The sequence below is a fragment of the Ursus arctos genome, unplaced genomic scaffold (assembly GCF_023065955.2).
Source record: "Ursus arctos isolate Adak ecotype North America unplaced genomic scaffold, UrsArc2.0 scaffold_10, whole genome shotgun sequence".
Taxonomy (NCBI): domain Eukaryota; kingdom Metazoa; phylum Chordata; class Mammalia; order Carnivora; family Ursidae; genus Ursus; species Ursus arctos.
The window spans coordinates 45,397,359-45,541,537 of record NW_026622764.1 but is presented as its reverse complement, the minus strand read 5'-3'; the positions used below and the strand labels follow the sequence as shown (position 1 = coordinate 45,541,537).

The following is a 144,179-nucleotide window of genomic DNA, read 5'->3' as shown; positions in this document are numbered from 1 at the left end:
TCATGATCCTGGAGTCCTGGGATCAAGCCCTGCATGGGGGCTCCCTGCTCAGGGGGGAGCCTGCTTCTCCCTCTGTCCCTACCTCCTCGTGTGTGTGCCCTCTCTCAAATAAACAAATAAATAAAATCTTCAAAAAAAAGAATATTTGACAAAGAAAATAAATATTTACTACATGATATTGTGTCTGAATATAGGGGAAAAGCACTAGTAAAATTCAGGGGGTCTAAATATTAACATTTAGAAGACATACAACTTGGGGCACCTGGGTGACTCAGTCGGCTAAGCATCTGACTCTTGATTTCAGCTCAGATCATGATCTCAGGGTCATTAGATCGAGCCCTGCATGGGTCTCCATTCTAGGCATGAAGCCTGCTTAAGATTCTCTTTCCCTTTCCTCTGCCCCTCCTGCCCACGTGCACTCTCTCTCTCTTTAAAAAAAAAAAAAAAAAAGAGAGAGGAAGAAGGAGGAGGGGGAGGGAAGGAGGGGGAGGAGGCATACAACTCTTAATTAATACCAGCTTTAATTGAGATAATAGTAGAAAATTGTGTTTGTACAGAAGGATATAAAGTGATTTTGTTATTTTTATATTACCTATAAATACTGCATTCAACTCTGTAGCTATAGCTATGTTATTAATGTTTTACAGGTCAATTTTCAATTATAAGATACATACATAGAATTTGCAGCATTGCATTTTTATGAGTTACTTCAGAGCCTGATGGTATGATTGGTCCCCCCCAAAAAGAATTTATTTGGCCAAAGTGATAAACTGCTCATGCTACAGAAAATACCTCATATTATTCTCTTTTAATTTTTGTGTAATTTATTTTACCTCCTTTAGAACACACAGAATATCCATTGGATCTTTTGTCCCCTTTCCATTCTAAATCCATTGTTCGTTACTTTCATAAGTGTTAGCATTTATATGCCTTAATAAAACTTTTAATATTGCATTATTGTTAAATGGCATTTGATGTTGTTGCTGTTATTGTTGTGTTTAAGATGTTACTAAATTACGCTTTTCCTCTTCTTCCTGAGGAGTCATTTTAAGAGACTTGTCTCTGCCCATTTGGCAGGCAAGGTTTGAACACAGATATTTTTACATGAATTTTTTCTGAATATTACCAAACCTTGATATGATTTTTGATCTTTCTAACAGATCCTTTTATGACACGAACATAAAATATTATATCTATTTGTTGCTAAACATATCAATACATTTTATAAATTTTTCATGTCCTGAGATATTTTATTTTGCCCTCAAACACAACTGCTGCTGATGTGAAATCTGATGCCATTCTTATTTTTATTGTATCATAGGTAACCTCACTCGTGTCTCTGGATCCTTAGACTGTCTCCCTAGTGTTCTGAAATTTGGTTTGGGTATGTTTAAGAATGAGTGTTCAAAATTTTTCTTCTGCTTTTATTCAGTGGAAACTTTCAATATAAAGATCCATATATATTTTTCCACTTAGAGCTTTTTTTTTTTACTATTGTTCTGACTGAATTAATAATGGACCTCGGTGTCTTCTCAATTTCTCTCTCTCTCTCTCTCTCTCTTGCTCTCTCTCTCTCTATATATATATATTTATATTGAAAGTTACCACTGAGTAAAAGCAGAAGACAAATTTTGAAAACTCACTCTTAAACATACCCAAGTCAAATATATATAGTATTTTTAACTCCATATTTTTCTTTCTTTTGTGTTTTTATAGTCTATAATTTGGTTCTAAACATTTAGATATTCTCTTAATTTTGTCTTCATGATATTGAAACCCAATTGGTAGGTGTGTGGTTTTGTTACAAGACCACCTGGATTCAAAGTGTGGCTGCTCCTGGGTCACGTATAGAATTGTTGAATCACTATATTGCATACTTGAAACTAATACAGCACTGTAAAAATAAATAACATAACATAAAATAAAATAAAAAAACAAAGTGTGACTGCTCATTACTAACTGTATTGTCTAATGCTAGTTAGTCTCTCTCTGCCTCAGTTTCCTCATTTGTGAACTGGAGATGGTAAGAGTCTCAAATTCATAGATTTTTTTGTTAGATTGTGTGAGTTAAGAATATATCAAGTTTATGGAATAATACCTATTATAACCACTAAGTAAACCTTATCTTTTGATTTGATCAAAGAGTTGGTTTTTAGCCCTGGTAATATATTATTCAGTTTATTGATTAATTTTTTCCTATTTCAGAAGTCAAGTAAAGTTTATGTGTTCTCTTTGCTCTGTACTTTGTTACAGCTAAGTCTATTTTTCAATGTATGTTTTAGCCTATACAATCTCTCCATAAATTTATTAAAAAGTAGTGTTATGATTGTTATTTCCAAGTTTTCTTCCTGAATAATGTGGTATCAGTGCGGGTATTTTCATGTCTGTGTTATTTTCTATATGTCTGGTAATCTTTGTTTTTTATTTCATTTTTTTAAAGATTTATTTGCTTATTTTAGAGAAAGAGAGAGAGCATGCACATGCACACAGGGAGAGGGGCAGAGGGAGAGGGAGAAGCAGACTCCCCACTGAATGCGGAGCCCCAGGCAGGCCTTGATCCCAGAACCCTGAGATCATGACCTGAGCTGAAATCAAGAGTCAGATGCTTAGTGGACTGAGCCACCTAGGTGCCCCTTTTTGTTTCATCTAAAGACCATGTTGTTTAATATAAGCAGTTGATACAGCCTTCTTTTACAGTTCTATAGGTCTCTTTCCGCAGGAGATGACCTCCTTAGTAAGGAAGGCTGATGAGGGGCTTTGCACAAGGGGATACCTGTGGGGCAGGATGCTTGCCTGCAAAATGCCTAAACATAGCACCACTCACAAAGTAGGGAAGACTTTACTCTTTGACTGCAATAGTTCAGTAAATTTAATAAAAATAGGCAAAGATGGTTTTGCAATGTTTTAAAATTTTTCACTTCAGAAGTTATTTCTTTTCCTCAGGCCCTGACACTAACATTTGGAACTTCCTGTGGCATAACTGTCACTTAATTTAAAGAGTGGATCTCAGTTTTAAATCAGGCCACAACAGTTGCTGCCTGTGCTTTCTATGTAGGACAAGAGGATAGGAGGAGGAAATCTCAGGCTGGCTCAGATGTTTTAATTAAAGTTCTGTAATAAATTACCTAGACAATTTCTTCTTCTCATCTCCTGCTCTTTGGATTTATTGACCCTGAACTTAGAGCTTGTCCGAGGTTGCTTGGGAAGGAAACTTTATCTCTGGTATTTGCAGGTGCTGTTTGCTTCTGTTTCATTTTTCTAAATCCAAATCCAATTTATTTTTTTTATATATTCAAGGAACTATGCGATCAACTGCCATATACCTTTTTTTTTTGAGCATGTTATGGTTGCACTGTATTTTCTTTTAATATAAACCTCATTATCTAAGGATAATCAGTTCTAGAAAAAAAAAGTCACTCAAAATAAATCCACTTAAAGCAAAGACCAAAATTTTATATGAAGAAAAGACAAAATAAGGTGCGAGAGATTAACTTAAAAGTTAAAAAATAAGTCTTGTCAAGATCCTTTGTAGAACTTTCTTCGTCAGTAATTCATTATTTTAATACCGACATACTTTGTATGACTTTGCTTTTGATTCCAGCAGTTGCGGTTCTCTAGCTTCCATTGCTTTCATTAATCTTGAATATTTATTCAGAATTTAAATTTTTGTCATTAAAAATATACAGCTTGGTTTGCATTGTATTGTGAAATGTTCGAAATACAGGATTGTGGAGGCGAGAAGAGCTGACAAAATTCTGATGCAATAAACCAAAGAACAGCAGATATTAAATGGGAAGAAATATTTGGAGTCATATACCCCAAGCAGTTTTTTGGTTAGGACAATTTTGGTTCCAAATGCAGCCTCACGGGGACTCCCCCAGTGAAGACTCTGAAAAGAACGCCTGTATATGTATTTCATCAATTCAATAGAATGAAAGAGCTTTTGAACATTTTTTGTACACTTTATTTTTAGTTTTGAAATTTTAGGTGACATTTTCGTCTTTCCTAGATCATAAACTCTTTTCTGTGTTCCATAAAAATCAATGATCTCAGATAGTTAAGTAGTTAATTATTTAATTCTTGTTCAATATTTTTCTTACAATCCTTTTTACAATGCTATTTCAAATTAAACAAATAAATTTTCAGTATAAGAATTCAGAGATAAACTCTTAACAGTGGTTCCAAATTTTAATGCATTCGTTAATCATCAATGTTCACTATTTACCATTTCTGTATGTGTCATATATATATATATACACACACATATTCTTTAATGCACACCTAATTTAAAGTGCTCTCACTTGCAGGAAGACACACACTAAGATGTTGTTTTATTGAAAAGAGTTCCCCAATATTTCCTCTCATAAGCTCTCTCTTTGTTTTGAAGATTTATTTATTGGAGCACCTGTGTGGCTCAGTTGGTCAAGCAGCCTCTTGATTTCAGCTCAGGTCTTGATCTCAGGGTCCTGGGATCCAGCCCAGCATAGGCTTCCTGCTCAGCAGGGAGTCTGCTTCTCCTTCTTCCTCTGCCCCTCCCCCCTGCTCGTGCCCAAGCTCGAGCTTCCCCTCTCTCTCTCTCTCTGAATTTATTTATTTATTTACTTATTTATTTACTTACTTACTTCAGAGAGGGAAAGAGAGCATGAGTGGGAAGGGCAGAAGGAGAGGGAGAGAGAGTCTTACGCAGACTCGGTGCTGAGCATGGAGCCCATCACAGGGCTCAATCTCACAACCCTGAGATCACTACCTTAGCTGAAACCAGGAGTCAGACGATTAACTGCCTACCCAAGCACCCCTTTCATAAGCTCTTTTTGATAAGATAATGCCTGAATGATTGCCGCTTTCTTTGCAAAATCTCCTTTCCAAAAGACTTTCTAAGTCTTGCCCACCAACAATTCACAAAAGGTCCAATACTTTATTAGTCTGTTACTTTCGATTTGCCAATTTCTTGGACATTTCCATCTTTTTTTGTCAAAATCTTTTTAGCTTTTACTTGATTAAAGTCCATCTTGTCCCTATCAACAGGTATTCTCTGCTTACATATTTGCAAGAGTGTGGTAAGAATCTTGACTTAGCTACTCTGTTTTCATAACTTACTCTTACACAGACAAATTTGTTCTATATTTTATCCAGGGTCTTTCCTTACTATAAGCTCATAATCAAGTGGTAACAAAGATTGTTCTTTTATGGTGTGAAACACAATAAAATTTCTCTGCTACTTACAATATTTGTAAAAATCAGTAACTCACTTGTTAGTCATGAAAGAAACCTGCCGTGTTAATAAAATATGTTAACAGTTTCAGTGATTATTACCAAAGACTGACTAAAGCTTAAATAATTTTTACAAGTTTGAATCTTCATTAATTTACATAATATTATTTCTAAGTAAGTCTAACCTATGATATTCATATGTGAATGTGGAGTATAAATGTTAATTTGCCTCATTTTCTACAAAATTCCAATTTGATTATGTTCATCCTTTCAGCAGAGAAGAAACAACTGAAGTAATAGTCTTATTCATTAACTAGGATGAGAGAATGATTGATTGATTGCTTAATATTTAAACTGTTCTTCCATGTGCATTGAATTAACTCCTCTGTTGATAGGGTAGCTGTCATGCATAATGCCTAGACAGCTTAAATAACGAATTATTTCATTAAAAGAACTGCAGTATCATCATTGTTATTTGTTATTCATACAAATTATGCTAATGATTACCATGTCATATTTAAAGAAGCTTAAATGAAGTCCCTGAAAATTAAGCAATAATTTTAGGACAATAAAGTAATATACTAGGACATCCCACTTGCCAAATAGGGGTTATGTGAGCCATGATTTTAGAAAATGGCTTTTACTGATCACTGATCATTTGTTTATGTATCCTGGAGATTATATATACATAAATATATAAACAAATAAAATATTTATATAAATAAACAAATGTATGTCTCTTGGATGTATTTATATTTATTTGATGTCATTTATTTATGATGATTTACAAATGATAAGCTTTGCATACTTTTTTCTTTCTTGCTTTATAGGCTCACATGTTACACACAATTATTCAACATTTCCTCATCAGTCTGTTGTTAACTCAGCAGTAGGAAGTGATGTTCAGACCTGGTATCTGGACAAGCTGAAGCCAGTTGAGAGGCAGTAATCGCATAGCTCTTCTCTCGTATTTATTGTGTGCTAAGATAACTGAAGTTCCATATTCCTAAAATTTTAAATGTTCAACAGAATATTCTGTTAGAGGGAACAAAACACAGTTATAAGCACTATCAGAAAAGAAAAGGATAATTTATTTCAATTTTTATTGAGGGGATGCTATTTGCAAAATGCTTTACTAGACACTGTGAGCTACACAGAGATGGGTAAACCATTTTTCTCCTCTAGGTCTTTATAATTTTCAAAAGGAGAAGAATGATACAGCAATTAAACAGAAATGACAATACAGAACGAAATAAAGTGTGTGTCATAAGAAATTATAAATAAATTGCTGTAACAGTCTAAAAAAGGAGAAATCACATCTAATTGCAAGGACTCAAAAAAAGAATTTACACAAATGTGGGCTTTTTAAGTGGGCCTTAAAGGATATTAAGGGATGACTTGATGGGATATAAATATAAAGAATTAATATGATTTCAACAGGTAGAGGCGAGGTGCTAAAGGCATTCTAATTAAAAGGAAAATAGGAAAACAGGAGGCTTATTTAAGGAATAGCACATAGTTCAGAGTCAGAAATGCATGTAAGCACAATATGTATTATCTGATCACTGTTTTATTTCACCATTTGATTCTTTATTATCTTGAGAGAAGCAAAATTCCATCTGAGAAGCAAAACCTGCAGAAGATGGGCCAGATATATAATCCTTCCTCAGTTCTATGACTACAGTCCTCTAGGGCTTGTGTGTGTGTGTGTGCGCGCATGTGTGTAAGGAAAAACCTCTTTAATGATGCCAACCCTAAAGTGAAGATCCACATCCCTGAGTAACTAAATGAATACTCAGTATTCTAGCAGGCTTTCATGCTCAATAGTAACGTGATAATTGCCATTTATCCACACTTCTCACAAATTCTCCAAAAAATAATAAAGTATATAAATGGAGGAGTAGCAACTAGTTGTCCATAATAGTTGACTCTTGAACAGCATGGGTTGGAATTGCATGGGTCCATTTATATGCAGATTTTTTAATATAAATATAACATTACAGTAAATACTATAAAAGCATTTTCACTTCCCAATGATTTTCTTAATAACATTTTTACTCTGGCTTTATTGTAAGAATACTGTATGATATATATCTATATATATATATATCTCAATATATATATCTCAATATATATGGCATCCATAACTCCCTTGTCACTCAAGGGTCAATTGTACTTTCTAGAAGCTCCCGTCAGTATCTGCTAGATACAGTGAATGAGGGACATGATTAACGGGAGCGGAACAATCCTTACCTATACCGCTCTTATCACCATACTCAGGAAAGGACCTTGTATGATAGTTAAGGAAGGAGATATAGAACCCTACTATGATTCCCAACCCTGATAAAATAGTGGCAAATCTAAGTGCAGGGTTATTCAGAGTTCATTAAGGTATTCAAATCCTGAGGCTCTGCTGTTTCTGCAGGTTCTAAAAATTTGATCACATCAAAGAGGTTTCAAGTGGCCCCTGTATTTGCTCCTGGCATGCAGTCATATCCAGGAAGGACAATGGCAAGCTTGGTGGGTAAAGGGAGAAAGCTTTTCTTGCTATTTACTAATGATTGCATTTGTTCACTGTTCACTTCTGGAAGACCACTGAATTTTCAAAGGGTCTTGATTTGAGTTACTTGCTCTGAAAGCTGAGACAAATGTATTTGAATCAAAATTAAATGTTACTTGAATATGAGCTAATCCCTTGCTAAACTAATGTTTATATTACATGGAGGAAGAGCTCCATTGAAGAATTTATACTCGTTTGTAAAATTAATAAATATAATTCGCCAATAACAAGGAGGAAAAATCATTTCTGTTTTCAAATCTTGGCTTTGCCACTTACTAATTACTAAACAGACATTTATAATTTTATACCAGTCATTTGATTTCAGCTAACCTGTGAATTTGATATCAACTGTTTGAGATTTGGCTTCTTTCTTTATATACTCGGTAACAAAAATTGCTATTTATATATTGTTAACATCCACACCTCACAGATGAGGAATCCAAGCCACAGAGAGGTTAAGTAACTTATCTAAGATCAAATAGCTAATAAGCAGTAAAACCACATTTTGACTGAGGTAGTATCTCCCAGAGTCCATGTTCATACCCCTATGCCAAGAGGAGAGGTCCACAAAGGAAACTGGGAAGGAGCATCATCACAGCAGACAGTAAGTTGGAATATTAAATTTCTAAACTCACTTTCAGAGCTTAAAATTTACATCACCAAACTATTTATGAATAGGGCAGTAAACTTGAATTAGTCTGTTAATATCATAATAAGGTTATGGAAGTGATTTTGAAGAAAAGATTAATATATATAGCATGGTGCTGTATCAAAGACACAATGGAAACTATGAAATCATACAACTGAAGGTTCATGAGGCAAAGATTTTGAAGATGTTTTTCTCTGTTCTTCAGTGACAACCTCCTTAGATTGGAAGGAACTAGAATAAGTCATGTGGACCAACTACAGCTAGCAGGGTTCTACATACACCTTTCAAGGTAACTATTCTGGGACAACCATTTGAGTAGTGGTTCTTTCTATTAGATGAGTCAACACCTTCTGAGCAACGTGTTTGGATGTCTGTCATTGTAAAGAAAGTCAAGACGCTGTTCTTAAATTATAACTTATTGTGCACATTTTCAGATAATTAATGTTCAGAACTTGGTGATTTAATGAATTATTTCTGAAAATAGCATATTTTAATGTATAACATAATCCTGCACTTACTTGAAGTCATAGAACACTGAAAAATCATATTGCTGACTTTTTTTGAGAACAGTTAGTTTGAAAAGAAAAAAAAAACTGAGACTTGGAGTAAAAGAATATTTTATACAAGACATTTTTGATCCATTAGTATTCTAGTTCTTGTTCCTACTATTCTTAGATGTCATGACCTTTTTATTTCCTATTCACCACATGCATTGTATCTAATATAATATATTATGATTTAATTTGAATTCATTAAACCATACAATTAGCTGTATATATTAATATTTTTTTGCCTGCCTTTTTTCCCAAAATGATTCTCGGAGATTTACACATTAAAAGCAAATGAAGTGTCCTTGACTAAGGTTCAATAACTGGGCCTTAGTAAATATTATAAAAACAATAACTTCTTCATCAGTATGGGGAACCAGTTTCAAAAGCCTGGAGAATATGAATTAAATGTTCTCTGGGAGAAATGGAAAAGGTTAAAATTCATCATTTTAACTGATAGGCTTTCTATGGGAAAATAAGCAATGCAAAGAATACCAAACATAGTTTTAATTTTATAGTCTTCCCAAATACATTTTCTAGGGGAAAAATAATTTTATTACTTTAATTGTAAATAAGTTTCTTATGATAATTATTGATTTTATATTTAATTGTTCTAACAAGATGTATTTTTGAGTTTAAAAAACATTGAATGAAAAAAATGCCTTCTTTCTTTCTTCTTTTAAATTCAGTGCAACCATGAATTGTAATTTTAACTCCTTCATGTTTGATGTGCTAAATCTCATGGTTTAAGTTTAAACCCGTCTTTTATGGGTATAAGGAACAGAATTAACTGCAATTGCAAATTTAAAACATCAATGTCTTCTTAGGAGTATGAATCAGATTTTAAAAAAAAAGAAACTTCCATAATTTTACCTTTTAGCTTTTGTTTATTTGTTGGGGAGTAAAGTAAGAAAACCTTTAAGGTCATTAGCATTGTTCTAGTTTCATTGGGAAAAAAAGAGAATTGGTAGTAGTAAACTATGACACCAAGATGAAGTTTTCTAAGGCTCCAAACTTGGTCTGATTAATGCCATGCCAAAGATCGTTTCTGTCATAGAGCAACTCTGGGATCATTCATTCCCTTTTCTTAGAACAGAAATGAGAAAGACTAAGACTAAATATCAAACTACAGATTTTCTATAGACAATAGCATTCAGAGAACTGGTATTTTTGCATAGACATTTTTGTTGAGTTTACTTCTCTTCTCTCCTAGCTTCTTAATTTAGAGGACAAGGGGACCTTGCAGAGGCCTACAAATGGTGTTTTTAGCACAAAGAAAGAGGACAAATTTCCTGAAAATAGTTGTTGAAGGAGATGTGACCTTAAGGGATATTAATATAAAACTGTTGGTTTTGTTTAAACAAAGGGGAACTTGCACAAATGATTACAAAGGGAGCTTGGGAGACCTGGGAGGAGAGTCTAGGCAGCAGGATGGAAGTGAGGCCCCAAGGATAGAGAATTCCTTTCATATCGGGTTCTATATTGAACCAAATTGAGTTATGGGATTCTATTGTTAAGGGTTAAAGAAGAACTGGAGGCTTGATTTTTCCAAAAGCATTTTTGTTTACATGAATGAGAGAGATAGAAAGAAAAATTTGAAAGAGTACATCCTTGATTCTAGCACTAGACCAAAAGCCAATATGGAGCCAAAGGGCTAAAGTTGGTCAGGAAGTACTGAGGCAAAGTTTACACTGGACAGAATGTGATTAAATACACAGATAAATGCTGAGGAGAAGAATCCTTGGTCTGTACTTGCAGAACTTTAATGTAAAAACACATTTCCAATGTCCATTTTGACTCACATTTTCTCTTCTTGCCAAACAACTAATTTTCCATAGTTTCTGTGATATCGCTGCATTTAAGAGAAATGGAATTTCCTTATTAAAATACCAAATGGAGCATTTAATCTTTTTGTAATCTTAGTTTTTAATCTTAGAACTGTTTTCCAAATATGAGCATGATTTAACTATTAACCTGGTCATTACAAACTGTGTCATCTTGGAAAGTTTTCTAACCTCTCTGAATTTTTCACTTGTAAAATGGGGATAATCATGCATCAAAATGTTGTTGGGAGGATTAAATGACATGACACATGTACACTTCTGGTAGTCAGCGGTAATACCTGATATTTATTATCATTAATTGTAAAGTTCTGTCTAGTTTCTTAATTTTACACTTCTTTAATTCTTCAGTTTGCTAGGAAAATCCAAGGTATAAAGTTGGTTTTAATAATATTTTGGGCATAGCATAATGGCATAGCCCATTTTCCTAGTTATCTTGGACAATTTGGCATTGTAGCTGTCCTTTACTGTGGTGCCAGTTTGTTTTATCCCAGTGCTAGAGAAGTGGGGGGTGAGGTCAATAAATTCTCCTCAACACCCCAAAGCTATTCATTATAATGAGCAATTAATTTCCACTCTTGGATGTTTTCATAGTAAGTCTCCATTGGACATGAAAAGAGCATAAAATTTAAACTTGAAATGTTAGCTAATAAAAAGTCTAAATAAATATGCATCCACAGACAACATAGAGTATCTTCTCTTACAAAGTAGTATTTATAATTTTTATTTTAATGGAGACTGAAATGGCCTCAGTTATTGATATTATTTAAGTAGTTTTTACTGTTCTGAGAGATTATCTTTAAGATTCTTAAGTACAATTATATCAAACACAATTTAGCTGACTAGCTTTTACACATGGTCTAACAAAGGGAAAATTAATCACAACATGTTCCATTCTCCATACTGTATATCTTTTGTTCATACAACCGTGTATTTTTCAAGTTCTGTTTTATTACTACCATGTCTATTTAACTCGGTTGGTTAGCGCATGCTGCTAATGAAGCCAAGGGCATGGGTGATATCCGTTTTCGGGCCAATTAGTTTTACTCTGTCCACAGACTATAACCCTAACCTAAGGCAAATCGTACAAAAATTGAACGCCCTCCATTATAAAGCAGCCAGCACAGGGAAATGTGTGATTCTTTTGTTCCATCTGGAAAAACAATTTAGTGACTGTATCTGTACAAGTTAAAATACTGTAGTCTTACATAAACAAAGCACATTATTATTATTTTTTCAATTACCTTTTCATGTATAAATTCTTACTTTTTTTTCTCAGATTCTTTTGAAACAAATTAGTTCATTGGTTTTCAAATCTTTTTATTTTGATTAGCCCTTGCATATAAACTCCAAATCACGAAGAGGTGAATGGTAGTTCTTAGTGTGGGTATTCTATCTGGATTTAGAATGATCATCTTACAAAAATAGTTTCAACTTTCATTTCATTCTTCATAGGTCCACAAATAAAAATATTATTTGAACTTTTAGGTCAGTTTCTGTTTTAGCATTAAGTTTAAATGATGACCTCTCTTCATAGCGGTGGTGGGTGTCAGGCTTATGGTTCCTGAGGGTTTAGAACAGCACATAGGCTTCTTACCATTAGTTAGCTCTAAAAGTGTGGCTGAACATTTTAAGACAGTTTATAAATCATTACAATTCACAACTTTTAAACTGCCCATTGAAAGCAACTGGCTTGACATGCCATCTGTTATTTTCCTTTAAAACCCTCTAGTCTGTTTATCTAAGGCAGCCATTTAACATTTAAAAAGACGTTCCTTTTTAAGGTATGTGATGGGCTGATGAAGACAAGCTTTTGTTTTAATTATCAACAATTTCTGTGATGCGATATAATTTTTGCAGTGCTCAGGGCCCTTTACAAATCAAAAGGAATCCAACTAAAACAGTAATTAATGTCAAATGACTAGTCACAAAAGGCCCTATTTAATTAAAAAGTTCTAATCTTTGATTAAACCTCATCACACATTCTCCTGATTGCAAACTGTTGTCTCAAAAAGGAATGTAATTGGGTACATAGTATATTGTCTACCTAAAATGACACCTGCAAATTATATAAAATCACTATGGTTTGCTTAGAAGTTGAAAACTGTTCCTAAGTTATATTTTTATATTGTTTCTCTCTTTTTGTCACTATAATTGGAAGCCTTGTTTTTCATTAAATAATATGAGTAAATAATATGAGTAAAGCAGTTTGCTAAGAAACAGAAAAAGTGAAGTAAATATACCTATGATTTATAAAAATCTGCTGATAAGGATATTTTGGACCAACTATATATTTTGAAGTTGAAATTAAATAGAGTAGCCTCCTTCTTATAAAATCAGTAGAAAAGCTCTGAGAAAAATGCAAACTTGGGTCAAATCATGATGGCATATTTTGTGCTTATATTCAGAAATATTTCAAAATTGATTTTTTTTTTTTTAAGAGCGAGAGAGAGCAGAAGGGGAAGGGCAGAGGGAGAGGGAAAGAGAGAATCTCAAGCAGGCACCATGCCCAACCTGGAACCCCATGCCGGGCTCAATCTCACAACATTCAGATCATGACCTGAGCCAAAATCTAGAGTCAGACACTTAACCACTGAGTCACCCAAGTGTGCCTCAAATAATTTTTTATAATTCCCACATCTTTTTTTTATACTTCTCACGTTTGAAGGCATATTGTCTTTTATTGCATATTGAAATCACTGATTGTAAATCCAGGTTTCTTTTATATATTGCTTTCCATCACACTTATTTTATTTTGTGAGCTTAGTGTTAGATTTAGCTATGGTTCTCCTAGATTTGGATATAGATAATGGTGATTCTAATTAGGTCATTAAAATAGGCATAACCCTAAATGGACACAAAGACAAAGGCTTGTTGGCATATTCTAGGAGGTACTTAACTGCCATGTTTTTTCTCCATTTTGGTGACTAGTATCTAAACCATATACAATCCAATAACACAATGCTTATTCCAGATTTAATATTATTGATTGACAAACTCATCTTTAATATGGTGTTTTATTATCATAATTCAACCCACACTGTCATTGTTTTTATCCATATCCAACAAACTTTATGCTCATTTCATGTACCATTCTAACCTAACCTGCATCATCCTAATCATTTCTATTGTTCTAAATGAATAAATAAGGGAAGGATTTAAGAAGAGTTGAGGAGAGGAAGATCAAAGGCATTCATTCTGTGTCTACTATTGCCCTATATGTGGTATTTAATGTACCTCATTTCATTTAACCTACCAACTAAATCATTTACCATACTTTAAATAAAAAACTCATTTTGTATATTTATCACATAGAATATACAGAAGAGTGGAATATGTACGTATTTCTCATTATATTAATTAAAACCATATAAAATGTAACTGAAACTTCAAGAGCAAGCTGTTGTGTTTATGACAATTTGGTGTCTCATAAATTATTTTTGATTCTAAGATCAAGCTAATAACTAAAGAAATAGAAATGCTTTCTCAAGTCTTCATCTTAAAGTAGAATTGAGTCCTTGATTAATTATCATAACACATCTTAAACTATAATATCGAGTCATTTATATGTATGACTTATATGAGTAAAGCAGTTTGCTAAAATTTGTGGATCTGACACTTCAGTAAAAAGTGAAATTAACTTCATAAGGATAATTGAAACAATAAAGCAAGTTAAAAGACATATCATAAAATGATTCCAAAATTAATCCTGTCAAGTACTTAGCATATGATGTCAAAACTGATAACTATCTACCTAAAATGAAAATATAAATATAAATTCTTACTGAATTTTTATGAGTCTCCTCTCTGAAAATTGAACAGACTACTATAATTATTTTATACACAATAAGGTAATAAATTCTCTAATTCTGGAGACAATTTCTGTGATCAGATGTATAAAAGAAAAATTCTATCAGACTAGTTAAATAGGCTATGAAGACTTTATTAAAGATTATTGCAATAGGAGAGAAAGATTGAACTCAACTTCACTGAAACAAAAGGCAGCAGAGTTTTTAAAGGCCAATGTGAGCTAGTGCAAAATGACTAGAAGACATTCCTGGGGTGGTTTGGTCAACATGATTTCTCTGCATTTGCTAATTGTCCTTTGTGGAAGTTAGACTCTACACTCACAGAAACTGGATGGTGGGGGCCCTCATCTTTCTAGATGATTACATTTTAAAGAGATGGTTCCCAAATCCTTGAGAAAGATATTCTTTGGATATAGAAAATAAACATCTCAAAGGGACAAAGAAAGAAATTGCAATCCCACGCTTTCTAAAGTAAATGTTCTAAGAAAAAAGAGGTCAGGTGCCTGGAGTCAGAAAGAAGCCTGTTGAAGTTCAGTCAAGCTGCCGGAAGCATGAGGCCATCTTGGTCAGATGATCTGTTTCAACTTTACTTAAAATGAACTTTTTGTGAAGAGGTGGGGCATGATACTAATAACAGTTTGTCAATTTTTCTACTGTTCACTTTGGATTCCAATTTGAGTCTCTTAATTGTTAATACATCTTGAATGCCAGAATTTTTTAAATATTAGATTTTTTCCAGTTGTGATTCTTATGACACCAGAACCGAAGTAGTAGGTGTTATAATCACCTGACAGAGATTTGTTGATTCTTTATAGCACCACTTTGGAGTAGATATATCTATTATCTCCATTTTATAGCGAGGAAATGGAAAAACAGAAACGTTTAAGTAACTTGCGCGAAGTCAAACATCTAGCATTGGCATAAACCGAGGTACAAACCCAGGTAGCACACAAAAAACAAGTACATTTCTGGGCTTAATAGTAAAAGCATCATTCAAATGATAAAATTAGCATCAACTATGAAAAGAATTGGGGCTTTGTGTTTTTTTTGTATTTTTTGTGTGTGTATTTTTTTCTTGAAAATAGAAAACAGAAAAGAGATCTAAACAGCACTCTGTATGTGTACATTTTTCCTTTGTATTGATTTGACATTTCGCATTAGGCCATCTTATGTACCTTTTCCTTACAAGATGATAACAGATGATGATTGCTGGGAATGGCCAGCAATCCCTGTACCCACAGATGAAAGATTACTCCAAACTTTGCTGTGAAAGAGAGAAGGCAAGTGGGTCAGTGCTCAGAGACAAAGACCCTTTGCTCTTCTTTGCTCCCGCTTTTATTGCTCCTTCAGGATAATCACAAATCCTTATCACTGTTCCCCAAGCACATGATGTGTGACCAGGGGTCTTACTGAAACTGAGAGGATCTGTTTACGGGAAAGATCCGATACGCTAATTTGCATGTTCTACAGAGCCTAAGGGACAATGCATATACCTCTTAGATAACAGGGCGGCTGTTTGGACTAGGCAAGTTTCAGGAAGGCAACTCCCCGTGGCATTCCAATGGCAGAGTGGTCACGCAGGACTTGGCATTCCAAAGGCCTACCCCTCTCGGAAACCTGCCCTGCCCTCAGTGGCTTCTGTGTTACATTTTAGCAAACCAGGTATTATGGCTGATTTCATGCTCTACATTAATCCCAACAGATGATGATGATGATGATGATGAAGAAAACTGAGCCTAACTTCCAGAAGGGACAATTTGCAAATGCAGTTAAATTACATTGACCAAACCACCCCTGGGCCCTGAGCTAGATGATTTACATTCAATAGCTGATTTAACACTGACATATCACACAAGCTACTTTTTCTTCCCAATGGTGTTATTTGACTTATTTCATTAGATCAATGCCATTTACTTTTATTTTAAATCATAGCAATAGTAATAATAAAACCATTTATTTGGCACTTATTACTTGTCAAGACTTAAATCAAGTCTTTTACATCTATTAGCTCATTAACTGCATAAATAACACACAGGCACAGACAGAATTTTTTAAAATGGCATAGAGTAACACAGCCAGTAGATGGTGGAACCAGGATTTGAACTGAGGAAATCTGACTTTGGAACCTTCGCTCTGAAATGCACAGCTCAGCTGTCTTGTCAAATATTCAAATATTCAAATGGTTTTACATTATTAATACACAGTAAAGATAAATATAATAGATTCAAAGGACCATGGATCCTTCGGTGATATTAACTTAGTCATACTTACTGAATACAGTTTTAACTCTGCCATTTAACAGCCTTAAAGCCCTGAGAAAGTCAGTTTCCTCTTTGAGAAATGAGAAAAATAATTTTCATTATATCTATTTCAGAAGGGTATTATGCAATTAGAATAAAATACATATGAAAGTGTTTTATAAACTGCCAGATAGGATGTACATTCTAGTGAGGACTGTAGTTGTAATTTTCTTCCCCTCTAAATATAAATATATAAATAAAAATAAAAATTAGGCCATTAGACACAGACAATTGCAACTTAACTCCAAATTTCTTTTTTTCTTAAGTTTATTTATTTTTGGTCATCTCTACACCCCACGTGGGGCTCAAACTCATGACCCCAGGATCAAGAGTTGCATGGTCTTCCTAGTGAGCCAGCCAGGTGCCCCAACCCCAAATTTCTATCCGCCAAAAATACTTAATTTTGGCTTTGAAAAGTAAATAAGTGCATTTAAACATATATTTAAGTTAAATTAAACAATCTACTCTTGAACTCTTTAACGTTTTCCTATTTCATGTCTTTAAACTCAATACATTTATTTATTTAGTTCAATAAATTTATTGGTGTATAAGCAAAGCATTTGAGTTAGGCTATGCTTTTCTGCTTTAGCAAGTTATCCTGTCATACATAGACAAACTTTTTACTAAACTAAAACAAGCTCCCTAAAAATCAAGTATATAATTAATTTTTAGAAACACATGCGTTTATATGTAAAGATATAAATTGCCAATAATCAAATTATAATTTTTCAATTGTCCATTTGGCAATGAAGAAAAATATTTTATAATATCTACTAATGGGAAAATATGCAGAAATAGACAGTCAATACCTGACAAGGTTATAATTTCTATCAATTTTATTTTGACAGTTCCAAATGTAAAGAATAATTACAAGAAGAATGCAAAGAACTACCATGTACCTTCACTGAGTAAGCCCAGGTTTCTCAGTAAAGTTCTTTGTAGTCAAAGATCCAATCCAGAATTACCATTGCACCCTGTTATGTGTTGTTGTCATTCAATTGGGAACAGTCTGTCAGTTTCTCTTTGATTTTTCCAAATTCGACATGTTTGTGTATTATATGTCAGTCATTTTTTAGATTGCCCTTCTATCAGTTCCTTGCTGCTGTTGCAAATTACCACAGGCTTAGTGGCTTAAAATACAAAGTTTATAGTTCTGGAGGTCAGAACCAAATGGGTCTCACTGGGCTAAAGCCAAAGTGCCAATCTGACTGTTTCTTCCTAGAGACCCAAAGAGAAAATCTGTTCCCTTTTCTTTTTGAGCTATTCCCATTCCTCCATCTTTGAATTCAGCAACCTTGCACTAAATCTTACAATGCCACTTCTCTGGTTCTTCTTCTGACTTGTTTTTTTTTTTTTTCACTTATAAGGACACATATGATTACATAGGTACCACTGAAATAATCCAAGGTAAACTCTCCATCTCAAGGTCAGTGGATAAACAGACTTAATTCCATTTGTAAACTTAATTCTCCTTTGCCATGTCATCAAGCATACCAACAGGTTCTGGGATTAGGATATGGATGTCTTTGGGGAGGCCATTATTCTGATTACCACAGCCTCTCATTTTGGGTTTTTCCAATGTTTCCTCAATTATTTTTAGCAGGAATATCACAGATGCTGCTTCTTTTTCTTGCATAGCAATGGGTAGCATACAATGTCTATTTGTCCCTTTATTAGTGGTAACATTAATCATTTAATGATAATAGATCAGCCAGGTTTTTCCACTGTAATGTTACTTATTACCATTTTGCAATTAGTAACTATTTTTGTGGTGAGATTCCTGAAATAATGTAAATATTCTATCCTCATCCCACTTTTAATTCACTACTTTTAGGATCCATTTATATTCCTTGCCTGAATCAATGATCATTCGGATAATTGCAAATGATGATCTTCAACACCATCATTTCCTCCATTCTTATTATTTGGCTTGCTAAGTAGCACTTTCTCTTCTCCTTACTTATATATTTGTATCATTCAGTACTTGCAGTTTCTTATTTTATTCAACGGGTTATAATCTACCACTCTCATTATTTTGATACTCTAATGTGTCAGTTTGGCCTGTGGAAACATTTTCAGGCTGTCTTTTTTACAACATTCCTATCACTTCTTGATCATCTTTTTACTTTCTTACAAAACAAGCTTTTTCAGGCTCATTTTACCCTTTTCTCTACCTCAGCCATAAAAGCAACAATTTCTTCAAGGATACCCAGTTCCTTAATTGGAGAGTAATATATGAAAAGCACGTGGGGACTAGATAAGTTCATTACTACTAGAGTGTCACTTGTCCCAGGCTCTTTCAGAGGAAACAGCCAGAAAATTTATTTATGTATGTACATGCACACACACATCTCCATGTACTTCTGCATCTATGCATGTATGTTGGTAACCATGAATATATACCAGTATTTCCCATTCCACTGCTAAATTAGAGTTCACACTACTTCTACCCACTTCCAAATTTGTGCCCCCCTTGATGGAGTATGAAATACTGCTAATATTACCTCAAGCCTCTTGAATGTAGCCAATCTCCCATTGCTGCTAGTCTGTGACACCCCCACAGGGGCCCCTAGACTGACTTAAGCCTGCTTACCCCAGGGCTGCCTCCCTCATTTGAGTTTGCCAGATGGATTTTTGACAGTGGAAGGGAGTAAAAAGGAGAGCAGACAATAGAGGGAGGAAAGCTGTAAATACTGTTGAAAGAAAAGGGAAAAGGAAAAGAAAGGAAGAAAAACAGTCCTGTTTCTGTGAGAGCAATTTGTGAATATCTATTGATTTTTATAACTTTTTACTTAGAAATAATTTCATACTTACCAAAAAGTTGCAACTATAACAGTAGTACAAAGAACACGTATAAATCCTTTACTAGTTTTACCTTTACAAACACTTTATCACATTTGCTTTCTCAATCGCTCTTCTTCTCTCTGTCCTCTACATGGTATGTGTCCGTGTACATATGCATCTACGTAAGCACATATGCATATACATCGGATCTGTGTATACACACATTTTTTTCCAGAATCATTTGAAAATGAGTTTCATACGCCGTGGCCACTTGCTACTAAATATTGTTATGTATATTTTCTTAAAATTAAGAGTATTGTCTTGCATAACCCCAGTAGGGCTTTGGCATTAAATGTAACGCTAATGTTTTTTTTTTTGTCTAATCAACTATGTGTATTTCAATTTTGTCACTTTATTCAACAATGTCCTTTATAACATTTTTAAAATACAGTACAGAATTCTGTCTAGGATCAGGTATTACAACTAATTGTCATGTCTTGTTAGTCTCCTTTAATCTGAAATATTTCCAAAGCCTTTCCTTGCGACATTGACCTTTATGAAGAATATAGTTCCTCTAACTTTTTAGTAGACTATATCTATATTTGTTATTAAAATATGTATTTCTTTTGACATAGCTAATTACCTTCTTATAAGTTAATTTCATGTGAAAGATATTTCCACATACATATATAATATGCTAATAGTTGTGTCAATTTCAATATTTTATAAATAAAACATCAGAAGTAATCTATACACCTATTGAGAGGAAATTAGTTACATACATGATTATGTGTCTACACAACAATATTCTACATATTTATTAAAAAACATAATGTTCTGGTATAAAAAGATGTGCTTGATTTATCGTTCCTGAGAAAAAAAAAATTACATTAAGATGTGATTAGTAATATCATCATACATACCCTACTTATGTGGCATGTAGGTATTGGTGCTTTTATAAATACTATGAACTACATTTTGAAAACATTATATTAATATTACTTTGTACACAATATTATTTCATATCAAACACAAATTTAGAATATCCAAGTTATATTTTAGTATTAATCCAAATAATTAAAATCTCTTCTACTAAAAAAATTTAGAAGTCTTACTTTTCAGCAGGTTTCTGACATTAGGTATCTATAAGAATTTTAATGACACCTAATTTTATAAATATTATTATAACCTCAAATATTTTATTCAGAATGGGACTTTCAATAGCAAATTCCCTTTATATATTCAGAAAAGCATTATCTACTAGTGTTATGGAATATTTAAGATTATTATTACTTTGATGATTTTTGAGAATATAACTATATAAAATCAAATACACATTGAAGCTGAATGTATATGTATCAAATAACTATCTAAATAATGTGCAGAAGTTACCTTTTGAATCAGCTTACAGACATTCAGCAGAAAAAGCCCCATGTAGAAATGCCCTCCATATAATCAACAAGCATGTCGATCCCGCCCCCCCCCCCCCGACCATGCAATACACAGCAGAATATTGCTGCTAATTGGTATATGTTTTTCTTCTGGAAGTGAAAATTCTAACCTTTTACTTGACAGATGTTTGGGTAAAATGCCATGTAACATTTTGAGAGCTTATCTGTGCTCTTTAGAGTTGTGTTTATGCTGCCACACATTTGGGAGCAAACAAATGAAAAAGTAAACAAAAGTAAAAATATGACCTAGTTAGGTATTTTCAGATAAACATATAAATCAAAAGCAAGTTAATTTCAAATACATAAAATACTTAACAGATTAATCAAATAAAATATCAACCTAGAAAGCACATCTCTAAACATTTGGAACATTTGAGAGCAAATACCATATAGGATGGTCAAGAGATTAGTAATTATAAATAAATGCAGTTCCGCATTTTTTTTATTATATTATGTTAGTCACCATACAGTACGTCCCTAGTTTTTGATGTAATGTTCCATGATTCATTACTTGCGTATAACACCTAGTGCGCCATGCAATACGTGCCCTCCTTAATACCCATCACCAACCTATCCCATTCCCCCACCCAGTTCTGTATTTTTTTAAACAAACTTATAATTCTTAAACTTTTGTTATATTCATTTTTATCATAATTTAGCTATAAAATGGACTAGTACTATAATAATAGTAACAACTATTATTAGAGTCAGCAAAATCTTTCCCAAATGTCCTCTAGTCCCTACAAATTTGGGAGAGAAGAACATCAAATATTTTATTAGTGTTTTTGAAATGATAAAATTTAGTCTCTGGGAGGTTAACCTACTTGCCTACTGGACCAGATGAAACCAAAGTCTTTCAATAACATTTTCAACATCATTAATGAGACATCCTACCCTAAACAGCCCACTCCTGCCCCATATCATGGCTGACAGAAAATTTTAGGTATAATTAGCACTACTAATGATCCTATGTACTGTATTTTGTACAAAGATTATATTTATAGATGCTTTGTTGAATAAACTTATTTATTAATGCTTTCGTTGAACATACTAAGTCCATATAAACCAGTTAGCTTTGTTCTTGTGTCATAAATATCTTAAACCCATCAGGATGAATGATCAAGGTATTCAACTGGACAGAAATGAAGACAATTGTAAGTGTCAAAGAATTAATCCACACTTTTATAGGAAAAATAGTATTTTATTAATATGGAGCTAATCAATTGAATCACTAAAGAAACCTATCAGATATTGGACCTTTGAAACATAACAATTTTGTATGCTTTATCTAAAGAGTAAAGTCACATTAATAAAAGTGGGAAGTACTAATAATCTTTTCCCTTTGAATCATTATGTTAATGTGTACCAAGTCTGACTGGTTCTTATTTCATATTTCTATAAATTAATTCCTCTCTTCAGCATTGTTTGGTTTCCCAGCAATGCACTAAAATAAAAAAGAATGTTAGTCATGGATGTACACCAAGGATGCTGTTATTCTACTTGGGGAATAAATTATTTACAGTAAATGTAACAATGAAAAACAAGAGAAAGTAGTTATAAACAATCAATTGTTTCTTGTGGGACTCTAGCATTTTAGAAAACTGAGTGATCTCTATGATAAAAGGACTTGCCTGGTGGGAAGAAGGACAAAAGCAAACATGGAAATTAATATTGCCTATATGAGAGATAGTGAAGTGATTGAAATTAAAGTGTTAGTGAGAGTACTATTAGTTTATTTATATATTTTTAACATAGATTACTATGTGTTCATAATAGAAAATTTATAAAATTGAGGATAAGAAGACACCCACTGCTCTACCACCCAGATAAAAATGCTTATAATATAGCCTTATAAATGCTTGATGCTTATGTCCCCACTTATTTTTTATGTACAAATGTGTATACGTAAGTTTTAAGAAAATTCTAATAGTGTATAATCTGCTTTTATTAAATGCTGTTTGATGTAAAATTTTAAGTGTTGTTCCATTTTATTAAGTTTTCTTATATTAACATTTGGATAGAATACTAACAGATAGCTGTTGTATAATGTATTTATCCACATCCTCTGTGATAGGCAAAATACTCCCTCCAAAGATGTCCACATCCTAATCTGCAAATATGTTACAGAACATGGAAAAAAGGGACTTCACAGATATAAATAAGGTTACAGACTTTAATTTAGAGAGATTGTCAGAGCTATCTTAATGGACCCAATCTAATAGCATGAGCTCTTAAAGCCAGGGAATTTTCTCCAGCTGGAGTCAAAATAGATGCAGCAGAAGGAGAAGTCAAAGAGATTCAAAGTTTGAAAAGAAGTCGACTTTGATAGTTTGAAAGTGGAGAGGGCAATGTGACAAGGAATGCAAACAGCCTTGTGGAGCTGAGAAAATCTCCTGACTGACAACCAGCAAAGTAACTGGGACCTCATTCCTGTAATCACACACAACTGAATTTGGCCAACAATCCTGGGTCATGGACAAAGGACTTTCCTTGTCTGCCTTGTTCATTATAATTCCAGAACCTAAAATGTACATCTCATATGCTAAATGCAGAATGAATGAATTATATTTCTGATTTTTGTAGATTGCTAATATCACTTGAACAGGTTATGTGTGTGTGTGTGACTTGAGAGATGATTCTATTTTTCTTGCTTTGTAGGAGTTAGAAGTTCTGCATTACATTTGTAGTATTGTTAGGATGAGAAAGTTGGAAGAGGAATCTATTTTATAAGAGGAAAGAAACGCACCGAAGTGAGTTATTGGGTAGAAATAATTCAATAAAATAGAAATAATTCAAGAAAATCAGGAAATACTATACTGTTCAGCTATCTTAGAGAAACAAAATAAGGAGAACCATGCAGAACTATGGAAATTGCTTATTTACTCTGGTATAGGAGTGGAAAAAATGAAAAAGGCAGAAGGACTTTGAGTATATGGAGTCAAGGTTTTATAAAAGACTGCAGCACCACTCCTGGTTCCCGGTAGGAGTGTAGAATGAGTTTGTGCAATAAATGAAGTCATGAAGGGGAAAATGTATATTATTTATAAAAATCTTAAGTTGAGCCCAAATGTTAAGGAGCTTCTGGTGTGCTGTAACACTGTAGTTTCTTCCACGGTTTAGCTGCAATGGAGTGACTGCAAGGCAAACTGTCTAGTTCATATTCCCATCATCTTGTTCCCTGAAAATGTCCCTTGTCCTGGAAATGGTAGAAGCTGCACTCTGTGGTGACCTGTGGGTTTGGGGCATGAACAAATGCGTCAGGCTGCTGCTCGTCCTGCTCTTTCTGCCCACAGGGTGGAGTCCAGGAAAAGCAACACTGGAGAGCAGAACTTAGAATTAATAATTAACAATATATTTTTTTTCATCATCCTTGCAGCTCAGAAATCAAGGGACAATTTCTGTGCTGGTTTTTACATCTTGCCTGGTAGTCAATGAACTATTTTTATTAACCAATCCGGGCCTTTTTCACCCCAAAACTCCTTTCATATTTTTATGGTAATAGATTTCCCTTATTTTCTCCATTCTCTTTTATTTTCTCTTTTCTAAGTTCTGTTATTTATTATTGTGTTCTGTTAATGGATGTCCTACACCTGTCATTGTGTTTATTTTTCTCTGATTTTGTTTATCTCCTCATTGACCTCTTCCTCTGAGTTATAAGAAAATAGCTAAAGTTTTTCATGTAATTTTCCGCAGCCTATGCTTTTGGCTTCTTCTCTCCAGGGTACATGATATTTATATTTTTCCAGGTCTTTTCCTCTTTTTCCCAGAAAAGGGGCTCTGGGAAGTTAAAACTTGAGAAGTTTCCTTCAATCTAGTCCAATTTCAACTGTATGTATAAAACACTTCAGTTATTCAAATATGTCATTATTGCCCTTTCCACAATGATGAACGATTTTCTATATTTTTCCTTTATTTTTCTAATGATATTTTTGATGGCAATTTAGCAAGGTTTGAAGCAAGAGAGAAATTAGTGACATCTACATGTCACCAATTCACTTTGAAACTAGGACAGGATTTTAGACTTTGATTAATCATAAATATTTCCTTCTTCTAATGCATGTGCATATTTAAAACCAAGTATTTTGGTTTCCTTTCCTTAAAATTTTTAATTCTTAACATAAACTACCTGGAATGATACCCTAAGTTACCCACAGTGCTCGAGAAACCATGAGGCATAAGGAATTCCATGGGTTTCTTCTTCACAAGTGCTCCCTTAAAAATATGTAATGTTTTAAATCTATGTTTATAAATGCAAATATTCTGAGAATAAGTTCCAAAGCATTCAGCAGATTCTTGGAAGGGTCCATGCCTCAAGAATCTAGCTACCACGGGGCACCTGGGTAGCTCAGTTCGTTGAGTGTCCAGCTCTTGGTTTCAGCTCAGGTCATGGGTTAGAGCCCAGCGTCAAGCTCCTAGCTCACCAGAGACTCTGCTTGAGATTCTCTCTCCTTCAGCCCCTGCCCTTACTCTCTCCCTCTCTCTCTCTCTAAAATAAAGATAAAAAAAAAAGAGTCTATAAATAAAATTAAAAAAGAGTCTAGCTACCACTTCTAGAATATTGTTCATTTATACTTGTTGAAATGGGTAAGTCATAAAATAAAATTTTAAATCCTCACCATTTTTATGCCCCTCTCTGATTGCTCTTGACTGCTCATATCAGCAGTGCCCTTTACCTCTAACTAGGCAGAATTATATGTCCATTGTTCATTAGTCAGAGTGAGAAAAATCTCTAATCTCCAAAGATCTGTTGCTACGAAACCCGAAGGGTGAAGTGAAAGGGCTGCCCCCTGAGCAATCTTTGCCTTCCCTGCTGGCTGAGAGAGTCGCTTGTATCACAGTACTTACAGTCAGTTAAGCTTCCACTGCAAATGAAGCTTCTGATCATATAAGGGAAGATTTTACTTTCAAAAAATGGATTTTTTAATTATTGAAATATATCTACTACAGTGCAGTGCATCACACAAACTCATCTCACCTCTCTTAAAAATTTAGTATCAGCAGAGCAAAGCTACTTTTGATAATTTTCCAAAACGGTTACTTCAGTGTTTGTCCCTGAGTATGCTAATCAAGAATAGACAATTCCTACAAGAGTTCATGAAAATATTTACACAGGCTGAATTTGTAGATCAAATTTATTGGAAAGGCGTTCTGGTGCATTCAGCAAATTCTTGAAAGAATCCTTGTCACAAAAGATTTTAATTGCCACTATATACCTTCAGAATATTATTAATTTACATCTATAGAAATGGCTGAGCAGTACACTAAATTTTAAAGGCTTTCTTTTTTAGGCTTTTCTCTGATCCCCATGCCCCCAATCAAATCGTAAAGAAGGGGGAAATAGATCATCCCAACTCATCTAATTATTACAGCCAATATATTTCAGGATTTATTTGTGTTTTTCTAAGATGAGCTGGCTGATATTTATTTATTTACTTTTAAAATTTATTTGTTTATTTGCGAGAGAGAGAGAGAGAACAGGAGCAGGAGGGGCAGAGGGAGAGAGACTCTCAAGTAGACTTGGCGCTGAGCTGGGCTCCACCCCAGGACCCTGAGATCATGACCTGAGCCAAAACCAAGAGCTGGATGCTTAGCTGTGCCACCCAGGCGCCCCAGAGCTGGCCAACATTTCAGTGAGTACTCAAGTATCTAAATTCTTTTTGTTTTCATGGTATATTTGTTGTTGTCACATAACAAGCTTATACTATAATAACTAGTTTTGTTGATCAGTAAAGGTATCTCACTTATTTACCACCAAGGTTGGACTTAAGTTCTTCAATGTTTAATTTAAAATATTATATATCATTATATTTCTTTTAGTATTGGCAACTTGTAAATGACCATGGCCTTTTTTCTGCATATTTTGCTTTCCTCTTTTGAGAAACAGATGACACTGACTCAGAAACCCGTGGGCCCTGTAAGGATCGGAAGTTAGAAATGAGGTTTCATAGCTCCACGAATCAATCCAGCCACGGTAATTTTAAGGATGATTCAATCCAGTGATTCCTTTTATTTAATATTTAACATGACTTTTACAACATCACTTGAGCAAGAACAGAAATACTTTTATGGGGTATGCGCTTGTTTTGCATGTTGTAGGGTAGGGGAGACTAAACAAAGGGGCTTTACCTAAAACAAAAGCCTGCGACTTCCAGGGCAAGGGACGATAGCTGTTTAATAGCGCTTGGTTTTCAATTGAACTGCTCCAAATTTTCAAAGATAAGAGGAAATAATATGCTTAGCTCACTGAAAAGAGGAATTTACATAAGTAGAACATAATTATCCAAGTAAGACCTTGTCGCTGAGACTTGGGAGGGTTAATGATTATGATGATAATTAAAATGCAGAGGATTTGTAGAGCACTTATTTGCTTTCTGAAGAGCTCAGTGTACTTCCCGTATATTCTTCTCATACTTCTCTATGTGATCGCTATATAACAGGACATTTAAATATCTCAGAATAATAGACAGAAATGTGTGACCTGTTATACCAATAAGTGATTATAAGCTTTTGGGTTTTGCCTCACCTGAAAGGCAGGACCTCCAGTGACAAAGCTTTTTGAAACATTTCAGGTCATCACAGCAAAACTGACTCTGAGGAAAGAGTGCCACCTACTGAATCAAGTTGCCCGGGTTCCCTCCAAGGGCTGGCCTTGCAGCTTCAGAATTGTCCTAACTCGCTTCCCTGTAAGAAACAATGGAATTGCTGCACCATACAAGAAATATTTATTATCTTTGCTTCTTGCTTAAGCCATTGTATTTTAACCATCCAGCAGTCACATATATGAATTAACTATTTCATTCATAAACTTTTCATTTCTTTCAAGAAGTTGTATACAAAGATTGAACAAGCCTAACTTTCTTAATGAAGGAAATTTTCAGAACAAATGCCTGAATGTCTCTCTTTATGGTTGAAGTGACCACAAGGGGGAGCCAGCATGTAACTTCTCATGGGGCAAGAGAGTTGAGGTTTCATAATTAATTGAACCTTTTTATTTCCGGCTAAGTCAGGAGAAGACATGAATATGACATTTGGAATTTATGAGGCTCAGGATAAGCTTTCTCAGAATTACATTTTGCACAATGTAATCCAACTCCACATTTTAATTATATGTTAACTAATACATTAGATGTAACCTATTCTTTTATCTGACAATTCTTGTTTTTGTGTGGTCTCTCTTAAGTATTCTACACACAACTTCATACACAATTTATTTACACCCCACCAAATAACCTTAAATTGTCAAATTTAAATATAAAAATGTTAAATTCACTTTTAAATTTGTCTCGGGACTTAAAAATAAATGTCCTGAAATTTGTGTCACTGTTCAAAAATTGATCATTTGTGACTAATTTATGAATATGTCCTTTTGACTAACATACTTAGAAATATATGTAAAATACATGAACACCAGTTGGAAATTTAGTTCATTTCTTGTGTGAGTTTCAAATGAATAGAACTTGTATGTTTTTGTAGGGTTAATCCTGTAACTTTATTTTTGACTTTCTCTAGAAACTCACTTCATATGTGTGGGAGGAGGTCACATGTATATGTATACGTTATCATTTCATAACAACATATACATATAATAAAGAAGAAAAGTAAAATATTTTATTTCCTTACAAATATTTTTCTAATAGCAAGATTTTATAGTTTAATAAAAGTTAGAAAAAATTAATATTCAATTTAAAATACAGCATATTTATGAAGATATTTTATATCTGTTTCTTATTTTGTTGTATAGGAGAAACTGAGTTCTCAAAAACTTTTTAAATTACAAAACATTTCTCCTGAGGCTTAAAAATTATAGTTAATTTGCATCTTTATTATAATTCATATTTATCATAACAGAGAAAGAGATGTTTTAGTGAGTGTCCTATTAGTAGCATAGATTTGTCATTTGTTAGAAAGCTTTGGTTAAAAGTCAGCAAATGGCCAATAGCTGTGTGTTAGAGGGGAGCCACAAATATCTCTGAAGACAATGGAAACTAATAGAACTAGCTGTGAATGAAATACTATTACCTGTTTATGGATTCAAATGTGATATGGAAACTTTTGATACTTATTATATCTAAAATAGTTTAGCTGTTAAAATTATTTTTGAAGATTCTCTATTAACAAATCAAATTATATGAAACCAGGTAGTGAAATAATGGTAAGAAGGACAGAAAAGGAAAGAGTAGAGAGGGAATTTTTCATTCATATAAACAGTGGTTATATTGAAAATACCAGCATAAAAATTCCTTTTAGGTACTGTATTGAACTCAAGAATACAGCAAACAGAACAAATTTTTGAAGAATGTTTAAGTGCTGGCGTTATGGCTGCAAGCATAAATTCTCAGAACTACAGCTACAACCAGTACATAATGAAATACAAAGAGTGTCTCAAAGACAAGATTAAATAACCTAAATAACATGAGATTTCATTAAAAAGCACCTTTAAGATTATGTATTAAAAATGTTAATTAAGTTATTGATTTAATGTAGAAGCATTAGTCAGTCTTTTTTAGTCTATAAAATAGACCATAATGCTTCTGTTGGTAGCTATTCTAACAAAACAAGTAATTTATTTTAAAACTTATTTGGACTATCATATCTTATTAATTAAATAATTTTATATTGTATTTATATTAATTAAATATGTTATGTTTATTAATTAGTTTTATATTTATATTACCTAATTATATTAATTTTATAAGTCTTTCCAAGTACCTTTTCTCAATAAGTGTGCATACATAATGTATTTTGATTAAATCAATGAAATCTTTGGATGTTCAATATGTTTAATAAAAAAGTAATAATACAATTTTGGTTTAAGGTTGAGACTACCCTCTGTAACTGTAAATCATGATTATCAACCAGTCTCTTGAGAAATGCGAGATTGTAGGTACTGTTAGTTACGCATAACTGTTAGTTACGCATTTTTCTAAATTCCTCAACCAGATCTCATATGTCCATAGCCTACTATGGTATAGAATATAATAAAATCTTTAAACTATTTAACCATATGTATATCAATTTTTTAAATGAACTTAGTATTTTAAGCACACTTAAAAAGAAGTTACTTAATAATTATATATCAAACAAAAATATTTGGGGAGAAAAAATAGAACTTATGAGATGCTAAAAAATTAGTAATGATTATAGCTTAAAAAGTTGTGTCTGGTTAAGGGAAAGCAAAAGAATTGCAAATATCAGTTGATTCCATTTCCTTTAAAAATAAAATAGGAATGAGACATGAGGATAAAAATTAGTTAGTTTGGGTACATGTCAGTCTTTAATAACAGAACTCAATACTACAACTTAAATAAAATATAAGTAGATATCAGATATAGTTCCATTTTGCTCCCTTTGGCAGATGCCCTGTGGCATGGTATTCTCTTTCTATACACTAGGGGGAAGTGTAACATAATTACTCTGGAAAGGGTGGTGGGCAAATTGTCTATGAGAATGTGTTTCCTATCATGGGTCTCTTCCCAGACACTGTGTTTCTCCCCTCATTTGTGTAACAGCACATTTAATCAGGGCTAATCAATAAGCCATATACCTCTTTCCTTGAAATTTTTTCATTCTCTTGTTTTTGCCTTATTGTAAACCTCAAGGGATATTTTATGACTTTCCTTGAATTAGCATATAATGCAAAAAAAAAAAAAAGCCATAGGTTTGTCTTATTTTAAAAAAGTAATGATTAATAAATGAGTGTATAATTACTACTCTTTATTTAAGTTAGCTGCTATCAAAGCCTCAGCTTTCAAGGTACATGTATTGGGGCACAGGTACCAAGCCTAAGGAGATATGAAGGTCGGGTTTCACAAAGTAGCATGTCTAGGCACTCACTCAGCAAACAACCCAGATTTCTATAAAGCTCTGTTTAGCGAAGGTATATGCACAAACTGCCTATTTAGAAAATACAAAGACATTTTAGGACTTGAAGGTATGGCTATAAAGAGCTCCTCTTTGAATTTTTAAATTGTTAAAAAGAACCTCTTAATTTTGGATCCAGATCAGACTGTAAATTCAGACTATAAGTTATCTCATTGAGTCCTCCAGGAAATAAATAGCTCCTTTACTTGAATCTTTAAGCAATTATCCCAACAACAATCATCAGAACTTTCTGTAATTGGTCTGGATTTGATTTTCTTTGAATCTTGAATGATTCATGTAACAGACTTGTACGTTAGTCATTCACAATTTATAAATGGCAACTTAACTTTAGTATTTATGAATTGCGATCAATACTCTAGCAATCAAAACACTCACCTTTTCTATTTCAATACTTCAGTTTTCTTTCTCCTTCTTAACTCTTTCCCAGAACCGAAGGATCAGGAGCAAACCAGTCTTCACTTGTGGATGTTTGTGATAATAGTTTGGGAAGAAGGAATCTCTGAGATTAGAAACTTAAGTTGACAAAGTAAATGAATCAGAGCCTGTGTGTGTGTGTGTGTGTGTGTGTGTGTGTGTGTGACAGAGACAGAGAGAGGTGGTAGTAGTAGTGGTGGTGGTGGTGGTGGTGGTGGTGGTGGTGTTACTTACAAACATGAATCTTAACAGATCCCCCACTGATCTGCCTTCCGCTTTCCGCTCAGCTTTTATGCATAGGAGCTTTGGCAAATGTGATTATCAACACTTACTTGGTTGAGATACAATTGAGATTGTCATATAGAACTTCAATAACAAGATCAAGTAACAAAACCCGAAAACTAGGTGTGTGTGTGTGTGTGTGTGTGTGTACTGGGTGGGGTGTCCGCTTTACTTTAAATCTGGACTGAGCTGAGGGCGACTGAAAAGGGTAGAGTCCTATGTAGTATTTAGCTAGATTTGAGCTTTAACAAACTACAAAGATTGAATCGACAGTGAGCCTTTCTCCTGGAGAAGGAGAGGAGTTTTTCCTCTGGGGAAATACGGCCTCTCTTTCACTGGGCTTCTGCTTTTCTTCTGAAACACTTTCATAATCAAGAGACTTTCCTTGCATGGGTGCCTGGGGACAGCTGATTTTTCTCCGAGGATAAAGAAAGTTACATATTGATTGCTGTTGCTCCGGGTATGTTTGCACCAGCTCCGGCAGAAGCGGGCGCGCGAGCGCCCTCGCATTCACACACACTCGCTGAAATACACATTACACCCGCCAGAACACACACACACACACACACACACACACACACACACACACACACTCCACGCGCGCGGGTACACACACACACACACATCGCTCTGCACCACATTCAGACGGATCCACAGCCAGAATATCTGCGCCTCTCTTGGGATAGGTGTGTGTTTGGTGCCGGGATGTGTGTGTGTGTGTGTGTGTGTGTGTGTGTGTGTGTGTACAGAAACCCATCCGGAAGACCGCAGCTACCTTGTTCTGCAAGCACGCTGCGATTCCGGTTCCTGTGTACATGGAATAAAAAAAAATTAAATCGCTGTCAAACTTTTTTTTTCTTTTAATTCTCCTTTTTCTGGAGGAAGAGGGTGGAGAAGCTTCTCCCAGTAGTTAAAGACTCAGGAGACCCGGCGACGAGGCCCTGGGCGCCGCTGCCAAGGCGGAGCGCGGGGCTTGCGTAGCCCGGCTGGTCTCCCATCTAACTGATCTAATCAATGACTCTGAAGAGCTGGGGTTCCTGGCTCCGCCCCCGCCAGTCTCTTTTCCGCCTTCTATTGGGCGTGGGCCGAGGAGGCAGGGCCTTGTTCCTCACGCGGATTGGCTGGCAGAGAATCAGTATCAATGTTTAAGCAGCGGCGTGAGGTGAATAGAGTCAGTCAGCAAGAGGCGCTGGGGAGAGAGCTGGGACTGCGAGCCCGGCGGATGCGGCAGCGGCGGAGGGCGGCTGGGGAGACGCTACTCCAACTGTTGAATTTTCACCTTTCATTTCCTCTGATGCTTTGCTTGCGGAGATGGATTTATTTGCTTTGAAATCCGCACGTCTTTCGCAGGCTATGAGCTGATCCTGACAGGCACCAGATTAAAAGAGACCACCCGTGACAGAAAAAGAGGAAAAAAAAAAAAAAAAAGCCCTCCACAACGGACTGCACAATTAACTATGCACACCGGTGCTGGACTTTGTGAATAGAGAACATTGAGAGGAAAATCGTGAACTATGATGCGGGTCTAAGCTGTGAACAGTCACTGGAATCCTGATTTTTTTTCTCTTTTTTTCCAAGACTCTGAAAGATTTGGGGGTTCCTCACGCCTAACTAAAAGGAAAGGGGTTTTTTTTTGTGTTTTTTTTTTTTTAATAAATAAATAAATAAATACACCTAGCAAAACAGACGCCTTGTTTTCCAGACCCTCGGACCCCGGCAGAAAGAGGTAGAGTAAAAGTGCTGCTGGATTCAGCTACACCTTCCTCCTTCCCTCCCTCCCTTTTCTCTCGCTTTTTCTTTTTCTCCAAAACATGAATCTGGCTTTTCTTTCTATAGAGTGAGTCAGAGAAAGCGTTAGGAAGAAGCCGCAACTAATATCTGTGAAGGGAGGACCATGAGGCGAGAGTGAATACGATTCGTTCCACTGCTTCTGACTCATCGGGCAGATCGGAACACCTGCATTTCTGGATGTGTCATTCCCGTATGTCGAGGCGCCTCGAGAACCCAAAATAATGTGTAGACAGACCTGCTCCTAACATCCCCTCAGAGGTAGCTCTCGGGGGTGGGCGCCCCTGGCTGGACCGCCGCGGCCGCAGCTCCTCACCCCCTGCCCTCCTCGAGTCGCCCAGAGAGACTGTGTGAGAGCGAGACTGCAGAATGCATCACGCCAAATCTTGATGTGTTTCTTTCATCCAGCCCACTTCTACTATTAAAAAAAAAAAATTGACGGGAAAAAAACCCGCACTTTATTCGCTTCAAATATTCACCACTTTTATTCCTCGCCAAGGTTTTCCTTTCTAGATGAAGAGGACTGGGAGGCAGGGCCATTGGAAGGAGATGCTGAATAGAAAGAAAAGAGAGGCACTTGACAGCCCAGCCCTGTGAATGCAGAGACTGTTTCCCTTCTAGCGAGAGACAGGGAGAGTGTGTGTGCGAGGACTGGGAGGGTGGCTCCCCCTTCCTTTTTATTCCGCCTCCCCCTCCCCCTTCAAATCTGCACATCCAACCATGAGTTGCCTGTTGATTTCCTTTCGCCTGGGAAGAAAAGCAAACTGGAATTAAACTGCATCGAGAGAAGTCCTTGCTCTCGGGGAGAGAATGGGATGGTAGCGGCGGCTACTGGCTTGGCATAGAGAAATCACAGAGTGTGTGTTCTACGAACAGAGGCGGAGATAGAGCTATATATTTCCCCTCTCCCAATAGACTCACACCGCAAACGCTGATCTGGCTGTGGCTTTCCTGACTTCAGGGGAGAGCCTTTTCCGAGGAAGAGAGGGAGGAGCCTGGTGGAGGGAGGAAACTACAAATCGGGACACTAGTTCTTTGCGCTGCATTTCCTCCCCTCCCTTTGGCTGCTCGGAAAGGAGAGAGAGGAAAAAAATACGCTTGGCTGGGAGATGCAGTCCGCCGCCGCCTCTGCCTCAGCCAGCAATGCAAGATTAGATCTCTAAATGCAGCAAAACACTGCCTGAAAACCGAACAGTCCGCGAAGCCAGCAGACATTTCACCGGGCTCCGGCGAAGCTTCAAAATATATCTGACTCTCTCTCTGTTTCTCCTCATCCCCATCAATTTCATCATAGGAGACGAGGAACAAGTAAGGATTTCACTTTCCCATCTGCCTGAAGACACACCTCCCCGCTCCCTCCCCCACCCGATGTGAAGAGTATTCCGGCGGCTACCGCGGGAGTGGATTTGCAGCGCCCTAGCGGGAGCCAGGAAAACCTACGGATTCTTTACCACCCCTTCTAGACGCGATTTCCATCTTATCGCTGGCCTCATCGCTCAACTTTGAGTCGCCCCAAGTCCCGGCGGAAGAGACAAAGCCCCGGGCTCGCCCCCAGCCGCAGGGAGCCACCGCCTTGCTCCGTGCCCCTGCAGCTTCGCTGCGCCGCCGCTTCTCTCCCAGTGCGGATGCTGTAGATCAACAGGTTCGGGGAACTTGAGCGGAATAAGGAGACTGCCAGTGCCGCAGCCCAGGAGCAGAGGGAAGGAAGGACCCACAGACTTGTGGCTCGTGTCGTGCGCGCACGCTGCGCCCGAGCCCCAGGCTGGCGCGCACCCACTCGCTCGCCCCTCCAGTCCGGCTGCTCCTGCCCCCACCCCACCGGTCTGGGATGTACCTTTCCATCTGTTGCTGTTTCCTCCTTTGGGCCCCTGCCCTGACGCTCAAAAACCTCAACTACTCGGTGCCGGAGGAGCAAGGGGCCGGCACCGTGATCGGCAACATCGGCAAGGATGCTCGACTGCAGCCGGGGCTTCCGCCGGCAGAGCGCGGTGGCGGTGGCGGCGGCGGGCGAAGCAAGTCGGGTAGCTACCGGGTGCTGGAGAACTCAGCGCCGCACCTGCTGGACGTGGACGCGGACAGCGGGCTCCTCTACACCAAGCAGCGCATCGACCGTGAGTCCCTGTGCCGCCACAACGCCAAGTGCCAGCTGTCCCTCGAGGTGTTCGCCAACGACAAGGAAATCTGCATGATCAAGGTGGAGATCCAGGACATCAATGACAATGCCCCCTCCTTCCCCTCGGACCAGATTGAGATGGACATCTCGGAGAACGCAGCGCCGGGCACCCGCTTCCCTCTCACCAGCGCACATGACCCGGACGCCGGCGAGAACGGGCTCCGCACCTATCTGCTCACGCGCGACGACCACGGGCTCTTCGCGCTGGACGTCAAGTCCCGCGGCGACGGCACCAAGTTCCCAGAGCTGGTTATCCAGAAGGCGCTGGACCGCGAGCAGCAGAACCACCACACTCTTGTGCTGACCGCCCTGGACGGCGGCGAGCCGCCGCGATCGGCCACTGTGCAAATCAACGTGAAGGTGATAGACTCTAACGACAACAGCCCGGTCTTCGAGGCGCCCTCCTACTTGGTAGAGCTGCCAGAGAATGCCCCACTGGGCACCGTGGTCATTGATCTGAATGCCACCGACGCCGACGAGGGTCCCAATGGTGAAGTACTCTACTCCTTCAGCAGCTATGTGCCTGACCGCGTAAGAGAGCTCTTCTCCATCGACCCTAAGACCGGCCTGATCCGTGTCAAGGGCAACCTGGACTATGAGGAGAATGGGATGCTGGAGATCGACGTACAGGCCCGAGACTTGGGGCCCAACCCCATCCCGGCCCACTGCAAGGTCACTGTCAAGCTCATCGACCGCAATGACAACGCGCCGTCCATCGGTTTCGTCTCCGTGCGCCAGGGGGCGCTGAGCGAGGCCGCCCCGCCCGGCACCGTCATAGCCCTAGTGCGGGTCACTGACCGGGACTCTGGCAAGAACGGGCAGCTGCAGTGCAGGGTACTGGGCGGAGGGGGAACGGGCGGCGGCGGGGGCCTGGGCGGGCCCGGAGGTTCCGTGCCCTTCAAGCTTGAGGAGAACTACGACAACTTCTACACGGTGGTGACTGACCGCCCGCTGGACCGCGAGACACAAGACGAGTACAACGTGACAATCGTGGCGCGGGACGGGGGCTCGCCTCCTCTCAACTCCACCAAGTCGTTCGCTGTCAAGATTCTGGACGAGAACGACAACCCTCCTCGTTTCACCAAGGGACTCTATGTGCTGCAGGTGCACGAAAATAACATCCCAGGAGAGTACCTGGGCTCCGTGCTCGCCCAGGATCCTGACCTAGGCCAAAATGGCACAGTGTCCTACTCTATCCTGCCCTCGCACATCGGCGACGTGTCCATCTATACCTATGTGTCTGTGAACCCCACCAACGGGGCCATCTACGCCCTGCGCTCCTTTAACTACGAGCAGACCAAGGCTTTTGAGTTCAAGGTGCTTGCTAAGGACTCCGGGGCGCCCGCGCACTTGGAGAGCAACGCAACTGTGAGGGTAACAGTGCTAGACGTGAATGACAACGCGCCGGTGATCGTGCTGCCCACGCTGCAGAACGACACCGCTGAGCTGCAGGTGCCGCGCAACGCTGGCCTGGGCTACCTGGTGAGCACCGTTCGCGCCCTTGACAGTGACTTCGGCGAGAGTGGGCGCCTCACCTACGAGATCGTAGATGGAAACGACGACCACCTGTTTGAAATCGATCCCTCCAGCGGCGAGATCCGCACGCTGCACCCCTTCTGGGAGGACGTGACGCCAGTGGTGGAGCTGGTAGTGAAGGTGACTGACCACGGGAAGCCCACCCTGTCCGCGGTGGCCAAGCTCATCATCCGCTCGGTGAGCGGCTCCCTGCCCGAAGGGGTTCCCCGGGTAAACGGCGAGCAGCACCACTGGGACATGTCGCTGCCGCTCATCGTGACTCTTAGCACTATCTCCATCATTCTCCTAGCGGCCATGATCACCATTGCCGTCAAGTGCAAGCGCGAGAACAAGGAGATTCGCACTTACAACTGCCGCATCGCCGAGTACAGCCACCCGCAGCTGGGCGGCGGCAAGGGCAAGAAGAAAAAGATCAACAAAAATGATATTATGCTGGTGCAGAGCGAGGTGGAAGAGAGGAACGCCATGAACGTCATGAACGTGGTGAGCAGCCCCTCCCTGGCCACCTCCCCTATGTACTTCGACTACCAGACCCGCCTGCCCCTCAGCTCGCCCCGGTCGGAGGTGATGTATCTCAAACCGGCCTCCAACAACCTGACTGTTCCTCAGGGGCACGCGGGCTGCCACACCAGCTTCACCGGACAAGGGACTAATGCGAGCGAGACCCCTGCCACTCGGATGTCCATAATTCAGGTAAGAGACTTTTAGCCTAACTGGGACTTGACTTTATTGCTGGTGTTTGGAGCTGTCCTGAAACCTTTGGAACAGGACAAAGCCGCACTGCCAGCAGCAGTGAGAGGGAAATATTTTTAAGTGAAAATGGTTTACACTTTTGCCACTACTTGTACGACATATTCTATACCTAATCCCTCCCATGTAAATAGTCTAAAGTCTAAAAGATGTGAATGTCTTACTTTTGTTGTATTTTAAAGTTTATTTTTGTAGGCTTAAAAATGTAAGCAGTGTTCAGCATTTAGAGTTCATTTAATTTTTATTCGTTGGTCTACATTTCTCTCCATAACAAAGGATTCCTAGAGTAGAAAAAAATGTTTTAGTTAAATTTGCTTTTTTAATTCTGTTTAAAAAATCTGATGCCAAAAAGGAAAGAAACGTATACTCAAATACTCAGAAGTTAACTTTTTCAAATACAAAACAGCAACTAGGCAAAAGTCAGTTTTATATTTTAAAAAGTGTTTTAAAGAATATGAACCTAATTTATCCTTTACAGCAGTCTGCATCATGATGTCTTAGTGTAGTTTAAACTTTTAATACGTGAATTATGCTCTGAAGCTCTTGCAAGAGTTTGAATAAATGTAGGCTCTGGGTAATGACCATTAACTCTTTATGAAAAGTTTACATTTATTTTGTCCTGATCTGTTTCTTGAAGTCATTGAGGAAGGAATAGGGTGCACCAGAGGGTCACAGACCGACTTTATATGGTTGAAAACAGGAGGCAAAGTTGGCATTAAAGGCACTTGATGCACCAAAAAGAATTTCAGGATGCATTTAGTTGGCATACTATATATTTTCAGTATGTCTAAGTGATATTTAATATTTTTAGATAGTATAATCCAAAGTTATTGGTATATTTTTTAAAAAACCTTAATGACTGACCCATCATGAACATAGATTCTAACAATAGCAGGTGACTGTACTTTGTCTAGCCACTGCCTAGCTTCTTTTATCCACTATTAAGTTGTGTCACAGAAAAACTTAATTCTTGCTTATTATAAATGCATGTTGCTACAAATTACTCTGGATGAGCACTACTTGAAATTCAAATTTGAGTTTAACTAAAAGTGACACTTTGGGAGGAAGATTAGTTTGGGGCAAATGAAGTTAATTTGTTCATAATTTTATGCTTTGAAAAGCAAATACCTTTTAATGACACTTGACTCAGTAATGTTTTTATTATTAAAATGAATAATAAAATTTCATAACCTTATCCTTTCTACATAAATATAACAAATTCTAAAAGTTAGCAAAGCATATTTTCTTTTAATAGTATAATGTCCTTGTAAAACAAGCTCTTGTACTTGATGTTACTGAATACTGAAGTATCAATTGTAGTATTAAATCCCACTTTTTATGGTGTCTGCTGTATACCAGTAATCATGATTTTTTGATGTCTATAAAAGAGTGAACAAGAAATATCTCCCTTAAAAAATATTGTGGTTTCCACGAAAGTCTTTCTGTGACTGTGTAAAACTGGTATTTATAATAATCTCTTTAGGGAGATAGGTTAAAATATGTATTTATAGATCTTTTGCAGTCATTTTGCATATACATGTATGTTAAATACCTTTCTTCTATTTTTACCATTGACAATTTCAAAGATATCACAGAGGGTTAATGTTTACTCTTCCATTTCAAGTGCTGTTAGATGAATTCTTATTTGGGTTTCAGTAAAAATGGAGTTGGTGCAGTAGAATATCAGCAAGCCTGATTCCTTGGTCAGATTAGTGAGGAATAAATTTGGATGGAAGTATCCAGAAGGTTTCAAGGGACAGGGGTGCCTATATTGTATTTACACCATGCTGTTCTTTAAGTTGTTCATTGCTTGAGGAGTGGATGATGGTGATGATGATGATGGTGATGGTGATGATTATGATGATGATGATGATTCTTCTCAGCAGTAAAACTTAAGCCAAAGCAAATTTCACACATGCAGTGAAAGAGACAGATAATTTAAAAAGAAAACAAATGACAAACTTCCTTGCCATTCCCTTTCTTCTAGAATCTTAATCCATGCCATAAAAACATGGAAAAAGTTTCAGTTTTAAGTTCTTGAATTTTTTTCCAAGGTGACTCAATATTGCGTATCACTCCTGCCTTAGAAATATCCTCAATATAAACTGTTAAAACAGGCACTCTGTCTTTCTCTTTCTTTTTCTACTGAGTTTTTGCAGTCTTATAAAGAATACTTTGTAAATTCCTAATAGGTTAATTTCCTCTTAAATACGTCAGGTTTTTCTCAGTACCTACTATTAACTATAGTGACCCTCCTTTTTTCTTTTTCTTTAAACTAGCATGCTTCAAACACTTTGTGCTGAAGTGACATGCTTAAATTCAAGGGCTCAGGTATCCAGAACCTTGTTTTAAAGTGCAGTTATTAGTGTGTATATTTAACACAGCCTGCTGAGGAAACACACTACTAATCTCACATGTATTTCTGACGGTAGTCTTTTAATCCACAGAGTGCACTTGGACTAGCAGCTACTAGGTCTGCTCCAGCTTTATTTTCCAGTATGTTCGTGCTCTTTAGAAGGCACATGGTGTATTTCTATTAATGAAATGAAACGTATTTCATAATTGTTTTGAGATACACTGGTATAGAGGGGTGATATGAAATTTAAGAATTTCAGGATGCAGAAGACTCATATTACAGTTTAAATTAAGATTTTTTAAAAAGTATCGAATGATATTGTGTGAGTCACACGGTCTAAATTTTAAGGTTAAGATCTGTAGGTTCTTGGTCATAAGAGTATTTTTATTGAAAATGGATGCAAAACAATCGTGTAAGCTGGTTACACATGTAACCACTATGTAGAAACAGTGGTTTGTGAGAAGAGATTTTATATCAGGGTTTCTTCAAGTTTCTCAGATAAAGTCAAGTCAGTCTGTGAAGTGTTTATATAATAGACTAGTGATTAAAATATCCTCAATAATGTGAGTCATAATACAACATTGTTATAATGAAGTATTTCATTCATTTTAAAGCTATAACACTGATTTTGAAAAATAGGAGCACAGATTTTGTGGTAGGTAAGGCAAATAGATTGTTACACAAATTTATAAAAGCACTTTTCATAGGAATAATTTTCATGTGAATTATTTCATATGTTAATATGAGAATCTAAAATCAAGTAGAGATCATCACTAATTGTCACAAGTTACTGCATATTGAAGCTTATCAAGAATTATTTGTTCAGTCTCAGGGTAACTTCTCAACAGGTGTTTTCAATGAAGGCCTGGCTGAGAAGAGGCTAGGGACTTCTTCACTGTTGGGAGAATTTCCAGTTTTGTTTGAACATCTGTGTTTTCAGATTTCTTTGTAGCGCTACTGCAAGTCTTTTCAATATGAACTCATAGAAGAAAATATATTGAGCCAGCAGAATAAGATCTACTAAAATAAATTTTAAAAAAGAATACATTCTCATGTGGTGTTTTATAGTTCAATTTCAAAAGATTCACATTAGGATTGACTTTAGACTTTTTATGCTAGGAGGAGAAAATCCTTTTGATATATGTGCATGGCCTTTTCAATAAAAAAGAATTAAACACATGGTAAATACAGTCAATCCAAATATATAAAAATGAGACTGCAGCATAGAGGACTAAAGTAGCATAGCATAGACAATAAACTCAGTATTTTAGAATGAAAAGGTGAAAGAAAAAGTGTATCTTTACTAGCAACATTATCTGTTGTCTGCCTTTAGTCCCATTTCTCTAACACAAGAGGTTCCTGACTATAGGGACTCTGATGAGCTCCCAAGATCGTGATCTTTAAAACTTCATATTCTAGTATGTTAGTGATTTCAATAACAAACATAAAACGTGTGAAGTATGTCTTTCTTCATATATAATTTTGAGGCTATTTTTCTGCAATGTTGTTCTAAGACGGCAGTTTGATGAGTTACATGCACTCATTTTCATAAACATTATATACATCTCTACTTATAAGGGTAATGATGGGCTAAATGAGAAGGGGATGCCTCTTTCCTATAGCAGACTTCCAAGAGTGTCTTTTCCATTTGTCTTTTTATTTTTTTTAATTTTTGAAAGATGGAAGGATTAGTTCCTACTTTAAGTTAACCTGAGTACATAACCATAAAGCATTTTTTTCTCTTTTACCATATATTAAAAATAGTATAAATAAGGTACAAAAAAGCTTAACTAAAAGATAATCAGCCATCAAGGTGTTTTGAGTTTCTTCGGAGAAGAGTTTAAAATTCAAATTATTATCATCATTTTTAATACATTGTTACTTTTTTCCTTAGTTTTGTGTGCACCCATGAAAATCTTAGCTCCAATGTAAATTTGGGTGCATTTGTTTACTTTGCAATAAATGAAAACACAAAAGTATAATTTCTTTAATTATATGAACTAGAAACCTGAGAATCTTATTTTTATAATTAGTTGCTATATCTACTTATAGGTAAAAACCTCTTCATTCATTAGTTTTTAGGTTTCAACAAAATTTCCAAAATACCAGCCAGGTAAAATACTTCATCTTCTTTTCACTGAGATGATAATTCATCATTCTTTTAAAAATGTAAGAGTAGGAAAATTTTAAATTTTTCTTAGTGTATGAGTGACTTTGTAGTTTACTTAAGTTCTATGACTAAATATTATAATTTCAATAAATATTATCATATCCAAGTTTACATGGAGAATTTTGGAATTTTATTCTTGGCATCTTCATGTTATTTAAGGCTGTGTGTGATCATGAACATCATCAGATTATAGAAAAGTATGTCCTAAAATTCCAGTCTCAATTGCTTGAAATATTTTTTAGTCAAGAAAAAAATTTCTATCTTCTACAACATCGATCACCTGTGACCATATTGTTCAAAACACATGAAAAAAATTTTAAAAATAAAAACAAACATAATTTCCAGAAACTTTTCTTAATAAAGTTGAAATTATATATTAGTCACTTTTTTACAGTGCACATAGATTTATATATGAGGTTAAAATAAATTGGTTACTCTTCAAATAATCTCAAATACCTTTATTAAAGGATTAAGAAATATACATATTTTAAAATAAAAAAACCAAAAATCTCCAGATAAGTATTTAATAATATTTACAAATATAGTATTTATATTTTCTTATGTTTCACTACCACTACCAGGTTTCAAATTTTTTACTGTTAGTGCTGCTTATGTAATACAATGCAATAGAAATATATCTATAAAAGTAAAAGGGGTAAATTAAGAAAATATTTTATGTTAAGATTAATAAAGGGTTATATGCACTTATTGCAGTAAAGATTGGCTCTGCCTATATTTATGAAAATGTGAACCATAAAACTTCTTGGCAAAATTAAAGTATGTGTATTCATGTATATATATATCTATTTCCCATATGATGTATATAAATACTCAAGCACGAGTATTAGCCCATTTTATACTTGTTTAGTCCCAAGGCAGCTCCACTTTTTAAGGATGAACTCAAACCTTCATTTTTTTCTTTGAAAATATGTTAAAACTTGATGATTTCACTGTTTTCAAACTGCACACATTTTCAAGTTCCTTAAAGCAGAGCCAGTTATTCTAGAGCAGAGAAGAAGTTGAGGAACGACAGGCCTTCAGTGGACAATAGGTTGGAGTTTATGTAGATGAAAAGAAAAAAATTTTCATCCAAGTTTCTGATTCTTTTGGGAGGGTGGTGGGATGGCTGGAGGCATTGTTGAGAGTATATGCCTTGATCATGATGATGAAACAACCACAGGGGGAAGATGAAGCCGCTAGAACCGTGCTCATGCCAGTTAGGAAGTAAAACTTAACTCCCTTATGCTGAGAAGCCTTGCAATACACTCAATAGTGGGTAAATTCTTACAAATGCACCTGCTAATTATGATATTAGTCATTGCTCCAGAATGTATTCCCCTCAGTGATACTTCTGTTTAATAAATCCCACAAGGCATTATCTTAAAGTCATATTTTAGTAAAGTCATTAGGGAACGGTTTTTTTTTTTTTTCCTGTACTGAATTCCTTTAACCAATAGGACTATATATTTGTTAGAGAATGGCATAAAGTTCATTCTGCCCATCAATTTGAAGATACTGTGACTTCTGCCACCCACCTACAAAACACTTTTAAAGTTCATCAGACCTACACTAATCTATTGTCGACCTATTTTAGTAAAGGAGACGTTGACAAGAGTTTCCTTCAGCAGCACACGGTATTTTACGGTTAGTCATAGCTTTCACCACCAGTTTTGACAGTGATATATTGCTATCCTTTGGTCTCCTGAAATAAATTATCTATAATAAAGAAGTCCTTAATGACATCAACCTTCTCTGCTGTGACTAAGCAGAAGTTTGCTTGTGCTTCCTTGCTACTGTAGAAGTTAAAGTTCAATGTTTTTTAGGTAAAGCAGAAAAAGAAAAAAAAAAAAGACGAAAATACAGATGCAAAATTGTGGCTGTGTGGGTGGCATCTTTCACTTGTCTGCACAAAGTTCTTCCAGTGATAGACTGTAAAATTGGTTTCAGACAGTGTTTGAGAGAACCTATTGATATACACGTGACACGCTTCTATCCGTTCTGGCCTTAGTGACATTCTGATTACTGGTGTTTGTAGGCCTTGCCCTGGATCTATTGCAGGCAGTTTTATTGTAGTGAAATGGCTCTTACAGTTCATTGAGCATCTAGCATAACTGTGCTGAATATGATTGGCGCGTTTGCATATATTTATTCAAAAAATAAGGCAGTTAAACAGTATAATTATGGGAAAATGAATCATAACAATAAAAGACCATTTAAGTTAACAAGCTTTGTGATCAAAGGATAAATACAGGTTGGATAAATGAGACTTTAGATGTAACTAATCTACATAAATAGACTTTGGTTTGATTAGAGGAATAGAATATATTAAAATAATTTAGTGGTATTAGAAATGCATTTTGTTTTAGTCATTTTGAAGTATTTAAAGACATGTTATTTTCTTTATGTTTCTACTCAATAATATATTCAAGAACCATATTTATATTGGCTGCAAAATGGGCAAGGTACAGATAAGTATAATCATGTGAGCTTGTTTGGCTCTGGAATACACCCTGTCTGAACAATATTTATTATTTTTTAAACTTAAAATGTTTTTGATTGATTTTTAATTAGTGGAACACATTAAAGGGACCATATAAAGGACAATTTCTTGTTTACTCTCTTTATCAGCTAAAAGCAGCCTTTGTAGAATTTGAAAGTGAGAGCATTAAAACTCTATTTCAAGTTTTCAAAGTTATACCTTTGTAATTGTTTTCGTAGATATATATTGTTTTTAAGAGACACTGATTACATGTTTGTAAATTATATTAATACATAATGTAGATAACGACTTTATATTCAGAAAAATTCCAATGCTATTTTGGTGGCATATATATTTTTTTAAATAACAGATTTAACTTACAATGTGACTAAATAATTTCTTTCTAACAAGTATGGTTCTTTAGATATATTTTTTCAGTTTCTTTTGATGAAAACTTTAAAAAATGTAATTTAGGCATAAGTCAATAATTGACATACCTCTACAGTATTTCTGCTTGAATCATTAATAATCACTGCTGAACAGTGATTGGATTACAATTACACCTAGAATTTTTATGCCCTCCAATCCAATAAAACTCAAGTTTAAATATACACATATTTCCTAAAATTCCAGTAGCTTACTTTTATAAAGCAGAAATACAACAGGTATTTTATTATAGGCAGAAATGGTCACAGTGGCTTAAATATCTTTCTTCTTTCTATAATCCAATTTTACACTATCAGTGTCTTAGATAAATTCCTAAATATTTATTCACAGGATGAACACTTGCATCAGTTTTGAAACTTAAAATGATAGTTTTTACCCTCAAGATATATTTCTTTTCAATTCACACACCCCAGTATAAATGCCTTTGCTTAAAGCTGTTTATTATATTTTTCACACAGCATAATTTATGAGAGTAAACTGAGATGGTTTTATGACTGGATATTCAATAGATTCTTTGCTATTTCACCAGAGCAATTCCAATATGCAGAACTTGTATCTATAAAAGAAATTTACCTACGATTACCGTGAGAAGCATTTTGTTATCAGAGTGTAAAGTGGCCAATATGTGCTTTTTTGCCAATATCTCCATTTCAGTAGATGATATGACAATAAGAAATTAGAATGTTTGAGACATAATACACTTAAAATCTCAGCAAAGTTCATTAAGAAAAAAATATTATCATTTAGTATTTTGGGGACAAAAAGGGAGTTAGTTCCAAAAGGGGTTATTTTCCATCTCAAACCTGATAATTGTTTAATGATACATCTCTGTAAAAACATTTGTCACAAAAATTTTCCAGACAACCTTAAAAATAATTTGCTTTGATTTCCAAGGTTCTTTCGGCAAAAAACATAATATTGTCTAAGTAACGGTGAATTCTATTGTGGTGTCTTCTTGGGACACAAAAGTCTTGCTTTCTGTTTGCTTTTGCAGTTTTACATCCATTTTAGAAAGTTTATCCCAAATCAACTTAATGCATTAAGAATGTGAATAAGGGGAGTTATAAGTCATGAAAAATTAAAGAGAAATCAATCATTTATCTTTATTATCATTATCATTAAGATGGAATTAAAGATTACATACAAACTTACCTTCATATAATTTCAAGGCAAGACACTTGATTGCTTTATTTTTATTATCATTTTAAGCTTTATGTGACCTCGTATTACATTAATGAATTTTGTTTTGTTTTGCTTTAAGCCAATGCCTAATCTCTTATTTTAATCTTAGTTGATTAAATCCAAATTTCCTGATTAAGAAAGTTTGGAGGTACACTTGACAATTGAATCTTACTTGGCATTGTATGCCTAGAATATGTTTGCAGTTTTAAAAAACAATGATAATATGTTGGTGCTAATGCATGAAGCTAGGTATAGGATAAGATAGAGGATTATTAAGAGTGTGTGTGTGTGTGTGAAAAATAACAAACATTTTAAAACAACACATAGATTGAAATAAAAAGTCTATAACCTTGCACTTTTAGCATGGGCAGATGCACGGGTAATAGTAATTATTAGCTACATTTCAGTGTAGACCCTGACCTTCTAGGAAACTACTATTTATCTCTAGATGATAATAAGGCAGGAAATAAGTGAACTATCCTAATACACAAATAACACTCAGAGAAATTTCTAAGGGTTATTGGCAAAAGCCTATTCTATAGTGTGGCCCTGATATCAGATGTGCCAATACCAACAAATGAAGCTATAATCCTAAGTGGAGAGAAACTAAAAGAACTAAAAGACAAGGAATACATTAAGGAGAATTTCTTTTTTCTGATTTTGAGCAATAGACTTTCTACGATTTTTTTTTATAATCAAGACAATTACATAGTAATTTGGGTTAGAATGCATGCCCAGTTCCCCATCTCAAAACCCAATTTGTTACCACCTGTGGCTATTTCTATTAAAAAAAAAAAAAGAAACATAATTACTATGAGTCTCAGCAGTCTTAGAGTAAATTTTTGCAATTACAATACCTCCCTCGGGCAGATGTGTGAAAATGGCAGATTAATTCCTGCCAGGATCTTTCTGTTCCTCGTGCATTTTTAGGTTTGGTGTTGCCTGCTTATTAGAGTGGCTCTGTTTACTCTGGTTAAAGGTTATGTCAGTGTTTCCATAGTAAATCTCTAGAAATAAGGATCCACAAGTCAGCAATTAAATTTTGCCTTAGGTGAAAAGTTGACATGTAACGTTTTAGCAAAGGGGTAGATAATATTTTCCATCACGCTCCTCTGTTGCCTGGTTAACTTTGAAGTACATAGTAGTAGGACCATTTGGCAGTGCTGGAGAAAGCAGGACAGACTGGGAGGTAAAAAGAAAAGTACAGTCTTTTGAACTATAAAATAATATTTAATCAGCAGAAGTCAGTGCAAGTATTTTTTCTTCTATGCTTGACCTAAAGCTACTTAATGCATAGGAATTTTAAAGAGCCATAATAAAGATATTGAGACTGGATGACTATCAGGAGATTTAACACTCTACCTATTTCCATTCATTCCTTCTTTGCTTGTGGTATGTAGACTTTGTTCCTGTAAAGATCTAATTGATCTACACACAAAATAATGAATATTATTAAATATCAACAGTTTTAAAACTCTGGATCAATGTTATAACTATTAGCAAAGCTAATTTGTTACAAATCAGCTTAAATAGCTGAATATCAGAGGACAGGGACCATATTCATCTTGCTTGTCTCTGTAGTTTGGAGAACCTAGCATGATTTCTAATACATAGTAAGCACTTAAAAATATGGATTCTTCGTAATCCTATGATCACTGATCAGATATTAACTGGAGTTTAGCTTCAAACCTAGAAATTACAGAGTCCAAAGTCTAAGATATTATTTATGGAAACATGCTGGTAAACAACTTATTTGAAGGTGGCATATTTCAATAATTTTTATTCATAATTGTTACCTTCTTAATAACTACAATGAAAATTGCTATACAATTCTATTGACAGTATTACACGGTCATGGGAAAAAAATGATCAAAGTTCATGATTATGCGCATCAAACTTTTGGTGAATTTGTTTATATATATACACACACATAAATATGTGTATATATTTATATATGTGTATATATATATATATATATATATATATATAGTATATCAAGAGCAAATATTTGTTGGTAAGAGTATATCTTTTGTCTTTTGTCCTATTCTTTGATATGCTTTATAAAGTATTAAAACTACACAATTCAAATGTCATGTCTCTTTGTTAAGGCTTTAAGAATCATACAGCTCTAGTAAATTATAAGAAAATAATGTGATTATTTTATCTATGGGACTTTTTTAACGATATGCAATTACAGATAAACCATAAATAGTAATTTTGGGATTATATTTATTTGTATTTGTTAATATATAATTTCATGATTTAATTACTTTGCCATTGATAATGGGAAAAGAATAACACCATGGGCAATTATCAATGTGTATAATAATAATAATCCAGCCTACAAAATTTTTCTCAAAATTTCAGAATCTATTTCATGTAGGTGGCTTGAAATTTTTATGTATATATTAAGGAAACATAAGCTATGCATTTCTATAAACACTATGTTGCCCATTTCAGTATTGTTATTTAAAATACATCTACAACTTGCAGAGTTGTTCAATCCATACTCATCAATAAATAACAAAATAATTTTAAAAACTCTTAATTGAAATAATTTACTACCTTTAAGCTATTCTAGGACTTAATTACTATTTATCTGAATTTTAAACTTTAGCTGCAAAATCCATATCAAACAATAAGGAGGTTTGATGAAGTTTTCAAGCAGAATGAACTTTCAAACTGTATTAAAAATTTAATTATCTCCACTTGCCAGATAGTTGGGATACAAAGTTAAAGAAAAAATAATAGAAAGGAGCATAGAAATGAAAATTCAAGGAGTTTAGGATTCATTGTCAGTTAACATTCAAAAACAAGAGAAAGATTTTCTGAAAGATTATAGTGTTAAATATTATATAAAATAAACCAACAAATAGCAAGTTCTCAGAGCGGACATTTATCCACAATTATCCAAACATTATAGTTTGAGCCCACCTGTAAATTTACTCTGGAGTATTTGGCATTTTGGTGAAAGAAGGTGTAGCAATAATGGGTGCTGTTCTCTCCAGATGGGATGCCAGGCTCTGTCTTTCCTGTCACTATGAGGAGCCTGAGTACTTGGAGCAGATACTCTCTCAGTAGATCAGAAACTGGGCCTGTCATCGTCCATAATCTGTCTGAATTTTGCTCATTTCTTTGAATGTGCTTTTCTGGAACTATCATACATGCTTTCTTTTAAAGAATACAGCTTAGAAATCTATCAGAAATGTGACTTCTAAACAATGTTGGAAAAAATGTGAATGTCCTACAAATATACCAGGTTTCGTGCACTTCTATTAGTCTTCACATAAAACCATATAATTTGAAAACATATCATTTGTTTAGAAATTTCAAAAAGCTGTTTAGATATTTGAAAATTATCATCCAAATACATAGTTTGAAGCAGAAGAAAAAGAATTATTATTTGTGTCTTATGCTGACTTGTTCTAATTGTTTTCATCTTATTCTTTTCATCTGGTTTCTTTTCTGTAATATCCATTCAGAAAATATATTTTTACAGGGATACCTTAAGAACATTGTACATTTACATCTAATGTAAATATTTTTAAAGAACTCAGATATATACATATCGATGAGACCATGGTGCTGTGTATCACCTCAAGCTGTGTTTAACTATATGTACATTCAGACCTTAGATGCCTATAGTTGATTTGTAGCAGAGCTATGGAGGGGTGGGTTGAATTTGAGATGGGTTGGATTAAATAATATTATGTTTAACATTATTAAAATGCCTTTAATAGAGGAGAAATGTATTAGTTAAAATAAAAAGCTTTTTGGACTTCCTTTCATCTAGATTTTAAGAGATAACGTATTGATTTCTTTTATATAAAAGCAATAGAATAAACCTTTCCATAATTCCTTCCTTTTGTACTTTGGGCAAGAATTTGCTCTACTGAGATACAGTAGAGGTAAAATCCTCCATCTGCCCTTCCTGAAAATAGAACATTTAATTTTTTTTTTTTAAGTAAACTCTATGCCCAATTTGGGGCTTGAACTCACAACCCTGAGATCAAGAGTTTCATGCTCTACCAACTGAGCCAGCCAGGTGCCCCTAGAACATGCAATTTTTTAACCACTTGATAAACCTTCTTGATATATTAAACTTATGCAGGTCAGAGAAATAGACTAACATATCAGTTTATAACATAAGGAAATGAAATTTATAGTTAAACTTATTCAACAAATACCTTCGAAATATTTTCATTACAAATTTCCCAGTGAGCCACAGTGAACTTGGGCTTCATTTTAAGTACTCATCATTTAACTAGAGAAAGTCAGATCTCCAAGGACTCATCTGTTATTTAATGATATTAGAGTTTGGGTTTTGTTTGGTGTAAGTGTAGGATGGTGACGGAAAGGCACTAGGGGTGGGAGAGGAAAGGAGCTCTGATTCAATATCCCCAGGTAATATGATATAAATAATTGGAAAATGGAGATATCATTTCAGTTGGTTAATTGTAATAAACCTATTATCTTGTTAGAGCATTAAGGTAGAATCAACATGTTGGGAAACAGATAAAAGGTGCATGAAAGCATTTAAAATTCAATCATTAGGTTTCATTGCACCCATCTGCTCCCAGGAAATATAATTGGAAATTTGATTCATTGACCTTTAGCTGCCATTTTGGACCACAGTTTCAAAATCTATGTTTTCAAGTTGGACATTTGAAGTTAATATGATAAGAGCCATATTCGGTACATTTTTAACCCAATTATCTTTTTGAACAAAATTTGAAAACATAAAATCAGGCCTAATGGGCTGGTGTGTATTTGACAAAGAGTCAGTGTAGTTATTGAATCCTGGATCTGGTTAAAGCAACTGATGTTCAAATTCATTAAGGTTTCGATTAACTAGAGGGACGGCTGAACTTTTTACTTTTATTTTATGTACGAACTCCTGCCTCTCATTAATTATTCTCCGGGTCCATATTATACTACTTTATACTTACGACATCCAATTACTCTAAAATTATATACCACAGCACAAGAAAAAAAGCAATATTTAGTACTTCAGGGGGTTATCCTGAATTTAAAAAATTTTTGCACCTCCCTCAATCCTACCAACGTAAATATGATGCCACAGAACCTTCCCCAAATATTTCTTATGTCTTCACTCAGAAGAGTGATATATGATAAAATTATATGCCTAACACAAGAAATACATTATGTAAATTGATCATCATTTCTTGTCAGCATTTGTGTAGTGCTCTGCTCACTGAAGTTCATGTAACTTGGAAAAGAGTCATGATTAGACAGGTGTTTCTTCAGCCTGTGAGATCAAATTTCGGAAATATTTATATAGTGATGAGCCAGATGTACACAGCTTAACCTTATAATCCCATTTCACAGCTTTTCCAAATACTTGGAAACTTGTTAAGTAGGAAGCTGATTATTTTGGCAGCCTATCTCCATTAATAGGATTCAGATCTTCCTTGTTTACAAGCCAGTGCTGCTAATATAATCTAGTATATTAAATCAACAGGGAAACTGAAAAAGTAGACTCCATCCAAGGGCTAATTGACAGGGAAGTCTTTTCTAAAGCTTTTTAATGTGTTTTTTATTGACTTCATAATATCAGAACACACATAGCGCAGGTGAATGATGTAACTGTTTGGGATACTATGCTACCATCAGTCTGGAATGAAGTAGTTGTATCTCAGACTCTTCGTGCTTCTATTATAATCTTGATATAAGCCATGTAAGACCATGCATCTGCCCTTTACAAATATTCCTTTCAATATCATCTCAGTTGGAAGGCTTACTGTCATTTGACATGTGAAATTATTTTAAATGCACTCATCTTTTCTTTAATGAATAGAGGCAATACAGAGTAATGTAATAATGTGTCATGATTTTCATTATGCTTATTTATTGGTTCTGCAATAATAGACGGAGAGCTTATTGTTATGCTTTCAGCCTGAGCTATTTATGTACTGTGCTACTAGGTGCACCATTTCATATTGTGATGTTCTGTCCTCTTCGGAAAAAGGGTATCGGGAACCTTATATCAAATTAGACTACAGGAAGAGTTTTATACGTTGTCTTTTTTCTATTAAGTGTATAGCTTTTATAAACTACCTAACTCTGCTTAAATAAACTCATGCTCCTTCAGAGACAGGAAAAACCTATTTTTCAAACCGTATATGACAACCTGATTCTGCTTTAAAAAGAAGGAAGGAGAAAGCAGGCTATCAGAAGAGAGAAAAATTCTTCCGTTTTTTTTCACTTCTTTTTGGGAAAAAATATCTACTTTGTGATTTATATTCATAATACAAAAATGTGTCTAATGTACATATAAACAGGGCTCATAATAGTTTTTTTTTTAAACATAGCATTAATCTATAAAGAAGAGTTTTTCAAGGACAATTGCAAGGTGAATATATGAGATTTTTGGACCCTTGGTTTTTGTGCTCCATGACAGATATTCTAAAGATGAAGCTACTCCACTGAGACTGTGCTTCCAGACCTGTGTAGTTGAGATGCAGGCACTGCTAGTCTATTGCCTTTTGGATTTCAACTACTCTAACATTGAGCTGGGAATTTGTAGTCAGCCTCCAGGGATGAATTGGCTACATTTGACTGCAGGGCAGTTACTTCTTTCCTATTTGATTTTCACCAAGTCAATAGTTTCTCTAGGAGAGATTTTACTCTCGGGAAAACCAGCAACTATTATGAAACTTTTATATGCAAAAAATCCAAGTTTTAAATTAAAATAACTTCAGATTTTTTTTGGTCCAGTATATGCATCTTTGAGTTTCTTTCTTTTTTTGTTTTTTTCCAAAATTAAATGATAATATTTTTATTTACTTATAGTCACTATAGTCATTTATTATATTTATAGTCATTTTGTATTTTAAGAAGGATTTTTACTGCAAAACTGCTGCTAAAAAATCATACTTAAACAGCACCTGGTGTATTGTAAGAACTCATTTCATGTTTGTGGACTGAAAATAGAGAAAGTTGCATTTAAAACGTTATAATTGCTTATAATTTAGTACACAGAGGTAGCTATTGCTAACCTGTTGTTCAGATCCACAATCCCTTCTCTAAATACAAATCCAAAAGACTTGGACCTAAACTGATTTAAGACTATTTTTAACCTTTACTTGTTCCACTTAGTGTTAATATGAACATTTTTTATTGAAGAAATATTAAAATGTTTAAATTTGAGGTTTTGTACCATTCTCTGCTAGGATGGGTAATACATGACATGTACAACAAAACGTCATTCTGAAATATGAAAGAGTTAGGGATTACAAAACATGTCTGAGTGCAAGGGTTTTGAATAAGGGATCATAAACCTGTCTGTCTTCCCATGCCGTTAAGTGCACACGCATGCATGACACATGATGAGACTTTTTACAGGTATATACTAAGCATAATATCTTAAGCTGCTTTTTGCCTAAAATTATATAAATATATCATAGACATCATTCCATGTCAATGATGTAGTTTCATATTATCTTAACAATGCTGGAATTCTGGACCAATTAATGGATAATTCATTTAATCAGTTACTTCCTGATTGACAGTTTGATTCTTTACACTGAGACTCAATTCCCAAGGTTCTTGGTTAAAAAAATATATATATAGCTTTTCAGTCCAGAGCAAGTCGCTTAACTTTTTTTCTGTTTTCTTATTAGGCGTAATAATATTTGCTACTCATAAAGCTGTCGTAAGAATTCAAGACGAAATATGATTATGCATATAAAGGATATAATCAATAGTAAATGTTGAATAAACATTAACACATATGGTTGTTGTTGTTGTTGTTAGCAGCAAATAACATAAAACACTGAAGCAATTAGGGTACTGATATGCAGGCATATTTTCCATAAAAACAATATTTTAGTTGGACCAAATGTTAGCAATTGTATAACAGTACAATTTTATTCCAGAATACTTATGATTATAAAAAAGTAATTTTTGGTAATGCTAATTTATTTTATCACAAATTTCCATTTTGACCTCTCTAAACCAGGATTGGTCACTTTTGCTTTAATGTTAAGTAGACATTTTTAAAAGTGACCGGTTTTTGATAGACTGTCTTTCGAAAAAATAATTTTCAGATATTTTAAACTTCTTGCACTACCAAAGTAAATTCTGAAGTGGAAAGGTGTTATTAAGTCTTCCTTAAGAACTGTGTTTTTATGCAGGGAGACCTTGTGGGAAGAAAAGCTCACACCAGGTAGAAACTGAAGAAAAGTTTCCACAAAAGCACTGTTGTAGGGCAATGAATACCAGAAAGTTAGAGACATATGATAACATCTGATTTCATTTACACTTCTTTTCATGTGAGAAAACTGAAGCACAGAAATTACTCACATATATACAGCTAGCTAGGAATAGAGAATTAATGTCATCTGACTCAGAGTTTAGGGTTTTTGTTCCCCTACCAGTTGAGATATCATGTTTAACATGCATTTCTATTGAGGTATCTATGGAGTGTGAAAATATTGTATAGCATGAATAATTGCTACTATGAGTTACTGCAACTTAGTTCCTAGAATGCAGGTCAATTTGGAAAAGAATTCTTTAAGGCCCCTGTATACTAAGCTTCAGAAATTCTGCTGGGACCTATGTAGATATGACACATTGCCGCAGGGTCTTTCAAACTGACAACCAGCAGTAGCTTCAAGAAGGTCTGTAAGTCGGTCCTATATAGTGAAAATATTTCCAAATTTTAGAGACTCCAGAAGCAGCCCAGGATCATCAGATTTGATCATAGGACTGGCTTTGATTCTTTTATTTGAATCAAAGTTGTCCAGTAGACCTCATTGCTTTTATCTGTGTTTAAAATGATTCAGAGCTGAACAATTACAGGAACAAAGCCATTCAAAGGGGTGTGACCTGATATCAGAACTCAGTAGGGAGCATTGATTAACAAGCATTATTAGAATGAAAGTAATAAAATTGTAAAATACATCAGACAATGATAAATAGACTAGAAAGCAAAGCATGATACACACAAAAGGAAGATGGATCATTATAGTACTTGCAGGTTTTTATTTGAAAGAGCGCAAGATTTTGAGTCAAAAGAAACTTGTTCCTCTTACTTACTCATATTGGGATCTCCAGCGAGCCTTTCATGAATTCCACAGGCCTCAGTTTCTCCATCCATAAAATAGAAATTATAATGGTTCCAGCTGGTGAGGTTGAAAGGAAGGAATAGATTTGGAGAGGTTGAGAAACAATGACAAAAACCTCCCTGTAAAATACATAAGGAAGCACAGGGGGCAAAGGACCAAGAACAGAAGAGTTCTTTTCTCTGGGAAAGAACAGGTTACTTACTCTTATCCTAAGTACACTCTAGAGGAACGTGTAATGCACTTCAGGAAACTTAATGTGTCGAAGTGCATTTTGTTTTCAGGTGTTCCCATGATGGTAGTTTCCACAGTTTTAAGTAGTTTGGAATTGAATATAAACATGCTACAAATCACCTAACACTGAAATCCACTTAAAAAAAATATGAACAGTTTTTCAATCAGGCACCTTCCAAAATGCAAACTCTGTGAGAGAAGTCTGTCCCGTAGAGGATGAAAATGACTTGTGGTTGGTTTTTTTGTTGTTGTTGTTTTTTGTTTGTTTGTTTGTTTGTTTTTTCCTAACTATGACCTAATTAAACAGAGTGTAAATGTGAAAATGCCTCATTAGTATTTTATCTATAGGAGTGAATAGAGTGAAAATTTTCATTATAAGGTTAAGAACTGAGACTTAGTTTTTCTAAGCCAGGAGCCTGCAACTTTTTCTGTTAAGGGTCAGATAGTAAATATTTTAGGGTTTATGGGCCATATGGTCTCTGTCACAACTACTCAACTCTGCCATTGAAGCATGAAAGTGGCCATAGACAACATATAAATGAAAGGGCATGGCTGAATTCCAATAGAACTTGATTTTCGAAAATAGATAGTAGGCCACAGGCCAGGTTTCACCAACTATTTTTATAAGGCATTACTAACTGTTAACATTTCTTAATTTCTTTCCATTTGTGTATTAAAAAAACCTGTACCATGTAAATTATAAATAGTCTGTAACAAGATCAAGGCATTTGTCCATTATTTCAAAATTAGATATGGAAGAATGCAGGCCTATTATCTCATGAAATGACTGTGTAGGTAAGACTGCTGCTTTTACTACAGGAGAAAAAAATCTTAGAATTGAAGTCTCCAAGCAAAGAAAACTGGGGATACTTGAATTAGGTATTAAGTGTCAGTCTGATAAAGAGTAGAGATAGTTCATTTCATTTCATGCTAATGTTTAATTAAAAATCTGTTAACATTAGTAAAGACACTTAGTTTTATTTTAATTTCAGGTATGAATGCCAACCTAAAATAGACTCTTTCCATTGAATCATACATTTTGAGTGTGATACTTATTCCTGTATTTCAGAGGGAAAATGATAAATATTCTAGTAATCTAATATTCATAAATTTGATTAATAATTAATTTTTTTCTTCAAATTTAGGAATGCCTTTACTTTGTAATAGTCATTTCTGAGGACAGGTCTTCCAAATTCCTTGTATATTATCTCCTAAATTTTCATAATTGTATTCTCACATTACTCTTTTGTTTTTCAAACCAGAAATTCAAATACAATGGCTAATTTTTTTGAAAATTTAAATTTGTATATGATTTTTGTTATTTTGGAAAGCATAGTAAATTATCTTTGAAACCCATGCAAAAGACTAGGGGCTTCAAAATTCCCCTGAAGTATTTACTAATTATTGTAAAATACATTGGTTGGTTAGCTGGTTGCCTGCATTATTGCTTCTAAACAGTTAAATATTCTCCATCAAGAGTTGGAGGAAGGAAAAAAATGAGAAAGGCGTTGCATCATTCAATTTCACCTTGAATTCCTTCTATTTTTTTAATCCTATTAGGAACTGGAATACGCCTCTACAGGTGATGATTTGAAAGGCAGATGCAAAATCAGACAGGAACCTGATCTTACTGATAATTTTTTTCATTTACCCAGTGGATTATCTGAATAATAATAATTATATAATAATTGACTTTATCTTATGATTAAAAATTTAATGTTTGGGGGAGCAAGACTGGTGAACTGTGTGTATCAAAATCATTGCATTCATAATGTTTTTAATTTGAGTGTATTTTGAAAAAATAAACTGATGAAATGGATAATAGACATATAGTGCAGTTCACCTTTTAAATTAGTTATTTGTTTTTTGGATAACAGACATACAGTTCAGTTCACCTTTTAAATTAGTTATTTGTTTTTTGGGACTTTTACATAATGATTGACTAAATGCAATACCCTCAATTTCTTTTGTACTTTAAAGGTAAGTGTTCAGAAGTGCTTATTTTGACAATTTATATGACTATCATGATGGTAAGTAATCTTACAGTTAGGCCTCCTGCATGCTTTAGAATATGTGGTAATAAATGGCCATTAGACCTTTTTATATTATTGGCCAAAGGAAAAGAAATCTAGTTATTGGAGTTATATATAATGTTCAGCATATTCAAATAATTTAACATGCAAATATAGAAAGGTAAAAGTGCAGACTTTTTCAATGAGTTGTCTTATTATTAGGGGTGATAGTAGCACTCCTATTTCTTAGTGTGTAAGAGTAATTTTTAAAAGCTCTTCAAGGCAAGCTGCATTAATTTCTCATTAACTTGCTTCTGAAAATATTGGGATGGAGGCTTATCTCTCTCTGTTTCTCAGAGAGGCAGTGCAGCAACTGACCGGTCCTGGCAGTCACGGTCAAGGTTATTGTTCTACAATGAATTGGCTATATGATGGGTAACTTTATGAAAGTTAGTTAGCTATAGTTTCTCTGTTAAAGAAACCACATAGACAGTAACACTGCTGTGTCTTCTAGGACAATTGGGAAGAATGAATAATAAACATCATTAATACTGTTTTATAAATCCTAATACAGGACAGCATACTCCAAGCCTCCTACCCCAGAAAGTGCACCATGACACGTTTTACATAAATTTAGATTCAGTGCAGTATGGTTTCAAAGCAGGTCCATATTAGCTAAATGAATTAGACTGTAAACTGGTTTGAATCTAAATACATCAATTTATAAAAATTTCCTTTTACTTGTTAGCACGTTCTGTAAGCCTAATAAAATAAGATTTTAAGGAAATGTATCTTGCAGAAGACTCGGCATTCATGGGGATAATAAGTAAAATCATGAGTCACCAATTCGTCTCCCTCCCTTTTCTCTCATTCTCTACATATGTCAGAATTCTAGAAGTTCAGACTTCTAAGGAATGTTCATTGGCTGCATATATCTTTGACGGCTTAGTTTGGAGGCCCAATTGCAGAGAATCCAGTTTTAGGTGTTCCCTCCAGTGGGATAATCCTTCCATATTCTTAACAGAGACAGAAAAAGAGCACAATATGAGGAAAGCAGAGGTGAGTCTTCTAAGACAACATATCTGGCTGAGAGATAGCAAAAACCAACCAAACAAACAAATAAAAAACAGAAAGGAATAGAACTCCTCCATCACCACCACCATGACCACTACCACCACTGGAAGAAAAAGAAAAGACTGGGTGTTAGCTGGGGTTGACATGGAGAGGTTGGCTGTACTGAAGAGAACGGGTTAACTGGAGATGTTGAAGTTAGCAACTCGAATTTTGGATTTTTTCCCCCTAAGATATCAACTCATGGCATAATTCTATGCCATTGCCAGTGAGAAAACGCATGTCACATTCAGTGGCACCTTGGTGGCCTATGGCCTCCAAGCTTCAGCAAATATAAAAAAAGAATGTGCACTATTCTCTATTTTGTGTGCTTTTATAGATAACAAATAGCACTCCTCTTACCTGATTATCTCAATTTTCTTCTTTCTTGTCAAAAATGATTTTCTTTAAGATTCATAAATTACGTAATTAAATTCTGGCACACAAGTTATTATTAAAGTTATCAGTGTCGTTTACAAAAGAGTTAACACTTGCAAGAGCTTTTAATATACAGCCACATTACTTCAAAAAAAATCATCTCAGTCATCCTAATTGAGCAGTAGACTTAAAATGCTCGCTTACAGGATGTGGCTGTTCTTGTCCTCTCATTTTTAATTTAAAGTAATGCTAGTTTTTGCTAAATGTGGTAAGAATTTCTCATGTTTTTATTATGCCTTTGGTTGCAAAACACAAATGTCGACCACACTATACTTGTATAAAATGTATTATTTTGAAAATCATTGATAAATACAGTTATTGCCATACCTCATGCACTTTGAAAATTCCAAAGCCATAGGTGCTGTCAGATAACTTTAAAAGTGGTGGCTTAAAATGCTGTTGCCTACTTCAGCAATGTAGAAAGAACCACACCATATATTCTGTTGAAGGCAAAGCTATCAGAAGCAATGTCGGTATGAAAAGGCTTAAAGTGAATTATTCACCTCTTAACTCTCCCTTGTGTTCAGTCTGCTGCAAAGAGAATGCTTGCTATCAATGTGAAAAGCAGTGCCTTTGAATTAAGGGAAAAGTTCAACGTGCTTGGCTTTGTTTTCAACCCAATGGCATCAATATATGCAGTCAACCTTATGTCCCTAATTCAAAAGAATTTTCAAAATTCCACTCCCTTGTGCCTCTGAAGCAGGAAAACACTAATCATCTCAGTACAGCTGAAGCTATAATGATATGATTTAACACCATAACTACACATCCAACCCCAAATTCTCTTGTGAGAAGTTCTCTCTTAATGATGACTTCAAAGAGTTAAGAACATGCTTTCATTTTTCTTTAACAATTCCTATTCTAAATCAATACTTCTAGAATTAAAACTTTCTTCATATTTGTATTGCAACCTTTGGGAGATCCTTCTTGTATTTGACATACTGTCCCTACTTTCTAGTATATTACAAATTTAAAAAGACAGTGTTGACACAAATATGTAAAACTTGTACAAACACAAAGTATAAATTTAATATTATATATATACAGTTATTAAGGCAAATGCTTTTAGAACCTGGTACCAAATGCTGCATCTTTTCTTCTTCAGTGTCTAATCTGCTGTCAGTCCTATTTCATGTATTGTTAATCTCAAATATTGTAGTTTTCACTTTTAGAAGTTCCATTTGGGTCTTTTTTGTATCATCTATTTCTCTCCTTTAGGCCCAAGATGAAGATGATACAAAAGAGGTCCTGAGGGCTCAAAATTTAAGGAGACACACACTCTCAGGTTCAGGCTTTCATGTTCTTGACCATATCTTTTAAATTCTAACAGAATTCTTGTTGGTTAATTCCATCATATTTTTTGTGCCTGGATCTGTTTTTATTGATTTTCTCCTAGTCGTGAATTATATTTTCCTAGTTTATTGCATACCTTGTAATTCCTTATCAGATCTCAGGTATTGTGAATTTTACATTGTTGAAAGCTGGATTTTTTAAATACTGCTTAGGGTCCAAGCTAAATGTATGTTTGTGGAATGAATTTTACCCACTGAGCCTCTGTCTCAAAGGTCTCCTCTTTGATAAAGAAACAGACATAGAAAGGCAAAAGAATATCAAGAATACCAGCAGCTTAGGAACCACTGCTACCTAATGTTTCCACACCAATGATTCTGGAAATGCCAGGGCTGTTTGGTTTGTCAAAAATTGTTTTCTCCATTGGAAATTTCCTGACTGCCCCAATGACTCTGTAATGGGAAATATAAGATAATACTGGCAAATTAGCCCCAAGGTATTGTGTATATATTTATCACATAATGATTGTACTAATCACAGATTGAATTCTAGCATTTACTGAAATAGCATCTATGATGGTGAAAACTAACCATACAATTCATTTTCCTAATGCTCAAATTATTTTTCTGTTTTCCTTTTGCAGGAATACTTTTGGAAAATAATAGTATTCTGATTTTTTTTTGTCTTAGAAATTAATTAGAAATGAGACTCAAAGTGATGAGGTCTTTATTTTTCTCATCCCACAGTTGTCTCATTTTCTAGAAATCCAAATATTGTTTTAAAATTGCTCAGACTTACACCCACTTATCATTATTTCATGATTATTACAGTGCTGCATGTAGGATTTTTTTAAAAAAATGTAAAAGTTATGACAAGAATTGGATTCAATAACTAAGAAATTTTCATGTATTATCTCATATAAAATATAAAACCACACATTTTAAATAGCATATCCTTATTTTACCACCAAAGTTGCAAAATTATTTTGAAGATATTTTGCATACACTTCGGTACATCTGAGATACTAATCATTTCATATTAAATGTCTTTAGAGTCTTTGCAAAGATATTTTATTCACTTCCAAATGTAGAATCAATTTACAAAGCATTTTCTAAATTTAAAAACTCACCGTTTCTGAGAATGGATCCCCACTCTTCACAATGTTGCCATGTTTGTTTCCTGCATTGAAACAAAAAAACTATTCCTTTGTTGGGGTGCTTGGCTGGCTCTCTGTAGAGCATGCAACTCTTGATTTCAGGGTCACAAGTTCAAGTTGCACATTGGGCATGGGGCCTACTTAAAAGAAGGGAAAAAAAAAAAGCTGTTCCTTTGCAATAAATGCAGTCTGAAAACTTCCTTTGAAGTATTTATGTTATGGCTGGGAAAACGGGAACTGCACACATGAAAAACATCTTTGAAATAAATGAAAATTTAGCTAAATAATTCATATTAAGGTGGCCGTCTTATAGAACTGTTGCTTGGGTTTGCTAGTGTGGCTAAATAGATCCTTATATCCTGAATCCATTTGTAGTCTGTCCCAATGAATATGGAATTTCTACATAGGTTTTAAAAGTTGGCTCTATATAATTTTAAAAGACAAAGTTCAGAAACACTATTTATTGGAGATATTTAATAAAAGAGCTTGTATTTTTATAATCTTCTTTGAGATGGAAGTATCTTCAGTATATATGACAGGCAGATATCACTTTAGATTTAATTTGTCATTACCTTTTATTAGCATATTGTAATGAACCTTTTTTGGAGTGTGGAGTTCTATGTTATTTTAATCATGTACGTATAAAAGCTTCATGAAACCACCACCATAATCAGGATACTAAACAGTTCTATCACCCTAAAAAAGTTCTTTATGCTGTAACTATAGTCACCTTTAAACCTGGCATCCACTGATCTTTTCTTTGTCATAATAGTTTTTACTATTTTCTTTTTTGAGAAATTTTATAAATGGAATCATCTGGTATGCGATTTTTTGAAACTGGCTTCTTTCACTCACCAAAATGCTTTTGAGATTCATCCATGTTATTACATCACTGGTTTGTTTTTTTATTGCTAAATAGTTTTCCAGTGCATGCGTGTACCACAGTCTGTTTATCTGTTCACCCATTGAAAGCTATCGGGGCTGACTCCGGTTTTGACAAAGAGAGCTCCTGGAAATATTTATGTACAAATCTTTCATGTGAGCCTTGTTAACATTTCTTTAAGGTAAATACCAAATTGCTGTGTCAGTTTGGGTCTTTTTTTTCCCCTATGGATTATGCTTTTTTGGTATGATGTCTAAGAACTCTGCCAAATGTCAGGTCACAAAGATTTTCTGTTAAGTTTTCTTCTAAAGTTCTGTAGTTTTACATTTACATTAAGACATGTGATCCATCTTAAGCACACACACACACACATACACACACACACACACACACATATTGTATATATATAAATGTGAGGTATAGGTTAAGGTTCATTTCTACTGAATTATCTATTGAATTGCCTTTGCAACTTTGTCAAAAATCAATTGGCCATATTTCTGTGGACTACTTATGAGCAGTCTCTTCTGTTCTATTGATCTGTGTGTCTTTTCTGTCTACAATACTACACTGTCTGGATTAGTGTAGCTTCCTAGTAAGTCTCATAATAGTGTGATTCCTTCAACTTTATTCTTTTTCAAAATTATTTTGCCCATTATAGTCACTTTGCTTCTTGTTATAAATTTTAGAATCTTGTCTATATTGACACATAATCATGCTGTACGTGTCAATGTTATTATGTTATGTGTCTAGATTATTTGAGGAACATTGACATCCTTACCATGTTGAGTCTTCCACTCCATTAACACAATATATCTCTTCATCTTTTTAGGTCTTCTTTGATTTATTTCATCATTTTTTGCCATGCTCAGGGTACAGATTCTGTACTCGTTATTTGAAAATATTCATTCGCTAAGTATTTGATTCTTAGGGAACTATGATAAATGTATTGCTTTTGAAATTTCGGTTTTCTATAGTTCATTGCTAGAATATAGAAATATGATTGATTTTTGTGTAACAACCTTGAATATGGCAACCTTAGCTTATTTATTGGTTCTAAGAAGTTTTGTTGGTGATTTATTTGTTTTGATTCCTTCTTATTTTCTGTCTAAACAGTAATATTATCTGTGAATACAATAACTGAAATTTTTGCCCTTCCTTTTTAATTTATCCTTTATTTCTTTTTCTTGCCTTATTGAACTTGCTGGGTCTTTTAGTACAATGGTAAATAAAAGTGGTGAAAGCAAAGGTGAAAACTTTCAGTCTTTCACTAGTAAGTATGATGTTAGTTATATTTTTTTTTTTTTGTAGATGCTCTTCATACAGTTGAGGAAGTTTCCTTCTATCCTGATTTTGCTGAGAATTTTATCATTAATAGATGTTGAATTTGTCAAATGCTTTATATATTTTAAAAATTTCTATTTTTACCATTTTAATAGTAAAAAAATCTATTTTGATTTCTTTTAGTATCCATTGTCAACTCAACTTTCTTAGGCACTTGTAAGTGGTCATATCAAATTAATCTACTTCCGCAAATAAAGAACTTACCCAATTTCAGCCAACTTGGTTCAGTTTCAGTAGGTGCTTCCTTTTGATCTTCCTCATGGACGTTTATTTTTTAAATCATGGTTTGTTTTCAGGAGTCATAATAAGATGAGCAAATTGTAAAATATATAAATATTATAATACACTTTAAGAATAGTTTATTATTCTGCTGGCAAAAATTCTGATATCAAATATCATTTATAAATTGACTACAATCTGCTGAGTACTTTTGGAGAAATACACAGAGGCAAATAATCAAAGAAACCCTTCATATCGTGCAGACTTACTTATCCACTTTGTGTGTCTGTTTAATTGATCACTTATTTCTTTGTGTTTTCAGTACAAAGGAAAGTAAAGAATATCTAAGTCAAGTTTTCATGTTCAGCAAACAAAAAAACAATAAAACAAAAAAGTCAAACTAGGAGGGTGGGCTCAGTTTGATAAGTTAGTTCAGAAATAATCACCAAAAAAAATTCCCCAACTTTTGTCTTTGTATCTTAACTGAAATAGATTAAAAAGATCATCATATTCTAAAGTTTTTAAGGTATTTATTTTGGAACTTATCTATAACGACCTACCAATTCCAGGTACTTTAAAAAAATAATAAGCAAATTATATGTTTTAAAAGTAAAAGTACTGCATTCAAGTTGAGTTTGAAGGGAAACATTAGTTTGTATGATTAGTTTGTGTGAAAGAGGATAAAAGTTTTCAAGAGTTACAAATATTCATATTTAATTACTCTGCTGAGATCTAAAAAGCTGCAAGTATCTGACCTCAAATTTTACTTTCTTCATGGAGTTAAAAGTTAAGATTTAGAGATGTGCAAGGTAGAACTAAATTTTTAGAGTACATTATTGGAAAATATCTTAAAGCCCTTCTATTTCTAAATTAAATGATGCTGTGGTACATATGGCTTTTGTTTTGGGTCTATTTTCATTTTTCTATGCAAATACAGTTATTTTATATTCAGATTATTTTAAATGAGTTTTCTGACACCCTTGGAGCCTGGATATTGAAAATGTTATTTTCTAAATTAAAAACCAGTGTGGTTTTTATAGTGAGTTAGTTATATGTTTGTTAAAGGCCAAATGGTTATTTCATTATGGTAATTATAAACACACACACACACACACACAGTCTCTCACGTTCCTACCTATTTTAATGGATAAATGCAGGCATTATTAGTAAACTTTTGATATTCTGCTACTGATTAAGTTGCAAATTTTTAAAAGTTGTACTTTGCGAAATTCTACAATAATAAACCAAACTTTCTTTCTTTTTTTTTTTACATTCCTTTTCACCTCTCTCCACCCTCATTCCTCCACAGTATTTTTTCTCTTTCTGTTTTTTCTCTTTCTCCTATTTTTCTCTTGCCTTTCTCACTACTTTTATTTTTCTCATTTTTCTTTTCATCTAAAATCCCTTTTTTTAATGACTTCCTCTCGTGTTTCTATTTTCATCAAAATAACATTTGGTAGCAATACTTTTGCTCAGTGTTCATCGAACACTCTGATGCACACATGCAAACATGCATACACGCGTGCACATGCACACACACACGATTTAAAAATAGCTCTTCATTCAATGGGGAAATGTATTCTACTTCTTAGTTTAAGTCCTGTATTTTATCAGAGCTGTTTAGAACTTTAGCAATAGGCAAGCACTGTCAGATACTGTCCCTATTAGAACAGAAGGAGGAAAGTTTCCCAGTCTGTCTCCCTGTGTCTAACTGGATAGGGATCCATAGCCTGTGACGCTCCACCTAATTAAAGCCATTAAAGTCACAAGGTTACTTATAATAGCACTTATAAAAACCAGAGTTTCCACTTTCACTTTAATTTTACTCTCTCTTTAATACCCAGGACTCTGTTTTTCTGAAGTGTTCTAAGACATTCATGGCTTAGTCTTTAACTGACAGCAGTAATGGGTTGCATACATGTTTTTGACCAACTCAACAGATTTTATTAAGTTAAAATGTGGAGTTTTTAAGTAATTGTAGTTTTAAAAATTGGGAAAATTCTTTTGCAAATATTTTGCCCCAGTGTTGTTTTCCACTATTATTTAATTTAATTTAATTTAATTTAATTTAATTTAATTTTTTTAAGTAGGCTCCACACCCAGCGTGGGGCCCAACGTGGGGCTTGAACTCACAACCCTGAGATCAACACCTGAGCTGATATCTAGAGTCCGACGCTTAACCAACTAAGCCACCCAGGTGTCCTTCCCCCCACCCCGCCGCCACTATTATTTTTATGAGAAGATTGTTATCCTTAAGAATTGATAGTTTGCCATTATGAAAAGAAGAATTAAGGTGCTTCACAGAATCTAAAAATTAGTAAAACATGTTAATGAAAAATGTCTGCTACCAACTACTAGTTAAAGTGGATTAGAAGTGAGAAATGTACTGACCTTGTTTACCTTCATCTTTGCACTTTGATAAAGGTCATTTGAACAACAACAAAAAACAGATTATAGATTAACACATTTTTGGGGGTATTTCCTGTCCTCGAACTTAGACAGTGAAACTTAGAACTTTAAGCCATTACTCTTAACTTATCTTTTTTTTTTTCTTTCCAGTAGTAGTTCAAGAAAGCCACAAAATTAAATTATTACATGGGAAGTAAAAAGGGTACTGTTAGTTTAAATTAGCTTTACTTATAAGGAAAACATATATTGTACTACATTAAGCCTTACCTTGGCCCCTCTTCTTCATGAATTGCATGCTCCCGTGTCACTGATACTTGCATGCCGGGTGATCTTGTATGAATCCGTAGCTGCTTCAGAGCACAATGGTGTGATATGAAGTGATGCAGAAAACAGGAGAAGCTTTGTCGCTGAGTCAGCTGCAAGAAGAAGTGATGTGTATGAATGTACAGTATAGGGAGATCTATGAAAGATCTAGTATCTTTCTCCCAAAAGACTCTGTTCCATGATACAAGGAGAATTCAGTTCTTTTTGGCAGACCTCCACATCAGTTTGGAAGCAGTAAAAACAACCGCAAAAACAAGCCTGGTTTCTCAATGTCTTTACTCTCAATATTTTAAGTAACATTTTAGTTCTTGTTTTTATCTTACTTTGTTTTTAATAACCAGAAGTAATACCCTTTTCCACAGACTAGTTTGACTTCAATGCCATAGTGGGAATGGAGATTAGGATGAATTATAGAGATGAGTTCAGCCATATGTGCCATGTTTGTAATTGCTATTGGCAAAATTTGAAGTAAAGGCCCTGTATCTCTTAATTGAGAAGTGGATGACTTTAAGTGATATTACAAGGAGGGCATAGAATCCCAGCAGATGATGTAATTATGTTTAAAAATGAGCATTATTAAATAATTCACACTTTTAATATGGAGAAATTAGGTCATTTTTCCACTCCTCCCACAAATGTTCAATCTTAATATCTAAGTAATGAAACAACACAAGACAGTGTAATCCATCCTGGTAGTAACAGAGAATGCCAGTTATGACAGGCTCATTGTTTACTTTAACAGGTAATTTGTGGACCGGAATCATTTAATTGTTCTGAGTACATAATTACATGTCAGCAATTTCCAATTTAATTAAAATGTACAAATCTGAAGATTAAGGGAATTTTTGAATTATTAATCATTTTTCCACTAGGAAATCTTGTTGCTCTGCAGGAGATTTGTCCAGTGTACAACTATACGTATTTTTTTCCTTCTCTTTCGCAGACAGACAATTTTCCCGCAGAGCCCAATTACATGGGCAGCAGGCAGCAGTTTGTTCAAAGGTAAGGCCTATTAAATAACTTTCTCGGCTTCCCCATTTGCATTCGTGTCAAAATTGCTTTGCAAGAGACTACACTTCGGATTCAAACTCGTAGAGACAACCCTTTCTCTTCTTTTTCTTTATATGTATTTCAGTAGCTCCACGTTTAAGGACCCAGAAAGAGCCAGCCTGAGAGACAGTGGGCACGGGGACAGTGATCAGGCTGACAGTGACCAAGACACTAACAAAGGCTCCTGCTGTGACATGTCTGTTAGGGAGGCACTCAAGATGAAAACTACTTCAACTAAAAGCCAACCACTTGAACAAGGTGAGTGAAGCCTTCCAATGCTTACAAAGTGTAAAGCTTAAGCAATCATTATAAACCTATTAGTACTAGAGTTGCTGTTTATCACGGTGGAATGGACCATTGATAATATATCAAAAGAAACAGCAAATCCCGAGCTTGTCCCAGACAGAAAGCAGCTATTCAATACCTCAGTGACAACAGAAAAAGGAAGGCCATGGATATTAGTCTGTAATCTTCTTAAAATGAGAACTTGACCAAAGTCACTAGATTGTTCTTATCTTTATGGACACTTCCTAACCTTTCCCATTTTGTGTTTTATGAACAAGGAAAATAAGGCCTATATTAGCTAGATATGTACATCTTAATATACAAATTTACAAGATTAAATTTAATAAATTCACCACTTTTAGGTAAAATGAAAACCTGATTGGAATTTTATAGCTCTTAGCCATGTTTGTTTATTTTTAGTATGAATTTTAGCTTCAGAGTAGTTTTTCAAGAGTCAAATTACAGTGAAGCCAGAGTTTTGGCTCCTTTTTTGGATTTATATCTAAATCTGCATGGATGTCAAATAAACATGTACTTGTTGACCCTGATAGAGATACAAACAAAACAAAACAAAACAAAACACTTCTTAATGAATACATATATTTTTTCTAAAAATCTATCTTCAATTTATTTGTTTGATATGCCTTTTTATTAGTTTTGATGTTTTTATTGTTTCAAACATAATAAAATATTTGCTAAAGATTCATCCAAAGAAAAGTAAGCAACTCTTGCGTGTAAGACTTAGACACTGTGAATAGGTTTTTATGTCTCATTATAAAAGATGAAAACAACAATTGTATAAATCAGATTTCAGAATTACAAATGCATGTTATATTTGTTAATATTAGCTTTCAAAATACTAATAGTATTTAAATATAGCTAATATTTATTATTTCAGTTTTTAATGAGAAACTACATTTAAACTATGTGACATAGCCATTTATTCTTCTAAGTCATTTATTGATTGACAATTTGTAGAAAATAAATTTTTGCCTGTAGGGCAGTCTGTCATATCACACATACTTCAACATATATCATGTTTATTAATTTCTCAAATCGTGTTGAAATTTTAATACACACATTCACACATAGATAAATTCAATACAGAGATAAATACATATGTTCAGTATAATATATATTTAAATTTCTGCACTGAATATAATTATGTTGCATTTATTTTAAAGTTGGCCTCCCAAAGAGCCTTCTTTTGATAAGTTATAACTGCCAAATATACCATCGCAACTTTTTGTCTAACAATGCAATATTGCGTTTTAAATTATTTTCAATAAAAGGTATTTGAACGCTTATGGAATACTCATAATTCCTACAAATTTGAATGTTTACTTGAAGTGACTTAAATGATCTTGATGGGTTTTGATTATGTCATTTTAATATGTTAATTTTTTAGACATATTTTAAATAATGGATTGTTGGATCTTGATATGTGAATACAGAACCTAACATAGACTCATCTATGTGTATAATAAAGTGATTGACAGATAATGCATTGGCTACTTTTTGTAAAGCCGCATAGAGTAAGTAAAGAGTTTGCATTTATTATATCTTCATGAGAAACTTTGTTAATCAAAAAAAGTTTATATGTTGTTCACATTAACTCTAAATTTTTTTCATCAATCAAGTGAGCAATGTATTTGATGGGAAGGGTAAGGAGCCTTATAGAAAAAGGAAGGGGTTTTATTCATGTCTGAAGGTGTAATTTATATTGAAAATCTGTTTTTCAATTTTATTATTGGAAAATAATACCTTAGGAAGGTGGCTATTGTTCTTAGAAGAACATATATTTGGCATATATTTTAATTAGTGCTACACATAAAACAATAGCTAGTCTAAGAGTGTGAATGCTAATGCAAATGTCTCCTCTAAAAACAAGTAGTTTCCACACATCCTTATTAATAAATATGGGAAAATTATTAGGAATCTGAAAGCCACACTTAGATAATCTATGAATTATAGGAGAGATACTGACCTCTACTTTAAAACACGATTTTGGAAGATTAGCTAAAGGAGTATTTCATTGATTCATTGTTTATTAATTCATTTATTTAATAAATATCTATAAATCCTTTCAATACGTGAAGATAGTTAAATTCTTTAGGAACATCAAAAATAAATTTGATTTGGAGCCTGCCTTCAAGAAATTGTATGTTAACTAGTAGAGATGGGACATCTCTCTCTCCTCCTCCTCTTTCTCTCTCTCTCTGTCTCTTCCCCCTCCCCCTCTCTCACTTCTCATCTCTCTCATTTACCTCCATCTGTCATCTTATCTATCTCTGCCTCCATCATCCATATCATCTTTTTTTCCTTCCTTCCTTCCTTCCTTCCTTCCTTCCTTCCTTCCTCCCTCCCTCCCTCCCTCCCTCCCTCCCTCTTTTCCTTTCCTTATTTCCTTATTTCCTTATTCTTTCTTTCTTTCTTTCTTTCTTTCTTTCTTTCTTTCTTTCTTTCTTTCTTTCTTTCCTGTATCTATGTTTATACTTATCTATCTACCCATCTAGATTGGAAGAGGAGACTAGCATTTACTGAACTTTTATTATTTACTATAAACAGTACTGGCTGCATTTCAATGTTAGCTTATTTAACCTGCAAACTCTAAAATACTTATCATTTTTATCTTACATGTGAGAGAACTGAGCTTATGGGAAATTTATTAACCTGCTCAGCAGGTTGGAGTTTTATCCTAGGTCTAGATATAGCCAAAACTTGTGTCTTTTCTACACAACTTTGTCTCCAAAAGGGAGAATTTGCTCAAATAGACAATCTGATTCACTTCTATGACTAGATATGAAATAAACATTGAAGAGTGAGTTAAAACCTTAGTTCATGTATGCAAACCTTAGAGGAGAATATCAAAATAACTCATATGCATTGAATGAAATATTCAGTACTTAAAACTAATTATCCTATTTAGTTTTCATTGCATTTATAAATAGGTAAGTACTGTTACTCTCACATTTAGTAGATATTGAGAAATTTTGTCAATATTCTATAGCTGTAAGTAGTGAAGTCAGCGTTAGAAATAAAATGGCATGCCTTCAGAGCCCCTCCTCTTACCTAGTGCTTTAAACTATTCCCGTAATGAACAGTTTACTCAGAAATAATTTTAAAATGTTTGAAGAAGCAATCAGCCATTGTCTTGGTCAATGTCCTCTGTTAATTTATTTGAAAAGCATCATGAGAAGCAATGCCAAATTAATTCAATGCACACCTATAAAAAATAATTTTCTTTACAGATGAAAGATGATGACAGCCGTATTTAAGCAATTATCTCATGTCAGATTTCAAATATTAAACCCAACTTTTAACACCTTTAAAAATCTCCTAAGAAACAAAAGTAAATTTCCTCTTAGGAGAAAGAAACCAAAAACTAAACAAAAAGAAACCCGCTCATGAGTCTTTTTCTCCTCCTAAAAATTTGTAGTAGTGCCTTAACACATTTCAATTAAAGAAATCAATAGCATATTATATTTTACATTTTTATATTAATTGAGTTGGCTTCTTTCCTTGTTTAAATTTTTTTTCTATTAAGAAAAATAATATTCTATTTCTAAAACAAAATATTTCTTAAACTTAGAAATTAGAATCAATTCCAAAAATAATCTTCGTATTTTCAATGGAACTTCCTATGCTAATAATGGCTTTCCTTTGCAAATGACTTAGACCTTTGAGATTTCATATTATTGGTTCAAATATTACCTTTTTCTTCTCTTTTGTGCAGATTTTTCCCATTTGTTCTATTCCTGATTACTGTGTTTTTTCTTCCATCAGCTTAATCATCCCAAGTATACAGCACTAGTATATTTTACTCATTATTTTAGCAAAAATATTTGAAAGCGTTCAGTAGCTAATTGAAGGGGTGATATATGGCACTACAGTTGGGGATAGCTTTAAGGATTTTATATTAATAAATCCTCTAACAGATAGGTTATTTTAGTTTCTCTTAGTGGGATTTAAATAATTCTCAAAGAATGTACTTAGTTTCTTTCTATTTGATTGCATTTTTGTGCCCTGCTTCTCTATTTGTCAATTAGATTTTCTCCATACTCCCTTTGTCAAATATTAATTATAGGTAGGTAGGTAGATAGGTAGGTAAAGCAATCCACTTTGACTTCTTTAAAGAAGTACCTGTAGCTCTGAATTTCTGTCCACTACAGAAGTCTGGTAAAGTATTTTGCTTGTTAGCAATAACTTTTTCTTCTTTAAAAAGATTAGTAAGCCTTCCCTAAAATTAAATTATCTGTACTGATTCCCAAATAATAAATGTGCAGTGTTCAAAATGCTGTCTGATGATTTCTCTGAGGTCCCTATTGATAGCTTAGGACTGTTCTCAATTTTTCAAGGATAATCAGTTTTCTGCTGTCTTTATAGTTGACTGAACCCAAGTTCTTGAATTGAAGCCAGAAGCTAGTGGAATAGCATCACCCACTGTAAGTGTCCACAGCCTTTGCTAGCGATGGCAGTAGAAACATCACCGACAGGGAATCTAATGCTCCTGTTAGGTGGCCAGCTGTTGGCCCCTTCCTCTGTAACTGGATTTCAGGATTCTTCTGATCCTCAGGAGTTGCTTCTTTCAAATTCTTTCTCATTTCTCCTTTTATTTAATTGCCCTATAATTTCTTTTTTTGTTTGTTTGTTTTCTATTCAATTCTGTGCCTCCCGAGTCCTTTCTCTTCTGCCAGAAAATCTGACTTCTTAAATTACATTCTGGGTTCAAAACATTTCACAATGGAATCCCTGATTAAAATCTAATAAAAATAAAATCAATAGAAAGTTGAGAATAATAGCAATACCAAATAAGCCAGGTTTGCTCCAGTGAATTCAGTTTTAAAACTAAATTACACTCTTAAGGGTTACCTTCCCTCTTCCCAGAGGACATTCTGGAAAACTACAAAAACTAAAGCTAATGGATTTTTGTTGTTGTTGTTGTTCCTTTTTTTTTTTTTTTTTCCAAGTCAGTGCTTAAATTTGCTTGTGGGCCCCATATTCAAAACAGGATTAGGCTAGTTTAAAGGACTGCAGTATTTGTTATGTGATTTCAGAGTTTGGCGAGGCTCTGAGCCCCATTCCTTCAAATCTCCCTCCCTAATTTACTGCATAATGACTGTAATTTCACCATATTTCTAATAATGTCTAGAAAGGAAACAGTTTAAAGTTTCCACAACCTATACTTTGACGTGAAGGAATGATTTTAAAAAGAAGTAGTAGGGAAATGGGAGAATAGAAGGTGAAGCTCGTGTCCACCAAAACACAGGTGGAACCATGCATGCAGGATTTGGGAGGGGGGTATTGAGACAGGATTAGGACACTGAACACAATCTCAACCTACTTTGCAATTCCCTCTAGAACTGACCCGAAATAGGAAAGTACCAGGATAGTATTTTATATTCAGTCTCAAGCTTCCATTCTGTTTTCTATGCTGCAATATGGTTACTGCAGCTCTGACCCTTCCAATCCATCAGTGTCTTTTCCCAGACCTTCCCATAACAGGCAACAGCAAATTTCTTCTACATAAGTAAGGACACGGAAGTGATGGTGACGTCCATCCTCTCAGCAGCCATCTCGCAATCTCTGAAAATAATTTTTAAAAGAAATGCTGCTGTAAACTTACTAATAGTCAACTTGTCTTAGGAAGGAATTGGAAAATTACTGCCATATACGGAGGAGTGGGGCAGCGAGAAGGAACTGTTGAATATTTAATGCTAGGAAGAAATCATTTACAAATTTTTAAAGGCACTGCTGCTTTATGATTCAAATGTTTGGCATTTAAGAAATTATATTATTTGCCAAGAATTATTATTTTCAAGCCCTATAAGTTTTTATTGGATTGCATTTACTTAAGAGAACGTTAATATCAACTTTTTCACCCTCTTGTGTTGTCTTTTAGGACTTGCAAAATTCATCTGGCTTTACATTTTACTGGATAAAATATTCCCCAAACTGTGAGCAACTTCAGTTTATTTTTGGTTACCAAACTTTGCAAATGTCCCATAGTTCACCTAACTTTAAAAGTTTCAATGACATCTCTTTTTCTCATGTGCAAACATCTGCTTCTAGAATCCAGCAGCTGGTATCATGAAAATAGAGAGATTTTATCACCCTCACATTTGTTCTCATCGTAAAGCCTCCCTAACAAGTGTTTCATGATTTACTATAGACTCAACGTGATTTTGAGATTCTCTTGCTTTTAGTAAGCACAGCAATGACTTTTGCTAAAACACTCCAATTTGGGAATGTTGGGATAGTATTTCCCAAAATTTAAAAACTCATTTTGCCTTGGTACAGGGGCACCCTTCCCAGCCTTTGAATTACTGTGTCTTTCAAACACTCCAGTACAACCAGAGGATTTTCCTTTAATGATTTTTTAGAAAGACAATATTTTTTTCATTTTTACAAGTAAAGTTCTATATTAATATTATGAACACTTCTATGAAAATTGGAGTATGCCCGTAACCTATGACAATCTAGAATCAGTTCATCTGTTAATTAAGAACTGTGAGAAAATAATGTTAATAGGTCTTAAGCTTCTTCCAAATATTTTCCATTATTTCTCTTGAAACGCATGTTCTACTATTGCAGGTTCTCTGTTCTTTTGAAAGCCATATACAAAACATTAGCGTAGAAAGATTCCTGAAGTGTAATTCCCCTGTTTTATAAGAAAACAGACAGATTCAATGACTTCAATAAAGTCTTTAGTTAGAGGCAGAGGTAGTACTCATTCCAGGCTTATAATTTGTTGGTCTGGAGCTCTTTGCATCTTTTCATGCCATTCCTATAACACGTGATAGAGAGACCTCTGTGTCTCCAAGCAGATACTTCAGATTCGTCATCACACTTCGTTGCCTTATTAATCTAAAGATGTAAGCAGTTATGCTTGAGAGCTTAATTCTTAATTCTTTCATATATATTGAATAAATATTTAATATGCTTATATATTCTATATATTGAATAAATATATTGAATAGAAGCTCCAAAAGGCAAAAAACATCAATCATACCAAATGTAGGCATTGACACTACTGTGTTATTTGTCACCAAGCACAAAGGTGCGTATTTTCTTGTTTGAGCACAAGATCTACACTTCTCCTAACTGTGGGTCTCTAATATTTTCTGAGCACACTAAGGAATGATGGCTCTGGGAGAGATTTTCATTCAGTCATTTATTTAATCACTCATTGTTTTCTCTGATGAACAACTGTGCCAAGGATATGAAGTTGAGGTAATACACAGGCTGGGGTCTCAAGGAGCTCACACTGTAGTAAGAGACCTTGACATACAAACCATGAGGTTGGTGCAGGGAGAGATACTTCCTGAGTATTCATGGAGTCATGAGAAAGAAAACCCAGGCAAGATTTGGGGGGATCAAAGAAAATTCTTGGAGAAGGAGCCATTTGAGCTGAATGTTCCTTCAGAAAATGTTTATCTCATCTGGCCCAGTGACGTTTGGGGAGGCAGGATGACAGGGCACTCTCAGAAACATGGATGAAGTGAAGCAATGTGTTGGATGCATATGAGTAGGAAGGTGTGAGACTAAGAATGGGGCATATGAGACCGAGAGGTTTTGAGAAGCCCAGTGACGGGACAGCTGACCCAGAGCCACTGGAGTTTCAGGAGGTAACAGTTCGAAGTCTCATTTTAAAGAGATTATTTTATGTCAATGCCTGGGGAGACAAGGATACACTTAGGAAACTGGGGAAGCAATCCAAGGCAAGGCAAAATGAGGCCCAGAATAGTAAAGAAGTAGCAGGAATGGAACTAAGTGAAAGATTAAAAACTCCTTTTAGTATATGACACTACTTTTATGATTATGATAAATTGCTTAGCATTCATTTGAAATTGATTTTGGGATAAAGGTTTGTAAAGGAAAAAAAAAATCATTTGATGCCCAAATAAATGGAGTATAACTTGAATTATTTAAGTACGTTTCTGTGTAATTTATACCACATATTAAATTAACACATAAATATTTGAAACTTTCAGCATTTTCTCTATATAAACAATGCTTATTTGTATGCTGGAATTGACTTGCTAAAGAAACTTCACCATTCAAAGATGATAGGAAAAAACAAAAACAAAAAAACTTCAGTTAACCAGATCTTTGAGAGAACCTTTAGAAAACAGTGATGTAGTATAGGGCATGGTGTCATAATGAATCTTAGCATCATGACTTGGGTGACTGAGTTCAATTTACTAAAGTGGCAGACAGGGTGAGGTCACCACAGGGCAAATATTTGGAAAGTAAAATGAATATCAGAAGAGGCAACTAGAAATTATAGTTTGGCAGTCAAAGTAGAAGTTAGGAGGTATAAATTTGGAAGCCATTGACACAGGATGATTAAAGTATGTGAATCAATGAGAAAGGTCATTGGGAAAAAAGAATCCAGGAGACTGGAATCTGGGATTACTGTAAGGAGAGGATCCAGGATGAAATCCTGCAGAATTTAGAAGTTGGGAAGGGAGAAAGTTCAATAATTGTTCAACTTACCAAGAAACATATTCAGTATATTCTGTGACAATCCAAAATCCAGAGACCTTGTAGATGAGTTATGTGACTAAAACCTCGAGTTTTTAGATTTCATCTCCAGTCACATATAATTGAGAGCCAAATTAAAACAATACATTAAGTAAAGTCGGATAATACTGTTTTTGTTAAAAACAGGGTAATACTGAGATAGTTCTATTTTATGATTCAACAAACTAGTTTGGAGTAAAGTCCTATATATGTCCCATATATGTGTGGCATCATGGGCATAAATATATAACTTCCAGAGCTCCCTCGCTTTGAGGGAAGGAACATTAACTTGGAATCAAATGTTCTGAATTTTTAATGTAATTCAGTAATACTTTGTATATATCATTATATATCATATATGCATATATATATATCATATATTTTAAGTGCTATGTTATATAGTCAACAAATATTCGTTGGATTTTTGGTATATGCCAAGCACTCCCTTAGGTGTTGAGGATTGAATGGTAAGCAAAACGAATATTCCTGTTCACGTTGAGTTTATATTCCAATGATGAAATTCTCAAGTGAAACCTTCTGAAACTCACAAAACCCATTTTCACAGAACTGATAGTCTAGTAATGGAAGTAAAACATATACCAAAAATATAATAAAATGTAGAAAATTATGTGCTATTGATTAGGTACATAAAAAGGGGTCTGAGAGTTTCAAAAGGAGGAGTAGAACACTGATAATTATTCAATGAAGACTTCATACAACAGATGAAATTTGAGCTAAGACTTAAGAGATGAAGGTTTTTACTTTCAGAGGTAGAAGAAACACAACAAATACATAAATACAATCATCAGATATGGAAAGTGTATATAATATTTGGGGGATAATGAATAGTCCAATATGTCCAGAGAAGGGACAAAAGGAAGAAATGCTGAAGAAAACAGGAAAGAAGTGGTCAGTAAGGGAGGGAGGAAGTAGGAAAGCCATATTACCACAGTAGTCAGAGATAGACAAGAACAAACATTTTGATGCTTTAGAGAAATCCAAGAAAATGAGGCTCAAGGAATAGCTATGGAATCTGGTAAGTGACAGATCACTCTTGATTTCCATGGCAAGAGTTATAGTGGACTAATGAAAAAAAGAAAAAGGATTTTAAAAAGATAGACCATGAAATAAGGTCGGGAATTGGAGACAAAAATTTCTCTGTTATTTCAAGACCAGCAAATAATGGAAAAAGGGAAAGAATGGGGAAATAGTAGCTAAGGAAGACAGTATTATGAATGGAAAATGCTTTAATTATTTAGGGTAACTAATTATTAATATACTGAGGCAGAGGATCCAATTAGAAGGAAATATTGAAGGGTTGGGCTAGATAGAGGATATTCATTGGAGCATAATGGAGAAGCTAGCTTTAAAGTAAAGATCAACTCTTTTTCTGTAAAGGAAACAAAGGAGAAATAAATTTAAAAGATAAACAGCAATATAGAAGTAAAGGGAAAGTAATTATGGGTAGTTCATAACAGGTTGGTCCAATCTTCTCTATGAAGTGCAAGGCAAAGTTCATCAATCTCATTATTTCACATTTATATTATATAATTGACCTCAGCTTTGTGAAAAGCCAGTGGAGATCAGGAAATTACCAAAATACTCTACTCCAAGGTGCACACCTGTCAAAAACAGATATAGCTGTTATTTTATATTTATAATTGTTTTAAAAAACAAGAAATAAGAATATGTCACATCGCAAAATAAATGTATATATTTATATTTGATAACTACATAACATATTCAAATTTGCTCCTCTTGTACTTTCCTGTCTCATAGCTTGAATAAATTTTTGAAAGCTGATGTTTTGTTGTATATGCTTAAAATTCTTAGAACAAGGTGCTTTCTAGAATTAAGAATTTTTCAGATTTTGGAAAGATGATATAATACATAAATCATATACTATGTAATGTCCCCACTGGAATCTATGGCAGTACTCAAAATCAAACACATTAAATTTTGTAGTAAAGAAGTCTGAATATTTACACAAAATGGACAAAATGAAAATTATAAACTATAAATAATTCATGTCAGTTCAAGTCAGTTTTTACCACCATATGAGTAACCACCATTTCTAGATCTGAAATATTTTTGGATTTCTAGATTATGGACAAGGAATTGTAGACTTGTACTTAATTTGCATGTTGAGGCTTTTGCTTCCTTACAGCCTTACAACCAGTTATACTGATAATGATTCAAGTAGTAACATAATGAAAAAATTATCTACCACCCAGAGAAATTATTTAATCCAGTTTCCTATTAAATCATAATAGAAATGTGCAGTTGGGGTCTTGCTTCAGACCAAATGTAGAAAAAAAATAGTCTATCACCCATGTAATAGTTTTAATATGATAAATATTTACTTTGGGAAGCTAAAAAGTAATCTGAGAACATGAAAATGTTTAACCACTTCATAAACTCCTTTTGAGTAGTACTTTCAGAATTTGCAGACTGATAGCAGATGTACCCACACTTCTGATACAGGGTATATTTTTGAAACAAAATACATATTTCATGGAGATTGATTTGTCTGCCTTGGATTTTATTTTCTTTGTGGTTTTGAAAATTCATATTGAGAGATGAAATTATTTTGTTCTGTTTTTGTCCTGAGTCATTTCCTTCCTAATATTAATTACTGTGTTTATTACGTAATTTCCTTTATGTAGACATATGATCTTTTGCCCCTACAAAGTAATGTTTTTTAAGTATTTAGTAGAGTGTTGGCAAGAAAACTTTAGAAAATTTTAATACATGCAGAATGACCTTGTGATAGACATAAGCATTGCTCCACACTTGGAAAACAGTAGACAATAGATTGAATCTTAAGTAAATCTATCTGATAATTTTTTTTTAACTCATGGAGTTGTATTGTGCCTGTTGCTCAGAAGCAGATTTCATAACCATTAATTAAAACATGAATACATTAATTCAATAAATATTATTTTAGCACTCACGCATATGACACTCTGCCTTCAAGGTGTTTAATCTTTGAAGATGTCGACCCTCCATCCATCTAGCTATAATTCCATTAGTTAAAAACAATGATATGTATAAATAAAATTAATTCTGCTGAGAAATGAGTAGGTAATAACTTCTTCACATATTAGATGTGCTTTTAGTAGGGTCTTGAAAGTGGAGTAGGATTACAGGATGCAGGGTGAATTAAATATTTGAAGCTGGGATAATAACATGATCAAAGATTTAGAGATGTGGCAAGTTATAGCAAACTCCAGGCATGGCAAAAAAAAAAATTGAAATATTCTTATTGGAATATGGGGTGTAGAGTTACAATGGAAAGAAATTGGATCAGATGAATGCAGTAGGGTCAGATTTTGAAAGACCTTGAATGCCATTCAAAAAAGTTTGTATCATGTTCTACAGGCAATTGAAAACTTTGAGTGGAGTTAACTGATCACATTTTTGTTTTAGAGTGATCAGTTAACAATAGACCAGAGAAGAGTTGGAAATGAAAGGAGCCCAATGGCCAAACTGATCAATCATCAAGTTTCAAAAAGGCAGGGGCATGTTTAATACTTTCTAGTTTTTATATATTATGCCATGCAATTTATTTGCTGTGCCCACAAAATTTCATTGAAATCACTGAAATCAATACATTTCAAAGGGAAGATTACTCAAGTCAAAGTACTATCTATATTTATATTTGTTGATAATAAGCAAAGTTGATTTTTTCCCTTTCCCTTTTATTTGACAACAGAGCTGGCAACCCGATCTTAAATATAAATCCTAACAAAACCATTATAAGACTATAGATATTTGACCTAGTCTGTGAACTTACTCAGAAAACAAAAGCTCAGCTATTAGTAATAAGGAATTAAAAAGAAAAAACATTTATTGAACACCTACACATGGCAAGCACTGCACCAAGCACTTTTTTTAAGAGAGAGAGAGAGAGAGAGAGAGGAGGAGGAGGGTCAGGGGGAGAGGGAAAGAAAGGGTCTTAAGCAGACTCCACAGCCCAGCACGGAGCCCCACACGGGCTAGATCTCACAATCCTGAGATGATGACCTGAGCTAAAATCAAAAGTCTGATGCTTAACCAACTGAGCCACCCTGGTACTCCTGCACCCAGCACTTTTTATTAAAGAGATTTGTCCTAATGGCAAGCTGATGAGATGCTCTTATCTCCTGTAATAAATGAAAGGTCTATGCATCAGAGAACTGAAGGAACTTGCTCACAGTTGAGTCCCTTAGCAGTGTTGCAGTTGTCCGTCTGACATCACGTCTGTGCTCTTTCCACTCTGGTCCCTTCTGCTTATTTAGTCTTCAATAATCATGTGCAAAGAAGAATCCCCAAGGCAGTCATGCGGCATGTATTAAGCTCTGGCATCCGTGTTACTTTTAGAACTCTGACAGACGACTCGGAGATACCGAAGTTACATACACAAATTTAATTCCACTTTATTAATGATCTACAATTTGTAAGACACTGTAGTCCCTATGTAGTAAGACATTTCACAGTTCGCTAGGTATTTGATCAAAGGTTTTGCACAATTAAAACAGAGCAAAAAAGCTTGAATAAATTCCATTTACCTCATTGTTTTCTTCCATCCCAAACCTGCCAATATTTTCTCTCTACTTTCATAATCTCTCTCCAGCCAGCCCCCTTCTAATCCCAGTAAGGGCTATCACCATCTACCTACTCACCCTAGTCAGAACCGGGTAAAGGGACTCCTTTTCTTTCTCTCCAGAGTCCCAGTAGGTGTCACTAAGTCCTGTTGTTTCACCTCCCAATTCTACTTGAAATGTCTTTAGTTCCCCTAATTCCCCCACTTCCAGTGTATTTTCCCCTGCTCAGGCTGCCTCCCTTTCTGGAAACACCCTCCCAGGCAGGTGCTCACTTGCTTCTTTTGTAGTCCTGTAGTTAACTACCATCCATTAGCAAGACAGTGATCTTGAGATGTAAATTTGATCTTTGCACTCCTCCTCCTATTACAACCCTGCAGTAATTTCCATAGAGCACTAGGAAAAACAAAACAAAAAAAACCCACTACACTTTTAACCTTGGCCTATAAACCTTGCCCTTGTGTCACTCTCCTGCTAGCTTACTGTACACCAGCCAAGCGAGGTCTTCTTTCAGTTTCTTCTTTCATTTCTCAATAAAGCGGCTTCTGGTGATGAGACCTTTTTTACTCTAATTTGTCTCCCTCAGGAGTCTGCAAGCTTTGCGTTTCGAAGGAGATACTTCTTTCTTCATGTATTCTCAATAGATCCCCGATGTTTATCTACCAGGAAAAAAAAAAAAGGTTTATTGAGGATTAAAACAAGATCAAGGAGAAGATTTTAAAGAAGTTGAAGTCACAGGGTAAATAATAAAGATCTTGATCTGGTAAATGACATGATACTGAATTAATCTTTAGGGAAGCCAGTTCTGTTGCAATTAGAAACAGATCCAAAAAACATTTAATGACTTCAAATAACTGAATTATGCACATTTACTTAAATTATCTCATTTACAATACACAATTTTGAATAATTTTATAAGATAGTTATAAGATAATTTTATAATCTATAATTGCCTTTTCCATTTCGAATAGAGGAAATAACAAGCCTAAGGTCATCAAGCTTTTATGTGGCTGAACCAAAATCTTAACCTAGGCTCTCTGATTACAATTTCATGGGTCTGTTCATTATCCCACAGTGGCAATTGCCCACGTGAGAAATAATGAAGTTCTCACTAGTCTAGGTGATATTGAAAATAAGAGGGAGTCATGGGGGTACCAATATTTGGAGACTAAAGCCGTCAACATCTTGGTAGGGAGTAAGAGAGGGCCATCAAGTTTTCAAAATTAAAAACTTCCACCAGATCATAATGATATTGGGTTGTTGAATAGTATTGGCTGTCTAAAGCGATGTGCAGAGAGAAAGCAAATAGTGCAATAGGAATGAGTACAAGAACAATGGGCTGATGCAAAAAGAAAGTACAGTCTATTTGAAATATATGATGCTCCACTTGAAATATATGACTCCAGACTTTCAGATTATTCTGTAATATTGAGGGAAAGGTGGATAAATTTGGGTTATCTTTTGAGTGTCCGTTATTAATATTGGACTCTAAAGTACATATAAAAATTAGAGCGTGAGGCTAAACTGACATGTTCAGAAGAGTAAAGTGAATTGTCACTAGGAAACACAGGACACAATTTAGTAAAACGAAAACTTATCTTAGATGAGTCAGGTCAAGATTCCACAGAACTCAGAAGTGGTCCTTCCTCTTAATAGACCCAGAAGCCATATTTGCAATAAAGCATTAGATTTGATTACCCAGGAAAATGGTGTTCATTTATTTGTGAGAAACGCTGATTCAGTTTGCCATATCCACGTACTGATTTTAAAATATAGCGATAATTAGATAAGTCTATTTGAAGTGAAAGAGGAGTGGGTAAAATAATGGTGAAAATGAAAGATTTGTCAGAAAGAATAATAGACAACACTAAGAAAAGGAAGAGCAGAAAAGTACTCCTGTATGGAACAGTTTCCAAAGAGAAGTGTAAGTGTACCTCTCCAGAACATGATATGAAATCCTCTTGAGTTGGGGAGCCTGGGTGGCTCAGTCGTTAAGCGCCTGCCTTCAGCTCAGGGTCATGATCCCAGGGTCCTGGGATCAAGCCCCATGTCCGGCTCCCTGCTCGGCAGGGAGCCTCTTTCTCCCTCTCCTGCTTCACCTGCTTGTGTTCTATCTCTCGCTGTCTCCCTCTGTCAAATAAATAAATAAAATCTTAAAAAAAGAAAAAAAGAAATCCTCTTGAATTTACACTTTAATAAGAACATATATTTAAAATAGTAAGGATTAAAGAAACAACCCACTAGAGGCCAGAGTTTTCCAGATTTCTTCCTTGCATTTTACTGAGAGTACCAGTACTATTTCTGCTCCTCTTTCCTTCTATAAAATATTGACATTTTTAAAAACTAGGTTACGTAGAACTTCAGAGTTTAGAAAATACATCTCCTAGATGTATTTTAATTAGATATTTTGATTTTCTGTATGTTTGATTGCTAGACTTATTTTCTGTTTTATACCCACACATATATATGGAAACATATATGAGTTTACATATATATATTATTTATCTTCAAAATTTGAATGGCAAAGTTTTTAAATTGTTTTTTTAAATTACACTTAGCCTACATCCATCAGAATATCATTAATTTCTGAAATATATTGTAATTGTGCCTGGAAATTCTGCCAGGTTACGAGGCACCGTTCCTTGAAATTACAAAATGTTTAAACAATATATAATATTGCATTTTCACATAGATTTATTAGCACAAGACTATTCAAAACCCATTAATAATCTAATAATTTTCATGTTCACATGACAATATTTTATTAAAGATCATTTACAAATTTTTTGAGTGTTGGAAAGAGTGAAAGAAACAGCGTTGTAAAAGCTATAAGGGAATTTATTTGTTTTAGATTATGAGCAAGATGTTTTATAAATAGAGGTTAGACATTTTGTCTAATTTTTTTGGAACTACAGTGTAAATGAATATAAATATGTACATTCCTTTCAGTATATGTATTACTTACATGTCATCAATTCACTTAAACACTCTAGATACATTTCTTAATACCATCAGTGTTTGAGTGATATGCTATTATTTTCTTCAGATGTAACCAATCTTTCTCTGATATCAGTTCAATAATGTTAAACTGCTCAAATTCACTTTAATAATGCAGCACAGTCATTAATTCTATCCGGAGAGATCTATCTCCATCATAAATTACTTTAAAAAGAAGTCAGATTTCTATTTTGCTTTGATTCAAAGACAACTGAAATTCAAATTGAGCCAATAATATGTTGCCATATAAATCTTTATTGAAATCTTCATGATGAATAGATATTACAGATAGTAATTAGTATGTTATCTATAATTTGCTTCTAATTTATTTGAGGGAGACTAAAAGTAGTTTGTTCCCTTGGTGCTATAAGTATGCCTTTACAATTACATTTGTGCTCTTGTGCAATATCTGTTAAAAATATTGGAAAAGGTAAAAAATCTACCTAGTAATAATTATATTGATATACAAAGCATTAGTGATATTTCAAAACGGCATACATTCTTTTTTATCTTCTCAAATATAGTTTGCAAGAGATGATTCAACATTTTTTTTTGTGTCAGACACTTTATTAGGCACTAAGGAATAAAATTATGCACAAAACAAATCTAAGTCCTGATCTCTGTAGTTCCCCAGTAAATGTTTATGCCATTCAAAGCTCTTGGAACAACATCTAGTTTGACTTTTTGTTATTGAAGCATACAAGTCTGAAAAACACACCTTAGATCCATCATGTGAAATCAACAAATACATGAGGGTTGACTTTAACAATTGGGAGTGGTAAAAGTTTATCTTATCTGCAGCTGTGAACGCTGTAGGATGGAATTCTTATCCCTTTCCTGTAGAAAAAAATATTGAGGAACAATATCCTGCATGGAATTCCTGAATAGAATAAGGACATAAAGTTAAAACTAAGGAAATTTTAATATAATATGGACTTTAGTCAACAATAATGCATCAATATTGGTTCGTTAAATGTGACAAATGTACTATATGAATATAAGATGTTAATAATAGGGCCAGTTGGGTGTGAGGTACATGGAACTCTCCGTATTTGAAATTTAAAAGTTTATTTAAAACATTTTTAACTTTGATAGAAAAAATTGAGGAGACAAAATTGTGCAGAACATTAGATGTTAACCTAAGAATTTAGGCATTTTTAATGATCAGTAGGAAGCCATTAAAAATATGAAGGTGGGAGCATAACAAAAGTAATGCAGCTACGTTGGAAACTTTCTCTGTGACTGCACAAACAAACTGTAGGAAGGGAAAGGAAGCATCGATCAGGTTCAGTAACTTTCGTACAAAGTGGTAGACCAGAATTCAGATGGTGCTCAGTGTGAATGGAAAGATAAAGGTTGGACACAGTACAAATAAAGTAATTAACAGTATTTGGCAATTTAATTTATATAAAGTCTATCAGAAACACAGTCTGGGTGATTTGAAAAAGAGATTTATAACATAATAAACTGGATATAGAATAGGAAAGTGACATATAATTTTAGACTTAGAAACTACAGTTGCTGTTAGTAGGGTAAAAGAAAATATATTTGAGTTCCCAAGGCTAAATGAAAGTATAATCATTTCCTCTAGGAATGTCCTGTGTTTAAACAATTTGAAGCCTCTTGAACAAGGAATGTTTGGAATTTTTGAACCTAGAATGTCACTGTGGTCGGTTTCACAATCTTTGTAATGATGATCGTATTCTTATTTAAAATGTTAATATTTTCCCATAAGTGCACAGTGAGTCATACTGTCAATGCATAAACTAAGAATTGGGAGTAAAATAGGAAAATTTCTAGCTGCCAGACTATCACTTAATCAGTAATCTCTAATATGTATTCAGAATATTAATTAATGGTTTTAATAGAAGTCTAAAAATGGCACATGGCTACAATTCCAAATTCACTTGATAAAATGAAATTTTAGGTAGTTAACTTTTATTTTATTCTCATTTACATTTCTACTTTTGATTATTAAAAGTAATTTTATGTTCCATATCTCACAAGTGCAAAATAAATTGCTTCTGAAACTTTTAAAGAAAGGTAAATGGTTGAAATTATCAAATTTGAAAGTGACCCACAAAACACCAGTAATGAGAGAGGGAGAGCTGAATTTGTTCCCATTGTGTGGAACAGTCTCCTTGATGTCAATGGAGGTTCCTAAGAACGTTTTTGTAGGTAATTTGAAGTGTTCAAATTAGAAATAATTATTAGATTAAACACTATCTCAATTGGAGTTAACTTTTCATTTTATAGATGTGACCAGCTCTTTAGGGTCATTCTTATTAAAGAAACCACCTTTTCATAAAAAAAAAAATCTAACATTTCATAATCAAAGAATAGCTATGAAATATTTCTCTGGGTGGAGGAGAGGGAACTCACATTCATTGTTGATTTGTACAGTGCTTCTCATTGGATTCAGTAAAGTGTGACTTATAATTTTGTGATTAAAATAGATAAAGATGTATATATTTGACCACCAATTTGCCCTGGGTACCAGAAAATGATAATGGCGTTTTTGTCACACAAGGGGACAGACACCACAAACTCTCCTGTGATGAACTATTCTCTCAAACCCCGCTGTCTTTGTTACCTAAGGCTGACACTGAGGAGGGAGCTCCCTCAGGGGCGTCAAGTCCTGGAACATGATAGATTTATTTTTTCCCATCAGGTACAATATTTTCAGGATGGTTGGAATCCTGTGAGAGTATTTTGGTCAGGATAAACTGTGTGGAGGTTGACTGCTCATTGAGATTACTTGTACTGCAATGAAGTACAAACATCTTTGGAAATGTTTTCTCTGCTGAAAAAAGCTTAATACAATCATCCCCCATCTCCAATCCATTTTCTCTGAAATTCTTAGAGGTCATGGGCTTTTCTCTCTGGATCGTTAGATAGTGCATTTAAACACGGTTTAGGAAAAATTGTGTTTGCGCATAGCAAGTATAATAACACTTATTTTATACTAATCAGCACATACTAATGCATTTTTTATTTTGTTTTACTTTTTGGTCAGAAAAAAAGCAAGGCTAGTGACTTATATATAGGCTGATCTCTCTTTAATATAAGATTTGTTTTTGTTTTTGTTGTTTCACAAACACCTACTGACATATAAGTATCAGAGGTGGTTGTGTGAGTATTTGTAGAAATGCTATACAGTATAAAGTTGCTTTCATGTATCATCAAATACATGGAAGAAGGCTTAAAACTTTTTACATCATTGTAATGAATGTCAGATCTGGAATTAGTAGATTCATTTCTGGCATTGGCTCAGTAATATCAGTTGCTTATTTCTGTTTCTCACTAGGACCTTAACTTGCTAGGTCTTAAGTACCTTACGTGTAAATGAAAGGACCAAACTAGGTTATCTCTATCATGCCTTATCCTTTATAACACTGTATGTATACAGATACATGGATTCTGAAAAGTTTTGCCACTGTAAGAGAGATTTTGCAGCCTCTACTTAAATTCTACCAATTATTTCCTCAGTATAGAGATATGATTAATTCTACACATGTAATATCAATAACTAAAAATTCATTGGGAGGGAATTCATTTGTGCTGTCCCAAATTTTCAGCAGTCCTGTTGTTACTCACAATAAGGATGGATGATGATACATTAATAATTAAAAATATTTCTGGGCAATAACGTTCATTCACTTAGTACTTTTTCACTGACTATCTGCACTAAGCCGATATATTGTAAAAAGGGGAGGCAGGAGTCCTCATGGAGAATATGCATACTACTCAACACGCAAGTCATGAGGGGGGAGAGCCATGAAGGTAGTGAGGAAGTACAGCCAGATTGCTCTCAGGGGAAGAGAGTTCCAAGCAGTGAAGACCAGTGCTCCCTGCTTATCTGGCATATTGAATGAAAAGCTACAAAGTCCAGCATGGCTGGGGCAGAGGAGATGAGTTTGAGGTAGAAGGAGGCATTAGGGAAGAGAAAAGGGGTAGATAGATAGTTTAGCACCATATAGCCCTAGAAAATGGAAAGGACACAATTTCTGGTTAGTTATCTTACTGATGATGCTTTGTGGTCGTTTATTGAAAGAATCACCTAAATTGTGTTCTCTTACATTAACATATCCAACTTTGTGGGAGTTCTAAATTATAATCAAACTTCCCTGGAGACAACCTTTGTAAACACGTTTGTATTTTTTTAGTGCCTTTGAATGTATTTTGTGTGTGTGTGTGTGTGTGTGTGTGTGTATTGTATGTGTGAGTGTGTGTGTCTATACACTCACACACACACATACAATACACACACACACACACACACAGATACATATTGCAATTGGATTCATCCCAAATATATAATGTGTGCATTTCCCTTGACACTTGGCATTATATCATATTAAGCAAATCCCCAATCCATAAATCTTCAAAAGCATTAGTTGTATTCAACTTAGTATTCAAACTCAGTATTCAAAATGGTGGTTGAACAAGTCTTTATTGATGCATGCCTCTATTTGGGGAAAATTATATGTCACACACATATACATATACATTATAATTACTTTTATAAATAATGGGCTATTCTACTTTACTCTTACAAATAAGGTACTGTTGAATTTACAATAATACATCTTATTATTTCTTTAAGGATTGATCCTAGAAGCAAATTACTAATGTTTCAAAGAACATGAATGTTTTTTAAGGTACCTAATAAAAACTAAAACTCCATAGGAATTTTTTAATGTTTTTATTTAAATTCCAGTTAGTTAACATACAGTGTATTATTAGTTTCAGGTGTACAATATAGTGATTCAACATTTCATAAACACTCAGTGCTCCTCACAAGTGCCCTCTAATCTCCATCACCTATTTAACCCATCCTCTGACCTACCTCCCCTCGGGTAACCATCAGTTTGTTCTCTATAGTTAAAAGTCTGTTTCTTGGTTTATCTTTCTCTCTTTTTTCCTTTTGCTCATTTATATTATTTCTTTTTTTAAAAAAAGATTTTATTTATTTATTTGACAGAGAGAGAGACAGCCAGCAAGATAGGGAGCACAAGCAGGGGCAGTGGGAGAGGAAGAAGCAGGCTCCCAGAGGAGGAGCCTGATGTGGGGCTCCATCCCAGAACACCGGGATCACACCCTGGGCCGAAGGCAGACGCTTAAGGACTGAGCCGCCCAGGCGCCCCTCATTTATGTTATTTCTTAAATTCCCCACATGAGTGAAATCATATGGTATTTGTCTTTCTGTGACTGACTTATTTTGCTTAGCAGATACTCTCTAGCTTCATCCACATCGTTGCAAATAGACATTTTTCCAAAGAAGACATACAAATCTCCATAGGAATTTAAAAAAAAATTAACAGACTATAGATTACTCAAAATTTTTACATGAATAACTAGCCCAGTATCCATAAAGAGGATATTCTTAGGAAGGAAATATAATTGGCTTTTAATATTTCATACTTAGGTTTCAATATGAAAAAATAATTATTTTAATTTTTAGACCAACACCCTAACCATATTCATACTAGGTTTTTATTATATTATTAGCTTTATTTGGGCAAAAATATTTTCACAAATAGTTTTAAGAATTACTGTGTTGTCAGTTTAATGTAATAAAGAGTTTAGGGGATTGTCCTCAAAGGTTCTTTATCCAATTAGAATGTCAAGAGATCGTTTAATGAAGTTAAGAGATTTTAGGTTTTAGATACAGCAGTTTAGAAAACCTAAAATTATTACCATAATATTCACACAGGAATATACCTTGTTTTATCAAATTATGCAACTGAAACTGAATGGAAAAGACAAAAATGAGCAAAATCATGAATTTTTAGTAGGTGAAATAATATATTTAGTATCTAGCTATGATCAGAGAATATGACTTCTGAATAAAACTGAAAAGTGTCATGGGTAAAAAAAAATTGATTCAATACATGAGCCATATTACAAATCCTTTATAGTATCATTTATGTTGGATGATGTGTGATGTGTAAATTGTGTAGTCTTTACTTTGTGCCAGGTACAATTTTCAAAATAATCTAACCACAGCATGTTCACTAATTGCATTACTCTAACTAGCTATATTGTATGCCCTTCATTTGACAGTATAACTACATAACCTTTGAACATGGTATCCCTTGTGATTTTTAAATGCAGCATCAACATTTTGGCAGAATCATTTTGCAGGCATTTAAGTTACAAGCATTTGAGTTAAAAATTATATCTTCTGGGGCGCCTGGGTGGCTCAGTCGTTAAGCATCTGCCTTCGGCTCAGGGCGTGATCCTGGAGTTCTGGGATCGAGCCCCACGTCAGGCTCTTCCCCTGGGAGCCTGCTTCTTCCTCTCCCACTCCCCCTGCTGTGTTCCCTCTCTCGTGGGCTGTCTCTCTCTCTCTCAAATGAATAAATAAAATCTTTTAAAAATATTATATCTTCTGAAAAATGTCTGCAGTATACTTTTCTTCAACTGCTCTTGCTCACTGGAAGTATAAGTTATTAATTCTTTGGTGACCATTTACCAATTTATTAGTCAAAAGTGTTTCCCAAAATTGGGTATGAAGAAATTATAGACATTTAATTATTTTAGCCAAAATTCTATTAGATAAAAAAATAGAGAGAGAGTAATGCAACAATTTTTTGTTCATTCTAAATTAACTTCATTCAAAAAAAATAAATTCACTCATTAACTCGGAACCATCTTAATATCACTTAGTGACAGAATTTAGTGGGATGACCATATGATTTATTATCCAAAGTGGCTCATTTTTTAGGGTAAAAGTGGTACCTTTAGTACTTTCTCTGAGACTGATTTTTCAGGGCAAATCAAAGCTTACTATAAAGGGGTTTTTAATATAATAAAATAAACAGTGATTGTGCAGGAAAACTGAAATATGAGAACAATGGAGAGCTAAAGAGTGAAACAAAAAAAGGCAAAACATAAAAATTAATATTGTTCTAGTTGGCTCCTCTGTGATTATTTTTTAATGTTAAAGCTTTTAACATTTGCATTTTAATTTTTAAAAAGAATACAAGCTATTTTTGTTACTCATAGATGGAGTGTGTACACATCAATTAAAAGTTTAATTGCTTTACAAATAGCTTTACTCATCTCCCTTGTGAATTTGAAGTGGAAATGTTTAGTTTGAAAGAGAATCCATGAGAAGGAAAATGATTTGAAATTTAATTCATAGATAAGACAGCCAATCTAGAATAATTTTAGTTTCTCCAAAGTGAAATGTATCATCCTTATACATTTTACTTTTTCCTAAGTTAATAAACATGTTAATATTATGCCAGCTAACAAAGGTATTTATTTTTAAATTAAAGGCAAAGCTATATTTGAATGCATATCAGACCATGACTTTCTATTTTGAATGTATACTGGAGCTTATTAAATTTTAATACAAGTAAACCAATTTAAGGTGACTTATGGTTTAATAAATGCCAGTGAGAACAGGAAGTTAAAAGGCTTATAAAATTCAGGAAGATAATTTCAACTTGATAATATTTCATGGTGCAGACTGATAAAAATTTCTGTTACTATTTCTTTTCATCCTCTATTTTCTGGTATCCAGACATTGATATTTAGCATTTTCATGCTTTGAATAACAGTTCTATGCTTATTATTAAATTGTCTGCAATTTTATGGATAAATAAATGAGAAATTCTCCATTTCTCAGCCAAGCCCAGAAAGCATATTGCCAGCTTGCATCTCTATACAAGGACTGAATGTTACTTTAACTAGGTGCTCTCTTCATTTATCAATAGTTAATTTTATCTGTATTAGTTTACTTTTACTTTTTACTTTTGTAATATTATTAATATGTTTTGAAGTTAACTAGGCTGATATTTAGCAATCTTATTTACAATGAAATAAAACTTTCAAAGCTTTTTATTAAAATGAGTTAAGATGTGCGTAAACTAGTTCAGCTAGTTTCTTCCATAATAACTTAAATATTTTATTTAATGTAAAACAGTTACATTTGGGAATTCTACAGTACTGTATGTATTTCGTATCTGTTATTGGAATGCATTTCTAAAAGTGACAATGCTCGATGAATTGATATAATCTAGAACAGAAGGGAAGAACACAAATTAATTTGTATTTTCACATTCACTTATTCTAGGTTAGTACTTTTCTTGCTTTGTTTCTCCTTTCTCTTTTCTTTTTCTTTTTTTTTTAATCTCTTGTTCATGCTGTTCCTTTCAAAGGGGAGGAAAAAAATGCTTATTAAATTTTTCCAACTCATTTTATAAAAGCAAATCTCATTTCCCAATTACCATGCCAAACAAACATTATATATATATATACATATAACATATATATTCAGCGAGAAGATAACCTATATGATACAATATCTGATTTTATATTTATTTGAACTTGTTTTATAATCAAAGCATTTCATGTCCATTTCTCTAATAAATAAACTCTTAAGGAGCTTAAGGATTTCTTCAACTAAAGAAATAGAGACAGTGGAATTTCCCAGCTTTCCCATAGCCAAAAGAAATCCGTGACACAGCTTGAATTGGAGGGTATAGTTCCTGACTCCTCATTCAAGAGATACAACTATTGTCAGTACTTCCACTTTAAGATATGTTCCACAATTTTCAAATCCCAAGCAAACTATTGCTGTTATAAGGAAAGGGAGCACTTGAATACAGATCAACATTTTTTTCTGTTGCAGTGTGATAAACTCATTATGAATTAAAATAGTATTTGAGGAAAAAAATTTTTTTTTAAAGGAAACTGATATGTTCACTTACTTTTAGAAGTATATCAAGGAGTTAGGACACAGAATTTATTTTTAAAATAATACTCAAATTTTCAAATTCAGGTATACTAAAAAATTTTGCATTGCTCTTTCATATTTTATCTTTTTATTTTTATTTTTTCATATTTTATCTTTTTAAAGTTTGAGCATATCATTAGAGGAATTACAGGTTGATCAGAGTAGAGATGGATCCTATATACTTTATATGGTAATGATGAATTAAATTGCTTAAAATCATCTGTATCTTATTATTTCAACTATTATTGTGGCAATGCAATAATTTAACACTGATGATTGCTTTATTTTTTTAAATTTTCAACTACTCAGAAATTTCTTTTATAAGAAGGATTAAATTATTGCACAGACCTTCACTTCAGTCAGATAATCGTTTTCTTAATTATGTAAGTCTTTTTATGCTACTTTCTCACATTTTATGATCTTTTATTGTCTTTAGAGAATATACATATTGCAAAAAAAAAAAGAAGGACGCAGTTTTATAAATCCCTGATTTAAGAAGAAAATCTAAAAACCTATTATGTTTTTACAGTTTAATAGTCTATATTCTTCTATAATAATTTAAGCCATGTCTTCAGAGACCAATTAAAGTCAAAAGAGTTTCTAAGAATACTTCCAGTTTATAAACTGTAGATACATTAATTTTAGAGAGTATATTTCAGCACTCAGTGAAGTATATTTTCTAGTCTATCTCCTTAAAGAATGGCATATCAGGAAGGTGCAGATAATTGATGGCAACACATCCTGGATATTTCATTGGCAAGTTTTCTATATTTTTCTAGGCCAAGTTAGATGCAAATGAAATCAATCCTACTTTGATGCTTCGAAAGTTGTATCTTGACTCAGTTATTGAGATGTAAAAGCTAGAAGTAGGTAAACCAATCCAAGTATACGACTCTTCATGCTATGTTTTCTCAGCCAAAGATGTTTATTGCTAAAAATGCCTGTTGGAGAAGGGTTCTTTCTGCACTATTTTTGGAGCACAATGTAATTCCTACATTATAATAGTTACTTTTTTATGTGTAGAATTATGTTCAGCAATGCCTGTATACTTACCATCACAGAAAACAATTGTTAGAATTCAAAAAGTAATGAATATGAAAAAGTTTCAATGAGAATGAAGGACTATCCTGGTGTCAGTCTTCCTCTTCCAGGCAGGGATTCCCTGTTGAACTGAATGTTCTGTATTATTTAAAAAAGTGTCATGAAGCATCAGCTAATTCAGAAGTTAGAAGCAAATTTATAACCTTCAAAATTAAGTCTGTGTGAATTTATTGTTGAATAAACACACTTAGTAGTAGTTTTATTCTCTATAATAAACAATATAAAGGTAAATTTTATTTTGTTTTATATTATCCTGAAGTCTCCCAAGATCTGTATGTGATTATTTTAAGGTTTTTTAACCTTTTTTTTTTCATTTTGTTTTGCTGCAAACTGAAATACAGTCACAGTATATGGTAGTATAATTGTTCCATTTTAATCGAGTCTATTTTTTCCCTAGTCCTCAGAGGAATCCTATGTAGGCCATTGCCAGATGTATCATTCTAGAGTATATTAATCAAGGGTCTGAATCAGGATGGCAACTCCTGTGTGTCCAGAGAGCTGGGTCAGGATGTTTCTATAATTCCCTGATGAGGAGTAGAAAGCTATTGGCTTTTGTGCCATACAGACTTTAGTATTTTGTATGTTATTAACCAGTTGATTGCTGCTCAGCATACCTGCTAAGTAGGACACACTTTTGTTCTAGTAAGTGAAAGCCTCTATTATCCAATTGAATATAATTTTTAGAAGAGTTTCTTACTGCCTGCGAGAAATGAAATCAACTATGTTTTTCTTTTCCAAATAAGTTAAAATTGAGTGTATGCAGGAGGGAAATTTGAAATGCCTTTTCTTTGTTGTGAGGTATCTGGTATAAAACAATGGCTCCAGGGGCGCCTAGGTGGCAAAGCCGGTTAAGCAGTGGACTTTTGGTTTCAGCTCAGGTCATGAACTCAGGGTCCTGAGACTGAGCCCTAAATCAGGCTCTGCGCTCAGCCCAGAGTCTGCTTAAGACTCTCTTTCCCTCTGCTCCTTCCCTCACTCTCATGCTTGTGGGAGCTCTCTCTCTCAAAATAAATAAATAAATTTTAGAAAAAAAACAACAACAATGCCTCCAAATATGTTGATAATTTACACCTTAAAAATTAAGTGATTCTTTAAAAGGAGGGGCAAGATCATATTTAGTTTGTAAATTTTCACCTCTTAATATCAATACTAGCTTAGCTTCTTGGTTTTGAGATCCTGCCAGAAACAAGTCTGTCATATAAAAACATACAAGATAAAAGTAAGATTGTTAATGAGAAAGAAGGAAGGAAGGAAAGAAGGAAGGAAGGGAGGGAGGGAGGAAGGGAGAAAGAAAGAGGGAAGGGAGGAAGGAAGGAAGAGAAAAGACTGGTTTCTAAAGATAAGTTATGTCTTTAGGGGAAATTGTATTTATCCCAATCATTTCAGTAAAAATCAACCCATTTTTAAGTTATAGTCTGCTGATTATCAGTCCCCTTCCCCAACTAAGCTTTTCTGAAGTTAAGTTAATTTTGGATGGGAAAATTGGGCCAAATTTAAGAATTATGGACCAATGCAGTAGATACCTCTTTGTCATTTATCACGTTTCTACTTTGTATTAAACTCTTTACATATATCATCACTGTCTCCACAGATAAAGCCTCTGTAATTTAGATGCTATTCCCACATTACCAAAAAAGGGATGATGACTTTGCAATTATTCTTGTACTTGAAGTCTGCTCAGGGTATCTTGGTTCATGTAGAAGCAAACAGTGAGGAAGAAAACCTGGATTCTGGTTCATTTTTGCCACTTCTTCCTTCAACGCCGGATTTCACGATCCTGTTGAAGGAAGAGCAATGCCCCATCTTCTTCAGAGGTGAAGTTCAAGTATATTGATAAATGTGAACACAGCTTGTAAACTCTATACATATGTGATATTATAACAGTTGTTCTTACCAAGAAATAAGAATAGATGGTTGATCTTTATATTTTATTTATAACTATTACCTTGGTTTTCTAAACCAGTTACTTTTAACTTTCAACAGACAACATTTTATGAAAATACTATTTTGCTCTAGAACACAAAAAGTAAACTACAGATAGTATAAAATTATTCAAATCCTCAGTTTTTTGAGGGCCAAATTCTTCTTATTTTGTAAATTTTCAAGAGTGGGTTTATAATTTCATATGACCTAATTTATTTAGCCTTAACATTTTAAGAAAGAAAATCATTAATTGAATAGAAAAACATATTAAAATAGAATATCATTAGAAAAATGTCAGTGTTACTTCAAATAGATTATTTGAATAGAAGAAAATACAGATACATACTTTTTTGCAAACAAAAAAATAAGGGAAATAATTTGACTGTGTTTAAATGTCTTAGAATTAATTCTTGCACTCAGTCTTAAACAGTATCGAGCAAAATATATTACATATTTCAAAGCACTAATAATGAGATTTAAATTTATTGTTATCATTTACATTGGATGAAGAAAGTGGTTCTCTTTTTTAAGCAAGGTATAAGATTTTACGCATTTTGAGTATTAACAATAAAGATTAGAAAAGAATTATAAATTGAAATTCACAATGAGAAAAAAACGTTTTCCTTCTAAATGGCAGTGAAACTGCTGAAGTTTTTATCTATGTTAGTAGAAGAAAGGAGTCAAATATGAAGGTTGGCAGTGCTTTCATCTACTTAAATTCCTCCCACGTCCACGGTTGATTGACACTCTCTACAAACTGATAATTGCCCACTTGATTTGTTTTAAATAATTCTCAATTTTTTTTGGATTTTTAAGTAGACTTAAATCATTAGGAAATACTTGCATCAGGCGGAATCATTTGCGTGGCTTTTGTCTTTCATCCTTTATTTATTTATTCATTATTAAAACTTTACTTTTTTAGAGCAATCATTTGCTTTTTTTTACGGTTGAGGATCCATTTTTTTCTGGAGACAATCTTCCATTCATTTAGGCACCTGCTCACATTTTCAGATGCCCCTCTCCCTTGAGCTGCATGCACTTGTTTTCATTAAGTTGAAAACCCATGAATTCAGGTTGGTTTTCCAGTCTTTCTAGACCTTCATGGCTATGCAGAGTAGTTCTTATTTATTCATAAAATAAAATTATTTTTATGCATATTAGCCATCTTGCAGAACAGCAATTTAGCAAATTTTTGCATGAGTGTTTCGTGCTAGAAATCTAAGATGACTTTCTTTATTCCTGATAGGATATTAGTTTTATACGCTATCTTTACAGATTTATGTTAATGTAACATGTACTATATACAACTCATACAGAGAAAAAAATGCAGAGATTTTGCCAAATAAGCAGAATAGAGAAAATGTTGTTAAGAAGCCAACCATCTTTTATATTCAACATGAATAGCTCTGTTACCATGTTATCTGCTATTCAGGTTTATTATAAACACATTTCTACCAAAAGTGAACTATGAACCACTTGTTACCAAATCGCACTGCTTGGGTAAAAATAACCACCTTTATATGTTCTCTATGCAGAATCAAAAGTCATATATCCTAGAATGTTTTTTTTAATATTATAGGATACTAATAATGAAATAAAACACAGTCTATATGTTCAGCATCCTCATCCTACAGCTCAAAACAAAAGTGAACTTTTTTAAGGCTGCCAAGAAAGTTGGAAAGGGGGTCAGAAACAAAACGGAACCAAGGCTACAAGTCTGCCGTACTTCACACTAAATGAATTTAAGTTATCTTCGTTATATGGAATCAAATAGATCATAATCCTGCGTATCTTGCCATCATTCTTTCAAATATATTAAAATATACGTTAGGATTCCAGATATTCTTCAGTTTCCTTCATGAATAATCAAGTCATAACAGTGAGGCATCTAAATTCTAGGACAGCGAACATCCAGTTCAGTAAAGCAGTAAAATGTATATTTTGGTGTTAACAGTGTACACAGAAATTTCATCAAGTGGATTTTTACTTTAACCTGGTGTATTTTGTGGTATCATTAACCTATACAATGTTCTGAGTTGATTGAATTGGTTACATTTCTATATATATGTATAAATATGGAAAAGTACAGAAAAAGATACATATAAGAGGAGAGGGTTTTTTGTTTTGTTTTGTTTATTTTGCTTATTTTTTTTAATAACATGGATTTTTCATATGTTTATTTTAAGTACCAGTACTGGGAGATACTCATGGGAACCAACTTTTCTTGTTGACCTGATAGAGAAATTGAGGTTACAGAGCATTTACCTACGCAGAGGCATGTGGTGAAGGAAAATCAGGGTTCCAACATTGGTCTTTTGTGTTTTATAAAGATCATACTGCTTTCTCTTACTCTTCCAGGGAAACAACAGGCAATTATTTCTGCTTATGTTACTGAAAACACCCAAGAGCACCATATTGTGTTTTGAACAATTTACAATACTAATTTTAAGTACTATCTAGTGAAATGAATTCACCTGTTTTACAGAAATCATTAAATAATGTGACCCCCCTTAAAAACTATTCTAACATATCGTCTCTCACTCTGAAGCTGATTCATTCAGGTCATAGAGCTGTAATAATCAGAGACGTTGCCTTGTAAAATGGCCTTGAACACTGCCAAAGCCAGCTTTCAGAGCTGAAGAGCTGAGCAATCACCTTCACGCTAGGCAGCATATATTTATGAGGGGAGAAAAAGTGATCTTTGGCACCGTGTGGAAAGTCAGAATAAAATGTACCAGCTAATCATTTCATGTCAACAATTGAAAGGAAAAAAAAAGGAAAGCCTTGACATCTTTATTTCCCCACTCTGATTGAGTTCTATGTAAACAGAGCTCCGTTTTGACAACTGTTTAGCTCAAGGCGCAGATCTGAAGTATTAAAGATAATGGCAGATTTATTAGATTAACTTTTGCCAGGATCTTTTCATGTCCTAGATAATTACTAGCCATGGTATATTTGAATGGTTTCGGCGTGTGTTATTGTAATGTGTGCATTCCCTTGTAGGCATTGATGTTGTGTCAAAAGAGATATTAGAGAGTCTGTATTTAGTTATGTTTCATTGATTTGTGTTTTTAAAGTTTGTGTGTGTGTGTGTGAAATAATTCCTATCTCTGGTTTATTTCTTCCCCAAATAAAAAAAAAAAAGTAAGGTTTCCTTTCTATTAATTTCCTGGATTTTAAAGAAATGATTCTTTCCGTTATCTTTCTAATTTTAATTATTGATCTGTCATTCTTTGATTACTCAAGTGAGCACCACCAGAATCGCTTCATCAAGTTTGCACATTATATTTCTCCCTTCTGTTTTGTATGATTAATTCATACAGTCTCTTTGCATACTTGCATTTTCATTCTGGATCTAATGCCTTTTTATCCTTCTTTTATTTTTATATGTTGTTTTTTACTAGCTGTTTTATTTATTAGATTTTTTTTTACAAGACATGTTTTTATCACTACTTTTTTATAACTCTTAATTTGGTTTAAAGGTTTTTGGTTTGCTTAGTATTTTGTATGGATTCTCCTAACATTCCCTTATTTTTGTTTGTGGCACTGTGGCTTTTTCTCACAAAAGCAGTAAAGGTTTTCTTTTTTTATTTTTCCTTTCTTCTTCTTCTTCTTCTTCTTCTTCTTCTTCTTCTTCTTCTTCTTCTTCTTCTTCTTCTTCTTCTTTTTTGAAAGAGAGAGGGGTAGGGCAGAAGGACAGGGAGAGAGGGAGAATCTTAAGCAGGCTCCATACCCAGCATGGAGCCTGATACGGGGCTCCATCTCATGACCCTGAGATCATGACCTGAGCTCAAATCAACAGTTGGACACCCAACCAACTGACTCACCCAGGTGCCCCAAGCAGTAAAGATTTTCTATTGCATTTTTCTATGTATGTAGTTGAAACATCTTTTAATTCAGTCAATAAATACATGATTTACAATTTTAAAGAATAAAAATTCATATTAGTTTCTAGAAAAAAATGCTAAGATTATTGATCCCAAATAAGATTTTTATCTGTTTTATTTTTTAAATGACTTTTTCAGAAACATTTCACAGGATGTTAACCTTGGTCTTTCTTTACTTTCTGGATAGATTATCATTTGTCAAGATTTACCCAGAAAAATCTCTGTCTACACCTGTTGTCCAGACATAATCATTAATAGTGGTCTCTATCACTTTCAAAAATATCCTTGCTTAGGCAATATGTTATGTGGTCACCTATTATTTATGAGTGACTACTACAAAAAAACAACACAAAAAGAAAAATATAGAGATATATAGAGTGAAGGAAAAGAACTACACTTGGGATCAGGAAAGTAATTTTTATTTTGCTACTAACTATTCTGAATTTCAATTTTCTTACCTGGAAAATAAAGACATTTTATTGCATGATCTCTAAACCTCTCACCCTTGAAATATAAATTAACACATGTAATTATATTTCCCTTGAGATTCAAACTACACAAAGACTGTGTATGTATATAAACAATGGTTGCAAGGAAAGAAATTTAGATGCTTGATTTAAGAGATGGCCCGATTGTGGGAGGGAATACTTGCTTTCTGTTTTTGGAGTTATATTGATATTGTCCACATATCTTTGGAAAAATATAAACTCAGTGTGTCAGCATAACTATTATTCTGTATGTGAGCAGTAGGTCATATACACAGAGACCTGAAGTAGACTCTAAGAAAAGTTCAGGCAAACAATCTGAAAATGAGGCTCTTTCCACAATGTTCAACTAAGAGTTAAATAAGATGTGGGGCGCCTGGGTGGCACAGCGGTTAGGCGCCTGCCTTTGGCTCAGGGCGTGGTGCTGGCATTATGGGATCGAGCCCCACATCAGGCTCCTTCGCTGTGAGCCTGCTTCTTCCTCTCCCAGTCCCCCTGCTTGTGTTCCCTCTCTCACTGGCTGTCTCTGTCTCTGTCGAATAAATAAATAAAAAATTAAAAAAAAAAGAGTTAAATAAGATGTATTTTTTTGAGTCATCCTTTCTTTGAATGTTAATAAACCATATGTGAATAATGAATGGAAGCCCAAACCGGGACGTCTGGCCGGTTCAGTTGGTAGAATAGGCAACTCTTTTTTTTTTTTTTAAAGATTTTATTTATTTATCTGATAGAGATAGAGACAGCCAGCGAGAGAGGGAACACAAGCAGGGGGAGTGGGAGAGGAAGAAGCAGGCTCATAGCGGAGGAGCCTGACGTGGGGCTCGATCCCATAACGCCGGGATCACGCCCTGAGCCGAAGGCAAACGCTTAACCGCTGTGCCACCCAGGCGCCCCTAGAATAGGCAACTCTTGATCTTGGTTGGGGTCGTGAGTTGGAACCCCACAGAGGGTATAGAGATTACTTAAATAACCTCTTTAAAAAAAAGGTCAAATGAAAAATAAACTTTCTTCATTATTTTCTCCCAGCATTAAAATACGGTGGAAAGAATTGTTAAAAATGGAACTTGATTAAAAAGTCAAAGAGAAACAAAAACTAGCATCACTTTTCCTAGTTTATCGAATTGCCTTGTGACAGTAGTACTTTGAATCCCTGATTTTTTTTACATAAATATAGAAGTAGAGAGTGGAAAAAAACCTGTATGGTAGACATGGGACATCGTTCTAACTGTCACTCTGCTTCTAATTTGTGTGTGGCCCAGGTCAAATCCTTTACCTCTCTGGTATTTCTTAGATTTTTCCACTAAAGAATCCCAAAAAGCAGAGGACAGGAAATGCATACGTACCTCTCACAAGTGCCAGACGTATTGGATTCTCAAGTTCTAATTTTAAAACACCCATAATTTTGTTTTCTGTTTTATAATGTTTGTTTTAACAGAAAATTCATGATTTAAATTGTTTTCCATCTAGTCATCTTCTTCTTCAGGAAAATGTATCTTATCTATTTTTGTGTATCTTGAATACATTTCCCTCTTAGAGAAGCGTAGAGACAGAACATCAGTGTTTCTGAAATTCTGACTCCATTCATTCCAAAAATGCCCTAGAGGGAAAGAATCAAATATTTATGGCCTTTTCACCACAACTGTGTAAATTAATACCACCCCAAAAGATTATGTGTCTTATTCATTAGATGCTTGAATTTGGGGTGAGAAGTATTATATTGAACATATTAAAAATAAAAGCGACAAAAGTAATGGTATGTTTTGCTCTGTAATGCTCAAACATCGAGTCCCAAGATGAGTGGCTTTCACTTCCAGCAGGCTCCACATTCACACTGAGTTTGTGTACAAATTGTATTGTACTTTCTTTGACTTGCCGGCACTGCCCTGGCATTACAACTTAACGGCAGCATTCCCCGAGTGGTTTCTGTGAACTGTTCTAAGTGCGTTGCGTGCATGTGCTCCTATCACCTTCCCCACGGCCCAATGAGGATATCCCCATTTTGCAGACAAGGAAGGGAAAGAACATAGAAGTGCAGCGATTTGATCCAGAACAAATACCATAAGACGTTACATCCAGCTATGGGGTTTGCCAAATTCGATCTCTGCCCTTCCTCATTATTCTAACTGCCAAAAATTATTTATATTTGTGAGAATGCAGTTTTAAAGACTGAAATTTTCAACTCCCCACCCAGAGCAGATAGCTAGAGTCGGAGCTGGTAGGGCTGTCTCATTGCCTGCATTGTGCTCTCTGGTAGTGAAAGAACTCAGCAGCGTCACATGCAGCTGCGTGTAGCAAGACAGGCAGTGCCTGATTTATAAATGACCCACATACACAGAAGAACACTCTCCCTTCCTCATTGTCTTTGCCACATTCTGAACCCCTGCTGCTGACTGTGCCTTCAAAAAGTGGGGAAAGGAAATAGCTATTAGAAGCAGGCACAGCCAGGGGTGCTGGCAGGCTCCCAGGTGACACTGGCCTTTCTGTCTCTCTGTAAAAGTGTGTATGCATCTGCGTGAATGCAGGTGCACGTGGGTATTGCTGTGTTCCGCCGTGGTCGTGTTTCTGTGTCTCCAGTTTACTGTGATCAATTTTCACAGACGAGACCGTTAACTAGTTTTGTAAATGTTACTATTTTTGTAAAGGCATGGACTCTTTGGCCAAAAAATTCATTAAAAAGGTCATAAAAGGTGCCTTATTTTTCTGTAAATTTTGGGAGAATTAGGGGTGTATTAAGTCACATGAATCTGGATAAATTTAATCAGGTTGCTTTCAAATTTGTATGTACAACCTGTACCAGATATGAACTATGTGGCAGGAAAGAGAGTTTTCTTGAGGGAGGAGAAATCTTTAGGTAATTTGGGAGCATAGCAAACTGAGGGAGTAAATAAACTCACGTGATATTTCTCGATTGGGAAAGTAAGTGAAGTCTAATAAATTGAAGGGTGGAGAAAGTGTGTTAAATGGAAGGAAAATACAGAAGAGAGAACAAAGGAGATGGGAAGAAAACGAACTCTTCCTCATGCATCCTCATAGAATCACTCTCAGCATCTGGGATGGAGGGAAGCAGCTCTGTTCCTCCTCCACTTCCTGGTATGTTTTATTGTTCCTTGTTGCTAGGACTTCAAATTAAAGCTAGAATTAGTATTCTTAGTGCTATAGTCAGCCACCCTACGAGTTAAGCAGTTTTTTGTAAACTAAACTCAGAATCTATTTTACTACGGCTTTTTAAGGTAATAAAATGCATTTTGAATTCCAAAGTCAGAAAAAGGAATAAACTCTCAGAATATAACTCATTTGTACTTGTGCGTACATATAAGCTCAGTAATTCAGCTTGCACAGTGCTCTACTGATGTTTGCTTTCTGTCGTAATAAGAATGTTGACTTACCTTTTTCTTTTTACTGTCATTGTTATTATTGTTAAAGTAAGGAAATTCACAGAGAATTTTCAGATAAGATTTTCTTCTGACTTAGTTGGATGTTTTAATATTCTTAGATACCTGTCCTCTGATTTCAAGACTAAAATGACTGAGAATTCAGCTACATAGGTTTGTAATCTCTGAAATTTAATCATAACCCGGCCTGTACCTCTCACTATACCATTTTGTTTTGACATCAAAGTAACATGGATTAAATGATTTTCCTCTTCTCTGTAGCCATCGTCAAAGATAATGATGATTACATGGCCTATTATGCCTTTGTGGCTTTTTGGTAAGCATTACAGATTATAAAATCTGCTCACTAAAGCAATCTAATAGTCAGCTGAACTTTTGTAGAAAACCCAAAGTGTATCAAGTATTGTTTCCCTTTGATTATAGTTCTGATAATATAAATCAGTTTTTAAAATTTAATTTTGCATTCTTTTTCTGGGTCAGCATAATGATTGAGAGCCAAATAGCAAGGAAAAATTAATTTAATAGCTCTTTGCTATTGTAAAGCCCAGCTCAGTGACTCAAATCCCTACCAAGAACCCACTGAAACCTAAGATGTAAGCGTGGTACTTAGAAGACATTATTTGAAAAAAAGTGGCAGGGGGTAATTTGCAATGCTGCAATAAAGCATGCATTGATTTTTCATTTAAAGAAACTAAAATAACATGGCAGAAATATTCAATGTGAGCAGTATAACAAAACAATAAGAGATAAATTTCTTGCATTTATGTGTAAGATACTAATGTCAGTTTTTACACACCATTAGATTCAATCACTTTGAGAGATACATAACTTGGATCGATTCTTAGTCTTTGCACTTGCAAAGGGCACACGAATACTCAGTAACTAACATACACTGAGATATAATATATATATACTGGATACCATATATATATATATATACATACTGGATACTATATATATATATGTGTGTGTGTGTGTATATGTAGTATATATATAAAACATTTTTTCATTTTTAGGTAGTTCCAAAACAGATCAGTTATGAGATTTGGCTCCATTTCTTTGTAGAGCTATTTGATATTTATTGTTTTCCCCTCCTACAGCATTTGTTTCCTTTCATGAAGTAGAGTGCTGCTACAGACTGAATGTTTGTGTCCTTCCGAAGTTCATATGCTGAAACCTAATCTTCAGTATGACGCTTTGGGGAGAAAATTAGGTCATGAGGGTGGAGCCGTTGAGAATGGGATTCATGGCCTTATAAAAGAGCCCCCTCCACCATGTGAGAAAAGACAGCCTTCTGTGAACTGAGAAGTGGGTCCTCTCCAAAAACACTGAGTCTGCAAGTGGCTGGATTTTGGACTTTTTCTTAGCCTCCAGGACTGTGAAAAATAAATTTCTGTTGTTTATAATCACCCAGTCTATGGTAGTTTGTTAGAATAGCCCAAAAGGACTAAAGTAAGTATTTACAGAAAAAAGATGATTTAATGTTAATATCCTGGGACATAAAGCCCCAAAGAAAGATAATATTTGTGTGTGTATGTACTAAATTAACTTAAAAAGAAATGCTTTTGCTAATAATGCATATAACTTTTCTAATGTGCAGTATATTTTGGTGAAATTTAGTATCATATTTCTTTTTTTTTAAGATTTTATTTATTTATTTGGCAGAGAGTATAAGCATCAGGGAGAGGCAGAGGGAGAAGCAGACTCCCTATCGAGCAGGGAGCCTGATGTGGGGCTCTATCCCAGGACTCCAAGATCATGACCCGAGCCAAAGGCGGACACTTAACTGACTGCGCCACCCAAGGGCCCCTAGTATCCTATTTCTTAAGGGAAATATATTTCTGCCTTATTTTTTCCCACTTAAATGAAAAATCAAGGCAAATACTGCCCATGCAAGTGTAGAAATTGACTATTTTAATGTTTATGCATTCATTTTCCCAAAAAAGTGGAAAAATTTATTGATATATGCCTTCAGATAATGCTAAGTTTCTGACTAAAAACATACATGTATTTTAGCCATATTTACATATATGGAAATAAGTTTTCTCCTTACAAGAGACTTTTTCTTATTTGTTAATCCAATACTCATGCACGTACGTGCACATGCCTACAGTCACTTTTTGTCTAGGAGCCCACTAGTATGCATGGAAATTTTAAGCAAAGTTGCCATACACATGGTACTGAAAATGTGATTAGTATACATAAAAATCAAAAGAAATAGAAACTAAGGAGAGAAGTCTTAGCAATCTTAGGAAATAAGCACGGGGAGCTATTAATTTGCAGGCATTTTAAGAAAATACTCTATTTCGGGGACCCTGGGTGGCTCAGTCGGTTGAGTGTCTGCCTTTGGCTCGGATCATGATCCCTGAGCCCTGGAATCAAGCCCTGCCTCGGGCTCCCTGCTCTGCCTCTGGCTCCCTGCTCCCCAGGGAGCCTGCTTCCCCCTCTCCCTGCTGCCCTTTCTCTCTCACTCTCTATGCCTCTCTCTCAAATAAATAAAATATTTTTCTTTTTTTAAAGAAAATACTCTATTTCGAAGTACTTCATAAGATATGGATAATCTTACACACACACACACACACAGATATATTTTTCCTGGGTGATTTCAGTTAAGCCTATACTCGGCGGCATCAATTTTACTGGTATATGGACCCATCGCTTATGTCAAATTTAGTTTATTTATGAACCATAATATAGAAGACAACATTTTAATTCATTCATATCAATCTTGTTTTACTTTTGAGGAATGTACTTTTTAATTTGCCCCATTGTCATTCTCCACAGTGATTTTTTGCCATCTGGGTATTTTATATTTTGAAGGTTGTTTGTTCTTTCTTCTTTTTTCTTTTTTGACTATCTGTATTAGTTTCCTAGGGCTGCTGTAACAAAATACTACTAATTCAATGATTAAAAAAAAAAAACATACAGAAATTTATTCTCTTGCAGTCCTGCAGGCTAGAAGTCCAAGATTAAAGTATTAGCAGGGCTATAACTCTCTCACAGCTCTAGACAAGGATACTTTGCCTGTCCCTAGCTTTTTTGTGGTTGCCAGCAATTGTAGACAAATCACTCCCATTTCTACTTCCATGGTCATATGGTGTTCTTCTTATATGACTGTCTCTTGTTTCTCTTCTTATAAGGAGGGCAGTCGTAGGATTTAGGCCCACACTAATAATAACTTAACTGACTTCATCTTAAGTAATTCTCTCTGCAAAGACCCTATTTCTAAATAAGGTCACATTCTGATTTTCTAGGTGTACATGAATTTTGCAGGAGCAGTATTCAACCCAGTCTACCCTCTGGACCCCCAAATTCACAGCTGTCCCATTTACAGAATCCATCTACCCCCTCCCAATATCATCCAAATGTCTTAACTCTTTCTAGCATAACTCTAAGTCCCATAGCTCATCTAAATAGCAACTAAAAAAGTCTCACATCTCAGTACCTAAATCAGGTGTAGGTGAGACTCTGGGCAACATTCCTCTGGGCAACATTCCTCTGCTTTCACAGACCTATCAAACTGGAAAAGAAATGACCTGTTTCCAAAATACAACGGTGGAACAAGCAAAGGGTAGACATTCTCATTCTAAATGGGAGAAAATGGAAGGAATAAAGGGGTTACTAATCTAAAGGAAGTTGGCAATACAGCAGGACAAATTCCATTAGGTTTCAAGGCCCGAGAGTAATTCCTCTGTGTCCTGATGCTCTGTGCTCTAAGCCCTCATGACCCTCTGGGGCAGTAACCCACCCCTCCTGGTCCCCGTAGCTGTGGCTGTACTTTACTTTTCCTTCATTTTGTCTCATCTCTGTCCTTTTCAGTCCACATTAGCAGTGTTACATAAAACTGTCAATGACCGTTTGCCTTCTGTGGAGGTTGAGGGGATCCACATCATTAGAAAAGCGTGTTCTCCACAGATCTTTCCTCAGTAAGCTCATCTCTAATCCTGACTTCTCTTATGGTGGTTGATCAGATCCATAAATCACACCTTCATCTCTATAGAAAACGGCTGTCTAGCCACACCCTTGTCCTTGTTTCCAGAGCTTCTTATCTGGATAGGCAGAAAATTTTCCAAATCAGGTTTAGTTTCTTTTTGCTTGAAAGTTCATTCCTTAATTGATCTCTTTGCTCTCACGTTTTACTATAGCCAGAAAGGAGGAATCAAGCCGCATCTACTACACTTTGCTCAGAAAGCTCTTTAGCTGAATATCCAAATTACAATTTCTCCTTTTCACCCAACAATTTGGCCAAGTTTCCTGCCCCTTTATAACCAGGATCTCTTTCCACTGTCCAATAACATTTCCATCTGAGACCTTATGAGAAACACCTTTAACATTCATATTTCTATGTACTTTCTGTTCTTGATGATAAAGCCACAAGTATATCCTCAGAGATGATAGATACTTTCTCTCTAGCTCATCTCACTTCTTACTGAGCTCTGAGCAGAATCGTTAAGCTTTTTGATGTCTGTATTTCTTCCAATAGTCTCCTCAAGGCAGTCTAGCCTTTTAAAACTCATGCATCTCAAAAGTCTTCCAGCATGTTACCATTACCCAGTTCCAAAGTCACTTCCACATTTTTAGGTATTTGTTCCAACAGTGCATCACTTCCGGATCCCAAAATCAGTATTGGAGAGCTGCCATGACAACATAATATACTGGGTGGCTTAAAATAACAGAAATTTATTCTCTCCCAGTTCTGGAGGCCAGAAGCCCAAAATCAAGGTATCATCAGGTCCAGGCTCTCTAATGGCTCTCAAGGAGGATCCTTCCTTGCCTCCAGCTACTTCTGGTGGTTGCAGCAATGCTAGACATAATACTCCAATCTCTACTTCTATCCTCACAAGGCATTTTCTTTATATAGCTGTCTCTGTGTCTCAGTTTTCTTTTAAGAACATCATACTTTGGATTAGGGCCCACTCTAATTCTGTATGACTTCATCTTAAGTAATTACATTTGCAAGGACCCTCTTTCCAAATAAGGTCATATTCTAATGTTCCGGGTGGACATGACTACTGGGGGACAATATCCAACCCAGTACACAGCCTATATCTGTTTTTCCCCCCTTTAATTTCAATGAAATGTATTTTTCTGAACAAAAGAGTTCTATACCTTATATGGTTCTTGTTATATTATTTTAAAAATATATACTATGCTTTGAACATATCTAAAATATGTTAGATATTGATTACTGAGTTTGGATTATTATCAAGTGAATGTAAAGTGCCTTTTGCATAGTAAAATAGTCAGTGGATAGAAAAAAAGTCCAATTTCTGGTAGGACTGAAAACTTGAGAGAATCATGTCAAACGCTAAAAAGACAAATGGTAACAAAATAAGAATAAATGAAGGTTGTAGACTATAAATTTTCCTTATATGTCTTTGGCAAAAACTAGATTGTTTCTTCAGAATTTTAAATTGGGGGCACCTGGGTGGCTTAGTTGTTAAGCATCTGCCTTCGGCTCAGGGCATGGTCCCGGAGTCCTGGGATCGAGCCCCACATCAGGCTCCTCCGCTGGGAGCCTGCTTCTTCCTCTCCCACTGCCCCTGCCTGTGTTCCCTCTCTTGCTGGCTGTCTCTCTCTCTCTGTTAAATAAATAAAATCTTTAAAAAAAAAAAAAGAATTTTAAATTGAATATAGTAACAAGGTGACTTACAGATTAATTATTTTTTTCTGTAAACCAATATTCTATATATTCTGTATTCTCTTTTCTGTGTTAAATATCACAATAGGCATCATTTAAACATGTGCATGAGGCAGACTTATTTTCAGGTGTTTCCATCTGTTGTGGGAATATACTTTAAGAATAGGAGAGAAACATACACAAATTAAACACAAAGCCAGGGGAGAAAAGAAAAAAATGAAAGAAAACATCTGCAAGGCAACAGTGTGGAAAAATGTTTGAGCTGCCTGTTATTAACTGCTCAACCTGTTTTACATTGGAATCCTGCATAATTACATTCCAGGGGAGGGGCAAACAACAGATGTTGAATAAAGGTTGAAAATAAGAAAATGAGACTATTTAAAAAATAAAGCTACTTTGCTCACCAACATCCTTTTTTTTTTTTTTTGGTAGGACTTTTAGATAGCAATCGATTTCATATATTCACTTTGCATTTAGATGCAAACAAAGTGTTCTCTTTTTTTGTCTAAGAAACTGATCAATTATACATCCATATCTGCCTAAGTTAAAGGTGCTTAAAAAGCAAAACAAAAACAAAATGCAGCATTTCTTTTAATTTTATAAAAATAACATACGTTGGGTAAAAAAAGAGTTGAAATTGTTACAGAAATATATATATTTCTCATTACTAAAGTCAATACGTTTTTAAAAATTGAGGGTTTCTCAGTGACTGACTGAAGAGCTAAATTTCAAATAGTCTGTCGTTTCAAGTTCCAGACAGTACACGTTGAAATTTCACTACCAGTGAACATTTTTATTAAAGCCTTGTTCTCTAGAGATATTAAAGAACAGACAGTCTGCAACTGATTGGGTGGCCTGCTTATTTACATCTTCTACCCACTATTACAGAAGAGTTTTTATTTTATGTGGGATAAATAAATCCATCATCACAAGAGTATCTCTCCCATTGACGTACGCATTTATATAGTTACTTTGCATTGTTTCTCTCTTGTCTAAACTGAAATACTCCCCCAAAGTGATTTTCTTCCAATAACACTAAGTTTTACATATCTGGGGAAATACCAATGACTGTTTCTTTTAGGGATTGATCAATCTAACGGATTTTATTATAAAAATTGCAATCAATAGAGAAGGATTCGTGATTCAATTGGCCCTTTTTTCCCACTTGGTTTTTCTATTTGTTAACTAAAAATATTTTATTTTTCAAGCATTCCCGACTTTGCTTTCCTTTGCTATCCTCACCCTACACACCATCACAACCAGACTTCAGTCTGTTGATCTGCTTCCTCCAGGTGAGCAATTTCTTCATCTGCTAGCTTTCTTCTCTGTGATCCGAATTTTACTTGTTAGATGATGGCACTCGTAAGACTAGACACACATAAATGCAGAACTTGTAGACTTTATTTCTTTAAAGGAAAGTAGCATAGCAAATAAGGAATTTATTCTATTACCTGTACGTCAGTACTATTAGTATTTCAGGAAGAGCTGTGTAACATTAAGGGTTGAAGAGAGAATCTAAATATTCATTTATATCGAGGTTTTTCACATTTATTGTTCTTCCATGAGTTTAAGTGGTCCAATTCTTAATTATTTAACGTAAAAAAGAATCACCGCTTATACAAATTTCACTTTGGCATGAGTGTAGGAAATGCGAGGGAAGAAATTGGTGGACTGGAGAGAAAGCTGGTATAAGAAAGGGGATTGATTATTTTCCTTGGATGTTGGTTGTGGGTACAGAGCAAGCTATATGACTGTTGCAGCCCAAAGAGGAAACTGTGTTTCACCTGAGAAACTGGGCCCACAAATTCTTCTTTCACTTTGGACAGCAATTACTCTCCATATTAGAAGTGTTGTTTTATGGAAATATATCAAAGAGTTCTTTACACATGACTTTGTAAAATCTGTACACATCACCCTAATACAGATTTCTAAAGGCAGGGCAGAACCCAGTTCCTGTCCATTGTAACAGCTAGTGAAGCTCAAAATTAAAATCCCCTGAACTTGATAAATTTTGTCAATATCTTTTAATTTTGAAGTATGCTCTGGATGTGACTCAGATAATCTGGGAAAACACATTGAAATTTGAAATAACTGGATGGATTAAGTGAAAGACAGAAAGGAGTATCTATCTCAGGTGAAATTTTAGTTCATCATGTTTTATGTTTCTATGTCTGGGTTGTATATAGTCCAAGCCCGAGTCATTTGAATGCTTTTGAGATATTTGATTGGTTTCTGAGCAGTTTCATTTCTACACAAGGGAAACAAGCCAGTAGAGAAAATTGCTATATCAGGTTTTTGTGGTGCTTGAAAAATATACATGTATGTTATAGCAATCTAACAATTACTGTTATATTTATTTGTGTTGCTTTACTCATGCCAGAAAAAGAGAAAAGGTTGCATTATTTCTGTATGGAAATGAATGGAAATTGGAGAGAAAATACAAGTAAAGTCCTTAAACAGATAATGTCACAGTGAGGGGAGTTTTACTTATTTCTGATTTGGGGGAGGGTGGGGGAAAGTTTGACAAAGTGAGTGCATGTACATATGCGTATATAAAATACGTATATAAAATCATCCCTGTTATCCTTAAATAGTTGTGATTTCACGTTCATTAAATTAAAAACAATTGGGAAAAAGTTTTATTTTTCAATTCTGTGAAAATTAAAATTAAATTTAAGGATAACATTTATATCAAAGAAACATTTTGGCTTTTAGAATGTAAATTTCTGCACATTATTTTATGTGTTCTTAAAAATCTCTCTCTCTTAATCTGACGTGGACTCTCTGCTCATGTGCACATGCATGTACACACCTGTGCACACACCTGTACTTCATGACTGTCTACTAACGTGAAACAGAGTCATCTGGGAGCTAGGACTGAGTGTCAGGAAACCCAAAAGCTGTTGTAAGGTGGATTAGGCCTTTATTTTTACATCCACTAAATAGTTCCAGAAGATTTTGGTCCTTAGGTAAGCCTCCTTCCATTCATTTCCATTTGGTATGGGAATGTGTTTTTTCATCATGGGTACAGAGGGTGCATATATATGCTGGCCTTTTTAGTTGTAGTTCTTTGTTGATAGTTACCTGACTATTACGAATTATCTCATCATTTCAAGATTCATATTTTTATTATTAAGATAGTGAAGCTTGTGAGTATTTTCCATCCACATATATGCTACAATAAAACTCTTCAGTTTAAAACTCAGTTTCTGGAGTTCACTGAATATAATCTTTTCCTATTTTTGCACATATATATTTCTTTGCTTTTTAACATAAGAGAATGATTATAGGTAATATAATCATTTTATGTGTGTGTTTTAAAATAATAATACTAACTATATTTTTTGTTTAAATCACAGTTATCTCTCAAATACACGGTTCACATAGATACCACCTTTATGTTTATGGATAATCAGTAGATCAATGAGTTATTATATGTTAGACTATGAAATTTTAAAATAAATGATTAATCTTACAATGGATAATTTATGTTTGGAATTTTATGTAAAATTATGTGCAGATATATATGTTTTTAATCGTAAAAGCATCATTCCCAATAGATAAGAAGTTTTTATTTGCCAAGTACTTTTAACTTAATAATTTTTCTATTTTGCTATAATACTTATTACAATGACCATATTTACAATGATAATTAACTAGGTAATTTTCTTTTATGATCATGTACATTTCTATCAATTCAGTGAATAAACACTAAAATACCTCTTTTATTAGAAATTTGCTAAATCAAATAGCTAAATTTTATTCCATTTTTTATTGGACCTTGGGCTTTAATGCTAGTTAATTTTAGATGAAGGAACATACTCATCTGAGCCAGTAAAATTAAAATAAGTCACCTAAAAATTTAAGGTTAGGATGACACTCTCTCAGATTCAAGTTGTTCTCTCTTTTGGGCAGACGTGTTGTGATCCCAACTAGCAGGTTCCATATTCTCCAATGGACTCAAGTAATTAATATCATTCTAAAGGAATTTTAGGGTTCAGTTAGAAGGTTGCTGCCATTTTCGTAAAGACTGCAAAGAGATTTACTTGGAAAGAAAGTGTACAAATTTTACTTGTTCAAATTTATTATTTTTTATATGCCAGAACTGCCTAAATAATTTATTTGGGTAAGATTATGGAGGGTTTTGAACACCAAACTGAGTAGTTCTGATTATAGCAGTGCCCCTTACCCACAGTTTGATTTTCCACGGTTTCGGTTACCTAAAGTCAACCACACGGTCTGGAAGCAGATGATTCTCCTCTGACATATCATCGGGTGGTCAGTAGTAGCCCTACATTACATCATAGTGCCTACGTCCCTCGCCCCACTTCATCTCATCACATAGGTGTTTTATTGTCTCACATTATTGCAAGTAGGGTGCGTACAATACAATAAAATATTTTGAGAGAGAGACCACATTTCATATAATTTTTATTACAGTATATTGTTATAATTGCATTATATTATTATCAGATATTGTTGTTAATCTCTTGGTGTACCTAATTTACAAAAAAAAGCTTTTTTTTTTTTTAAATAAACTTTATCGTAGGTATGTATGTATAGGAAAAAACACAGAGTATAGTATATAGGGTTCGGTGCTGTCCGCGGTTTCAGGCATCCACTGGGGGTCTTGGAACGTTTCCCTGTAGAAAAGGGAGGACAACTGTAGAACCTTTTTCAGTAATGACCATGGAAACTGTTAGGCAGCTACTCAAAAATAGCGTTGGCAGTACAAAGGATCACTTCTTCTAAGATTGAGCATACATATTTTTAGGCGGAAAAATTCAAATATAGCATGCCTGAAATTAAAAAAGACTGTCTCAACGTATTCTCCTTGTGATGTCAATATGAATTTCCTCTTAGACTGGATTTAGACTACAAGTCTGAAAATGAAATAAGTTTTCATATATTTATTTCCCTGCTAATATTACTCATGGGAATACACTTCACTTTTATTATCTGTTCTTTGCTCCAGGTATGGGTGATTATCAATTAAATCACAGAAAGTACTCTCCAAGATAAGAAAGTATTTAAAACATTGCTGTAGACACCTTTTGATGTTTATACTGCATTATGTATGGATAAGCATAATATCCTTTAGGAACACATTTTTATCTTTGCTCTGATTCAAGGGTTGCATTCTCCAATAGCTTTTTCACTCTCAATTTGATTACATAGCAGGGTGATACAGAGGGACACATCTCCTATCTTTCTATATATGAATTTCCTGACCTCTTTTCCCAATTTCTCCATTGCTTCAGTGCGCTTTAATGATTAAAAAATATTAAGACTGTTACATAAAAAATGGCTTGTCACTGCCGGTAAAACCCATTACAAGAAACACTTCTGTATATTTACTCTAGAACATAGTATGAGTGTATTGATTTTGCTTAAATTTTCATTCTTAGGATGACCTAATCATAAGGAATAAAAAACATCAGCTTCCAACAAACTTACACTAAAGGTAATAAGAACAGAATGGTTTTAGGGAAGTAATTCCAAGAACAGGCTTTATTTAAAATGTCAGTTATCTTTCCTTTCCTACTCTTTATGTATTTTAAAACTATCCATAATAATAGTAGCAATAATTGTGGCTGTATTATCAGCTTGATGGTCGGAGGTGTCTTAGTAAGATCAAGGCCAAATTGTTTAGGTTCAAACTATCTGTATTTCATTCTAAAGTCACCTTTGGGACACTATCAATTTTAATAGTTCTTTCAGACAAACTTCATTTCACAGAGGCATTTTTAGTGAAAATACATATTTATTGTCATCTCTGTGTATATATGTATGCACATCAAGGACATGGAGCTTTAGTTAATTTTTAAATCGTAATATAAGTAATTTTTGTGGGAATCACTTATGGAGAAGTATAGTTTCATATATATTTCCCACTCATATAATGCACTTCCATAAATGTATTTTGTATTGCTTCTTTCTTTAAAAACGTTATGTTTTTAAAAATACTGATCTGAGCAAGGTACCCCTCTGTTCTTTCGGAACCTTGTCTATCTAATTTAAGGTAACTGAATTGAAACTTTAGATCTATCTCTAGAGTGGAGTTCTATGAATTTAATGAAAAGCTTTTGGAGATTAGAATGTCACTGAAAATGTAAAAATATAAAAATCTTTCTGAAAAATCTATCTTTTGGGACTCCCAAATCCTATTGGCAGGTGTTGATTACTAAATAATAAGCAAGAGAGGATTAGTTGCATCTGAATTAACTCTATTTTCTGAGAATGTTAAAAATGACACCCGATTCTGTGTACTTGTCTCTAGCAATTGAAAACAAACAAGTGCTAGAAATAAGATGAACAATGGGATTTAAACTGGTAAATAGTTATACATCCCAATAGGAATCAGATAGCAAGCCTGAGAGAAAAACGCTAGTAAGACTATCTTGCTTGCTTCTTGTAAAGAGTTTGGCTTAATAGGCATGTTTTCATTGACCTTCCTTCCAGGATTACCACTTTGCTGGGAGGATGACTTGAATTTTAGATGTATTCATCCGTGTCATCAAAAATGGTGTCATTATCTGAGATGGGGTTAGCGAACACAGGCAATAAAAGCATAAGAAAACATCCTCTTTAAAGATGAAGGATAGTAGTGTATTTAAATAGTCTCGGGTCTGAAATTCAGAGTATTTTTTTAAGTTGCTATAATTTTTAATTTGTCCTTGTAAACCAAACAGCTCTTACGAAGTCTTGCATGCCAGAGCATAAGTTTATCGCTGCATATAAATCAGGTTCTTTTGGAAGCTGTATTAACCCTTTCAAGACTCTGAAATTACAAGGACTTATTAATTAATTCCTATGCGATGATAGCTATCAGATAAAGTATGAGAGACAGACGCAGCTAACCTAAACTAAAAGATAGAAACTGGCACATTTGACACAACGCAGTAGAATCAGAAAAGGACAAAAGGAGAAAATCAGAAGTGAAGAAAGAACCCTATCGGTGCTGAGGTGTAGGTTTTTAGGACATTCACTGTTTTCTGTAATTTGAAAGTATAAAGAGGCGATTATTTAAATACAGACTTTAATTTCAGTAAAGGTGTCACTGATTTTAAAAAGTCCCCAAGGGGAAAATATTCTGACCTCTGTGCTTCAGTGGATGTATTCCAGGCAGATGTTTATCTTATTAAAATTATAATAAATAAATAATACATATAGAACTTTATAAGTTCTCAGTAATAACTAGAGAACTTTGAATTTTTATGTGAACATGGTACTTGACAGATGAGATGTGACTTTATTTTTTTTTAAGCAAGCTCGAGGCCCAATGTGGGACTTGAACTCATGACCCTAGGATCAAGAGTCACATGCTCTAGCAGTTGAGCCAGCCATGTGCCTCAGAGTGGTGATATCTCATAGTGAAAGAAAGCCACTGTGCCTACCTTTGTTTAGGTCCTGGGATCATTCTGAAAGCTGACATCACAGCTTCATAAATGAAAGGGCTTTCTATTGTTTGGTTTGGTTTTGGCGTTTGGTTTAAAGTTTTCCTTTAAATTCTAATTTCAGTGGTTTTGAAATAAGTAATTTGTAAGGAGTGGTCTTGCTTATTATAGATTATCAATAGTATTTGATATCTTTTTAATGTAGTCTTCCTTTCCATCAATGACAGCATTCAGGTGTGAATGATGAGTGTATTCCGTGTGCTCAAGGAAGGGAGCATAAAAGAATATACCATGGTCAGTATCTTGGTCCTTAAGGGTATAAGGAGCTCATTGAGGCAGACAGATTAAAAAAGAATACGAGTTAGGAAACTAATGCTAGAATACATAATTCAGTGGGAAAATGGTGGCATTATCTTCCTCCAAAATAGAAATGCTTATTTTGGACAACGTTTTCAGGAATTAATTGTAGTAATTTATTCTTCCTGAAATCCGGAATCAACCTTGAAAAGTTTCTGAGATTCAACATCTACCTTATTTCCCGCTCTTCTCCTTGCCTTGTAGGAGTATTTATTACCTCTCTCCTAGTTACCCAAAGGATCTTCTTTCTTTCATACCTTTCCTCTTCTGGCCTTCTCAAAGAATCATTTAATCTTTCCAATATGTGATTACATGCAATTTTATGGTTAGTTAATAATAATAGCAAATTAGAGTGAAGACAGATAAATAGATGTAGGAAGAAGAAATATTTTTCTAATGCAGAATTATAAAATACAGGATTTTTACAGTTAATATAAAATACCAGTTGAATATATTAAGACTTTCTTTAGTTTAGGAGTAGGATGAGATGTGAGCAGAAGGGGGTCACAGTGAGGTCAGAATGACTATGCCAGTGAATCATGCCATGTCCTATTGTGCTCCACTGGAGATATCCTGGCTGGGGCCAAAACTCTGGATATCTGTTTCCAGAAATAATGCTGATTTGAGTGCTGCTTGCCCTGTGGCTCATCTCAGTTTTGTATGTTAATAAATGTTATCTAATATCTTTTCAATCAAGCACCTAAATATTTCAAGAATCCTCTGAAACAAACAATACACTGCTCAAATACCTATAATAGTGCTCCATGACCTGCTTCATTACATTTTTTCCCAGAGCTTTTCCATTTTCTTTTAAATCCTAGTGAATTTTCTGTACATTATTATTTTATTATTTGGCATTGCAACATATGTCCTTTGACTTATAAAGCTGGTCTTTTACTACCCTGTGAAATGCACAATCCTGTGTGGTTATTATTTCACTTTCTAATCCCTTCACCTGGATCACCCTTTTCCTGCTCTCCACTATTTATTGAAACTCTGCTCATCCTTTGAGTTGCAGATCAAGCACTACTTCTTATACAGAGCTTTTCACAATATTATCACTACACTTTTCTTTGTATTTATTTTGTTTGACACTCATATGACATAGTTCGAAATGTAATTGATCATGAATTATTTCCCCTCAATGGTTTTAAACCTACTTTCTAATTTCTGGTCAAAGTGTAAATGCCTTAGTGAAGAGATAAAATCTTACAGGCTGGAGAATTCTGGAAGTGGATAGACATAGGTTTATTTACTACAAAACTTTCCTTGGCACAAACTTATTATTATAAGTCAATGATAACATTCTACTCAAGATGCCTTTGCTTGAAAACTTCCAATACCTGAAGCACAAAGTTGGTGTTTTATTCATTCTTACCTTGTGAATGCATGAGTATAACTTCTTTAAACTAATTACTGGACTGTATACATCTAATATTGTCACTGAATTTGAGCTGTGTTTCCTCTGGTGGCACATTTGAGTTGTATTGTTTTTCCTTGAGAGGTTCTGTCGGAGTCTTTTTCTAAATAAAAAAAAAAAAAAAATTCCACGTTTGTTTCATTAGTATAGTATCGCGCTTCAGAGCCAGTTCTCCTCAGCATACCAGTTAAGAAAGAGATGGCCTGGTTTAACTGTGCCTTCACTTCCAAGCATCTGCTGCTGCCCCAGGTGATGGCTGCACCTACAGTATGGGATTGGGAGAAGGGGGCAGCTAAAAATTGAATGTTAATTCCAGAGCAGTATACCAGGGGACACAATTATATTTGTGCTATAGATTCCCAATGCGTGGTTTGGATTCTCATTTTTTAAAATATTCTTGATGCGTGCATATCAAATCTCCTTATATCCTTTTGCTTTCATTCCTTGACATAGGTTTCCATTTAATTTAAGTTTTCTTCATCTCGGAGCTTTATCTATGTGTTGTCAATATATATGCCAGAAAATTCACTCTGGTAGACATGTTATTATGTCCAAAGGGTCAAACACACTTCAAACCATCCCCTGAAGGCGTGCAGGTGCACTGAATAGTAAGTGCAAACACTCCAAGTGCTCCAAATACCCAGCTGCATTTGGATGCAGTTGAATATGATATAGGCCAGTGGTTTCTGTGTCTGAATGCAGCCGTGGCGGTACATTGGGAAGCATTGTGCAATGCAGGTGCACGCTAGAGGATTGCTACTTTGAAGCTGCCACGGTTGGACTATTTGATGGTATTATAATAACGTCCTCTTCAAAATGTGCTTTCCACCTATCAAAAGCAGACAGAATGGTATTTCACAACTGAGGTAAAATCTGGAAGCCTGATTGGCAGTGGGTCAACCTAAAAATATATATGCTTCAGAGTTTTATATTATGGGAACTAAGTTTCCAAATTCTGATTCCTTACGGCCAATTATTACGAAATAATTTTAGGTTTCTGGAGTTGTATACCTAGTGTTTAATCATTGTATCGCTGCACCATGTAAACAGGCACCCTCATAAGATGAGCACATCAGCATATTATAACAAGGTGCATGGTCCCCCTTACTTAGTTAAAAAAATAAAAGAAGCAAAAACACATCCTACTTGTGTGTATTTGTCAGTTACTAGATTAGTAAAAGAACAGGTTCCTGTGCACAAGAAGCACTGGAAATACAATGCAATAGACGAAAGATCACTTGGCTAAAGTGGTTGGTTCTCTGATGCCACATTTTCCCTAGCCCTTTCCTTTTTCTTCCCTGCACAAGGGATGTACCAAGCTTATTAAAAATTGTGCTAAAATTAAGCCTGGCAGTCATGTGAACACTAGCAGGAAAAAAAAAAAAGCATGTGATAAAATTGTAATATATTCCTTTCTTTTCTTATTCTGACACAGGGGAAAAAAGTTTTGATACAACTTTCCAACACTGCCTCTAGAAATAATATTGAAAGTGAAATTTTTACCCCTCTCATAGTCAGATAGAGCGAAATCAGAAAGTTTATTTTTAACTAATGGGCTAGTAAATAGGACATCGAAATCATAAATGGAAATAATTTGAATGAATATAGATTAAGGTGCCATTTATATGGAATGATTCATCCTATCATCATAGCAAGTGTAAGGAGTTTATAGGATGGTAAAGGAAGGTAAGTGAATAATAATCAACTGCCTAAAAAGAAAGAACTGTTTATGCTAGAAAAGTGTCAGTTCACAGGATCTTGCGAATTATGTCAACTCGCAGCAAGGAAAATTTTATTAGAGATCTGTTGGTCTGTATTCTGATGAGATTGCTATTTTAGCATTGATACTTTTTATCTGATATGTTAGAATATATTTGGATGAAATTGCAATTTGTTGCAATCGTAAGGGAGTTGTGTGTACATGTGTGAAACTGAGTGTGTGTGCTGAAGAACAGAAAAAGACAGCAAAAACGAGCCGTTCTTATACCAGTGAAAGCTTTCAGTAGAAAACTGGTACCCAGAAACTGCCAGTCGAAGGTCTTGGCTTGTCACTGTTTGCTGGTAGATAGTCTGTGATAGGTGGCTAGTTTAGATTCTGTAGAGTTAATCTCAAAACACCAGTGCCAGCCATAAATAGAGATGGGTGCCTGCTCTTTGCTTTTCCAGACAGCTAATTAGGTGTTATGAAAGCTTACGTCGGTGAAAGAAGGTAAATTAGAAATAAAAAAGAAAAATGAGAACAAATAAAAAATGGGCTTCCATTTATAGAGTTTTCTACTTGGAAACAACTCTAATTTTAAGATGCTGTTAGAAACAGTAGCAACCACCACACTAAGAGAATAAAACTATTCCTATTTAAAGCTGTTTACAAAGCAGAAATAAAACCACTTTGTTGACAGTCACAAAGCAGAGCAAACTCTCTCTCTCAAATGCCCTTCCCCCACGGCCACAGCCTTTTAGAACCTCCTCCTTGATGCCCTGACTTGTAGATTTTGGTTTTCGGATTTCTATGACATAGACATTTATTTCTTCATTATAAAAAATTAAATCAGATGCATATGTGAAACTCCAAAGCTAGAAACTATGTGCATGTTTTTGTACAAATATGTGGGCTCTGGAGGCAGCAAGCAAGTTGAAACTAAGGGGAGGAAATCCTTTTATGTTTTCTAATAGCTCCCTAAGTAGTAACAAATTAGTTGCCAAGTATCTCTCTTTGGGTAGGTTGGTAGAGTGCTTTGAAGACAGGGAAAATAAGCTTAATTTCTGATTTGTGATAAATTCCTGCCCAAGAGTGAAAGAGACTAGAATAAATAGAGAGACTTCCTCCAGACTAAGAAATTTTATGGGGACTGGCTCCTTGACATGTTCCCTTTGCAGTGAACACCACTAAGTCTTAACACACAAAGGATTGTTTCCCCTGACTTTTCCCCAAATAATCATGTTGAGCTAAGGCTCCCTTAATCTCTGTTAGTCCTTGCTGGTTTAAATAGTGCTTTGGCTTCAAATTTTAACCTTATACATAGTAATCTTTGGCATCCTTTACCCATTGTTGAGATGGGATGCACCCCTAATGATACAGTGATATTATGTGAAAATCACATCGTAAACATTAAGTTATGGACGCCTCTGTGGAAGATTGCTAAAACCCAATATTGTAAGGGCAGGTAGTTTGATTTTTTACCTAAATATTTTCTTTCCTCACAGAGATGTAACTTCCACAATGACAGTTCCTTTGAAGGTGTATTTTGGCACCAAACGATTGCTTTCCTAATATCGCTAAGATTAAGTTATTAAACTGCTTAGTCTAGGTTAAAAAGAGAGAGCTTTCAGATATGTCAGCAAATATGAATATGCAGATTTCAGACATTTTTATGTCTAAATCAATTTGAATTACATAAAATTCTAAAATCAGGAGTAGTCAAGTTGTTGATTCAGTCATGAATTTCATACCTACAGTAGGCAAAAGGAAAGATTAAAATGTCATTGGAGATTTGAAAAAAAAAGATTTATACCTATATATGTACATTATATATATAATGTTTTATGTATAAAATCTATATATATATGTGTGTTTTATATGTATTTATGTTATCTCCTAACTGTGACTATAGAACTTTCCTGTGCATTTTACTGATTCATCTGCATTTCTTATGACAATTACTGATAGAAAATTTTCAGGAATGCATTGGTTATACATTTGAGTTTTAAAATTTTGTTTGGACTATATCCTGGAGAAAGCTTAATTTTTTTTTTTAAAGATTTTATTTATTTGACAAAGAGAGAAAGAGAGCACAAGTAGGGGGAGCTGCAGGCAGAGGGAGTAGCAGGCTCCCTGCTGAGCAAGGAGCAGGATGCAGGGCTCCATCTCAGGACCCTGGATCATGACCTGAGCTGAAGGGAAACGCTTAACCTACTGAGCCAACCAGGCGCCCGAAAGCTCCATTATACACACACACACACACACACACACACACACACACACACACACACAAAGATCTATACATGTATGTCTGTGTGTTTGTGGCTTACTGTACAGCTGAATTGCAACTATTATAGTCGTTTGAGTGACTTTATATCTTTTGCAAAAATATCATATAAATTAAGATGACAAATTAAAATAATTAAGATGACTGTGTTTAGATCCCTCTCTTCGAGAGCTTGTGTAATAGTAAGATGTGGCTATAGGAATATAGAAAATTCTTAAAACTAAACAAGTATTTAAATTTATCAGATTGTCACATGATCCTTCAAGGAATCATACATTTTAAAAACGAGACACCGTAAACTTTCCCTATAGGCAGAACTGCCCAGAGTCCCAGCTGTTGACCTTCAGAATGGTTTTCTCTTTGAAGTATAAGCATGCTTATCCCTCAGTTTCTCATCTGCATACCATTTGGATTATACCATCTTTTTTGACAAAGGGTCCGTTCTGTGAAAGGGTAATCATGTTATATTGAGGAAAGGATGAAAATGAGCATAAGTAATTTCTTTGTAATCGCAGATTGGTTCTGAAGAAAAAAGTGAATCTTGAATCAATTATGTTTACCTTGATTTCTTCTATCCAGGGTCTTCTGAACTTGTTTTCTGATACAAATATCTAATCTATGCTAATAGTGGCTGTCTATATAATTTTCTTCTTTTTCATTTCTGTGGCATATAATTCAACATATCTATTCTGAGATCCATTGTCGCTAAGGTACAGGAAGAAGTTTGATAATTTAGCTTGTAGCTCTAGGTCTTGAGAAAATACTCCACACTATTATTTTTATGATACATACTTAGTTTATTGAGGGGATCTTAAAAATATAAAATAGAAGGTACACATGACAGAAATCCTCCTGCACAACTGCCCCTCCCTTCTCCGTCCCTTCCTTCACTTCGCTTTTCTTTTTCCCTCTTTTTACTTCTATGTTTTTCATTTTGTCTATTTTTATGTCTGGATAGTCATTCATTATATACTACTTATGTCCCTTTTTTGTACCTACCTATTCATCTATTTATTTATGTTCCTTCAGAAATAATTTCACTTTCTCATAAATTCTTATTTGACCCTTGACAGTAATAGTTCGCTTTTTGCTCATAGTTTCTGCTACTTGTACAGAGTATCCATTGGATTGTCTTCACTGTCTGGGAACTGCTACCGTCGAAATTACAGTCTAATCAGAAGGTGAACAGCTTATAATGTATCATAATCAATACCTAGAATTTGCTCCCTAGGTTGTGACATAAAGGAGTCAAGTAAAAAGCTGTAGATTTTCAGCTATGAAATGCAAACAATCATTTCATGTTGACGGTTTCAAATTCAAGGTCGATTTATACTCTCATACATCTGCATTATTCTATCTCTTTTACTCTCCTTAAATTCCTGTTGAACTCACGCAGTGCCAGGCTACCCAAATTGCTGAAATTGAAGGCCAGTCAATATTGGAATATAAAACTATGTTAGCATATTTCAAAGAGAGTGTACGGGTTATAAATAAAAATTTTAAAAGTTGTGACTCTAAAAAACACAGAAGTATTATCAAATGAAATAGTAAAGTTTTTTTACTGTAGTTTTGGAGGATAAAATTGGTTGAATGAAATGATGCATATTTCTTTTCTAACACTGACACAGATGTAGAGGTTATATTTATGATTCCCATTCAGAATAGGTAGAGAAAACAATACCTGATATTAAGTTTTTCTGATATCCGTTTGTTTTTTAAACATCTGGTTGACTTTAATACTTCCTAGAAAATTTCTATGTCTAGATTTTTCTGCTGCTTTTTATGTCCATCTGCCTAATGATCTTCCAAGGCACAGGTAGTATTTGAATCTCTGGGTGCGAGTATTTGAGTTCAGTTTGAGACAGCCTTTCACCATTACCTGTATTACATAATAAACAACATATTTCATTCATTCGTCTGTAAATATATTTTTTGAAAACATGACAAAATTAAAATAGAGGCAAGCTACCTCAATATATTTTTAACATTTCACAAATATGAATGACACATGGTATGAAATACCACAGTATTTTTGTTCTGTCAAGACACTATTCTGATTTCTTTCTAAAAAAATATTTAATCTCATAAGAAATTCTTTTATCCTAAAACCTTTTGAGATAAATCAAGTTGTGGTTTATTTTTTTTCCTTTTTTGGATAAGGAATTATTTATGTGTTTCAAATATGAACTCAGATTTTATATACGACTTTACAAAGTAACTGTATAAATTTACCAGTGCTGTTAAATTTGGTGCTTTCTATTTTAAAGATCTCTCGTGTATTTTTTTTGGGGGGGGAGGGTTCGCACAGGACACTATGAATTTGCAGGGATCCTCTCACATCAATTAAATGGCTATCCCAAGGGTTCCTGAATGTGTAGGGAATTCTGTTCCCATCACACAGAGGTAAATTGTAAATATCCTCTCCTGGAAAAAAAAAAAAAAAAGTCCCTGATTTAAAAAGAACCATTAAACATAAAGGGAAACAATCATATGTAGATGAAAGGGACAAGTGGGAAGATGTAGTTCAAAGTTATAGTTTAAAATATTGGGATGGTGGAATTATGCAGCTGTTGTCATAATGAAGGAATTTTCTTTCATATTTTCTGTTCAGCATCTTTGAAATAGGGATCATTAAAGAATGCTTTATTTAGATTCTCTGTATGCCCATTGACAAAAGAGAGAAGCAAACATTCTCACAGAAAACATTATCATTTAAAATAGGAAATCATGAGTTGTCATTCATCTGAACTATATCTGTTGACTAAATCCATTTTCACCTAGTTACACCAAAAACAAAAAGCTGGAGTGAAGAAAACTGATTACATGATCCATACCCATATCTAATAAAATAAGAATGTGCACTTTTTGACAAGTTTATTCATAACATATTCTGATAGAAAATTCCATTTGCTCCTCTCAGTAGGAAAAGTAGGCTTTCAAAGGAAACCTTCTATTTCATGACTGTCACCAAAATAACAATTACAAGCAAAATAGGGATAAAACATGAAAGAAAAAAAAAGCAACAGCTTAGGACTTGTTATGGAAGTATGCGATCTAGTTTTTAACCCGTTATTTGATTTGAAAAATTAATCCTGGTAATCCTTTTTGAAGTTCACTGTTTCCAGGATCAGTTATACAGAACAAAGACTAACTGATACCCCCAGGAGATTAGTTTACAGTGATGGTCTATTCTACTGAGAATGATTCTCCAATGGCCACTTTTTACTTCTTCCCAGGCTATGGGAATTCATTAATATCTAGAGAATAGACTTAAATAAAACCATTGTCTCAACCAGCAGGTTTATGCAACCATCCTGAAATGTTTTAATTATTGTTTTCTTTTCCTTTTTAATTAAGAGACCAGAGGTCAAACAAGCCCACTGAGAGCTGATCACAGCCTCAGTAGAAATTTAAAAGCAACCCTAATGATTGGATTTGCTGTTTTCTTTTTTGTTTTGCAGAACCAGAAGAGTGCGTTAATTGCACAGATGAATGCCGAGTGCTTGGTCATTCTGACAGGTGTTGGATGCCACAGTTCCCTGCAGCCAATCAGGCTGAAAATGCAGATTACCGCACAAATCTCTTTGTACCCACAGTTGAAGCTAATGTTGAGACTGAGACTTACGAAACTGTGAATCCCACTGGGAAAAAGACTTTTTGTACATTTGGAAAAGACAAGCGAGAGCACACTATTCTCATTGCCAATGTTAAACCTTATTTAAAAGCCAAACGTGCCCTGAGCCCTCTCCTCCAAGAGGTTCCCTCAGCATCAAGCAGCCCAACCAAGGCATGCATCGAGCCTTGCACCTCAACAAAAGGCTCTCTGGATAGTTGTGAAGCAAAACCAGGAGCCCTGGCCGAAGCAAGCAGCCAATACTTGCCCACTGACAGTCAGTATCTGTCACCCAGTAAGCAACCAAGAGACCCTCCATTCATGGCTTCCGATCAGATGGCAAGGGTCTTTGCAGATGTGCATTCTAGAGCCCGCCGGGATTCCAGCGAGATGGGTGCAGTTCTTGAGCAGCTTGACCACCCCACCAGGGATCTGGGCCGAGAATCGGTGGATGCAGAGGAAGTCGTGAGAGAAATTGATAAGCTTTTGCAGGACTGCCGGGGAAATGACCCTGTGGCTGTGAGAAAGTGAAAAAAAAAAAAAAAGAAAAAAAGAAAAAAGAAAGAAAGAAAGCATTGGCATTTTCTTGTCTCTTCTGTTGATTTAAAACTGATCCCTCCTGGTGACAACCCATTTTGCAGGGATGAAGAAAGACCAATGCTGCTTTAAGGCTTTTAGTGAACATCTGAAGTGCCCACAAGTATGTTCTTTTCACTGCTGTTTCTTTTTCAGAGATAACAATGGTTTTGTTTTGACCAAACTTATATTAGGACAGAATTAACGATGCTGAAAGAGAAAAGAAAAAGAGAGAAGAGAAAAGAAAGAAGAAAAAGGAGAATGAGGAGGCGAGTTACCTTTTGACAATCTGTTAGGAAGGTATGCAGTGTGAGAATTGAAGTATTTCTGATCACTCTAAGACTGTCCTCCGTGATTTATGCTGACTTAACTGTTTACCTATAAACCCCATACAAAGCAGGGTCATAATTTGTGATCTGTGGTGGATTTCTAGCAGTCATCACAGGCTTCTACTTAAAGTCCCGAAAAGACCTTGCAGTAGTCCAAGCCACACCAAACATTAACACATATTTGTGGTAAACATTTCTGTATAAAGTTACCTGCCACACATATAAACATAAAGAACATTCCATATCATTAGTCGAAAAAAAAGCAAAAAAAAAAAAACTTGGTCATTTGTAAGACACTTCATGTCGTATAAAAGTTAAGTGTAAAAAGATATAGTCCATTTTGTCCTGCACACACATAGACTAATTCACTTCATTAAAGGAGAAGAAATTTTAGAAAGTTTAAAATGCCTCTTCAGCGTTTTAGTGTCCAGCAAACATATAAATAATGATGGATATGTTTTAAATTTGACCTGAGAAATAGTTACCATTGAATGATAATATGCGGAGGAAATTAACGTGATTAATATGTTTTATTCATTTGTGGACACTAAAATAGCTCAGGAAAGTGAAAATGTCTTAGACATACTCCAATCACGTGACCATTTAAATGTGCAAATGTAAGAAGATTCAATGTGTTTACATCAAATGACATATTTTTATTGATTTATTGCAGATTCAGTGCATATGAGCCAAATTGTTGAGTGTATAAGAGCTATATTGTGTATTTTATTAAATTAATATATAGTTGTGTTGCAAAAATATTTGGGCTTATATTGTAAATGGCAAGTGTTGCCTCGGTAGCTGTCGAACTCTATGAGTTTTGTTTTTTCCTGCTTCCTTTTCCCCATGGAGTGTGGGAAGCAGTGCCTCAGAGCAGAGTCTCTTGTTTAATGTATAGTCTACCAAGTACTACAGTACATAATCTGTTCAAAATGTGTTTGAGTGAGCTGATGGAGCTAACTGAAAAGGTCAAAAAAGACATCCGTCAGTCATGGTTCTGTGCAAGTCCTTGTAGAAGCTTTTATTAAAGTCACGCTAAATCACAAGAGTTACATTTGTACTGATACGTGAAACTTGTTTACGTTTTTTCGGTAACATCCAACTTCTGCCTATGTAGATATCATACCATTGATTGCTTTCTCAAAAGTACCTTAGGTGGTTCAAGATGTGTGTTCCCATTGTATTTCAAAACCATGAGAAATGCTTTAATGCATGTGTGGTACCAGCACTGGTTCCTTGCATTGTGTAGTGTGTTTCAAGAGGTCTGGGTCTTAACAAAATGTTTTTTCTTTTTCTCAATACTCTTCTGCCTCTTTTTATTGGTGTCCTTTGAGAACAATACATCTTCGCTTCTTTCATTTGGTTACACCTTTTCTTGTGACATTTAGCAAGTTTCAAACTTACTTCCACATGAAGCTAGGAAACCTCAAATTTCAGGAATTGGGAAAAACAAAATTAGCACTTGCAGAAGTAGCAGCAGATGGGAAAATGCCTTGATTGACATTTTCCTTCAGCGTTTAAAATTTTTGGCATTTTACAGCTTCATGACAAACAGTTTCCAGCCCATACCTTAGAAAATGTGGTGCCGAGTTAAATAAAGGCTGTTTGTGCATTGGAGCGGAAAAATGCGTTATTTGCAAACTGGTGGAGAATTCTGTGCCTTCTTTTCTGGCCACCAAGCCAGTGTAGAAACAGCATAAATGTCATAAAATCATTATATTAAAAACAAAAGCAAAAGCAAAACAAACATTGAACTGAATTAAGTTTTGTAATTTTAAACCTCAAAAAATTCAGCTAACAATATTTCTGTCAAATGCCATCAAGATTTTAGACTGTACCTCGTTTGCAAACTGCTTTGAAAGGGAAGAGTGGACAACTCCCATCAGCCTTATTCTCTCGAGAACTGTATTTGGTTCCTAGTAACAGCCTTTCCAAAGCTCTACTCTTGGTTTTTATTACTCATAAATGTTTAAATGAGAAAAGAAGGGATCTTGTACACGTGAAACCTAACTGACTCTCTATATTTTGGACAATTTATGTATCTGAAATGTGTTGTCTCTGTTATATGATGTTATTTTTTTGCCAGGAGACTACAGGTTGATTTAGCTTGATAGCTGAAATTTGATGGAAAACTAATTTCCACTTAGTCTTACCAAGTGTTGCCTCTCTCTGACTAGACAGATACCCACATAGTACAATCTAAGGCAGTATGTAAATGAAATCAACAAAGAGAGCAGGCTTTATTTTTAAAACATTCTTAACGCTGAGTAACCAGTTGTTCAATTTATTATACGTGTCTGAAGACATTAAAACACTCTAAGATTTTAAGAATTGATTGTGCCAATGTGCGAGGGATTTACCTTTAGGCTCTCTGTCACCGGTGATTTACTAGTGTTAGCTGTTTAACACATTATCTGTATTTAGTAGTAATTATTTATTTACAAGTTGGTGGTAATTCAGCAGTCAGGACTCTGAGCTTTTATAGTTGAGTTGAGGGAATCTCGCCTTTAATCATTTGGCTGGCGACTGCCTTTATCACAGACCTCTGGTGCTTGGCTTCCGAGGAAGTCTATGAGATGCCAAAATCTCCCCTCTGAGGAGCAACTTGCTCTGGGGGGTGATGCATGATCAAACAGTGATATTTCAAGGGGTTTCAGCATAATTCAGAATGTGGAAAAATTGTCTTAATTCACATCCTCCAAATACTAACCCCTAAAAAAATCCCACACATTCAAAAAAGAATAATTTGATAATACTTTGTCTTTTAGGTCCTTCAATAACTGAAGTCAAGCACAGAATAAGAATTTATAGAAATTTTTGTAAGAAAGTCAAAAAGTTCTAAAAATTGTTTACTGGTGAACTAAAAATAATCAGAAACATAACAATCTTTTCATTAAATGTTATTGAAAGATCTTTTCATGGAAGTTAAAAGTAGTGAGAATCAGTGTTAGTTATACCTATACCAAAGTAAACATTAAAGAGACATATCATGCGATTTTAAAGAATGCTTTCATACTATTTCTTAACCTTACATACTTACCCTTATTGCAGGCAATACACAAGGATTGGCTCACTACTCCATGAATTAATTGAATTCCTGGTTGGGAAATTGACTTTGTTTCATTTTCCTGAGATCTTGTAAAACATGACTTCCCTTTAAAGGATCTAGGCAGTGCTCAATTTAAAGAATGACACCATAAAAAAAAAAAAGTCATGTAGTAATAGAGCAGTATGCTTTATTAGAACTAGGTTAAAAGCTGTTTCTTGCCTAATGGAGTAGAAGTTGCTGAGGTCAACAAGTAGACTGAGGTCTGGCATAATATATGCCCACTCATTATTGTCTAATTATATTCTTTTGACAACAGACAGAATTTATCACAGCATTAATTCAAATGAGAGTTTTGGCTATCAAGATGTGTTGATTTGAAACATAATTGAATGAGACCTGATTAAAGTCTGACTTTCCTGGCCCCAGTGTTTTGCAGGTTGGCTATTCCCATGTATCAGCCCCATCACTCCATAAGGTTCTTAGCTGCACCAAGCAATTGGTGAACAAGGACAACAACAACAAAAGCAGCATACATTGTATGGATTTATCTCAACGCTATTGTTTAATGGCTGTGTTTAATGTGACCTATCTGGAAAATGAGGACTCCGAATAAAAAGCTATTACTAATAGTGGCGTTGCCTTCCCTTGAATTCATTAACACAGAAGTGGTGTGTTATACACTGTGTACCACAGGGACCCTCATCATAATTATTTTGGAAAGCAACTGTGGCATCCTGACCGTTTTGCTAGTTGTTTACCAGTAAAATAAGATTAAAAATTTATTTAACAGTAATGTCACTAGACATTCTCAACAAGAATGGGTTAACAATCTTTCAGATAGCTTCAATAAGTTGGCTAGTCAAATAATTACCATGGAGTCATGACCTAGACACTTGAGACTTTTAATAGCTACAGTTGGTTGGAAAATAATTTGGTATAAGAATCGAAAAGACTTCAGAAAATCCTTTTTTAAAGCTTTCTCATACATGATTGATGAAAACACGTATTTATGCATAACATTTTAAAGTAAATATATATTTATCATGGCATCTTAAAATAATAAGCCTCTCTTTCTACTCATTCAAATTCTACTGAATTACTAGTGTGTGTTTGCCCTTGACTACTATGCCCCGGAGGTAGACAGTAAACAAAGAAGTGGTCCCCAGGTCACAGTCTTGTGGGAGAAACAAATAGGTAAGTTCCACTACACCTTGCTCTTTATATATATAAATTGGATTGGGGTGTTTGCATCTTCCCTTAGTTTCTCCATATATCCCTTACTTCTACTATCTCATTTTCAGTGAATGACATCTCCTTAATTAAAAAAAAAACAACAACAATCTGCCCAGTTGGAGTTTGGATTTTTATTTTAATTTTCTTCTGACAGCATAATATCAAGAAGTGTGCATGGCTTTTCCACATTTCAGAAGATCTTCACAGTTTAGGCTTATTGGGATAGACTAAATGGCTTATATATTCATTCTTTTGCTCATTTGTTGAATTCTCTGTTTCGTTTTTATTGAACACCACTTAAGTGCTATACAAGGATCCTAAGTTACAAAGAACTAAGCCGATTATAATTATGTTGCCCTCGGAGTACCTGTAGTTTGTGTCCAGGTGATATACACTAACATAGGAATGGATTTTATTTTGCCTTGACATTATTACCTTTTCATAACAAAATAATTTCTCTTTTACGAATAGCAAAAACCATATGCCTACCATGCCATTCATCGCTTTCAAGGGTGAGGGTAGAGCAAGCTGTTAATTGGCTCGCCTGAACCACCTGACCAGGGTTGAGGGAACACTGAGTCATTCAAATGAGGAACCCTATCCGGTAATGCTGCAATTAGAAGGAAGTCGTGAATGGAACATATATTACAGGCTTAAACCACGTCAATAAGCTATTAACTCCCTCAAATTACACTTTTTAAAGTAGATATGCCCACAAAATACAATTATTTGACAACTGTACAGAACAATTCTTTGTAGGATATGAAGAGAATGAATCCTTAAAGGTCACTGTAGCATCAATACAGCACACAGAAATTGATCAGCAAGTTAATGGACCATCCTCAAACTCTTCGTTGCGTGCTTTTGGAGATGGTTGCACATGGTTCACCAAGGAAATATATCATTTTCTGTTCATTTTAGACACTAATAGTAGTGAACAACCCACTGTACACTAGGGATTACATTCTCAGTATTCTAGAAAGAGGGTGCAGCTTCTGTTACTGTTTCAGAAAGAGTTATCAAATATTTCAGAAAGAGTTACCAAAAAATACCTTTATTTTTTCAAACTACTTTAAACGGTAATGGGTATCTTGCAAGGACTGCCTGAGAGAGGGAAGATTTCGGTGAGCTTCTACAAATTTTGTATCGCAGTGGTTGACTTATCACCCATTAGGTCAAGATAGGTATTCTGGTTTGTCTTACAAGTGAAACATTTCACTTCGAGAGGACCACTTATTTGTCCTTATACATATCACATTATCTGTAGCATTTTTATAAACTAAATTTTGATTATGAGTTATATTTTAAAATCTACTGTCCTGAAGTTACATTACTCAGTCAAATTATCTCATAATATTTTCAAAGATCACTAATAACAAACAAAACCAAATTTGGAAGTCTTTGTTTATCTTATACAAATTATCATTATATTTTTTAAAATATTGGTATTCAGCACTAATTATATGAAAATTGTGCTTTCTTCCCTCAGGGTTTACAAGATCAGGCCAACCAAATAAAAGAACAATTACACAAACCTAAATTAATACTGGTAAGTTCTGTTTGTAGAGAACGTTCCAACTCACAGAGCACTTTCACAAATTTACAAGACGTTAAAATATTAAGGGTTCTGAAACTCAGATGGTAAAAGGACTTACCCAAGGGCAATTAGCTAGGAAGCTTTAAACCCACACTTGAACTAAAAGTTCAGTGTTTCTGCTTGTTCCAGATTTTGTGAATTCTGCAGTCTTGCCCTATTTAATATCTTTCCTCTTTAGTATCTTCAATTTATTATCTGAAAAAAACTAAACTATTCCAGTAATATACCTTCCCCTGTAAGTTGGCAGGCATATAATTTAGATAGTCTCGATGTTAATAGTTCATAACAGTATTAAGTGATTTGAGAAGCAGAGAATAGGGATTGTAGTCTCCAAGAAAATGAAAAGACATCATAAGAATCATACTCTCTTAAGATTACTCTCAAGTTTTTGTTGCTATCTATAAAAATGTTTCACCACATTGGTGGTATGTTCTCCAAAATATTCTAAATGAATATTGTGGGATATTAGTTTTCTGTGAACTTGGAATACAGAAACAATGATACAGACGATATTGAATCCCTTTAATCATGAATTTGGCACATACTAAACTAATAAGATAAATAATTGGTTCTTTTAATAAACTCTGGTAATACTAAGGAGACATTTAAAATACTACACCTATATATATGGATTAATATACACATGTAAAGGCATGAGAGTTGACTGCTTTCAAAAGTCAGTATCACAAAATAAAGGTGAGTGGGAATTTGAGCAGTAGCAATGTGGCTAAGTGATGAACAACACATTTTTTTTTAATCTGTGACTTGCCACATCCTCACATCCACATTGGATAAAATGTTCTATCATTGGCTTCTTCAATGATCAGATGAAAAAGATTGCAGTTGCTATCAGAGTCATTTTCGGCTGGTAAATCACAAATGAAGTTATTCTGATTCTGCCTGGATTTAACTTACTATAATGTTTAATATTTCTCTACTATTTACAGAAAACCAACTTTATTTTCAAGAGGTCCAGAAATAAATTTTAATAACCCTTTAACATGAATAAGCTATTTTATATTTTGAAAATCTAAATTCAGATAGGTGGGATGTAATATTCATTCATTTTATTGATCTGCTGAATATCTCAATATTAAGTCATATTTTGAAATTATTCTTGCTTACATTGCAGTTGAAAGACTGTCTTCAATATAGTAATTTGCTTTGAGATAAGATTTTTAAACTGTTATCCTTTCCTTTTTAAAATTTGATTTTTGTTTATATTTGTAGTATCAAACATTTTAGTATCAAATAGCTGTCTTATATATGGCTATTCTCTTATTTTCATCCTTATTTCATAATTTTCTCTCAAAATCATCTATTATTTAGTCTTTATCATCCATTTTCCCATTAAAATGTTCATATATATATGTCTTTATGGTTATGCATCAATTATGGAGATAGTGATGTGTTTCCTAATAATTACATCAATGTGGAAAATGTCCAAGCTGCTTTTATTAATCTATGAGAAAACTGATAATATTTTTAAAGATATAACTTACATGGAGTGTTAAAATGGACAAAATGCATAGTAAAATATAGCAGAAATATGTAAAGTAGTAAATAGGTTAGGATGCAGGATTTTAGCTAAAAATCTTCATGTGAGACTGACTATCTATTTCATTGAAAGGTTGAAAAAGAGATAGAAAGTGAATCATCCCGCTCTATTATTACTAATTCCTATATGCTAAGAAGTCCTCATTTTAATATCTCATGTGAAATGGTTGGCTTTGATTGAAGATAAGAAAAGACCCTTACCTCTGAGATTATGTGCTTATGATTTCTCAATCTGCATTTATTCCCCAAACACCTCTGAAATTCAACTACTATACATATTTCATTATTTCTTTCATTTTGGATAACTACTAAAATTTACTTTCTGTTCATAGTCCAGAGGAGGAAAGGAAATAAATGAATGGGTCAAATGTGGCTTCTCTGGTGATTTTCCTCCTTAGAATGTGACATCCCAGTTCAATTCAACACTAATTTGTGGAGCATGTATCGTGTTTTCGAATACAATGGAGCATACAGATATTAATAAAGTACAGCCTCTGTCTCCGTAGAATTTAAAATATACTGGGAAATGAAGATATTTACCCAAATACAGATTGTAGTTGGTACTATGAGAGAAGTGCAAGTTGCAGTGGACAAAAAAAGAGAGAGAGGGAGAGAGAGAACAAGTACTTTCAGCTGAGGAAAAGAGAGAGGGGGGAGGGAAGTGTTGCAGCTTCTAGGAGAAGGCAGCATTTGGATGGAGCATGTGGGACAGGATTTTGGCAGTGGGGATGTACAGGAAATGCATTCTGGAGGAAGACAGAAAAACATTTAAATGAAGTCAGAATATTTTCTGATTAGAAAGTTAGAAAGGGTTAGAAAGGTGGGTTAGGTCAAGCTGGGAACTGTAGTGAATGTTGAGGTTAGGAGATATCACTTGAATGCCCAGTCCAAGGAAGGGGGCCTCGAGGACACCTGAATTAGGTTCACAAGCTGGGAGAGCTCTGTGAAAGGTTTGCCAAGTGGAAGGCGAATTTAGGAAAATAACACTGGGACAGCTTGCTGCTGCCTGGTGATCCATTCTTTATAAGATGCTGCCTAATAGCACCTTGTTCTTGGGGCAGATCCAACTATCTGGAGGCAATGCCAACTTTGCTGAATCTTGCAATTCTCAGCTTCAAGCCCTCAGCAGAGTATTTGTGTATATTTCCAACTTCCCAGAAATAATTCTTCCTTTGAAATCTGTAATCATGTTGGAAGATTTGGGAGACTAAGAGAGACAGCAGAGAAAGACAAAGTTCAAGAGCATGGATGATTTCATCCCTGGAAAAGTGGTTTTTTAACATTTCCAGATTCTCCAAGCATCTCCTGGTTATCTGCGGTGTGAATTCTTCTAGGCAGAATAATTCTGTTCCTAAGAATTTTTGCCTATGACTGCTGTCTCAGGAACCCCCAGACTGATAGAGGGATCCTGTCTTATTGCTTCCATAATGTCCCATGTATATCAGTAAAGGAGCTTATAGTTATTGATTATTTAGACACTGAAATAGAGAATAATGACTTAGATTAGTGATTTCCACCTGGGGGGGCAGTTTTGCCTCCCAGGGTTACTTGGCAGTATCTAGAGACAGTTTTGATTGTTAAGAGGTAAGGGAGTTGGTTTGCTACTGGCACCTACCAAGCTACTAAAAGTCTTGTAATTCACAGTACGGACCTCTGCAACAAAGATTTGCCCCATCAAAAATGTCCAAAATGCCCGGGTTGAGAAATCCTGCCTTGGAGAGAAAGGTTGGAGTTAAGAAAAGAAGAGTAAACAACACTGGGCTTCGAATAATGGGCATTGAATACTAAGTGGATTGACATGTCTTCTTCCATAGTTTTGCGAAAAATCCTGGAAAGTCTTCTAAGTTACTTAGCATAGGGCTTATGTTCAACTTCTTGCAAGTACAGTCTGGTCGGGAGGTGGGCAGGGCCAGTGTCTTCCTGCAGCTGCAAATATCAGACTCTGACCAATACCAACAACACAGTTAATTGGAGGAATCTCCATGGAATGAAAAGAAAAGGTGTTGCTTGCAATGGCCGTGTGCTTTACTCCTCCTGAAGCAGTCTGAAACCAATTTCGTAAGAAAGGCAGATAAAACAAAATCCCCCAGCTGTAAAGGGAGGGAAAAGAATCTGCTTCTGGGACCATCTTGGAGGTCTAGTCTACTGGTGCCTTATAGGTCAATTGGCATGATCAACTCGGACTCCAACCTCAAGTCATCTGTCCTTAACGTGTATATAGAATCTGTCTCTACCATGACACTGGGAGTTTGGGGGAGCCAGATACTAGAAAAGGTGATGATGGTGGGAGGTGGGTCAAGGAATGGCAATGTTCAAGCAGAAACTAGGTGACCATAAATATGCCCAGATGCTGTAGAATGACTGCCTCTGTTGATCTCTTAGGCATCTTCCTACCATAAATACTGATTTTAATTCTTTCAAAGTAATATGTGGAATGCCAAAAAATGTCAGATTGACTTTCTAAATGAGGTGAGGGGAAGGTTAGTGCAAATGGTTCCTTAAAAGTTTTATTTCTCTTGACACATTCTGTTTTACCCATCTGTAATGCAAGGTGGGCGGTTCCAATGCACATTTTATGAATTTGAACTTGAAATGACTCTGGTTTAAAAATAATAATGATAATGTGTTAAAAGGGTGACAGGAACTCCAGTGGCAAAGTTGAAAGTCTGCACATTGACAGGCCAATTAATATAAATAGTAATTACCATAGCCAATCCACATTTGAGATTTTATTTGGTATAACTTGGCTAGATGTGCATTAAGCATGTTAAGAAATAAAGTTACTATACATTGTAGTGAGTGCTGGTGTTACCAACGGCCCAGGAAGATGTTGAAAACCACTGGAGAGGCAGAAGAGAAAACCACAGCCTCCCGCCTCAGGGGGCCTCCTTCCGGTGGAGACTCAGTCACCGACCCAGCTCATATACAAACTTGCTGGGTTTTATTTACGCTGGAATCTCTCCATATTAAAAAGCAATATAATTGCTGAAATACCACTACTGTTCAAGCTAATTTACTTCCTAATGGTCTATTTGCATAGTGGAATTTGCATTTTATTTCACAGCAAATGTTACAACTCCACCTGCCCTATTTTAGATAAAACACCAAAACTAAGAGAGAAAATCCGAACAGTTAAAGAAGAGAATGAATATAAGAAGGGTCTCACTCCTCCATCCTGACGTGGCAACACTGGACCCAGCAGCCGGGAGAGGACATGACGAATCCTGGTATTTTCCACCCTCATAACTAGTGTACTGGCTTTCTGTTTCAATCTTCTCTCTGTTTCTTTGCTGTTGCAGTTCAAGAAAGGTAATTTCCACAGGTGACGCTGAGCCACACAGAGTTCATTGTGAGGGTATATTCATTTTGAGAAATGTTAAAGACATGTGAGGAGTTACAAGCAGACGTTGAATGTCTTGCCAAACTTCGACATCGCTCCTTCTTGCCTGACTTTTATTGGCCTCAGACAGACGGGGGATGCAAACTGCACATCACAGCCTAATATCACAAAGCACTGCTTGCTGACCTCCTTCTGTGATCAAGAGCAAGAAATTTGGGAATATATTTTCCTTTTTTGTTAAAGCGCATGCATCTTTATATATATAAATACATTCTTTTTTTTTTTTTCTCATGCTTCAAGGTTCATGTCCTAGGGTGACAGCTGCCATTTTAAAGGTGACTCATTACAGTCATTTGGAGAGTCCCCCAACAGATGGATAGGACTTTGTTTCCCAGGGAACACTGACAGGTTACAATTCTCCACAGCTTTTAATCATTTCAATAAACTATACACATCTGTCAATTACCCTATTTGGTAATGTTAATAATAGGGCAATCTGAGGGTGACAAAGTGCTGGATTTAAAAAAGAAATTATTCCATAACATTTTTACATAAAGAAAAGAAAATGTAGGTCAAAATACAGTTGATAGCTTATTTTTTTAATCTGTAGGAAAAGACTACTTTTATTTTCCATAATACATTTCATATGTAGGTTATTATTCAAAAGAATTCTTAAGTGCTTAGTAAATAAAAGCATTAGGGAGAAAACAATGAACATATAAAGAATAAAACAAAAAATATTTTAAAGCACGTAATTGAGCAAAGTTGTTTTTCTGTTTGAAAACTTTAATCATTGCATAATAAAGGTTCCCGCATGAATGGAATTGGAAGTATTTCCAGTTACAAAGTTAAGGAGAGGAATAGAGGATGGTAGTTTAAAGTCATAGGGTGAGCAGCTGAACTGCCTCAATTCGAGCTCTGTCTCCTACCACTCTAGCTATGTGACCTTATATCAGGAGTGGGCAAACTATAACCTTTGGGCCAAGTCCATCATTCCAGCTTATTTTCATAAATAAAGATTTACTGAAAGCCAGGCATACTAACTCACTTCTGTATTGTCTGTGGCTGTTTTCCAGCACAACAGCAGAGTTGGGTAGTTAGGACAAAACTGTATGCCCCACAGAGCAGAAAAATCCTTACTATCTGCTCTTAAAGAGGAAATTTGCCAGCCCCTGAATTATATAAGTATTGTATATTTCATCTCTCCATCTGTAAAATGGGAATAAATGAGGCAATTGTAAAGAAATTGTAAGAAATAAATGAGATGTTACGTAGAAAGTTTAGAAGCACTTTGGACGCGTAGTAAACTCCCAATGAATTCCATCCATTCTTGCAACTGACTCTTCTGGGTAATGTAAATCTATCCACACGTAACCACAATACAGAGTCTGAAAATCTTGGTGATGGTCTTTGTCAAATTATTCTAAAACAAAACACAACAAAACTACAATACTAACAAGACAGTTCAAGGGTTTACTCAGTTTATTGTAGTTTCCCGGCAACTGTACTTCTTGCACATTAATAGCAAATAAGTCACTTACAACTATTTCACCAGAACCCTGGACTCCTTTACCGTGTTTGCTACTAGCTTTTAGAAGTATGTAGTCCATGGTCAAATGCTTCTCAGTAAAGTTAAACAAGTGGCAGCTGGCACCATACAGCTCTGTTATAATGAAAACATGAGGTGGCTGCCATTACACAGTCCTGCACTAATGAGAACAGTGGGAGGCTAGCATTACAATGGTCTAATGAAAACAGGAAATGGCTGGCATTAAATTGGTATAATAAAAACAGGAGGTGGCTAGCATTACACTGGTAGAATAAATAAATTAAGAGATGTCAGGCCTCCCCAATCTCATCTCCATTATATATGACCATGGTACCCACAATTTAGACCAGATCCACTCAAAGTCAAACCAGTGTTGGATGAAAATAAGATATTTTCATACTGTGCTTCAAAAGTTTCTTCTGTTTCAATTTGTGCTTCCCTTAGGCCAATGCAAGCATGTTGTAAAATAACGATATAATTTACATTGGAATCTCTTTTTCCTCTTAATTCCAAAAAAAAAAAAAAAAAAGTAACATTTATTTCTGACTCGGAAGAAGATGGCTAGAATAAAAACCAACCATTCAAAAGGAGTTTCTAATTTAGTCCCTGCCTTTTCCTCTCCTTTCTCTTTTAAGTATCCAATGGTGACTAAAGACTCAGAGTTGCATAAAACACACTAAAAAGAGACATGGAAACAAAATAAAATTCTGAGGAGAAAAAAAATTAAGCACAGAATCAATCACTTAACTAGTGGACTTTTTCCCCTGAACAAAAGGTCAGGACTTCTCATACATTGGGTGATTTAAAAAAAAAAAAACAATTACTAGTATAGATAGAAGACTCTTGTGTATGGCTCTCGCACAATAGATTTACAAGAATCTTATGTTTCATTGTCACTCACAGAGCCAGCTGTATCTGATTCATCCTGGTCTTTTTAATCTGGGCTGAAAACAGAGCAAGTTGGCACAGTTCAAGGTCAGCACATTAAGACAGCACATCCATCTTATCTCTCAGTGGCTCCAACCCCCATTAAAAAAATCTACGTTATAGCTTTAAAAAAATGTTTACATGTAAAAAAACATTTGTATATATATTTACAAATGATTCAAATGGGAACAATGCCAGACGTGGTCCTATGCAAAGGGTACTGTTTCTGCAGGTTCACATACACTGAAAGTTTTCACTTCCTGGTGCAGAAAACAAAAGGAAACATTCCGGTAAGGTAGCCAGGTGATAAAATAGCAGTGTGATTCAAATAAGGTGAAAATATTACAATAAAATAAAACCTTTTAATCCAGTTTTATACCTTGACATTTAGTTTTCTTTGCTCTGTAACTTTTATTCGTCTTCTCTAAGACTTCTGCATTAGCTTAATGAACAAATCCAAATTCATGATCTAATATATAGTAAAGAAGCAAGCAAGTAGAGGGGGGAAAATAATCTTCTGTTATTATTACCATATTTTTTACATTTATGTAAGATGAGTTCTTTCGAATCCACCGTTCTAAGAAATGACCAAATTTGATACTGTTCAATTTTAAACAATCATGGACCAAAAAAAAGTCAATTAACGTTCCTTACTTTTTTTTTCAAAGAGGTGGAATTTATAATGTAAAAGAAGTAATTTCTGTCACATGTTTAAAGCTAGAATGAAATCTATGATGCGCTGAACGCTAATACATGCGTTGCATAAAATCTGTTGCCGGGCTTGCATGGGATTCACAGACATGGCTTAATCGAGACACAAAGTGATGTGTGCCATGCATTCAAAATTAGCGTCTGGCCCAGGGCCACTAAATTTGGCATCCCAAGAACTGATTCTAGCCTCTGCCAAGTTTCTGCAGAGACTAGACTCACTGAATTCTGAATCACAGTCTCTAATTTCCCCTTCAACAGACTCTCTTTGAATTGTGGGACCAGAGAAACTTGCAAGTGAACATAAAAATTGAATGTGAAATATAGAACTCTCCAAAGAAGAACATTCTAGATAAAAGATGGATACAGAACATGAAATATTTCCAATTAATCAATTGTAATGTGGTCTGCTTACTAGCCAGCTCACCCCCCATTCAATTTGTTTGTTTCTTACACAAACAGAGAGCACACCGCAGGCTGCCCAGACTGCCAAACTCCAAAGAAATACTTGAGAGCTTATGAATTTTGCATACCATAAATTTACTCGACAGGTCTCATCACATTGTAAGCAATATTTTTTATTAGCCAACTTTGGGGAAGAAGTGGCATTTTGCCCTAATATCAAACTAACCAATTCTGTCATGGTTGGCATCTTTATTACATTATTAAATACATCCGTCAATACCACCTGGTGTAATTGAGTCTTGTTATGTAATTCAGATAGGTGTTAAAACTATGGAGTTTTTTTTTTTTTAGTCAAATCAACAGGCAGACAAGAATGTTGTTTTATTGAAATTTCAGAAAAACATGGATCACTACCGCAACTATTTCTGACTTAAAATAATGAATTGACCTTTTCTCAGATTATGCTCAAAATCATTTATAGCTGTGTTCCAGTGAAAGCATTATGTTAAGCACTTGATTATACACGATTTCAGCTTTATGCAACATATGCAACCCATGAAACTGAACGCCAGGAAATGACAAGGGGATCACAAATGAATGAGGTGACAAATGTGAGAAGAACTTGGAAAGACTTGCTTCGAATTGAAAAGGGGGAAGGGTAAAAACACTTAAGAGACAATAGAAGAAAAAGGAATCGTCCTTTATTTTTTATTAAAAAAAATAACTCCAGAGAAAGAGCTTCGCATAATTTTTCTCAGAGGTGAAGAAAATTATTTTTAAATAAGTAGAAATAATGCTAAGGGAGGGAAAATTCAAGGCAAAAGAATTGCAAGTGTTTAGTTTCCTTTTCTATCAAAGCTCATGAAAACAGCTTTAAATGCCTATATAAAACAATGGCATAGGATTAAGTTAAATTTTCATAGGCAAAGTCAGCATTATTTTAAAAAATAACAGTATTTAACCTGGAAAAAGCAATTTAATTTCTGATTTCCCCCAAATCCTGAAACTTAATACCTGTTCCATTGTGTTTTTCAAAGGGAAGGAAAATACTCTTATACTCTCATCCAGAAAGAGCAAAATTCCCGTGAGAAATTTCTTGTATTTTTAGCACACCTGAACTTTTAGGATTCCACAAGAAGAAATCTTGGTAATAGCCCACATTGGAGCAATTTACATGTGACTCACTTTAAATAAAAATGAAAAGTTAATGAAAGATTCTTTAATCCAGACATAACACATAACATAACCATGCACTTTAGATTGTATTTTATGTCTATCCAGTATAAAATACAATCTTCTGAAAATATAAAACATACTTTAGGTTTAAGAGATACACATGTTTTAATAATACTTCTACTCAGTAAAAATAGTCCTTTTGATTTCTTTTAAGATCAAATTATCCTTTAAAAAATGTCTCAATGTATATGTGCCTGCAAGTCCACTCCTAAGGTTAAAAATTTTTTAAAATGACCGCTTGAGAAAACGAATGTTCCTGGAAATATTCCCCTTTCATTCGTACAATGCTCTCATCTCTGCCAACAGAAAAACATTACCGAACCCTGGGGGAGGGGAATAGAGGGTTATGTCACAAAGTAAAATCAGAGCTCCCACACTTCAGCTAGCGAAAAGAGGCCCGGCATGTTGTTGCATTTTTAAATATCCACGGATAGACTCTACTGAATGCTGTCATAACGTAAGAGTCATTTACTAGAAAGCCCATATACTATATCTCATTGAACATTAGATTTTCACTGTTGTTTTTCTTTATCCCATTTCAGTTGGCTTAGGGTTTTCTCAGGAAATTATGCCTGTTCAGTGCTCATTACTGTTTCATTTCAGAGATCTCAAGAAATAATAACTAAATTTGACATGCAGTTCACAACTTAATATTAAGTACTTGAGAGCTTACTGAATCCACCTTTGGGAGGTCAGTTGAAGGTGAGAATGTATATTCAATGCTGGAACTCCCAGTAATTATACTATGTGTATGTTAAGAACACAGTAAAACAAGGGTATAAAAATGAAGAAAAGGTTTTAAAGTGGTTTTTATATTTCATATTTTTAAAGGATCAAATTAGGGGGGCCTGGGTGGCTCAGATGGATAAGCGTCTGCCTTCGGCTCAGGTCATGATCTCCAGGTCCTGGGATGGAGCCCTGCACCAGGCTCCCTGCTCAGTGGGGGGTCTGTTTCTCCCTCTCCTCCCCATCCCCTACTCATGCTCTCTCTCTCTCTCTTTCAAATGAAAAAAGTCTTTTAAAAAATTAAGGATCAAATTGATTATGAGGACAATAAGATAATTATTGAATCTTCTCACAAATATGTTTTATGTTCATAATATTTTTATTCTGAATTATATACAAAGGAGTGCAATATTTAATTTTATGTGTCAGTTCCATGTAAGA

General features: G+C 34.8%; 1 protein-coding gene across 4 annotated transcripts; it reads left to right on the top strand.

The window, feature by feature from the left end:
• The first annotated feature begins 32,925 nt into the window (after positions 1-32,925).
• On the top strand, positions 32,926-131,087 carry PCDH17 (protocadherin 17). Of its 4 annotated transcripts, none has more exons than XM_057308200.1 (4): positions 32,926-37,921; positions 68,058-68,116; positions 68,253-68,422; positions 126,355-131,087. In XM_057308200.1, the coding sequence occupies exons 1-4, from the start codon at positions 35,348-35,350 to the stop codon at positions 127,035-127,037; spliced, it is 3,486 nt and encodes a 1,161-aa protein (XP_057164183.1). In that variant the 5' UTR covers positions 32,926-35,347; the 3' UTR covers positions 127,038-131,087. The 4 variants fall into 4 exon arrangements, with proteins under 4 accessions (XP_057164183.1, XP_026349157.1, XP_057164200.1 ...); XM_026493372.4 differs by having other exon boundaries at positions 68,250-68,422; XM_057308217.1 differs by lacking the exon at positions 126,355-131,087 and adding an exon at positions 74,352-78,725.
• Positions 131,088-144,179: the final 13,092 nt, after the last annotated feature.

What these genes read in the sequence shown, in the direction of transcription:
- PCDH17 (XM_026493372.4), top strand. Translation starts at nt 35,348, where the DNA reads ATGTACCTTTCCATCTGTTGCTGTTTCCTCCTTTGGGCCCCTGCCCTG. An exon ending in CTCGGATGTCCATAATTCAG is followed by an intron (nt 37,922 to 68,057) that starts GTAAGAGACTTT and finishes TCTCTTTCGCAG; the next exon opens with ACAGACAATTTTCCCGCAGA. An exon ending in AAGCCAACCACTTGAACAAG is followed by an intron (nt 68,423 to 126,354) that starts GTGAGTGAAGCC and finishes TTTGTTTTGCAG; the next exon opens with AACCAGAAGAGTGCGTTAAT.